The 130,096-nt window shown below is 39.7% G+C and overlaps 1 protein-coding gene and 1 non-coding gene across 2 annotated transcripts; both read left to right on the top strand.

Moving 5' to 3' along the window:
- Nucleotides 1-33,170: 33,170 nt before the first annotated feature.
- Nucleotides 33,171-128,800, top strand: LOC130027139 (myosin-13). Its single transcript, XM_056117779.1, has 40 exons — nt 33,171-33,374; nt 37,865-38,008; nt 38,089-38,245; nt 46,288-46,315; nt 46,401-46,512; nt 47,962-48,054; nt 50,869-50,932; nt 51,023-51,121; nt 58,948-59,051; nt 62,716-62,854; nt 66,033-66,151; nt 66,820-66,969; nt 67,942-68,112; nt 70,097-70,406; nt 74,059-74,132; nt 74,220-74,307; nt 80,221-80,338; nt 85,662-85,785; nt 86,897-87,033; nt 88,370-88,625; nt 90,981-91,223; nt 93,404-93,580; nt 94,763-94,908; nt 95,179-95,269; nt 95,478-95,867; nt 98,038-98,164; nt 98,249-98,367; nt 101,589-101,785; nt 102,353-102,536; nt 103,160-103,325; nt 103,914-104,038; nt 106,022-106,330; nt 106,411-106,614; nt 108,775-108,900; nt 109,577-109,747; nt 113,140-113,244; nt 113,320-113,415; nt 115,926-116,060; nt 118,348-118,429; nt 128,628-128,800. The coding sequence occupies exons 1-40, from the start codon at nt 33,171-33,173 to the stop codon at nt 128,798-128,800; spliced, it is 6,057 nt and encodes a 2,018-aa protein (XP_055973754.1).
- LOC130027284 (U6 spliceosomal RNA) lies at nt 104,553-104,658 on the top strand. Its single transcript, XR_008793025.1, has one exon. It is a non-coding gene; the product is annotated as a U6 spliceosomal RNA (small nuclear RNA).
- Nucleotides 128,801-130,096: the final 1,296 nt, after the last annotated feature.

The raw sequence follows: 130,096 nt of genomic DNA, 5'->3' as shown, positions 1-130,096 counted from the left end.
TGAGAGGATCCTCCCAACACCCTTTACTTGGTGTTCCCTTTGCTAACTGAGCTGCCTTTTCCCTTAGCATGTGTGACTGGCCTTCAAATCATGGAGTGAACATCCTGGTACTTATCTCAACTATTCTTGGATGTTAGTCTCCTATTTTGTTACTTTATATTCCCCAGATGAATACAATCTTTCTATGCCTCTCCCTCTCTTTTTTTTAAATTGCATCATTTTATATCACTGTTTATTTCACTCCTTAATAAAACATTTTTTTTATTAGTGAAGCACCATGAGGTACAGTTGTAGATTTACAAATCTTTGTGCCTGAGTTTCAGTCATACAATGATCAAATACCCATCCCTCCACCAGTGTCCATTTCCCCCCATCCCCCCTCCCACCCTGCCTCTGTGGCAGGGCATTCCCCTTTGTTCTCTCTCTCCTTTTGGGTGTTGTGGTCTGCAAAAGGCCTCTCCCTCTCTGACTCATTTCACTTAGCATAATGCTTTCCATGTAGCAACACTTGTATGTAAATTTCATAACTTAATCTTTTCTAACAGCTGCATAGTACTCCATGGTGTAAATGTACAAAAGAATCTTCAACCAGTCATCTGTTCTCGGGCACTCGCACTCTTTTCACATTTTAGCTACTGTGAACAGTGCAGCAATGAACATAGAAGTGCAGATGTCATTTCGACTATACTTTTTCTTTGGTTTCTGTTGTGATATTCCCTTTCTCAACTCTGATTCGGTTTATTTTGGTTCTCTCTCTTTTTGTGAGTCTTGCTAGTGGTTTATGTATCTTGTTTATTTGCCAGCTCTTGGTTTCATTGATCTTCTGATTGTTTTCTGGGTTTCCATGTCATTGATTTCTGCTCTAAGTTTTATGATCTCTTTCCTTCTGCCCTGTTTGGGCTCCTTTTGTTGGTCTATCTAAGATCTTGAGCTGTGAAGTCAAGTTGTTTATGTGGGCCCTTTCTTCCTTCCTGAAAAATGCTTGCAGAGCTATAAATTTTCCCCTTAACATGACTTTTGCTGAAGCCCACAGGTTCTGGTAGCTCGTGTCTTCATTATCATTTGTTTCCAGGTATCTTTTGATGTCGTCCTTAACTTCCTTCCTGACCCACTCATTATTCAACATTGAGTTGCTTAATTTCCAGGTGTTAGATTTGGTTCTCCGTGTCTGTGTGCACTTCTATCTTCAGTGCATCATGGTCTGAAAAGATGGTTGATACTATTTCTATCTTCCTGATTCTACTGAGGTATGTTTTGTGGCCTAGAACATGGTCTGTTTTGGAAAATATTCCGTGTGCACTGTAGAAGAATGTGTATTCTTTTTTTTTTTTTTTTGGCGTGTAAAGCCCTTTATTGGTCTATAAGCCCTCTCTCTTCTATTTCTTGTTTCAAAGACAATGTTTCCTTACTAGGTTTTGTTCTTGTTGATCAATCCAGTGGTGATAAGGCTATGTTTAAGTCTCTGTCTACTATTGCATTCTTAGCAATGTCCTCCTTAAAATCTGTTAGCTGTCACTGTCACCGTCCTCCCATTGTTCATCAATTTGCTCGAGTGGGCCCAGTAACGTCTCCATTGGAGACTTTGTTGTTACTGCGGTTGGCATATCGAATACATCACAGGTAGCTTGCCAGGCTCTGCCGTGTGGGCGAGATACTCTCGGTAGCTTGCCGGGCTCTCCGAGAGGGGCAGAGAAATCAAACTCGGGTCGGCCATGTTGGTTGCATGCAAGGCAAACGCCCTACCGCTGTGCTATCACTCCAGCCCTCTGTGCTATCACTCCAGTGGTTTTAAATATTTAGCTGATCTCTCATTAGGTGCATATACATTTAAGAGTGTGATTTCTTCCTGTTGTACGTATCCCTTGATAAATAGTAAATGGTCTTTACTGTCCTTTATTATCTTTTTCAACCTGAAATTTATGTTGTCAGATACTAGTATGGCCATTCTAGCTTTTTTGAGGGAGCTGTTTGCTTGCAGGATTGTTTTCCGTTCTTTAACGTTGAGTCTGTGTTACTCTGACTGTTAAGATGAGTTTCTCGTAGGCAGGAGAATGTTGGGTTCTGTCTCTGACTCCACTTGGCCACTCTTTGTCTCTTAATTGGTGAATTTAGACCATTGACGTTGAGATTATTGTTATGGGGTTTTGTTTCATCTTTCTGTAAGGATCTGTTGTGCTTGTAGGGTTTGTCTTGTCTTATAGTAGCCCCTTTAGCCCTTCTTTTAGGTTTGGTTTTGAGTCTATGAAGTCCCGAGCTGCTGTTTATCTAGAAAATAGTGTACCATTCCTTCAAGTTTGAGTGAGAGTTTAGCCATGTAGTGTTCTTGGTCAAGTGTTCATTTCAGTGAGTTTTTTCACTATATTTCACCATTGTTTTTGGACTTGGAGAGTTTCCTCTGATAGGTCTACTGTGAATCTAAGGGGTGCTCCTTTGTATTTGATGTCCTTCTTTGACCTTGCTGCTTGCAGTTTGTATCTCTTTCTGTGGGACCTATCATTCTAACTAAGATATGTCTTGGAGAGTTTTTGTTAGTGTTTCTTTTAGCTGTCTCTTTTAGCCTTCGGGCTCCTTGAATCTGAATGGCTGCACTGTACAGCTCTGGGAAATTTTCAGCAATGATCTGTTTAACCGTGACTTTTTCACTGGAATTGTTTCCCTGGCCTTCTTGTATTCCAATAATTCTAATGTTGTTCCTCTTGGAATCATCTCCTAGGACTCCGATTCATTCTAGAGCTATTTTGAGGTCCTCTGCAATTGTTTGTTGTTGCCTGTAGGTTTTGTGCAGGTGATCTTCCAGCTCACTGATTCTGTCTTCAGCTGTGGTCGTTCTACTGTTGAGGGCACAGACTGAGTTTTTTATTTCATCTACCAAATCTTTTATTCATGACATTTCTGTGCATAGCTTTCCAATTTCTGCTCTCATTTCTTCCTGTTTTGTGTTTCTCTCATGTCCTCCTTTAATTTACTGGATATCTGTCTCACTGTTTCATTGGGTTCATTGAACATCTTCATTACTTCATATCTGAATTCTTTCTCTGAGAGATCCCTTAGTTGTGTAGCACCTAATGAGGCTTCTGGACTCTTTTCATTGTCTTCCCCTCGTGGTGGGGATTTGTGTTGTTTCTTCATGTTGGTGTGCAGGTATGAAGACTGAGATGTTACACAAGATTGCTGGGTATGGGTAAGCTACCTGTGGCTGCGTGAGTGGTCTCCGGCCCAAAATCAGGCCACGCCCACTTCTACAGAGGCTACTCCCCTACGGGTACCTAGTGTCTGTGAGGGGTACAAACTGGGGGTGGAAGACCGCTGAGAATAGCGTTGGGGATGAGCAGGAAGAGGCTCAGGGATGGTGAGCGTCCCAGGGTCCTAGAGGATGCCTGAGACACATTCACAGGGAAAGCCAAGTCCCAGGTTCAAGTGTTTCTTTTCTAATTGGCAAAACTTACTCTGAAAAAATGTTCTCACCTTGGTATTATTTTTATGTTTTTAATAACCTTATTAAGTCATTAATTTAGTTACAGACATACAATATTCCAACCCCCAAACCCTCCCCCATTACACTTCCCACCACCATTATTTCCAATTTTTCCAACCACACTTGAGCCTGCCCCCATAGCAGTTCCCCAATAATTTATTTTACATTGCTTGCTATAAATAATTTGCTAAAAGAATGATTAAAAATATCTTCATAGAAAAAACTTAGTGAAAATTGTTGTATCTCATCATGGAGCCATTAAGCCCTTGTATAAGAGATTACTGAAATGTTGTTACAGGTTAAGACTTCTGTGTTTACATTTTGTTAATCAAGATTTGTTGTCTTCTATATTACACCCCAGCCTATATGGTGTGCTACTCCTCGTTTATCAGTATTATAGAGTTTGAGATGTCATGAGACCAAAAATCATGGTCATGAGCACCAGGGCATCCAAAATCTCTAACAGACTGATGCAGCTGGGCTTAAATTCTTAATTGACTTTGGGCATGTGTGTGACTTCCAGGCCTCTGGAGGTACAGGAAGATGGGGCAGGATAACCAATTCCCAACCGTGTGAAAGCTGGAGACTTCAGTCACTGCATACCTGAGCTTCTCAACAAATTAATTTCTGGATGAGGCTCATCCAAGCGGGGGGTCCGGCTGGAAGCATGGCAACAATTGTGAAGTGTGGAGGTTTTCAGTTGCCAGGGCTCTGTTTGGGCAGATAAGTAAGCTCACCTGCCCTCCTCTGATTTTTCCTGCGGTTACTCAGTCTTGTACTAGATCTAGAAGAAATTCTGCCACTTATAGAGCTGCCACTTGTAGATCTCAAAAGAGATCTATTTATTTCTGATATTCTGGATCATGACAGGTGAAAGAGCTTAGGTATCACCAAGGGTGCTATAGAGCTTCCAAAGTACAGGGAGATGGAGTGAGTTAGTCCATTCTCAACCCCATGATAGCTGGAGATTTGTTACAAAATCCACATAATTTGTTTCATCAAATTAATTTCTGAATGAGGCTTGACCAAGCAGTGAAGCAGAGAGGTATGGTCCAAAGAATGGAGGCAATTGTGGAGTGTGGAGGTTGGCTGTCAGAACTCTGTTTGGGTAGGCGCTGGCCTCACCCATTACCCTACGACCCACCCCCACCCCACCCTGCCTCCAGATTTTCCCGGGATGACTCAGTCCTTGTGAGGGATCCAGGAAAATTCTGCCACATGTAGATCTCTTTTGAGAATTATTTCTGATTCTTTGGATTGTGGCCCTTGAAGGAGTTTACATGGTTCCAAAGGTGCTCTATTCATTCTTACATTAAATTTTGTGGCTTTGGTCTGTTCCCCCTGGCGGCTCGGTGGCCGCCATCCTCCAGAGGCAACTGGACTGTCAGGGTCCGCAGTAAGGAGACATGCAGGACCTCACGGGATGGGGATGGATCCAGTCCTTTCCTTCCCACCCCAACGAGACCCCAAGTCATCGCCCACGAACGGCTTCTCTTGCTCCTAATCAAGCTGCTTAACGGCCATAATCCCAGAGACATAGAAACAAATCTTGGAACCCGATGGTTTTTGGCAGAAATGCGTCCTGACCCGCAGCAGGTTACTATCGCCAGGTCACCCCAGGGGGGAAAGGGTGTTGTTCCTCCGCCTGCTCCCCCTAGGTGGCTTGGTGGCTGCCATCCTCCAGAGGCCATTGGACAGTCAGGTTTAGGCCCTCAGTGATGAGACACATGGGGCCTCATGGGATCGGGGTGGAGCCGGCCCTTCCCCCCCCCCACCCCAACGAGACCCCAAGTCATCGCCCATGAAAGGCCTCTCTGGCTCTTGATCAAGCTACGTAACACCCATGATCCCAGAGACTCAGAAACAAATCTCAGAACCCAGTGGCTTTTGGCAGAAATGCGTCCAGACCCCATAGTAGCTTACTGCCACTGGGCCAACCCAGGGGGGAAAGGGTGTTGTCCCTCTGCCTGCTCCCCTTAGGCGGCTCAGTGGCCACCATCCTCCAGATGCCATTGGACAGTCAGGTTTGGGCCCTCAGTGATGAGACACATGGGGCCTCACGTGATGGATCCCTCACGGGATGGGGATGGATCCAGTCCTTTCCTTCCCACCCCAAATGGTGGGTCTGGTGTCAAAATATTGAATGCAATCAAAGTAGGAGAGAGTAATGTGGAAATCATCTGCCTCCCCAAGGACTGGGCCACCTCCTGCCTGGAGCCCTGGGGGCACCTCACGAGATGGTGGAGGGGAGCCGGCCCTTTCCTCCCCATCCCGACGAGACCCCGAGTTGCTGCCCATGAATGGCTTTCTGACTCCTGATCAAGCTGCTTAATGGCCATCATCCCAGAGACTCAATAACAAATCTCAGAACCCAGCAGGTTTTGGCAGAAATCCCTCCAGATTTAATTTTTAAAATTTCGGAATTTCAAAATCACCTAGCCACTACTGCAGCCACGTGACATCATATGTAATTCTTAATCAGCAATGAAAAACAAATTGTCTACTGTTACCTTTTCAGCAGATCTGAGTGTTGGGGTAAAATCCCAAATAATAATTGTGGGTCTGGTGTCAAAATATTGAATGCAATCAAAGTAGGAGAGAGTAATGTGGAAATCATCTGCCTCCCCAAGGACTGGGCCACCTCCTGCCTGGAGCCCTGGGGGCAGAAGGGATCCCTCCCCCTGCACCTCCTGCCTGGAGCCCTGGGGGCAGAAGGGATCCCTCCCCCTGCACCAAGTCCATGGTGGAGTAACTCTCCACCTCCTCAACTGAACTCTAGGTGTTATTATTTTTAATAATGTAAATGTATTCACAAAATATTTTGTTCTTACTTTACTAGGTCATATCACTTTTTCCCACCAACCACTACTACTACTACTACTACTACTACTACTACTACTACTACTACACACACACACATACCTCTTGTTTGCTGGATTTTATTTTATTTACTTGAGGAGAGTGAGATCTGGACCACACTACTGTGTATGGGTATTAATCAAAGCTCTGTGCTCAGGGTTCATTCTTAGAGATACACAAGATGCAGGTGTGGAGCCAGATATCATACCAGTGTTAGCTAAGTCTAAACAAGTGTCTTAGATCCTATATTATCTCTCAAGCCCTTGATTTATTTTATTAAAATATTTTTAAAATTTTAATTTATTGATTAAAACACTTCTAGAGAGTCTGCTCCACAGAACCATTTACCTCTTCCTTACATTGAATGTTGTTTGATACTATTCTGTTTTGTAGCTAGGTAAGTGAACCATATCTGCCCTCTGGGAGCTTGTCTTCTAGAAGTGGGTAAGAAGACAAATGTGTGGGGCATACTATAAAAGATTAAAAGATTACAGTGGATTAGACTAGAGAAATGCATTGATTTATTCAAGCAGGTGCCAATAACGTCTTCATTTGTCCCAACCCTGAGATTTTAGCAGATTCTTCTTACTCGTCTTTCCAACGAATGTTTTGGAGGCTCTTTTAGGGTCAGGGGAATGAAACCCGTTATTGTTACTGTTTTTGGCATATCGAATATGCCACAAGTAGCTTGCCAGGCTCTGCCGTGCGGGCAGGATACTCTCGGTAGCTTGCCAAGCTCTCTGATTTTATATATATATATATATATATATATTTTAATATTGTATATATAATGTATATATATATACACATATATATCCGTCTATGATTTGTTGCCAACTATCTGAACCCCATCAAATATGGTGTGGTAATTATAGAAAATGGGTAGGGAGTGTCTTATGTCTTATGTCCAGGAATATGTTCACTTATATGTGAGGCTTGGCCGGAGCATGTGGAAAGTAGCCTGGAGCATGGCAGTGGTTGGGTAGTGGAGGTTGGCTGCCGGGGCTGGATCCCTTGGGGCAGAGAGGGCTCTCACCCACCTCCCGCGGGGCGCCTCAAATGAGAACAGCCTGGTGCGGAGTCTGGTGGCACAGTTATCACGAAGGTCAGAGTTCATTTTTTTTCAGTTAATTGGCCACTTTTCCTAGCGAAAAATACTAAAAGATTAAATTTACTCTCAAACATATGATCAATTAATATCTGATAAAGGAGTAAAACTGTGAAGTGGAACAAGGAAGCCCTCTTCAACAAATGGTGCGAGGAAAACTGGACAATTAACTGAAAAAAAAAATGAATGCTGACCTTTGTCTAACTCCAGGCACAAAAGTCAGATCAAAGTGGATTATAAAACTCAGTATCAGACCTGAATCCATAAGGTACATGGAGGAAAGTGTCAGCAGAAACCTCCATGACATTGAAGCTAAAAGCATCTTTAAGGATGAAACATCACTGACCAAGCAAGTGGAAACAAACACAAGCAAATGGGACAACAGAAAGAAGAGGAGAGCATCATTTGAGACTCTTAGCACAGCTGCTAAAAACTGTTGCTAATCATCCCACCATCCAAACTTGGTAAGGATTAACATTCCAGAACTCACACAGCAACTGTCACTGAACAAACTTAAATTCTGTCTCCTGACTGTAGCAGGAGTTTTAACCCATGTTATACATCCAGTTGTCCCCAGGCTCCTTAACTGCAAGTTTCAAAGATTCCATTTTCCTAAGTAGAAAGCAAAATAGTAATCTATAAGAAAATGGAAAGAATCCTACTTTGGGTGGAATTCACCAATCTGATTCCTTTCTCCGGGCTCCAAAAGTCACTTAAAAATATTCTTCTAGAAACACCAAAGAAACAACTTCTCAGCTGGTGAAGGAGAAAAATACTCCCACTGAGGAATGCACCCAAATCAGAACTTTCCCTACTTTTATAGTCGCATGAGAACTTTCTTCTCATCTCCTCAAAAAATGACTCTTTGGGAAAAGCAATATGCGGTTTAAGGGTTCAAGTCCCATCGATGGGAAATAAGGAAATTTCAAGCAAGAGAATTCTAAATTCTTTTTTTAAATTTTGAACTCGTAGACAATATTTTTAAATTTTTTTATTGAATCACCTGGATATACAAAGCTTTCATGATTGACTTTCAGTCATACGATGATTAAACACCTACCCCTCTACCAGTGTACATTTACCACCACCAATATCCCGAGTATCCCTCCCAACACCCCCCTCAACACAGCCTCTATGGTAGGCATTTTCCTTTTTACTCTCTCTACTTTGGGCATTATTGTTTGCAAATACAAATAATAAGAGGCTATCATGTTTGATCCTTAGTCTACTTTCAGCACACATCTCCTATCCAAGCAATCCCTCCAACCATCATTGGCTTAGTGGTCTCTTGTCTATACCAATTGCCTTCACTCCCAGCGCATGATGTAGGCTTCGAATCATGAAGCAATCTTCCTGGACTTTGTCTCTACTGTCCTTGGGTGTTAGTCTCATACTATTTTAGTTTATATTCCACAAATGGTGCAGTCGTTCTATGTCTGTCCCTCTCTTTCTGACTCATTTCACTTAGCATGATATTCTCCATGACCATCCACATATAAGCAAATTTTATGACTTCATCTTTCCTAATATCTGCATAGTATTCCACTGTGTAGATGTACCAAAGTTTTTTTAACCAGTCGTCTGTTCTCAGGCACTTGGGTTGTTTCCAGATTCCATGTATTGTGAACAGTGCTGCAATGAATATATAGTGCAGATGTCATTTACTTGTGCTTTTTTGCACCCCTGTGATATATTCCCAGAAGTAGTATTGCTGGGTCACGTGATAGCTCAATTTTCAGTTTTTCAAGGAAGCCCACATTGTTTTCCAAAAAGGCTGGACCATTCAGCATGTCCACCAACAGTGAATGAGAGTCCCTTCCTACCACATCCGAGCCAGCACTGGTTATTCTTGTTCTTTTTGATGTGTGCCAGTCTCTGTGGTGTGAGATAATATCTCATTGTTATTGTAATTTGCATCTCTGTGATGATTAGCTCTGTAGAGCATTTTTTTTGTGCCTTTTGGCCATGTGTATTTTTTTTATTGAGGAAGTTTCTGTTCATTTCTTCTCTCAATTTTTTTGATGGGGTTGGAGGTTTCATTCTTGTACAGTTCTATTAGTGTCTTGTATATCTTGGATATTAATCCTGTATCAGATATTGGGTAAATATTCTTTCCCATTCCGTGGGCTTTCTCTGTATTTTGGTCACTGTTTCTTTTGAGGTACAGAAGCTTCATAGTTTCATGTAGCCCCATTTGCTTATTTTGTTTCCATTTGCTTGGTCAGTGGTATTTCATCCTTAAAGATGCTTTTAGCTACAATATCATGGAGGGTTCTACCTATGTTTTCCTTCATTCAACGATATAGGTTCAGGTCTAATATTGAGGTCTTTATTCCACTTTGATCTGACTTTTGTGCCTGGCATTAGAGAGGTCTGTGTTCATATTTTTGCATGCAGCTCTCCAGTTTCCTGAGCACCACTTGTTGAAGAGACTTTCTTTGTTCCACTTCACATTTCCTGCTCCTTTGTCAAAGATTAAGTATCATATATTTGAAGGTCAATATATTCAACTCTATTTTATTGTTCTACTGGTCTGCTTCTATTTCAATATCATGCTACTTATAACTGCTTTGTAGTCCAGTTTGAATTTGGGGAAGGTGATGCCTCCCATCTTCTTTTTTCCAAGGATTGCTTTAGCCTTTCATGGGAGTTTATAGTTCCATATGAATTTCAAGAGTGTTTTGTCTCTTTTTTTGGAAAAATGTCATGGGTGTCCTCACAGGGACCGCATTGAATCTGTACAATGCTTTGGGGAATATAGCCATATTGATGATGTTAATGTTTCCTGTCCATGTGTAGGGGATACATCTCCACTTCCTCATGTCCTCTTTTATTTCCTGAAGTAGTACGTTGTAATTTCTTTTTTCTGGTTGTTCACCTCTTTAGTTAGGATAATTCTGAAGTACTTGATTTTCTGAGGCACACTTGTGAATGGGATGTTTTTATTGAATATCCCTTTCTTCTCTTTCATTGTTTCTATATAGGAAAGCCATGTACTTTTGGGTATTAATTTTGTAAACAGTGATTTTACTCTACAAACCTATTGTTTATAGGAGCTTTTTTGTAGAATCTCTCAGATTTTTTAAAGTATAGTATCATGTTGTCTGCAAATAATGCTATCTTGACTTCTTCTTTTCCTATCCAGATGCCCTTTATATCTTTTCCCTGACTAACTGCTATGGCAAGTACTTCTAGTACTATACATATCTAGTACTATCTAGTACTATATTGAATAGAAGTGGTGAGAGTGGGAAAACTTGTTTTGTCCCTGATCTTAGAGAGAAGGCTCTTAGAGTTTTTCCTCATTTGAGAATAATGCTTGAAGTTAGCTTATGATAGATGACTTTACCTATACTGAGGAAAGTTTCTTCAACTCCAATTTTGTTGAGAAATTTTATTATAAATGCATACTGGATCTTGTCAATGACTTCTCTGCATAAATCGATATAATAATAGGGTTTTTAATCTTTCCTTTTATTTATATGTTGTATTATGTTGATTGATTTGCAAGTGTTAAATCATCCTTGCATTCCCAGGATGAATCTTACTTGGTTGTTGTATATGATCTTTTTGGTAAGTCATTGGATTCTGTTTGCTAATATGTTGTGGATTTTTGCTCCTGTGTTCATCAGGGATATTGGCCAGTAATTTGTGATTTTTTTTTAAATTTTGGGGGTTTTTTTTTTGGTGATCTCTCTCTCTCTCTCTCTCTCTCTCTCTCTCTCTCTCTCTCTCTCTCTCGATAGCATAGAATGAGAGTGATAGCACAGCAGTAGGGCATTTTCCTTATTTTCCTTGCATGTGACCAGCCAGGATGACCCAGGTTTGATTCCTCTGCCCCTCTCAGAGAGCCCAGCAAGCTACCAAGAGTATCTTGCCTGCATGGAAAAGCCTGGCAAGCTAACCGTGGGGTAGTAGATATACCAAACACAGTAACAACAAGTCTCATGATGGAGATATTACTGGGCCCACTCGAGCAAATCAATGAACAATGGGAGGACAGTGCTACAGTGATGTCTCTATCTTCTTTTGATGATATTTGCTTCATAAAAACTGTTTGGCAGTATTTCTGTGTTTTCTATTTCTTGTAAAAACTCGAACAGGATTGGAAATAGGTCCTCTTTAAAGGTTTGGAAGAATTCATTAATGAATCCATCTGGGCAAGGAGATTTTTTTTTCCTGGAGATTTTTGATTACTATTTCAGTTTCCTAGATAGTGATAGGTCTGTTCAGGTATTCCAAATCCTGGGTCAGCCTTGGAGTATTATAGGATTCCAGGAATTTATCCATTTCTTTGAGGTTCTCTTGTTTCGTGGCATAAAGATTCTCAAAGTAATCGCTGATTATCCTCTGAATTTCTGTGGTTTATATTGTAATATCCCACTTTTTTTTTTTTTGGATCACACCCAGCGATGCACAGGGGATACTTCTGACTTTGCACTCAGGAGTTACTCATGGTGGTGCTCGGGGGACCATATGGTATACTGGGAATTGAACCCGGGCCAGCCTCGTGCAAGACAAATGCCCTACCTGCTGTTCTATTGCTCCAGTCCCTCTCTTTGTGTCTCTTGCTAGTTGTTTATTGATCTTTTTTATTTTTTTCAATGAAACAGCTCTTGGTTTTATTGATCTTTTGAATTGTTTTTTGGGTTTCTATTTTTTTCTTCTGCTCTAAGTTTTATTATTTCTTTCCTCTTGTCTGGTTTGGGGTTTTTTTGTTTGTTTGTTTTTTGGCCATTTTCCAATCTTTAGCAGTGAGGTTAAGTTACTTATGAGGACTCGCTCTTCTTTCTTTCTTTTTTTTTTTTTTTTTTTTGCTTTATGGGTCACACCCGGTGATGTACAGGGGTTATTTCTGGCTCTGCACTCAGGAATTACCCCTGGCAGTGCTCAGGGGACCATATGGGATGCTGAGAATCAAACTGGGTCAGCTGCGTGCAAGGCAAACGCCCTATCCACTTACCCACTGTGCTATCACTCGAGCCCCATCGCTATTACTTCTTGAGGAAGAAGTTATTTTTATTAAAGTTAAAATTATTCTTGAGGAATGCTTGTAGCTATAAACTTTACTCTTTACATTGCTTACACTGCTTTTGCCATGTCCCCAAATTTTTGGTAACTCATCTCTTCGTTCTTCTTTGTTTCCAGGAATCTTTGATTTCCAATTTGATTTTCTCTCAAAGTCATTTGTTGTTCAGTAGTGAGCTGTTTAATTTCCATGATTTTTATTTGATTTTTTGTTTCTTTGGGTTATTCGCTTCTGTTTTCAGTGCATCATGGTTCTGAGAAGATCGCTGATACCGTTTTTAATCTCTTAATTTTTATGGAGGTATGTTTTGTGGTTCAGCATATGGTATATCTTGGAGAATGTCCCACACACACTTAAGAAGAATGGGTTTTCAGCTTTCAGGGGATGAAGTGTCCTATATATCTACTAAACCCCTTTCTTCCATTTCTTCCCTCAGATAGAATATGTCCTTGCGGAGCTTGAGTCTGGTTGATCTATCGTGAGGTGAGTGCTGAAATCCAACTATTATTGTGTTGTTTTCAATGTCTTTCTTCAAGTCTATGAGCAGTTGTTTCTTATTGCTGGTTTCTAATTAGATACATATACATTTAGGAGTCTGAGTTCTTCCAGATGTACAGATACCTTGATCATTAAGAAATGACCTTCACTGTCTCTTGTGATCTTCTCTAGTCTGAAATCAATATAATCTGATACCAGTATGGCCACCCCAACCTTTATGAAAAAGTTGTTTGCTTCTAGAATTCTTTTTTAACCTTTGTCTTTGAGTTTGTGTTTGCTATTTCTGTTCAAATGTGTTTCTTGTAGGCAGCAGGATGTTGGCTTCAATTTTCAGATCCATCCTGCCACTCTGTGTCTTTTAATTGGTGCATTTAGCCCATTGACATTGAGAGAGATTATTGTTTTTGGGTTGTCCCATGTTTCTGTAGGAGTTTGGTGTATTCAAGGGGATTGTCTTATTTTAAGGTAGCCCATTTAATTTGAAGGAACAATACACAGCTTCGTAGACAAACAACTCAGAAATTTCATACTCAAAACCATGGTTGCAGAATCATATATTCTTTCATTATTCTGAAAACTACTTCAATAGATACAGGTCCAGGCATCCTTGGAATTTCCAAAGTTTGTAATATATTACTTATTTTTTAAATGAAAGACCTATATTAGTACCCATTTTGATAATTGAAAGAAATCTGAGGAGAATTTTTGTGTTCACAGTTAAGATTTTCCCAGAATGGAATATATTCTCAATGAGATGACTGTACATTAGCTATATTGCTGAGTCTGTGCAGTATAAATTAAAATTAAAAATTTTAGATCCAGATGTAAATTTAAATTGACTTGATAGACAGATTTCAAGATATTTCCAACTCTCCCCAATTTGATCATGTTTGCAGATTTTATAATCACTCCCTCCACTGCAACAGCCTTTTACGTAAGGTAATAAATTTATCTTTGTTTTCCTGGTATTGTCTTAATTTTTTAAATAAGTCTTAGGAATTTGTTCAAACCCGAGAAAAGTAGAATGGTCAATCATCTTAGCAGTGAAATCCTGAAGATGGTGCCAAGGTTCTAATTCCTTGTGAGGACTGTGGATGGACACTTAGGCTGTAGTCCTCACACATATGCAATAGTAACCCAGAAGATGTTTTCCTGGTTTCCAGAGCCTTCTGACATATGCAGAATAATTATTTTCTCTTTAAAAATTTCCTGGTTTCCGAATTTTACACTCTTCTTTTCCAAGCTATCATATGACTTTCAAATAGAACAGTGCCATGCATTCATTTATTTGATTAATTGCATTGTGTAAATTAAGTACTTTTATTATCCTAATTTTAAAGATGAAGAAGATAAGACTCAGAACATTTTGACAACTTGACCAAATTCACTTAGTTTGGCTGGTGATTTCAATATTTAAATCCCAGATTTCTGACTTTTAAGGTCCATTACTACTTACTACATTATCTTCAGATGATAGCAATACAAAATAATATTTTGATAATATCCAGCAAAGGATAGATAGATAGATAGATAGATAGACAGACAGACAGATAGATAGATATAATGACTCTGTGAACATAATATCTGTATATATCATAATAAAAAATGGCAAGGAGGATAGTACAGTGAGTAACTCACTTGCTTTTCATGCAGTCAATCTACAATCCCTGCCATATAATCTGCAAAGCACTGCGAAGAATGATCCCTGAGTTCAGAGACAGGAGTAAGCCCCAAGCACGCCAGGTGTGACCCAAGCCTTTGGCTCACTATGCCTCAAAAAAAAAAGGAACTGATCATGTTTTTTTTTTTTTTTTTTAGTTTTAATGGGGTTTTACACAAGTGAAGTAACCAAAGCACAACTAAAAAACAAAAAAGGACAAATAACAGGAGACACTCACAAGCATGAGTTGAAATTATGAAATCATACAGAGAAGTCTCTAGTTTACTGAGCAGACTTAATTTCAAGATTTATTCTCTGAACATAATGTTTCTACACCATCCACACTATCTCTGCATTTTATTTTCAGAGAAGGAGGTCAGAATGATATGTAATTTTAAGAAGCATGTATAATTCTAAGAGCATTAGTGTCTTGCAGGATTTTGCAGATAGAAGCAGCTGTCTTGTGGTGAAAACGCATACTAGACTTGGAGTCAAAGCTGTTTATTTCTATTCTGCCCTGCCACTTAGTATCTTAGCAACTAGTTATGCATATCAAACGTCAGTGCTCCCACAGGTAAATCTGATAACACTCTCCTCAATGAAATATAAATACATAATCAACTGTTTACTGATAAATAATATAAATATAATAAAATTCCCTACCAGATTTTTACTTTGTTAAAGTATAGTTACAAATGCCAGCAGTAAAAATTTTATGTATCTTGTTTGAAAGAGTTCTAATGACAACAATTAGTCTTTGATATAGAATTAAATTTATTACAGAGAGGGGTAAAATAGAGAGGATGAGATCAACTAGAACTGGCACCAGGACAGTAGTGAAGGGTCTTGACCATTCTAGTGATGGTGAAGGTGTAACAATTTTTATATTGTAAAACTAAATACAAGCACTATTGTAATCATATTCTCTTAACAACTACAATTTTTAAATGCTCATTTAGATAAAAATAAGTTGCCAACTAGTCTCGTGGATTTTGGAGAAAAATGGAAGAAAGGGTCTGTTTATACTCAGAATTAATTATCTAGCCTATGCATAACCTCAATTTCTTATTCTGTAGGGTTAAGATTTAATTAGGTCATCTTCAAGCTCTTTCTCATTATGGAAATTAAATGCTTTCATTCAAATTTTTAGTCTGTTCAAATATACCTATGTGTCATTCATCGACATTTACTTGTCCTGTGACTTTCACCCAGAAATTTCTCCTTCTGGTTGGGAAAACTTCCCACTGCTTTTGGGAAGTTAATCTGTTACATAAGCTCTCAGACAGGTGTAAGGGGTAAGACATGATCCATGATCAGCACAACTAATTGACCTTTATTCTCAAGTAGCCCTCTGAGGAATGACCTTGATCTGACTGTTTCTTAACCCTCTACTAAGGTCTTCTAATGAATTCTCATTCTTTTGCCACTCAAACCTACATTTCCATGGAATATATCGCACAAAGTGATTGTTAGACAGTTTTTTCTCCTTAGAAAATTGGAAAAACATTTCTTCTACCATTTTCTAACTTCAACATAGAGAGGTAACTTCTTCTAACACTTCTTGCCTTCAATTTCCTGCTGACATTAAGATCAACTCTCTGATCAATTCAATAACCTTTACATCCTTCTTTTATTTTTCACTCCATTTACTTTTCTAGTGCTCTTCATTACATTGCCTCCCTTGACTTTGATCATAATAACAAAGTCTCCTTTCTTTACTTTAGCGTTAACAATGTAACTCTAAAATTTTGTAACTAAAGTTTTGTAACTTTATTGTTTTAAAATTATGGTATTTTAACAAGATTGAAGAAACTCCTATTCATAGATTACCTCTAAGTTTTGTGAGAAATGGAGTTGTGAGGAAGGGCATTAACTACAGAAAAAGTTGAGTAGCAGTGGGGCCCCAAAGGGAAATTGGAATTAAATATCGGTAGTCATCAAAATTTCTAAACGTAAGAACAATCTTCTCTACTTGAGAGTTTTCATTAACCAAATCAATAAGAATGTGGGTAGATTGGGCCAGACTATTAGTACAGTGGGTAGGGCACTTGCTTTGCATATGGTTGACCTGGGTTTGAAACTGGTACCCCTTATGGTTCCCCAGTTTCATCAGCAGTGATCCCTGAGCACAGAGCCAGGAGTAAGCCCTTAATTGTGTGGCCCAAACACACACACACACACACACACACACACACACACACCAGGCTGTGAGTCAATGGGAAACCTCAGTGGTTCCTCTAACATGAATACTTGAGTTACTCTAAAGATGGGGGAAATGCCAAAGGGAAAAGGAAAACAAACCTCCATCAGTATGAAGGACAATGGACTTTAGAAATGAAATTTATGATGAAAACTTTGAACACTTTAGACTATATCATATATATTCTACTCCAAATTAAATATTTTCTGCATAGAAAAAATAACTAAAACTAAAAGACAGCTAAATAAATGGGAGAAAGTACTTGTGAACAAAATGTCAGATAAATGGTTGATATCCAGGACATGTAAAGTACTCACAAAGACCAGCAATAAAAATCCAAAAACTCATCAGAAAATGGGAAGAAAAAATAAACAGGGATTTTTCTGAAGACCAACAGGTGTCCAAAAGCACACGAAAGAATACCGGCACTTATTATTAAGGCAATACAGATCAAGACAACAATGAGATCCTATCTCACACCAGATGGCCCATGTCAAAAATAATAGAAACAACCTATGTTGACAGGGATGTGATGAAGAAGTAACTCATCCACTAGTGGTGGTAATGTTGTCTGGTTCAACCCCTATAAAAAAAAGTATGCTTCTCAGTAAACTTAAGATTGAGCTGCCATAAGACTCATTAATTCTACTTTTGGGTATCTATCCCCAAGATGGAAAAACATTCATTCTAAAGGGCATATGGTTGGCTGGTTGCCCATACCCCCTGCCTGCACCCCAGCCCTGTACCTGAAGGCAAGCTCCTCCAAGCATCTTGCAGGGAACTGCAACCCCCTGTCAGCTGCCACCCCTACAGTATCGAACTTAATTCCTCCATCAAGTGTGTGGACCCAAAGCACTGCCGCACGATGGATCTACCCATACAGCATACCTTTTAAACCCCTAACCACAAAACCGCGGATGCTAGCTATTTTGTCTACACTCATATTTGAGGTACTAGTTAGCCCAGACCTATCAATAAGCCATGGTAACACACAAAAATAGCCCCAATTGCAGGGGCCAAGACATGCAAAATCAGAAGAAAAAATTCCAAAATGCAAAGGTCACTATGACAATGCAGAAGCTCACTACGCCTAATGATTGAAGTTGCTAACCCAGATGAATCAAATAATGAATAATTATAAGTAATAATAAACTCTATAACCTCTCAGATAAGGAATTTAAAATGGAGATTTTAAGGATGTATAAGGAGCTTTAAAAAGCAATGGAACACACTGTTAATAAAATACAAGAAGATATGAGAGCAGAAGTGAGGAAAATGCAAACAAAAATGCAAACAGAAATGACAAAAAACTTGGTAGGCAAAATGAAAAACTCAGTGGAAGAATTCAGCAATAGAGGAACAATTGCTGAGGACAGAATCAGTGAGCTCCAAGATGAGGTGCAGAGAATCTCCAGACAACAGCAGAAAATGGGAAAGAGCCCCAAAGTAAACCAACAAATGTCAAGAGAAAATAGGGATGAAGCCAAGAGGAATAACATAAGAATCACTGAAGTCCCAGAAGGACAGGGAGAAAATGCTGATGAAGGAGAGACTGCCAAAGACATAATTGCTAAGATGTTCCCAGAAATGAACAGCACATGTGATCAGATTCAGGAGGCCCGAAGGGTACTAGCTAAAAGAAATCCAAATAAAAATGCTCCAAGACACATCCTGATCAGAATGACAAAAACCATAGACAGAGATAAAATTCAGAAAATAGCAAGATCAAAGAAAGACATTGCTTTCTTAAGGAATTTAAGAAATTTAAGCATCCTTAAGATTCACAGAAGATTTATTCAATGAAGCCCTAAGGGCCTGAGGACACTGGTGGGATATAGAGAACAAACTCAAATAAATGCCTCACCTAGAATACTTTACCCAGCTAGACTCTCATTTGTATCAGAAGTAACAACACACAGTTTCACAGACAAACAAAAACTCAGAAACATCATAGCCTCAAAAACATAGCTCCAAGAGCAACAAAATGGACTACTTTAAGACAAGCCCCTCAAATACACCAAACTTTGGCAGAAATATGGGACAAAAGCCCCAAACAGTAGTGTCTCTCAATGTCAGTGGCCTAAATGCACCAATTAAAAGAGACAGAGTGACAGATGGATTCAAAAATTGAACCCAACATTCGGCTCCCTGCTAGAAACACATCTGAACAGTCAGAGCCAACACAGACTCAAGGTCAAAGGATGGAAAACAATTCAACAAGCAAACAACTCCCTCATAAAAGCTGGTGTGGCAATACTAATATCAGAACACATAGACTTCAGATTGAGGAAGGTTACAAGAGACAGTGAAGATCATTTCTTTAATGATCAAATAATCTGTACACCAGGAAGAACTGACACTCCTAAAAGTATATGTATCTAATGAAGAGCCAGCAAAATACTTAAGATGATTACTCATAGACTTGAAGAAAGACATCAAGAGCAACACAATGATAATTGGAGATTTCAACAGCACTTTGTCATTTTTCATTATATTGACCACGCTCAAGTTTATCAAGGACATATTTTATCTTAAGGAAGAAATGGAAGACAGGGACTTGATATATATATATATATATGTATAGATATATATGACATTTCATCCCTTAAAACTGAATACATATTCTTCTCAAGTGCACATGCTGGGCCACAAAACATACCTCCAGAAAATTAAGAGGATATCAATTCTATCAACAATCTTTTCAGACCATGATGCACTGAAAATAGAAGTGAATCACACCCAGAAACATAAATTCAAACCAAACACCTGGAAATTAAATAGCTCACTACTGAGCAAGTGGCTTATAAAAGAAATCAATGAAGAAATCAAAAGATTTCTGGAAATGTTTGAGAATGAAGACATGAGTTACCAGAACCTATGGGAGACAGCAAAATCAGTGTTAAGAGGAAAGTTTATAGCACTACAAGCATTCCTTCTAGAGAGGAAGGAAGAGAGAGCCCACATAAGTAACTTATTCTCACATTTGGAGAATGATCAAAAGGAGCCAAAACCAGAGGGAAGGAAAGAAATAATAAAACTTAGAGCAGAAATTAATGACATGGATACCCAAAAACAATACGAAAGATCAGTGAAACCAAGAGCTGGTTCTTTGAGAAAATAAACAAGTTCGATAAAGGGCATATGTACACCATTATTCATTGCAGCACTCAGTATGATGGCTAAGATTCTGAATCAACGTGGATGTCCAACAACAGATCAGTGGATCATGAAGATAGTATATATATAAATGTTTGTGTGTCTGATACAAATGTGACATGTGTGTGATATATGTGTCTGTTACACACATACATAAAACAGAGTACTATGCAGTGTTAAATAATGATTAAATCATGAGATTTGCTGCAACATGGACATAAATATAAGATTCCATGTTAAATGAAGTAAGTCAGAAGAAAAACAAACACAGAATGATATAACGTATTTGTAGATGATGAAGTGCAACGGTTTAAAGGGGGATGTTTAGATCACCCTTGACCACTGAATATAGGTAGGAGAAGGAAAGAAATAGAGTAAAGGGGAAGGAGAGAAGATATAGATAAAAAGTAATGGGGTTAGAGTCAAGGAGATTCAGGAACATTGGTGGTGTTAAGGAATAGAGCTTAAATTCAAACCATAAAGTCGACGACATTGAAGTCGTGAGACCCAAACTTTAATAGCCAAACACAAAAGATGGTTGTGAAATGACAGACTGGAGCTGGGGTAGCAGGATTGCTGATAGAACACTGTATATCAAATGCCCAACCATGCACAACTTTGCAACTCATGGTGGTTTAAAATTAGGGAGTGAATATTAAAATATTATATTTTAATATATTATTAAAATATTAAATATTTTAAATATTAAATTAAAATATTAAATATTAAATATTAAAATATTATTTAAAATATTAAAATTAGTGTGCCCCCGCGCCTGGGTGTTCCTTCCCGGAGTCCCTTGGAGGGGAGCGGGTTGAGCTTTCCTCCCCGCCCCGACCAGGGCTACGGCAGCCGAAGACCTCCAGGACCAGCCACCACCATGCTGAGACCACTCTCCGCACACATGAAGGTACTGGCAGAGGGACAAAGCCACGCGGGTTCCGGGGCCGAGACCTCCAAGCCTACTCGATTTGGAGTCGAGCATCTTCCACCCAGATCCTCCAAATTCCAGTAGGCGGGGGTCACACCCACCACCTGGCCCCCTGGCGCCGTGTAATCCCATCAGCAGCCAAGACTCAGAGACTATAAAATCCAGATCCCGGACGAGAGCAGTGCAGTCTCTGCCCCCGCGCCTGGGTGTTCCTTCCCGGAGTCCCTTGGAGGGGAGCGGGTTGAGCTTTCCTCCCCGCCCCGACCAGGGCTACGGCAGCCGAAGACCTCCAGGACCAGCCACCACCATGCTGAGACCACTCTCCGCACACATGAAGGTACTGGCAGAGGGACAAAGCCACGCGGGTTCCGGGGCCGAGACCTCCAAGCCTACTCGATTTGGAGTCGAGCATCTTCCACCCAGATCCTCCAAATTCCAGTAGGCGGGGGTCACACCCACTACCTGGCCCCCTGGCGCCGTGTAATCCCATCAGCGGCCAAGACTCAGAAACTATAAAATCCAGATCCCGGAACCGCGCGACATCTTATTATCTCATTCCTACTTTGGACAAACTTGCAGGCTATCGAATGTAGCCTGCCCACAGGGCAGAGTCTGGCAAACTCCCCGTGGCCTACCAAATATGCCAAATACCAGTAACAATGATGGGTCTCATTCTCCTAAAGAGCCGTGAATATAATCTCAGGGCTAGGATGAAAGAGACGTTACTGGGGCCTGCTCGAGGCAATCGACGATTAACAGGATGATGAAATGAAATATAATATAAATATCCCCCCCACAAAAACCCAGCAAAATTCACATTGTTAATTTGTGTTGATGTATTGTCTATGTCAAGGTTAACATAAGTCAAAACAAAATGTTTGGCAAGAGCAGAAAATTACATCTAGATGATACAAACAGTATCTCCTTTGAGCTTCATACAATTCTCATGACTTGTGAATAAATAATTTTTCTGTGTAGCTGAAGAAGAAAGCCCATGTTTGCTGAGAGGATATCATGCTTCACTAGCTATATCAGTAAAGGGCAGACATGAAATATGAAGCCAATTCATTCTTCTGACTGCAACAAGGACTCTCTCAGATATTTACTTACATGCATAGTGGCTTTTTTCTAACTTGTCCTATATACATTTTCTACTTCCTACTCCTACAACTATGTAGACTTTCCCAAAACTTCCTCAGTGAGTTCAGTGTCCCCTGTCTGTAGGTAATACTTGCTATACACACATACACACACATACACACATACACACACCTACATCTTTAACCTTGACTTTTCCTAAAGCTTGAACCATAGGAGCTGGAGAGACAGTACAGTGAGTAGAGCACTTGCCTTGCATGCAGTCAACTTGGGTTTAATTCCCTCCATTCCATACAGTCCCCCAAACCCACCAGGAATTATTCCTGAATGTAGAGCTAAAAGTAAACCCTGAGACTGCTTAATATACCCCCACCCCACAAAAAATGGTTGAAGCCTATCTCCCTACTAGCTGAATGTCACTATCATCTCAGTCTCATATATCTATAATCTAAACTTGTCTCTCCTCCATAAACACTTCCTCAGGGTTGATGGAATGTTTCTATACACTGGGCTGGGTACTTTAAAGCATTCTCTTATTCCTCCTTCCTCCTCCAACCCAAGAAGTCAGCTGGCAAAGTCCTGTGGGCTCTGCAGTCATGACGCCCATGGCTTTTAGCTTTCCTTTTATTTATTTTCATTTTTCAAACGAAAAGTGACATTTACAATGAAATAATATAATTTTATAACATTTTAGTTTCAATATTATATATCAATCAGCACTAAAATTACAGACACATGTAGCACTAAAATTACAGAAACATATCTGTAGATACATGTAAATGCAGATAAACTATATCATAATCACTTAAAAATCTTTTTTCTCAATTCCATTTGTGACTTACTTAACCAGGACCCTATTCATTTTACATTATCATTAATTTTTAAATGTTCAATGTAGGTAGATTTTAATATATTTATATAGTAAGTTGCAAATCATCAATATTTAAGACTACAGATCACAGAGATCCCCCTTGGGAATGTTCTGTCTACATAAAACTACCCAATTGGAACAGTTCATTTCAGCAAGTATTGCTGAAGTACATTTTTTAATACTGACTGTATTACTGTCAATGGACCTACTTCTACATGTTCACTTGTTCCTACATATGCATAACTTGATTTTAGGCGGATTATAAAAATTCCCAAGCAACCAGAGATTTTTGAGATATTTGCATAGAAAAAATATATATTAAAATCAAAGAACAGATAAAAGCATTTATAGCAATCTAGGAAAGTTTAGTGGGTGGAAAATTCTAGTAAGAATTTAACATCCGCAATCACTTTATTGCATCTCCTCTCAGACCCCTGAGTGAGTAAGGCAAAGTTTAATTTGATAAATGTGCGAGAGCAAAAAACAACATTATATGTAATGTATTTTATACTTTATGTTCTGAGATGAATTTTAAAATCAAATATATTTATACATTAATGAAACAAGAATGAATATTATGAATGGCTTTTCTCAAATTTTCCAGAAATTTGTGAGAAGGAATACAGAACAGTATTATGTTGCTGATATAGTCAGAGTTGCTTTTACTTTTATGCTATTGTTTGCCCATTGCTTAATAATTCGTCTTCTGGTTCTGACCTTCACTGACTGTCTTATCACACTCTGTTCCAGTTCCATTCAGCCCTTAGGGACCTCTAAGTCTCAAAAGATCTTCACCCAAAGTTGAAATCCCTACACAGCTGACTTGGCAGTACGTAGCCTCCGCTGGTCATTTATCCAAGTAATTTAACAAGAGTGAGAGATCAGGACTAGGACACATTTACATCTAATGAGTAAATGTTGATCCCAAATATAGCCAAGTTAGAGTGCTGGGCTAGCAAGTTTGAGACTATAAAGATATCTGGGGGCATCACTCTTAAACTGCCTTCACTGCAGCATTTTAAGGTAAGTGCTCATAAGTGCCCCCTTTTTATATCCCATGTAGTTGTGACTACACTTGAGAGGTTACCAGTCCTGCAGGAAAGTTAACATTAAAGGCTTTTCTAATGACCTACTGTAGGGTTCTATGGTAAGGACCTAAGTGTAGGGCCCTGTCTTAGGACATACAGCAAGACCTATATTTTCCTTGAAGAAACTTTTCAAAGTAAAAGCACAATGTTATAAACAATTATGAGGGAAAATTAACCTTAATTACAGTCAAATAATGTGTGTAATTTCTACTTAATTATTTAGGTGGATACTTTGCCATGAAATTTACAAAGAAATATGTCAATATGATATCTCTTCTGATTGAAGTATTTCTGAAAATGATTACAGGAGGAGATTTTCTAAGTCTCTTAATTCTTCTCAGTATGTATCGAATACAGTTGACATTTACTGATTTCCAAACTGGTGTTTAGACTTGAGCTGGTCGTGTTTGACACTGCTGTAGTAATCCCTCAGAAGTATTCGAGTTTTGACAGACTTGTGACATTTTTATTCTATACCACCATCTCTACTACAGAAAATTCTGACATAGGTTCACAGGGCTAAATGAATCTTGGGGATTATTATGGTCCACCTGTCTCATTTTCCAGAAGAAGATTGAACCCAAAGAAATCACACTACTTAGTCATGCTCAATTTGATGCATATGCTTTCAAGTTTTATAATTTATTTACTTATGTTTGTGTGTGCAAATGTGTGTGTGGTGTCAGATATCAAATGTAGGATTTCATTTACTTAAAACGTATGTTCTACAATTTATTTGATGATATATCGTTGGCCAAATTTTCTTTTAAATTAAGGATACAGAATCTATTACATAGCAATTCAATTTTTGTCCTGAGAAACTTTTAAGATTTTTAGAGTATAGCTAAAGATTAATAGAGTTAATAGAGTTCAAAACAGAAATAGTTACTCTATAACAGAATTGAATAATAAGCATGCATTGAAACACTGCTTTTACTTAAAATGTATTTTGTCACATGATGTGCTCTCCAAGTTCTACAAAAGTACTACATGCTAAAGAAGAGTTTTGCTATTAAAACATTCTAATTTTATGCATTCTTGAAATTTTTATAAGTTATAAAATCATAGACCTGAGATTCATTAGTCATAAGTGAATTTTCAGCTGTTCTATTTTTTCAAAGATAAATTAGTATTTTTCATAACATATGCTTCCTAGACCTCTAAAAGGAGTCTTCTCTGTCATTCATAGACTTTTTTCCTATTGCCACAATTGGCCATAAAAATCTAGGTAAAAATCACTACCCTCCCTCAGAGCTTCCTTTTCTCAGCCAGAAGAATCACATTTCTAAGTGTGCATAATATTTTAGACTCTTTTTATACTTCCTTGTTCAAATATTTATTTGAGAATTTGTCTTAATCCTTTCTAAATTTTGCGTACCTTTAGGTTAAAGATCATCTTTTTTGAAGTCTATTTCCCCTTAAGTAGTTAACATGGTGCTTGGCATAAACAAAAGACATTAAAATAAAAGTTAATAAAATTTTGTAATTAACTGATTATTTAAATAATGACAATTAACCAAGGGGGTGGGGGATGACAAGTTTGTTTTCATCTCAGACTCTCTACTTTTACCTATTTGAATGTAATTACACTTAAGAAAATGGTGTTCTTATTCATGTAAATTCTTCCAGTTCATTTGTTGTTTTTGTTTTGTTTTGTTTAGCTCTGATTTCTGGAATCAGAAATCTCCCTGCCCAAATAAACACTTGGTTCCTGAAGTACACTATCACTTTAGTTACCAAAAGGTAAGCGTTACTTTCCACATGATTAATAATGTAATAATTGAACTTAGCGAACATTGTTTAACACATTTTCATCGTTGCTACACTCAAAAAAAGTTAAATTATGAACTTGAAATCAGTCACTTAAGAAATTCTAAAGGCATGGAACTGGAGCAATAGCACAGTGGGTAGGGCGCTTGCCTTGCATGCGGCCTACCCGGGTTCGATTCCTAGCATCCCATATGGTCCCCTGAGCACTGCCAGGGGTAATTCCTGAGTGCAGAGCCAGAAATAACCCCTGTGCATCGCCAGGTATGACCCAAAAAGAAAAAAAAATCTAAAGGCAGATAGCAAAATAAGTGTTTGGGGGACTTGTTCTTTAGAGGTAGAGCACACGCAGTGCTCTGGTGACCCTTTTGTGCCAAGAATCCAGCCTGGGTTCCTATATGCAAAGCATACGTTCAAATTCTTTCAGCTATCTCCCTAGTCTACCAAAGAGTAGCTTCCCAAATGTGTTTGGGAAGTAGTAGTAGGCAACAAATATAGTGCAGAACTTTTATATGCAAGATCCAGGAAAATATCTTAGCCCATAACACAATGTTTGTAGGGTCAAGATTAAGCCTCACAAAGGCTGGTTTTGCAGTGAAGAGTCAGTACTCTTGAATTGTCCCAGTGATGACTTATGCGGAGAAAAGAAAAAAGTTCAATTCAAACCTATTAGTGTGATAACTAAAAAAAATCTCCCCACCCAACCCCAAAAATAACTTATTAGGGGCAATTATAGATGAATTTGACCTCAGAAAATCAAAGTATAACAGATTTATGACTTAAGCATTGCTGACTGGCTGAGATTCTCAGAAAGTGGTGTTAGAGGGAAGCAGGGGGGCGTTAAGAGCTCTGCCATGGTTCACTGATAGTAGAGATAAAGGTAAATTCAGGAAATGATGAGGTGGATTGGTGTGACCATCACGATCACGATCACGACCACCCTGTTGTTCGTCGATTGCCTCGAGCAGGTGCCAGTAACGTCTTCTTCGTCCTAGCCCTGAGATTTTTTTTTTAAAGTGCCATATTCAAGGCTTTTTTTTTTTCAGGGTTAGGAGAATGGTGTGACCATATCAATTAAAATACCTCTAAAGATAGGAACAGAGTTGATGGTTGAAGGGAGATGTTTGTGTAAAGTTGAAAGCACAGCAAATTCTCATAACTGAGAAGCTAATTAGGGGTAGCTTGTACATACAGAATCTAAGAAAGTCATGAGTCATACCTTGTAGTTGAATTTACTGCCTCAAATGATTGGTTTGACGCTTGAGTCTCAGGGTATAATTACATAAATATGGGGTGATATGACTTAGCAATCTCATGTACACAGACGGGCTTTACTCAAGAGTGGGTGGTGTCAGGAGTATGACGTCATAGTCAAAATATGATCATCACCTTCAGCATTACACTTAGGTCAAAGAAGCAAGGGCTAATGTGGTAGAGGACATGAACTTTGGATGTCAGATTTTAAGAGATTGGCAGGGGTTTATGAAGTGTGGCTCAGCAGTACAGTATTGCTTCACATGTGTAAAGTACTGGGTTCAAGTGATAGAGAGAGAAAGAGGGAGAGAAAGAACATAAATGTGTTCATTATGATAGTAAAGGAATGATCCAGGAGCTGGAGAGATAATACAGTGGGAAAGGCACTTACCTTACACACAGTCAACCAAGGTTTAATCTCTAGCACCCCCCAAAACCCCTCTCCGCTCTGTCACAAGCAATCCCTGAGTGCAGAACGAGAAGTAAGTCTTGAGAACTGCTGGGTGTACCTTCCAAAAATAAAGATTATTCATAAGTATGTCATGAAAGAAACAGATCAAGGTGCAACTTGAGCTATGTAACATGAAGATTAGGCCAAAAACCAAGAACAGCCATCAAACAAGTGAAGAGATAGAACTAATGTCATGAAGATTTGAACTCTGCTATTACCAACTGTTTGGGTATTAATCTTCCTCAAATTATAGAAAAACAGATTTTAGGTTAAAATTTTAAAAATGGGAACTATGAAACCTGCTCAGAATGGAAAATAATTGTACCTGAAGTTGTCCAGTTAGACTGAACGGCACCTTTGCAAGAATATTCATACATCAGTGACAACTCATACATCATTAATATAGTAAAATTAAAAGATACTGGGGATGATTCACAATTTCAGTGGAAGTAGAAGAAGAAAAATCTCTACTAGAAAACTAGTAGAGACTTGAAATCCAAAGTCTTATTTTTCAAGAGTGACTAAAAATATGGTCTAAAAATATAAGCTATCAAATATTTTCCCAACTTTAGACTTTATTAATAAGAATAAATAAATATAAATTGCCATTACAATTTTTCAGTGAACATTTAACATGAACATTATTAATTCTACAATGATTGCATTTAAAATTATGTTTGTTTTGAAAGCTATCCTAAACACTTGTTATGGAATTGTGGATATTACCATCAGCAGAAACTTTATTAGATATTCAAAATCTCAAACTGTAACCCAGATTTGGTGAATGAGAGTATGCTTTTCAACAGAACTTCCTATTGAACTAATATTCAGACTAGGCTTAAAGATGTTACCTTATTAGGATAAAGATATATAACACACTTTACAAATGGAAAGTTCATAAGGTTTTCTGAGATGCCATATTTCATTTATAAAAACTAAAAACATTTGTAAGCAGAAAACAAAATAAATATTTGTTTAAAAAAGGTTATTTAAGCACCATGATTTATAAACGTGCCCAGAATGGACTTTCATAAATACACAATGTTACAATTTCAGTCCTACAACCAATGCTGGAAGCCTTTCACCAATGTGTCCAGGTTCAGTAGCCCCAACCCCACCAGTTCACCTTCTTAACAGAAACATTTTGAAGTTTAGCTATAGTAGTTTAGATCCCATGCGCACAATTGTGTAAGTAAGAGCTGGTGGTTTAAATAAATACAAATGCCTCAACTCTACGTCATTGATGTAGAGGCCCCTAATCCTTGCCCCTATGTTACCTGCAGACTAACTCTCCATATTCTCATTTGCTATCATTCTCTCCTTCCTTGAGTGCAGAGAATGAACAGAGATGAACCCATGTCTATATTCTGGGTTTAGTGTTTTTCGCACTGTTCATATGTTCCTTTTTCATGCTATTCAATATACCACAGAGAAGTGAAAACCAGTGAACTTACTTCACTTAATACAATGTCTCTAAATTCCATCCAAGCTGCTTGGCTCTTGTTTACATGGCAATGACTATGATGGAGAAGACCTGCCTACCCCAACAATCAAGAACCCCACACTTTAACAACAAATCTTAGAAAGGTGCCTGTCAAGAGAGCAGACTGTGGGTAGCAGGGTATGGGATAGAACCTGGTAACAGCGGTGGAACGAAGCTTACACTGGTGATGGGATAGGGTTGCCATGTTTTATGTCTAAAACTCAAGTTTGAATAACTTTGTAAGTCAGAGTGCTTTAAGAGAGAGAGAAAAAGCGAGCGAGTGTGTCAGAGAGAGAGAGAGAGAGAGAGAGAGAGAGAGAGAGAGAGAGAGATGAGAGATTACAGATTGGCACAGTGGAGAACTCCAAAGAGAAAGATAACACAACATAGCAACACAGACTTCGGGAGTGTTTTCTTGTATTTCTCTGGGATGCTTAGGTGGAAAGTTTAGCTTTTTATAGATAAAATGGTTCTGGGAGCTTGGTGAGCAGGAGACATGTAGTCAATTATAAGAAAGGAGTGAGTTTTTTTCACTCCTTTGCATATAAGATATGCTAGCCCAATCCAAAGAAGAGAGTGAAATGTATATAAAAGAGTTGAGCTGTTAAAACTCACAAGTACACTGGTCTTGATCCTCAGGGTGAAAATTCCGGGTACCCTCGGGAGGGAGGCTAGCCAGACCCAGCAGTCACAACCAAACCCCACAGCAGCCATGCCAATGAGCAGTTTCACTGCTTCATGACTAATCTCTGCAGAAATGCCAAGCCATTGGAAATTCCAAGCACACCAGTTTGGGGACTGAAAACTCCTTGACCTATTTTTGACGGGGTTATTGGTTATATTTTGTTATTGATTTTAGTGAGTACTTGGTGTGCATTAAATATTAACCTTTATCATTCATTTCTGTGAAAATATTTATAGCATTCCCAGAATTCAAATTCCTAAGGGGGCTGGAGTGATAGCACAGCGGTAGGGCATTTGCCTTGCACGCAGCCAACATGGCCGGCCCGAGTTTGATTCCTCTGCCCCTCTCGGAGAGCCTGGCAAGCTACCCAGAGTATCTCGCCCGCACGGCAGAGCCTGGCAAGCTCCCCGTGACGTATTCAATATGCCAAACACAGTAACAACAAAGTCTCCAATGGAGACATTACTGGGCCCACTCAAGCAAATTGACGAACAACGGGAGGGCCTTTACCTTTACCTTTATCTTATCAAATAACACATAAAACCTAAAATAACACTAACATAAAATAAAATAAATACTTTGATAAATTCACAGTATATGTAAAGTATTTGTCAGGGAAAGAGTTTTGTGGGCTCGGTCACTGCTCATTATGCATGCTACCTACAAAAAACTTCTACAAAACCAATGCTAAACACTACTTTAGCTTTTCACCTTTTGTATAAAGAAATAATATTCTTCAAATTGCAGTTATGAAAAACAGACACTATGTAGGTCTCTCATAGAAGATAATGGCATAGAAAGAACTCCTGAAAGAGAGAATGAGGTACCTTTATTACCCTTTTTTTTATCAATTCCAATTTTCTTCACATTCTTCACCATCTATCTTAATTCAAACTTGGATATTTGGCATTTTCTTAAAACTATATTAATTTTGACTATTATTCCACGAAAATCAATGAACAATAATTATTAATATAAATATAAATAACATATATACAAATATATATAAAACTATATATTTGTACTTTCAAACAGAAGTTGAAATCTCAGAAACTTGTATCTGCTAACATTTTTTTTATTTAATCATGAAATTACAAAATTACAATTATAATTGTAAAATTACAATTTAATAATGAAATTACAAAGTTACTCATGATTGAGCTTCAGGCTTATATTGTTTCCATGCCAATCCATTCATGCTGCCATTTTCCTGACACCTTCCTAATATTTAAAGAATATCTTGTCTGTAGAAATAGCACAGGAGTATAAACACTTGTATACAGCTGACTTGAATGTTGTTGACTCAAGTTCCATCCCAGAAACTACATTTAGTCCCTAAAATGTGTCCAGAAGTGAGCCCTGAGCTCAGAGGCAGGAGTAACCCCTGAGCATTATTCAGTTTGGCCAATTCCTCTCCGAAGAATTTTCTGATGAAATCATTGTTGTATTAATTATTGTGTCTTTTTTTGCTTGTTTATTTTTTTTACCACATATGGCACTGTTCAGATCTTCCTCTTGGTTCTGTCCTCAGGGATACTCCTGGCAGTGCTCAGGGGACTATTAGTGATGCCAGGGATTGAACCCAAATGTGCTAAATGAAGGCAAGCACCCTACGCACTATACCATCATTTCAGATCTCATTGTAATTTGTATATTGTTTAAAAACATGTCAACTTTTAGAAGTTCTGTGATAACAGTGAATATTTTCCAAATAACCAATGTATTAACCAATATATGATAAGCAATGTGTGATGTACAAAATAACCAAAGTATGATATTCAAAAGAACCAAAGTTGATCCAGGAAGATGGCATGGAGGTTAAAGCCCATTTCATTAATTGCATGTAATCAACCTGATCCAATCTCACACTACGTTGGTGCCCCAAGCACTACCAGGTATCACTCCCAGGATGGTCTAGGTAATTTCAACACAGCAGGACCCAAGCATCACTGCATATTTGGGCCAGGGTTGAACTGCTTGGCACTGAATCTCTGGAAGAGACCAACAGGCCTCATAAGTACTGCTTAGAAATTGCATCCCTCAAAAAAAATGCACTAAAAGATTAAAGCAGAAGAATAAATTGAATAGATTATAATGTAACACAATGCAAAGAATTAGGATTCCAGATTTTACATTCCATGTTTTAACTACCCTTAATGAGCTACCATATGCCATTTACTTATAATAACAAAGAACTATATTCACATATTTTAAAAACAACTATTAGAAATTCTGTATTTTCCAAATTTTGTAACTGTGTAAGTATGGTATTCTGTGTTTTCTTAACAATTAGTAAAAATAATCATATTGGACACAAAAGAAAACATAAAAACTCAGTTGTCTTTTATTCAGTAAACATTAAAGAAATTTTCAAAAGTGAAAAATAAGAGATCCAGAGCAATCGTATAGGGAGTAGGATGCTTTCCTTGCTTGTGGGCACAACCCCTTATGGCAGAGACCTTAAGTTAACTTACAGTATCTTAACTCAAGGGCTGGAGCGAAGTAGGGCATTTTCCTTGCATGCGGCCGACCCAGGTTAAATTCCTCCACCCCTCTCTGAGAGCCTGGCAAGCTACCAAGAGTATTTCACCTGCACAGCAAAGCCTGGCAAGCTACCCGTGACGTATTCGATATACCAAAACACAGTAACAAGTGGCACAATGGAGACATTACTGGGCCCCTCCTCGAGCAAATCTATGAACAACGGGAGGACAGTGAAAGTGACAGAATTGTTTTTCTTTAAAAATGTAAGGGCATCCTCCTATTTTGGAGACAAAATAGGAGACTAACACCCAAGAATGGCCGAGATTAGTACCAGGAATTTTACTCCATGGCTTGGAGGCCAACCACACATGCTAGGGGAAAAGGGAGCTCAGATAGAGAAGGGAACACCAAATAAAGGTGTTGGGAGGATCCTCCCAGGATGGGAGAAGCATGCTTAAAGTAGACTATAGACCAAACATGATTGTCACCCATTGCCTCTTTTGCAAACCACAACACCCAATAAGAGAGAGAGAGAGAGAGAGAGAGAGAACAAAAGGGAATGCCCTTTTGGCAGGGTGGGATGGGGGGTGGGAGGGATACTGGGACCCATGGTGGTGGGAAATGGGCACTGGTGGAGGGATGGGTATTTGATCATTGTATAATTGAAACCCAAGCACAAAAATGTGTAAGTCTGCAACTGTACCTCATGATGTCTCACTAATAAAAATTTTTTAAAAAATGTAAGGGCATCCTTAAGCCTTAAGTTAAGCCTGTCTCCTTAACAGGCACATTTTTAAGTTTGGGCATTAAAATTTGGCTTTCCTGCTTACCAGCATTGTTGGATCTGTAGCTTAAAAATTTTTTGTAAAGTGAAATAACACCATAAAACCATTTCTGGTTGCCCAGTCTAACTCTGAATCTGGCCTGAGATTTCTTAGGACTGAGATAAATTCCAAGAGCCTTTGAATCTAACCACCTGTCAGATTCAAAGGAAATAAGATGGGATCTCCAGATTTAAGGGTTACCATGGTCCAGATCCAGAAATACCCTTGTTTTCTCAGGTCCTGACAGCCATGAGTTCTGACGCTGAAATGGCCATTTTTGGAGAAGCAGCTCCTTACCTGCGAAAACCAGAGAAAGAGAGAATTGAGGCTCAGAATCGCCCATTTGATTCTAAGAAAGCCTGCTTTGCAGTGGATGATAAAGAATTGTATGTGAAAGGTATGATCCAGAGCAGGGAAAATGACAAAGTCACAGTCAAGACTCTGGATGACCGGGTAAGTGTTGATTAATAAGGACATTTTCTTATTACTTTCAAGTAGAATATGAGAAACAACATGCTGCTTTCTCAGAGTCTGAAGTGTCAGGTAAAGAGCCATAACACTTATCTTCCTCCCATCTTCTCTGAGAACTTGATTTTCAATATTTTATATTTTGTCTGGAAAGGGGGGAAAGGTAGGGGTTAAACACAGTAACACAGTAACAAGTCTCACGATGGAGACGTTACTGGGCCCGCTAGAGCAAATCGATGAACAGTGGGAGGACTGTGACCGTGATTTTTTTGTTGTTGCTGTTGTTAGTGGATCACCATGAGATACAGTTACATATTTACAAACTTTCTAGATTGTGCTTCATTCATACAATGATTGACTACCCATCCCCATCCCTCCACCAGTGCCCATCCTCCACCACCAATGATCCCAGTGTCCCTCCCATCACCTACACCCCATGCCCCCCTCCCCACCCCGCCTCTGTGGCAGGGCATTCCCTTTTGTTCTCTCTTTCCTTTTGGGTGTTGTAGTTTGCAACAGAGGCATTGAGTGGCCATTGTGTTCGATCTATAGTCTACATTCTGCAGTCATCTCCCATCCCGAGCGGTTCCTCCAAACACCTTTTACTTGGTGTTCCCTTCTCTATCTGAGCTGCCTTTTCCCCTAGCATTTGAGACCCGTTTCCAGGCCATGGAGTAAACCTCCTAGTCCTTATCTCTACAATTCTTTGGGTATTAGTCTCCCATTTTGCTACTTTATATTCCACAGATGAGTGCAATCTTTCTTTGTCTGTCCCTTTCTTTCTGAGTCATTTCACTTAACATATCATTCCTATCTTTTATTTATTAAGCCACTGTGATTTACAAAGCAATTCATTCAAGCATTCAATATCCCAGAACTAATCCCACCGACTGTGTCATCTTCGCTCTCTCAATGTCCCTAGTTTCTTTAAACCCCCAGCCTACTTCCTTAACAGACTTTTTGTTTCTTTCTTTGTTAGTTTTGGGCTACAACTAGTACTGCTTAGGGCTTACGCCTGGCAGGCTCAGGGCACTATATGTGGTGCCAAGTATTCAAGCCAGGTTGGTCATGTGCAAGGCAAGCATCCTACAGGCAGTAGTATTACTCCAGCTCCAATGGACATATTTTTAAGTTTGAGCATTATAATTTGTGTCTCCTGCTTACAGTATTGCTAGGCCTGTGGTTTAGATATAAACATATACCTCAACTCTATACCATCAACGTGCCTGAGGTCACTGATCTCTGATCCTGTTATCTCCTGTCCACCTTTTCATACTTTTCTAACTCAATATATTTCCTTTATTGTCCATACATTTATATTATCTAGAGTCCAGTTAATCTAGGTATCCCCCCTTTGATACAATTTCATTAGAAATCCTAGCGTGCATGAGCCAGGAGTAACCCCTGTGCATTGTCGGGTGTGACCCAAAAAGCAAAAAAAAAAAAAAAAGAATTAGGCAAGAAAAATAAATCAAAGGGATGTAAGTTAAAAAAAGAAACTAAATTATAACTATTTGCAAATGGCATGATAATATACAGAGAAGATCCCAGAGTCAAATTTAAACCTACTAGAAACAAATAAGCAACACAGAAAAGTATCCAACTACAAAGTCAACACAAAATTCTGCACAATACACAAATAAATGAACTAGAAAAAAAAAGAGTTCAAATAGTGTAATTTTTATTAGAATAGTGTTCCTAAATATACCTGGGAATCAACTTAACAGAAGGTGTAAGAAATCTATACTATAAAAGCCATAACTTACTTAGGAAAGAACAGAATCTAAAACCAGTATCTGAACAATGAGGAGAGTAAATGAAGACACTTCTCTGAAGATAATGGATGGCATGAAAAAGTGCTCATCATCACTTGTTATGAAATCCAAATTAAACCAATAGTGACATTATCTCACAACAATGAGAATGACATACCAAAAACATTAAAAACTATCTATTGATTAGGATGTGGTGAAAAGGGACTCTCACCCCTGCTGGTGGGATTGTTGGCTGGTTCTACCTTATGGAGAACAGTATTGCGATTTCTCTGAAAAGTAATGATAGGGATGCCATATGATCCAACAATTCCACTCTTTTTATCTACTCCCAATACATAAAAAAACATTCTTTCAATAGGATAAAAAAATCACACTATAATCCATTTTGCTCGAGCGGGCCCAGTAACGTCTCCATTGGAGACTTTGTTGTTACTGTGTTTGGCATATCAAATACTCTCGGTAGCTTGCCAGGCTCTCCGAGAGGGAGGGGAGGATGAATCGAACTCGGGTCGCCATGTTGGCCGCTTGTAAGGCAAACGCCCTACCCCTGTGCTATCGCTCCAGCCCATAATCCATTTAAGCACTTAGTACAATAGCTAGGATATGAAATCAACCATGGGTGTCCAACTGACAGATGAGTAGCTAATGAAGTTGTGATATAGATACACAATAGAATACTGTGTAGCTGCAAGGAAAGATGAAATCATGCAATTTGCTGCAACTTGGATGGAACTGGAGAATAGCATACTAAGTGAAGTAAAACAGAATAAGGGCAAATAGTCAGTGTTCTCTTACTTTTCTGTAATATATACAATAACAGGACAAGGGAATTCAAGTTATCATTACTTTTACTATGTTTATTGTCATAATATTTAATTTTAACATAATACATTGTTCAGGTATCAGTCGTTATAATACAAGGTATGTACATATATTGCTTATTTTTAATATTGAATTTAATATCTGATTTTAGTTGGCTAGAAAATATTTTCATTAGCCATCTTGGAGTTTCCTCCAAGGTTGTGCCATATTTTCAAAACCTTTCGTGGTTCCTCAGTGTTTCCCTAAAGGATCTTCTAAGAAAGAAGTTCCAGCCCATGAACACACATACTTGCTACCTTGGGTTTCTCTCTGAGCAGTGAGTTGAAAGCAATTCCTCTCAAGCAATTTTGTCAATGCCAATAAATTTCCTTCCTTTTATATTATCAGTAAAAAGCCCTCAAAGCTCTTCTAAGGACCAATTTTAGAGAAATAAAAGCCAGGCTGCCTTTATGGGTTCTTTTTCATGCGTTTCCTGTTTCCTACCTCTCAATAATGGAAGGCAGGCAGAGTTAGCTGCATACAAGAATGGGTGATATAGGATGGAAAACATAAAGAAAAATTAAATAATTGTTTTCATATATTGTTTTACCAATAAAACAAGCTTCAATTTCAAATGTTTTAACTCATATTCAGAGGTTCGAGGAATTGTGAAATCCTTGAACACACATGGAAGAAAACAAACAGATCTGTAATAGTTGTCACTGAACAACTTTGAATTTGAATATAGAAACAACAAGATAATACCAAAAATATCATGAAACCAGGATCTAATTGTCTGAGAAAATAAATAATATATAAAAATCTTTGGCTAGAATCACAGGAAAGAAATAAAGTACTCAAATAAATAGGCTCTGAAATGAAAGAGAAGAAAATGCAACAGAAATATAAAATGTGGTGAAAGCTTACTATAAACAATTTGCCTCAGATAAAATGGAAAAGCTAGAAGAAATGGAGAGTTTTTTAGAACATGCAATTTCCCAAAACTGGATGAGGAGGAATTAGAAACCCTGAATAGACAGGCTAATCCCATGCAAGAAAATGGAAACGGTAATAAATAATCTCCCCTGATTAAAATTCCTGATCTAGATGGATTTACTTCTCGGTCTTATGAAACCTTCAGGGAAGACTTACTGCCACTGATCTTTAAGCTCTTCCAAAATATTTTAGAAATAGGAATCCTTCTTACCACATTCTCTAAAGCTAATATCACACATACCCAAAGCAGACAGAGACACATCAGAAAAAAAAAGTCAGACTATTCTTCTCATTGAACGTCAATGCAAAACCTCTCCACAAAATCGTAGCAAACTGAAACCAACAGCATGTTAAAAAAATCATATGCTATGTTCAAGTGGAATTTATTTTAGGGATGCAAAATTGTTTCGGTATATGTGAATCAATTAACATAATGCACCACATCAGGAAATGGAAAGATAAAAAGCATATGATCATGTCAACTGATGCCAGGATGCTTTTGGAAAGTTCTAATATCCATTTGTGATAAAATTTTAAAAAACCTTCTCAAAATAAAGATAGAAGGAAACATCCTCAAGACGGTAACAGCTACCTAACAAGCCCTACAGTCATATGACTACCAAAGCTAAAGGGCTCTGTAGTGCTGTGCATATAACCCACTCCTCATGGGATTGTTCAGTGACTGAGGCCATCAGACCATATTTGCTTAGGCAGTTTGACTAGAATTAGACTAAACTGGACAGTTATTGGTAAATCACTTCTGAGTATGGAATTGATCCACTAATTCATTGATGTTAATTGTGGTGAGATACCATAGTATCTCACTACTTCCACTACACTAGAAAGAAGAGGAGTGATTCTGATGCTTTCCAACTCTTTATGTGTTTTGCTTCTCAAATTTAGACACTCACTCTGAACAGTGACCAGGTGTTCCCCATGAACCCTCCCAAATTTGACAAGATAGAAGACATGGCCATGATGACTCATCTTCATGAACCGGCTGTGCTGTACAACCTCAAAGAGCGTTATGCAGCCTGGATGATCTACGTGAGTGACCTTCCATATATCCTTAGTCCCTTGAACTCTCTCAATTGAAAGATTTGCCTTTCAATTTCTGGTTTTCTCAGACATACTCGGGCCTCTTCTGTGTCACCGTCAACCCCTACAAGTGGCTGCCAGTGTATAACCCCGAGGTGGTGACTGCCTACAGAGGCAAAAAGCGCCAGGAAGCCCCGCCCCACATCTTCTCCATCTCAGACAACGCCTATCAGTTCATGCTGACTGGTGAGCTATTTCTTCCATTTATATTTTAGCTAATTATTTAGACGTTTAACCGGACTAGTACTTTTAAAAGTTATACAAATAACTTACACACCCTGCTTTTGGGAAATCAACACAACTGTCTCAAAGATTAGAAAGACCCAAATTCTCACACCATAAATTAACTTAAAACCCAGTTATGGTTATGGTTTAGGGCTGGAGTGATAGCACAAAGGGTATGGTGTTTGCCTTGCATGCAGCCGACCTGGGTTTGATTCCTCTGTCCTTCTCGGAGAGCTTGGCAAGCTACTGAGAGTATCCCGCCCATATGGCAGGGCCTGACAAACTCCCCGTGGTGTATTTGATATGCCAAAAACAGTAACAATAAGTCTCACAATGGAGACGTTATTTGAGCCTGCTCAAGAAAATCAATTAACACCAGGAGAACAGTGCTACAGTGCTATAGTTTAGGTAATTATAATGGTGTTAAATTTATGATATAAATGTAAAGAATTATTTCACTCTCCACCACTAGATGGTCATGACCCTCTTTTATATCTCCTCTAGTCTGATGTAGAGTTTTTGATATTTTGTTTGTTTTTAGTGAAGTGAATAATTTTTATTGAGTGAAGCTTATTTAGAAAGATGTAAGGGGAGAGAAAAGCAGGGTGTGTGTTCAGGAGAAAACAAGGGTTTCTCCAGTGTGGTAAAAGCAAGAATGTGTGCAAGATATGTGTGCAAGAAAGAACACAAGATTGCAAAATAGTCAGGTACTTTTATCCATGTTTCTTTCACTATTGCTAAGAATTGACTTTGTATTCCAAAAACAAGAGTTTGTCATTGTTCAGTACTATCTTTTCCTTTTCCCTTGCTTAGTCTCCATATTCCACAGGTAAATAAAGCCATGCAGGTGTCTCTGACTTATTTTAGTCATAAAATGACTAAATATGATATATGAAAACATATACTTACAGTTCCATCCATGTTTCTGAAAACTGCAAGATCTAATTTTTCCAAAAGCTGCATAGTAGTCCATTATATATAATACACATATATATTACAGTTTCATGTATTTCATCTGTTTTGGGTCATCTTGATAGTTTCCATATCCTAGATATTATGCTGCAATGGGCATATTTTTAAGAAAATGTACTTTCCCTTAATTTGTATGTGTGTTTGAGAGGTAGAAGCCAAAAAATGAGATAGTTGGATTGTATGGTGTTCTATTCTTATATTAAAAAAATATTCTGTACTGTCTGACATAGAGACTGAACCAGGTGACAAGCTCAGCAAAAGAGAGAGGTTCCTACGTCAGGGCATCCCTACCTGCACTGGTTGTTTTCAGTCTTGTTGCTACATGATAGTCTCTCTGGTGAGAGATTATATTTCAATGTTTTTGTTTGAATTTCCCTAATTTTAAAACACATTTCATATGCCTACAAAATATGCCTAAGACATTTATACTTTTTCTTTGGGGAAATGTTTATTCATCTCCTCTTGTCATTTTTTATTTGATTTTTAGTTGTCGAGCTTCATTGTGTTTTATGTATCTTGGATATTAGCTCTTTACCTGATGTGTAAGTATTTCATCTCAGCATGGTGCTTTTAATTTTCATTGTAGTTTCTTTTTCCACGTAAAACTTTTTGAATTTGATGTAGTACTATTTGTCTACATTTTCTTCTCCCCCATACACTCTTGTGGCAAGCTTCCAACCATTGACCAATCTTCCTTTACCCTTGTCTTGGATATGAGTCATATATATATATATACATATATACATATATATAATATCCCACCTGAATGAAGTCACTCTATACCTCTCTCTCTCCTTCTGACTCATTTTACTCAGCATGATACTCTCCATGTCCATTCATTTATAAGAAAATTTCATGACTTCATTCTTCCTAATGGCTGTGTAGTATTCCATTGTGTAGATATACCATGGTTTCTTTATCCAGTCATCTATTCTCAGGCACTCAGGTTGTTTCCTAATTCTGGCTATCATGAATAGTGCTGCAATGAACATAGAAGTGCAGGTGGTGTTTCTGCTGTGTGTTTTTTGCCTCCAGGGTATATTTAAAAAAGTAGTCTTGCAAGATCAAATGGGAGCTCAATTTCTAGTTTTTTGAGAAATGTCCATATTGTTTTCCAAAAAGGCTGGACCAGTTGGCATCCCCACCAACAAAGAAGGAGAGTCCCTTTCTTCATGCCAGCACTGGGTAAATGCCAGTATCTGTGGTGTAAGATGATACCTCATTGTTGTTTTTACTTGCATCTCCCTGATGATTAATGATGTAGAGTATCTTTTCATGTTTTTTTGCCATTTTTATTTCTTCTGGGCTGGAGCAATAGCACAGCGGGTAGGGCGTTCGCCTTACAAGCGGCCAACATGGCCGACCCGAGTTCGATTCCTCCGCCCCTCTCGGAGAGCCCGGCAAGCTACCGAGAGTATTCGATATGCCAGACACAGTAACAACAAAGTCTCCAATGGAGACGTTACTGGGCCCGCTTGAGCAAATCGACGATCAACGGGAGGGCCTTTTTTATTTCTTCTTTGAGGAAGTTTCTGTTCAGTTTTTCTCGCCATTTTTTTCATGAAACCAACACCAATTCCTTCACCAGTACCCACTACCCTTCATCAGGGTCCCCAGTTTTCCTCCTATCTCCCAATCTGCCCTGTGGCAATTATTTTCCTTCTCTCATTGTCCTAGTGTTCCCTTCCCTATCTTTTTCTCTCACCTGTGTACCAGTACCTAACTTCCTGCTGAAGACCGGTTCTCTTGTCTTCATTTCTATTGCCATTGGGAACTTGATAGTCCCCTATGTGGTTTCTTTATATCCTACATGTGACAGAGAGCATTCTGAGTCTATTTCTTTCCCTACCCTATTGTTGATTTCACTCAGCATAATACTCTTCAGTTTCATCCACGTTGCAGAAAATTGCAAGATTTTATCTTTTCTTAAGGCTGAGTATATGTATATGTACCATAGGCTTTTGTGTTGATTCCATATTTTGACTCTTGTATATGTTCCTGCAATAAACATAGGACTGCAGATGTCTTTCCTTCTTTGTGCTTTTGGGAGCTTGGGTTATATTTACAGAACAATAGAAGATCAATTCCTAGTTTTTCTGAGGAATTTCCAAAAGGTTTGACCAGTCGGCATTTCCACCAGCAGCGAATGAGAGCCCCCTTCCCCCGCTACATGGACGCCAGCACAGTTGTTGTTCATTATAAGTGCCAGTCTCTGAGGTGTGAGGTGACGTCTCATAGCTTTCATTTGCATTTCTCTGATGAACAGTGATATAAAGCATTTTAAATATACATTTTGGCCATTGTATTTCTTCTTTAAAGAAGTTTCTTTTTCTCTCTCCTCCCCATTTTTTGATAGGGTTGGATATTTTTCATGTAGAGTTCTATCACTGCTTTTTATATCTTGAATAATTAACCCTTTACTGGATGAATGGTGAACAGATAATTTCTCCACATCTGTAGGTTGCTTTTGTATTCTGGTCAGCATGTCCTTTGGGAGGTGCAGAAACTTCTTGGTTTAATGTAGTCCTGTTTGTTTGCTTGATCAGTGATATTTTATCCTTAAAGATAACTCTAGATTCAATGTCAGTGAGACTTATGCTTATATTCTCCTATATGTACCTTAAGGATTCATGTCTGATATCAATATCTTTAATCAATTTTGATGCGACTTTTGTGTGTGGCATTAAAAAGAGGTCTGAGTTCATTTTTCTTTTGCATGTGGTTGACTATCAACTGTTGAAGAGACTTTCCTTACTCAACTTCATTTTGTTTTACTCTTTATCAAAGATTAACTGATCTGAGGATCTATCTCTAAGTTTATGCTCTACTAATCTGAGGGTCTTCTTATTCCAGTACCATGATGTTTTAAATACTAAAGCTTTGTAGTTCAGTTTGAAGTTTGGAAAGCGATGTATCCCATCATCTTTTCCCCAAGTAGTACTTTAGCTATTATGGGTAGTGTTGGAGTATTGTTACATATAAATTTCAAGAGTGTTTTATCTATATCTTTGAAAATGTCATGGGTATGCTTATAGAAACTGCATTGAATCTATATAAAACTTCAGGGAATCTTGCCATTTTGACAATGTTAATCCTCCCAATCCATGAGCAGAAGATGTGTTTCCATTTTCTTGTATCCTCTTTTATTTCTCGAAGTAGTGTTTTGTAGTTTTCTTTGTATGACCTTTCACCTCTTTTCTACCAATGCCTAGGTACTTGATTTTCTGAGACACAATAATGAATGGGGTTTTCTAAAATATTGCTCTCTTCTATTTTGTTATTTGTATACAGGCTTTTGCGTATTAATTTTGCCTGACACTTTCCAAACAAATTGTTTCTAAGATCTTTTATGTAGAGTCTTAGAGTTTTCTGAATATGGCAGCATGTCATCTGAAAATGGTGAAAGCTTTACTTATTCCTTTCTATCTGGATGCCCTTGATATCTTTTCCTTGACTGATTGCTATAGCAAGTACTTCCAATAATATATTAAATAGAAGCAATGAGAGTGGGCACCATTGTCTTGTGCCTGATCTTAAGGGGCAGGATTTTAGTTTTTCCCCACTTAGTATAATGTTTGAAATAGGCTTGTGGAAAACAGCTTAGACAATGCTAACAAAAGTTCCTTCAAATCCCATTTCATTGAGAGTTTTTAATCATGATGAGTGTTGAGTCTTGTCAAATGCTTAATCTGCATATATTGACATAATCATATGATTTTTATTTTTTCTTGCATTGGTATATTTTTCTTGCATCAGGTATATTACACTGATTACATATGTTAAATCATCCTTGCATATCTGGAATGAAACCTACTTGGTAATGGTGTATGATTTTTTTGGTGAGATGTTGGATTCGATTTACTAGCAGTTTGTTGAGGATTTTCAGACATATGTTCATCTTAGATATTGGTCTGTATTTGTGTGTGTGTGTGTGTGTGTGTGTGTGTGTGTGTCTTTGTCTGCTTTTGGTATCGTGGAAATGTTTGCGTTGTAGAAACTATTTGGGAGTGTTTCTATTCCTTCAGTTTCCTGGAAGAACCTGAAAAGGATTGACAATAGGTCTTCTTTAAAGGTTTGAACGAACTCACTAGTGAATCTTTCTGGGACTGTGCTTTTAAGACTTTTTATTACCATTCCAATTTCCTCAATAGTGAAGTGATAGGTCTGTTTACATATTCCAGAACATCTTTGTTCAGCCTTGAGAGTTTATAGAAGTCTGAAAATTTATCTATTTCTTCTAAGTTCTCTAATTTTGTGGCATAAACATTTTTCAAATTAATCTCTGATGATCCTTTGAATTTCTGAGTTATCTGTTATGATGTATCCCCTTCTGTTTCTGATTTAGTTAATTAGGGCTTTCTCTTTCTCTTTCTTTGTAGTAGTTTATCAGTCTTGTTTCTCTTTCTTGCTAGTAGTTTATCAGTTTTGTTTAATCTTTGGTTTGACCAACATTTTGAATTGTTTGGCTTCCAATTCATTTATTTCTTCTTGAAATTTTGTATTTCCTTCCTCCTACCTGCTTTGGGCTCCTTTTGTTGCTCATTTTTCTGTTTCTCAAACTGTACTGTTATGTTATTTTTGTGGGCTCTTTCTGACTTCCTTATAAATGGTTTCACAGCTATGAACTTTCTTCTGGATATCGCTTTTGCTGTGTCCCATAAGTTATGGAAGATCACATTCTTGTTGTCTATAGTTTCTAGGAGTCTTTTAATTTTCAATCTGATCCATATGATTTCTCTGCTGCCTTTCTATCCCTTCAGAATCCCAATAATTCTTATGTTGTTCCTCTTGAATTCATCCCAGAGTTCTCTTGTCTGCTGCTCATTTATGTCTTTTTTCCATCTTCTGCTCTTTGGAGATTTTCTACCTTTCATCTTGGAGTTCACTGATTTTGTCCTCAGCTACTGTTACTCTGCTGCTATGGCCTTCCAGCAAATTTTTTGTTTCACCTATCAAATTCTTTAGTTCAGTCATTTCTGCTTGTAGATTTCTCATTTCTGCTCTCCTATCCTTTAGTGTTTTATTGGCTGTGAATTCCACTTTTTGAGCTCCCTAAACATCCTCAACATTTCCTCTTCAAAGTCTTTATTAGAGAGGCCACATAACTAGTATTATTGGTTGAGTTTTCAGGGCAGCCATCTTCATTGACTAAGTGTGGTGGTTTTCTGTGTTGCTTTCCTATTGTGCCTTTTGCACCATGGAGATGACTTTCATGCTGTAGTATGGATGGGCATCTAGAGATAAAATATTAGCCCATCTTCTCTGTGAGGCAGATGAAGTGAAGAAATGAGCAGACGCATCAGCAGCCATGTCCTTGGGAGGCTCTGGACTGGTATCTGAAAGTAATGGCACCGTTCTGAATGTAGCTTCTTCACAGTGAATTCACAGGACTGGAGCCAGTTTCATTCTTTGTACAGTTTTTATTTAGAATATATTGTTAATAGTCCCAATGTTGGAGGTTTTTCTCAACTTTTTAAATCATTTTTTTCTCTCTGCATGGCATTGTGGTCTGATAAGATACTTGATATTATTTACAATCTCAAGACATTGTATGCCAACAGGTGATCTATCCTCTCATGTGCATTGGAGAAAAATGTGTGTTTATCTTTTGGGAGATGAGGGTCCTGTATGTGTCTATTATCCCAGTTTTTCCAATTCCTCATTTAGGGCTCTTTTTTCTTTATTGATATTTTTCTCTGGTTAATGTCTCCAATGTGGAAAATGGGGTATTAAAATCTTCTACTACACTGTCTACCATTTATGTATCTCTTCAAACATGTTAGCTGTTACTCTATCAACTTTGGTGCATATATATTCCTTAAACATCACATAAAGCCCATCTTTATTATTGTATTCTTCAACTTTAATGTCACTTGTTCTGCTAAAAATATGGCTTTCCCTGCTATTTTTGTTGACATTAGTCTAAGTGGTTGCTTTCCAACCTCTGAGCCTCTGCTTATTGTCAGAGCTCAAGTGTGTCTCTTGTCAGTAACAGAAAGGTGGATTTTATTGCCAAATCCATCTAGACACTCTAAGGTTTTTTTGCTTGTTTGTTTGTGTGTTTGTTGCATTTTGAGTCACACCCAGCGATGCACAGGGGCTACTTCTGGCTCTGCACTCAGGAATTACTCCTGGTGGTGCTCGGGGGATCATATGGGATTCTGGGAATTGAACCCAGGTCGGCCGCATGCAAGGCAAATGCCCTACCTGTTGAGCTATTGCACCAGCCCCTGATCCTCTATTCTTATGTTACATCTAAGATATGGTGGCATTTTTCTTTCATTTTTTTTCACAATATTCCCATCAAGTTTATTGATTTTCTCTCTCTCTCTCTCTCTCTCTCTCTCTCTCTCTCTCTCTCTCTCTCTCTCTCTCTCTCTCTCTTTGAGTCACATCTGGCAATACACAGGGGTCACTCCTGGCTCTGCACTGAAGAATTACTCCTGGTGGTGCTCAAGGGGCCATATGGGATACTGGGAATCTAACCTCAGTTGGCCACATGCAAGGCAAACGCCCTACCCGCTGTGCTATAGCTCCAGTCCCCATGATTCTCTTTTTTAATGTCAGTTTCAAATCATTAACCATTGATACAATTGCCGTTCCAAAGTTTTCTTCAGGCATATTAGAAATAGCTGGTGTAATTTGGGATCTTCCTAGAGTTAGGTTCACCTTGTTGACAGGGTTGAGTTCTTTCACTTTCTCATTGTTCCTGGTTCTCAGTTGTTTAAGGGGTTGTGCTAGTTGACAGCCAATTCTACTCCAGGGCTTCTCTGCTTCTTGGAAAGCTTGTGAATCCTAGAGCTCAGGCTTAATTGGGCTAGTCTGGGTGAACATTTCCCAGCACAGACAGAAAGTCCTGGGATCTCATCACTTTCTGTCTTGGAGTCTGGACTCAAAGCAGGGGAACTTCCTCTGGTCAGGCTGGGCTTACTGTCATTCAGAAAGGATAGTGTTCATTGGCAGCTGGGCATGAGTCTGGGCTCTGGGCTCTGACTCAGCTTTATTTGTTCTTTTTTCCTTCTATTTTCTAGATAAAGATAACCAGTCTATCCTTATCACGTGAGTAAGCATGTTTGCACCATGATGACTTGAAAGCCAGGACCATCTCTTCCATTCTTCTTCATCTCACTTTTTAAATCAACAGCGGAGAGTCTGGAGCTGGGAAGACAGTCAATACAAAGCGTGTCATTCAGTACTTTGCAACAATTGCAGTTACTGGAGACAAGAAGAAGGAGCAGCAACCAGGGAAAATGCAGGTGAGCAACTCTCTGCACCCAGATGCTTATAGGAATAAGTTCAAACTGGGCTGACACTAAGAATATGCAGGACTTTTCCTTAGCATCGATAAACATTAGATATTTTCCAAAGGCAATTTGGAAGCGCCTTAGTTCTATTAGTAAATACCAAGTAACACTGTAGCACTGTCCTTCCATTGTTCATCGATTTGCTCAAACGGGCACCAGTAACATCACCATGGTGAGACTTGTTGTTACTGTTTTTGGCATATCAAATAGGCCATGGAGAGCCTGCCAGGCTCTGCCATGCAGGCTGGCTAATCTCGGTAGCTTGCCAGGCTCTCCAAGAGGGACAGAGGAATCGAACCCAGGTCTGCTGCAAGGCAAGTGCCCTACCCACTTTGCTATTGCTCCAGCCTGAAAAATGCCCGAGCAGGGCAAAGCCAGAGGAAACTCTGGTGGAGGTCTGTAGCTGTCCTGACATGCAAATCAGTCGTCCAACCTGAGTGAAAGACTAAATGAACCATCTAGTAGCTGGTTCACTCCGAAGTTTCCTTCAGGATAGCTGGCGCTCTCACACGACTACCCACGCAGTTTTATCTGGTAAATACCAAGTAACTTTAAGCAAATATACATTGTTCTATAAAAATATAATGGTTTAGTTAGTATTTTTTCACCCTGGTGTGTGTATATAAGAATCACCAGGAATGTTATCTAACTATTATCAAGCTGCTGGCCCAGAATTTCTGATTGAGATTCCTTTCTCACATTCACAGTTCTGATATTTTGCATTTCAAGCATGTCCCTAACATACATGGTCCAGAGACCACACTTTGAGAACTAATTTTAACAGTAGTTTTCAAACTGCTCAGAAGGCAGAGAATAAGTGGTTATTAGAAGTAAGGGTGAGTTTTGACAACAATTATGTTACTTACAAGAAAGGAAAATGACTGTTTTTGTAATCTCTTGAATTACTTTTGTTTGTATCTTTTTTTATACTTTTGTATTCAAACTTCTACATTAGATACCCATGATACATAAAGTAATACATATTCATGATGCATAGTGAATTAAAGACAAATAGTCCCAAAGTCCATAGCTTGTAACGAAATATTATCAGAAATGTTTAAAATTATAATAATTACAATGATAATGAAATATTTTCAGAGGAGAAAGGCGGTCTGCTAAGTAGATGGAGGGGGTGATAATATTATAGTAATATTCATTCTAGAATCTAACATCGCTTGAAGTGATTGATGCTGTACTATGTCTTCTCTATTCTACCCATTGATGATTCCTTGGGTGAGGTGGGGATGATTCTGTAGGTGTCTCCACATGTCTGCACTCATCAAACAGCTGGACCAATTGACATTTCTCCCTGGGTCCTGCCCTCAGCACCCACACTTTTGAGTAACTCATGGCATACTTCAGAAAAGGAATAAGAATCCATCTTCTTCCTCTGCTAACCAGGGAACTCTGGAGGATCAGATACTCCAGGCCAACCCTCTGCTGGAGGCCTTTGGGAATGCCAAGACCGTGCGGAATGACAACTCCTCAAGATTCGTAAGACTCAGTCCAATTCCCCCAAACTAAACCCGCTATTAAATGCTGGGGATAAAAAATTTTCATATAAACTATAACATGCAAGGCCTTAGTCAACTGCCAAGCTATTAAAGTTATTCTAGCCAACTGGGATATTCTAATACACGTTAGAGAGTGTATTATTCCAGGCAAAGAGGAAATTTTGACTATACTGTCTTAATGAGTCAGCATCACTTCAGAGCATAGTCATAGTGGTTCAAATTCCATTAATAGGTAACAATTCCTTTATCTAAAAGTGATTTTTCTATATGGAAGCTGTGTTGGGGGATGGGGAATGCGGGGGCGGGGAGGTATACCTAGCAGAGCTCAGAGCTTACTCTTTGCTCTGCACTACAGGGTATTTCCTGGTGCACTCAGAGGACCACATGGGTGCCAGGGATCAAACCAGTACAAAACATATGCAGATTGAAAGAACTTCAACAACTGTATTATCTCTCCAGCTTATAGCATATATGTAAGCTTTAAAAAATATAAACACTCCTTGAGAAATATCTGTTGACTTATTAACCATAGCAATTTTAGTGATTTAAGTAAGCAGATTTGACTTCCTCCAAGTCAAAAGAAATGGAAATAGTGAAGGCAAAAGAGGTCGACATTTTATAATAAATTGAAGTATATTTGTTCTATGTTGGAGAATAATTTTTATCTGTAACACTTAGAATTGGTTCAATAAAAATATATTTACTTCTACATTAGCAAATAAGCATCCTGTCCTCTACTTAATTTTACTAACCAGAAGTTCAGGTGTAGCACTCACATATGCCTATATATATATATATATATAAAGTTTTACAAACAAATCACAATTTGTGATTGTGATATAAAGTTTATTAAAAATTTACCATTCTCGGGGGCTGGAGCAATAGCACAGTGGGTAGGGCGTTTGCCTTGCACACGGCCAATCCGGGTTCAATTCCCAGCATCCCATATGATCCCCTGAGCTCCACCAGGAGTAATTCCTGAGTGCAAAGCCAGGAGTAAACCCTGAGCATCGCCGGGCGTGACCCAAAAAGAAAAAAAAATCATCATTCTCAGGAAGCAGATAATAGAAAGCTTGCATTTGATTTCTGCCTTTGAAGGATAAAATAATCTTTAATGAGGAATGGTGCACCTATCAAAAATGGTGACACTGAACCCATCCATTTCTTTCTTTGTCTGGGTCATCTGTGCACTGCTCATGTGCTTATCTGTTTTACTAGCTACAGAATTAAACTTTTTCTGTCAAGTTATCAGAATTTTTGTTAGACAGGAAAGATTCACTATCCATGCTTAGTTACTGTGCTACCAAGAGACCGAGTTTAAGGAGAAAGACAATGTCCTCAAGTACTTCCTATTCTTATCTCCAGTCCAGAAGTCACATTTTGTCTGGACGGTCTCCCTACCTTTCACAGTCCCAAAATTTTCAAGTTAACAATAACTTGTTTTAAGTTCTAATAAATAACTAAAATTCATATTTAAAATTTAAATATAACTTCACTGACCCTTCACTAACTCTCTTAAGCTTCATTCAAAAAATATAGAGTATCATTCACTAACCACAGTCCAGAATATGTAGGAAAACAAAAAAGCCATATTTGCCCTAAAATAATCGTATGAGAAGAAAGTACACATACTACACACACATTCACTGACACAAAATTTCAACTTTTTCTTCTACATAAAGGAAAAAAGTTTAAACTTTGAGTATCTGTGGGATGAAGATGAATGGATGGTACAGGGATTCTGCTTGAATCTCCGAAGTTAGGGTTACCTAGATAAGCAAGGGAAACAGATGCAAGAAAGATTATATATAATACCAGAGGTAAGAGAAAAAACAAAATACCTTCATTATAATATTAATTAAAAGGTGTTATGGAAAGCAAAATGATACAGGTATAGAATATTACACAGCTATAAGAAAAGATGGAAGCTCCCAGTTCTCTTTGACTTAGATTTGGAGTGTATCGTGCTAAGCAAAATAAATTAGAGAGAGAAGGGCAAAACCTGGATGAACCAACCCATCTGTAACATATAGAGAAACAAAGAGAGAAAGAACCATATCAACAATAATAAGTCCTTGACCCTGGAATACAACACTTAAATTACCAAGAAGGCAGGTAAGGGGAGATGGGGTGATGAGGTAACATAAAGTAACATAAAAAATTGGTGTCAGATCTTAAGCACTTTGGTGATGATGAAATGGAGTAACTGTTTATAAAAACATTTTTGTAAATATGTCACGTAAGCCACAATAATTAAAATAAAGCAGGGGTTAGACATATATCTAGTCTATTCCTTGTACCTAGACAGTCTCCTGAGCACTGCTGGATTAAACCCTGAGACCCCTCACACTACCAGGGTGATCTGGGCAATCACCAATACTATAGTGCCCAGGCAGTATAGTACTTTGACCACTGCATTGAAATAATGGCCTGATTGGTCAAGAATTGCAGGCTGGCTTCTGTACCTCCTGAGCACCACTTAAGAGATTCACCCAAAGTATAAATAAAATTATGCTAGCGCAGGATAAAACTCAGAGAGATAATCAGGAATGAGGATGGTCCAAGAAAGAGAATTTGCACCCCCTGCTCTATAGACAAACACTGTTGGAAGATCCACATTTTAGCTATCTCATCTTGAAGATTTAATGATAGGTAAAGAGGGGGAAAATTCACACTTCTGGTATCACTTCCTGCCTGTCTCTATACAGTTTTCACCTTAACGTGGCTGAACTTAGCAGAGGTCAGCCACAGTTCCTCATAATGAAGTAATTTTTTTCAATATGCCATTGGACAGGGGAAGTTTATTCGAATTCATTTTGGAGCCACAGGAAAACTTGCATCAGCGGACATTGAAACTTGTGAGTCCAACCACTGTCTGATACTATAGCTATGGCCACAGAGAGTTTCCCCAAGAACCTAAAACCACCTTAATTTTTTTGCTACCTTAGATCTCTTGGAAAAATCCAGAGTCACCTTTCAGTTATCCAGTGAGAGAAGCTATCATATTTTTTACCAAATCATGTCAAATAAGAAACCAGAACTAATTGGTAAGTTCTTAGGAGATTGTTGTCATCTTTTAAAGTAATAATTCAAAAATATTTATTTATTTTAATGAATACAACTAACATGCAGAATTTGTTAATACAGATTTTGTAACTGAAGCAAGATCACATAATAAACAGAATTTTAGGACTAAATCCTTAGAACAAATATGTTAGGAAATTAGATCTATTGATAGAAGTTTCCTATTGGTATAAAACTGGGAAGAAATAATTTTATGTGTCTTCTTACATTTCAAACCACAATGTATTCCTTTATAGTCAGTAAAACATGCATTATTTTAACAAAATGATTTAGATACAAAATATACTTTTATGATATTTGGTTATTATAGAGATTAGGGTGGGAAGAAAAACACCACTGGCCAATAAGACACTCAGAAGAGAAAAAGGAATTTTATGTAAGTGGTGAGTCTAGCCAATCATCACACATTTCATTTTGTTGTTGGTTCCTCGATATATCAGCCTTAAGGGAGCCATGATTTAAATCTAACTTCCTGAACTGATCAAAGGCCAACTTATAATTTTTTCAGAATTTCTTTTTGTGTGGTGATAGCACTGTAGCACTGTCCTCCTGTTGTTCATCGATTTGCTCCAGCAGGCATCAGTAACATCTCCATTGTGATACTTGTTGTTACTGTTTTTGACATATAGAATATGTCACAGGTACCTTGCCAGGCTTTGCTGTGTGGGCAGAATACTCTCAGTAGCTTGCCAGGCTCTCCGAGGGGGCAGAAGAATCGAACCCAGGTCGGCCATGTGCAAGTCAAACACCTTACCCACTATGCTGTTTCACCAGCCCTTTGTGTGGTGATGCCTTTATTTCTTTTAAATTTTTAATTGATTGAGGTACTGTGATTTACAATACTGTTAATGATGGCTTATCATGTAGATTAATGCAACACCACACCCGTCACCAGTGTACCCACCTCCCTTCCCAAAGAATCCCAAAGCCCCTTCCTATCTCGCCCCCAGCACAGGTCTGTGTATCAATTCTCCCATTGTGGATCAATTTTGCTTTTTTCCTATACTTCTCCTTATCTTTTAAAAATATTTTATTCATTTTTTTATTTTATTGAATCACTGTAAGATAGAGCATTACAAAGCTATTTATGATTGGGTTCAGTCATATGATGTTCCAACATCCATCCCTTCACCAGTGTAATTTCCCAGCACCAATGTCACCCATTTCCCTTCCATACCCTCAAGCCAGCCCCCACTCCAACCTGCCTCAGGGCGGGCAGCTCTCATCTCTCTCTCTTGTTCTCTTTCTCTTTCTCATTTTATGCATTATGGTTTGCAATACAGATGCTGAAAGGTTATCATGTATATCCCTTTACCTACTTTTTCCACTCGGTTCTTGTTCAGATTGATCATTTCCAACCAATGTTGTCATAATGAACCCTCCTCTATTTTAACTACATTCCACTTACCTCTCTCACACACACACTCATCCTTGTAACTTCCAATCATTGACAGTCCTCCTGGCCTATTTTCCCTAACCTTGGATATTAGTTTAATATTATTTTTTTATATTCCATAAATGAATGAAGTCATTCTATATCTGCCCCTCTCCTTCTGACTCATTTCACTTAGCATGATACTCTCCAAGTTCATCCATTTATAGGCAAATTTCATTACTTCATTTTTCCTAATAACTGTGTAGTATTCCATTGTATAGACGTACTGTGGCTTCTTTAACCAGTCATCTATTCTCTGGCACTCAGGTTATTTCCAGACTCTGGCTTTTGTGAGTAGTGCTGCAATGAACATAGGAATGTTGGTGGATTTTCTGCTGTGTGTTTTTGGATCCCCAGAGTATATTCCCAGAAGTGGTATTGCTAGGTCAAATGGGAGCTCAATTTTTAGTTTTGTGAGAAATGTCTATATTGTTTTCCAAAAAAGCTGAACTAGTGAGCATTCCCACCAGCAATGAATTATTGCTATCTTTTAGTATTACATGTTGAATCTATCACTTTCTTTCTGAATGACTTCATTCAGTATGATATCTAGTTGCATCAGTGTTGTAAAAGATTAAATGATTTTGTCCTTTATTTGAGCTGCCTATTATCATATGTATGTTAAAACTTTTTACTCCATTAATCCTTAGTCATCTTATCATCTTATCAGACATCTTATCAGAACCTTTTTTTATGACATCTTATTGTCTCTTTACTACTTTGGACAAACTTGCAGGCTATCAAATGTAGCCTGCCCACAGGGCAGAGTCTGGCAAACTCCCCGTGGCGTACCAAATATGCCAGATACCAGTAACAATGATGGGTCTCATTCTCCTAAATAGCCTTGAATATAATCTCAGGGCTAGGATGAAAGAGACGTTACTGGGGCCTGCTCGAGGCAATCGACGAATAACAGGATGATGAAATGAAATGAAAAATCCTTAGTCAGGCATTTCAGTTGTTCTGTTTAGCTATTGTTCCAAATACTGTGACAAAATATTGGTGTGTTTGGAGGGTATATGCCAAAAATTTGTTTCACTGGATCATATTGAAATTCTATTCCTCTTTTTTGAGAAATTTTCTTATTGTTTTTCATAGAACTTGAGCCTGGTTACATCCCCATCAATAGTTCATGGGCCTTCATTTCTCAACATAGCCCACCAACACTGTTTTTAAAAATTTGATATATTCCATTCTCTCTAGTGTGAAATGATATTACAATGTTAAAATTTTTTATTTGAATTTTCCTAATCATGGGTGGCAAATAGCAATTTTTCTTATGAGTATTGACTATCTTCTTTTGGAAATGTGTCGGTTCATTACCTCTCCCCAATTTGTGAATGGGGACCTTTGATTTTTGTTGCTGAGCTTTGTGAGTCTTTTATAGATTTTGGATATTAACTCTTTATCTGGTTATTATGTGCAAATCTTTTGGTCATTGTTTCCTTTGTCTCTATGACCATCTCATTGAAAATACCTCTCAGTTTCTGGAGAGATTTGCTGATATTTTCTTCAATGTATTTTTATAGATTCAGGTCTAGTTTTGAGGTCTTATTCAAGTTTCCATTTACTTTTATGAATGGTGTAAAATAAAGTTCTAATTTCATCTTTTCACGGGTGGGTGCCAGTTTCCCCAGCACCAATGTTGAAGAAATTTTATTTATTCATCATTTTTACAGAAATAATTGTTGCTCCACTTCATATACTAACTCCTTTGTTTTAGATTGACTATCTAAAATTCTGGGGGGTTAAGTCACTTCCATTAAGAATTGAGAACAAGCTCAATTATGATCCATTGATTTCTAACTTCGTCATCTATGCACCAACATCCAAATACAATGAAGGAGAAACTGAGAAGTTCTACATGGAGCTGGAGAAGTTCTATAAAGAAGACCACATTCTACAGGATCATTGTCGGTGATTTTAATGCCAAGATAGGACCGAGAAGATCAGTTGAAGAACTCCAAATCGGGACCCATGGTCTAGAATGGAACGAACATGGTGAGAGACTGTCTGAGTTCATCGTGTCGACCAAGACCATCCATGGTAACTCACAATCCCAGAAAGCTGAATCTAAACGTTGGACACGGGAGTCTCCAGGTGGACAGTTCCACAATGAAATTGACCACATCATATTCAACCAACGATTTTGCCTGACCAATTCACTGTTGTCCCAAAATTCCAAATGGGATTGGACCACTGTCTCCGTGAAAAATTCTACTTCATGGAATGGGGAGAAAGGGCTGCAAAGTTTAAGACGAAAACTCCCAAAACGACCACCAACTGGGAGCTCTTTGGCATTATTGCGGCAACATGGGAAGATACCGTCATTGACAACATTGATGAGGATTGACTGGTTCAGCACCTTCATGATTGTGCAAAGAACGCCAAGAAAGAGATGGCCACAAAAAGACACCTGTCTTTGAAAACTCTCAGGCTCATTCACCAACGTGGCTTGGTGCAAGCCTCAGACAATCACAAGCGAATGTCCAAGCTCACAAAGCAGTGCAGAGAAGCGATCAAGGAAGAACTCAAAGAGAGAAGAGCAACAGTGCTGGCTGATGCAGCAGAAGCCGGGAAAAGCATTTGCAAGGCCCGCCTGTCCTTCGCCAACTACAAGACCAAGATGAATGCCCTCCAACTTCCTGATGAATCTATCACATCTTCAAGAGGGGCAGTGGAGATTATCCATGACTTCTACTTGTATCTCTTCGATAGCCATGTCCACCTGCCCACATACCAAATTCTGCAGGATGGATATGTCATTCCAAACATTCTCCCTTCCGAAATTTAACAGGCCATTTCATCGGTTAAGAAGAGAACAGCACCTGGCCCAGACAAGGTCAGACACAAACACCTGAAGAACCTGCTGTCAGTACTCATCAATAATCTGGCTCAGTTCTTCACACCTGTCTTGCTACCTGTCTGAATGCAAGGTTCCGTCCCAATGGAAAACCAGCAGGACTGTACTACTGTACAAGAAGGGAGACATCCACGACATTAGCAACTATCACCCTATCTGTTTGTTGTCTGCCATCTACAAGCAGTTCACGCGAGTCATCCTGAATAGGATTGGCAGAACACTAGATGAAGGACAACCATGTGAGCAAGCCGGATTCTCAAAAAGATTCAGCACAGTCAACCATATACATATGATAACCAAGCTCATTGAGGCTTCTCAGGAGTTCAAGATGCTGCTCTGTCTAATGTTCATTGATTTAAAAAAGGCCTTTGAGGGGGTATGGTGCCACCAGTAGGTCAATCTGCATCTGTGAGGTGAATGCATCAGCACCTGATGGCACCTTCAGACTTCCAGATACCCCAAAATTGCTGCTGTGCCTTTGACCAGACCCCAAAAACTTGGGGCTAAGTTTACCAGGTAAGTAAACAGCCAAGAGTTGGGTATGTGGGAGACACACCCACAAACTACTTCTGGCTCAGCTATATAATTGGAGGCATGGCCTCTCTGGTTCCTGATCAAATAAACTGTTTAATAGCCATGATCCCAGAGACTCAGAAACAAATCTCTAAACCCAACAGCTTTTGGCAGAAATGAATCCAGTCCCTGCAGTAGGTTATAGGTGCTGGGCCACCCCAGGCGGGAATAGGTTTCGTGTCTTGGCCTGTTCCCCCTGGTGGCCTCGTGGCTGCCATCCTCCAGAGGCCACTGGACAGTCAGGTTTGGGACCACAGTGAAGAGACTGTGGGGTCTCACAGGATGGTGGTGGAGTGGCCCTTTCCTCCCCATCCCAACAAGACTCCAAGTTGCCACATATGAATGGCCTTTTTGGCTCCTAATCAAGCTCAGAACAAATCTCAGAACCCAGGCTTGGCAGAAATGTGTCCGGACCCCACAGTAGGTTACTCTCGCTGGGCCAACCCAAGGGAGAAATGGTTCTGTTTCTCCACCTGCTCCCCCTTGGTGGCTTTGTGGCCACCATCTGCCAGAGGCCATTGGACATTCAGGTTTGGGCCTGCAGTGACAAGACAGGTTGGGCCTCATGGTATGGGAGTGGAGCCGGCCCTCTCCTCCCCATCCCAATGAGACCCTGAATCGCTCTCCATGAATGGCCTCTCTGGCTCCTGATCAAGCTGCTTAATGGCCATTATCCCAGAGACTCAGAAAAAATCTCAGAACCTAGAAGCTTTAGGCAGAAATGCATCCGGACCCCATAGTAGGTTACTGTCGCTGGGACATTCCAGGGGGGAAAGGGTGATGTCTCTCTGCCTGCTCCCCCTAGGTGGCTTGGTGGCCACCATCTTCCAGAAGCCATTGGATAGTCAGGTTTGGCCTTCAGTGATGAGACATGTGGGGCCTCACAGAATGGGGGTAAAGCAAGCCCTTTCCTCCCTGACCCAACGAGACCCCAAGTCGCCACCCACGAATGGCCTTTCTGACTCCTGATCAAGCTGCTTAAAGGCCATGATCCAAGAGACTCAGGAACAAATCTCTGGACCCAGCAGGTTTTGGCAGAAATCCCTCCAGATTTACTTGTTAAAATTTTGTAATTTCAAAATTGTGTGGCCACTACTGCAGCCACATGCCATCATATGTTATTCATAACCAGCAATAGAAAACAAATTGTCTACTGTTGCCTTTTCAGCAGATGTGAGTGTTAGGGTAAAATCCCAAATAATAATGGTAGGTCTGTTGTCAAAATATTGAATGTAATGAATGTAGAGAGAGTGTAATGTGGAAATCATCTGCCCTTTAGGTAGGGGGAGGGTGTGGGATGGGGGTATACTGGGTTTTTTTGGGGGTGAAGAATCGACACTGGTGAAGGCACTGGTGTTTCATTGTATGATCGAGTCGTACAAAAGCTTTGTAACTGCTCTCATGGTGATTCAATAAAGTTATTTAAAAAAATGAACAAAGAAAAAAGAAGGCCTTTGATTCTGTTGAGACTAAAGCGGTCATCAAAGCCCTAGCCAAACAAGGTGTTCAAACTCTATACATTAGGATCCTCTGTGAGCTGTATTACGAATTCACTACCAAGATCTCACCAGTCTACAAGGAAGTGATCATCCATGTCAAAAGAGGGGTTCCCATTTCACCAAAACTCTTCAGTGCCACCCTCGAGAATGTCATGCAACGACTGGAATAGGAAGGAATGGGAGTGAAGATAAACGATAGGCAACTACAACACTTCCACTTCACTGATGACATTGTTCTCATAACACCAAACATTAGCCAAGTGGCACAGATGCTGGTCGACTTCAGCAATGAGTGTGGAAAAGTTGGACTACAGCTGAATTTCACAAAGACAATGTTTATGAGAAACCGTCTCGTTCCTGACATTCCATTCACTCTCGATGGAAAAAACATCTCTGAATGCAATAGTTATGTATACCTAGGTCAAGAAGTCAACATGACGAATGACCTGGCACCTAAGTTGTGCAGGAGGAAAAGAGCGGCTTGGAATGCCTTCAAAAGCATCAAAGAAATAGCTAAGAGGATGAAGAACCTCCAGCTTTGAGCACATCTTTTCAATAACATACTCCTCAGAGACCTGGGCCCTACAAAATAGGATGAGAACACTATTCAGGTCTCCAAAAGAGGAATCTAAAGAGCTATGCTTGCAGTATCACATTTCAGCCAAATGAGAGAAAGAATCCGGAGTTCTGACCCCCACTGATGGTTGAGAATCAGGGACGCTGTCTCATTTGCCAAGGCATCGAAGATCAGATGGGCTGGACATGTAATGCGATTTGAAAATGACTGCTGGACTAGAGCCATTACCGACTGAATTCCATGGGACGTCAAAAGATTGTGTAGATGCCCACTTATGAGACGGTCAGACTTCTTCATCAAGACCCTAAATGATCAGTTTGAGCCTCTTCGTGTTCCTATATCGAGCAGATGTCATTGGGCTACACTAGCACATGACAAGGACAAATGGAGACATTACTGGTGCCCGCTCGAGCAAATCGATGAGTAATGGGATGTTAAGTGACCAAGCGATCAAGTGATCAAGCTTTGTGTATTTGTATTTGTTTAGTAATGTTTAGTTTTGATTATTATAATTTTGTAGTATAACTCAGAGTTGGAACATTCAATCCCCCACCCCTGCATCTTCTATTTTTTTTCTTAGTATTTCTTTGGCTATTCAGGGAGTTTTATGGATCTATATAAACTTTAGTTTACTTTCTTCTAGGTCTTTAAAGATAATCTTTGGGATTTTAATGGGTATTGCATAGAATCTATATATTTTAGGTAGAAAGATCATCCTGACAATGTGTATTCATCTAATCCATGAGCAGGGAATGTATTTCAATTTCTTAGTCTTTTATTATATTTGGAGAAAAATAGAGTAAATTGTGTATGAAAAATAAAAGAATCTTCGTGTTTTACAGACATGCTTCTGATTTCAACCAATCCCTTTGACTTCGTCTTCGTGAGTCAAGGTGAGATCACGGTGGCCAGCATTAACGACAGTGAAGAACTGCTAGCGACTGATGTAAGGATTGCTTAAGCATAGAGTTTATTTATTCACTTTAAGGAACCTTAGTGATATAATGGGCAAACTGGGACCCAACGGTGCTGAGTAACCAGCCCCAAGAGCTTTGAATTATCTTAATGCATTCTTATACCCTCTTTACTCAGCTCTCCTTCAGAATATTCAAAGTAGAAAGACAGGTGTTTAACCATTAAGACTTTTTGTGTATTATAGAGCAATTTTTGCCTGGTAGTTTTCAGGATATAAAAGTAATCAATGGGTTTCTTAAAGAAAAATTAGAAAATTCAAGTACATAACAGAGCATTTAATATGGATGTCTCAGGGGGGAAAAACACCAGGTACACCCAGTAGCAGCCTTTCCATGTCATTACTTTGGGAAGTTCCAGAAATTAAAGCCAGGGCTTCAGCACACCATTCCATGCAAAGTTACATTTCCAACTCCTCTTCTTGTAATTTTACCTCCCAACCACTTCATAATAGATACCCAACTCCTTAGTACAACTACCAATCTTCAGTTTTCAGGAGTAGTTGCAGGGTTGATAACTGAAAGAATAACAAGAAAAATAAATGTAGTGCTGAGCACTTCTTTGTGCTAAGAAGCTGGATAAGGCATGTAAATTATGCCTCCGTGAAAACATTGGGATAAGATAGATACCACTACTTTCTAATTTCTCAAATGTACAAACAAAAAATATTTTTTTAAATTTTTTAATGAATCACAATGAGGTACAGTGACAGACTTACAAACTTTCGCTTTACTCATACAATGATCGAGTACCCATCCCTCCACCAGTGCTCATTCTCCACCACCAATATTCCCAGTATCCTTCCCACCAGCCACACCCTATCACCCTCCCCCTGCCTCCGTCTCTGTGGCACATTGCCTTTTACTCTCTCTCTTCTTTTGGGTGTTATGGTTTGCAATACAGATATTAAGTGACCATCATCTTCAATCTATATTCTACTTTCAGCTTGCATCTCCCATCCTGAGTCAGTCCTCCAAGCATCCTCTACTTGGTGGTTCCTTCTCTATCTGAACTGCCTTTTCCCTCAGCATGTGAGGCTGGCTTCTAACCATGGAGCAATCCTCCTGGTTCTTACCTCTACTATCCTTGGGTGTTAGTCTCCCATTATGTTACTTTATGTTCCACAAATGAGTTCAGTCCTTCTATGTCTGTCCCTCTCTTTCTGACTCATTTCACTTAGCATGATACTCTCCATGTCAATCCATTTATATGCATATTTCATGACTTCATCTTTTCTGACAGCTGCATAGTATTCTATTGTGTATATGTACCAGGGTTTTTTTAACCAGTCATCTGTTCTCAGGCACTCAGGTTTTTTCCAGATTCCAGAATTTCCAGATTCTGGCTATTGTAAACAGTGCTGCAATAAACATACAAGTGCAGATATCAAAAAATTTAAATGTATACTTTGTCTGAAAACACAATTTCTAAATCACTCAGTGTTTGAACCCAGATATACCAACCCCAAAACCTTAATTTTGAATTAAAATATGCCATTGTCAAATAATTAATATCCAGTCCTTCTGTTTCCACAAAAGGCAAGTGAGCATGTGGAAAACAATGTTAGCCAAACCTAAAAACTCTTTTCCTTTGTCCAACTTCTTGACCTTTGTTTTTTTTTTTTTAATTTTTATTAGTGAGACACCATGAGGTAGAGTTGTAGACTTAAAATTTTGTGCTTGGGTTTCAATTATACAATGATCAAATACCCATCCCTCCACCAGTGCCCATTTTCCACCACCACGGATCCCAGTATCCCTCCCACCCCCCACCCCCACTTCCACTCTGCCTCTGTGGCAGGGCATTCCCTTTTGTTCTCGCTCTCCTATTGGATGTTGTGGTTTGCAAAAGAGGCAATGAGTGGCAATCATGTTTGTTGACCTTTCTTTTGTGGCATTTCTGGTTCTACTAATTGTTTAAAGAATGTAGAAAACCTTCTCAAATGTCAGTAAATTCTTAATAATTATATATTTTTAATAAAGTGACCCCAGACTTTACCAACTGTTGAGTACAGATTAATGACATCTTCAAAGCTGCCAGTTTTAAGAAAGGACTCCTAAGTAATTTTAAAAGTCACTAAAAATGTGTCTCAGGTCCCCCACCCTAGAGCCCCTGCTGTCAAGGACTGCTGTTACTCCTCTTTGCCATGGAGTGGTGGACTCGGGTCATAGATTATGGTCCAGTAGAAACTCCCATAAATATTCCAAGTCAATGATGCTTGAACTTTCAGTTTCTTTCAGTTTCACGAAAGTATTTCTTTTAATGCACAGATCCCTCCACAGGAAATCGATATATATCATCTAGAATAAGACCTATAATGGTGAGGAGGGTATATGAATCAGATACCCTCTGAACTCTTCTTCCTTCATAATGGGATGCTGTCTTAAGAGCATTTCATTCTTGAATAACTGTTCAGCTGACACTGACCTACTGGTTCTGTCATATCAGCTCTAGATGTGCAGACAAGTTTCAGCCCCATCAGTGGACATTTCTTGTGCTAAGGCTGCAATATCTGTTAAATCAACATTTGGGCCTAGAGAAGTATTTTCTCACTGAAACCATTATAATAGGAGATGAGCAAAGTAGTTATGAAATTAACCAGCACCTGCTGACTTTAAGAGACCAAACCCTAAATATAATTCCAGTCTCATTTCCTGAAAGATTTGGGATGATTACTTATATAATGACACCCTTTATTGTTCCCCTGATAATTTGGGGAAATTTGTACACATACAGGTTCTCAATGAGAATTAATGAAATAGAATAAGAATGATAGCTTCTGCCAAATAAGAATGATAGCTTGTGCTAGCCATCTATGGCTAGCACACAAAGGGGTTCAACAAAAGTTTCCTTCCCTTCTAGAAAATTTTCCTAAAAAGGAAACAAACTTTGGTGTTTCTTTAGTGACATCCTTTCCAGTTCTAATATCTTCTGGTGCTACTTGCCTCAAATATGAACAATGGAATTTACATATTAAAGTTTCTCAAGCTTTTAGACACTATCTTCAAAACTTCTCATATCCTCATCTAGAAAGCAGCACCCAAATCTATGTATAGTGGCAAATTAAGTAAGTAAAATAAAGTAAAGGCCCGCCCGTTGTTCATCGATTTGCTCGAGCGGGCCCAGTAACGTCTCCATTGGAGACTTTGTTCTTACTGTGTTTGGCATATAGAATACGTCATGGGGAGCTTGCCAGGCTCTGCCGTGTGGGCGAGATACTCTCGGCAGCTTGCCGGGCTCTCCGAGAGGGGTGGAGGAATCGAACTCGGGTCGGCCATGTTGGCTGCGTGCAAGGCAAACGCCCTACCTGCTGTGCTATCGCTCCAGCCCAGTGGCAAATTATTACAGTTTATTCTAATGAATGTAAGAAAGTTGGGTGCTTATATTTTCCCACAATCTCCTCACATTCACAAATTTGTTAAAATAAAGGAACATTTTTATGCTTAAATTACCATGTCTGCTAAACATTTACTGAGGCAAATGCTATATCGTGGGCTTTACAAAATGAGTGCTGTCGTCTAGGAAAAAAAATTACAAAAAAAACAACCAAAATCCCCTCTGTCTTTGAAAATCTTTAAAGTTGGTAGGACTACTAAGATGGTAGTTGTATTATTTATATATATATATTTAATTCTCAGAATGCCATTGACATCCTGGGCTTCAGCTCCGAGGAGAAAGTTGGGATCTATAAGCTCACAGGGGCTGTGATGCATTATGGGAACATGAAGTTCAAGCAGAAGCAGCGTGAGGAGCAGGCAGAGCCAGATGGCACTGAAGGTAACTGTATCTGGGGAGGGAACTGGTAAATTAATCTCCACTTTATTGGAATGTGGATTCAACAACCTGAGATGAAATTTTTGTTCATCTGATAAACTGTTATAAAGAAACTGAATAAAGGGATTGGAGAGATAGTACAGGATAAAGGTTATTGTCTTGAACACTGGTCATCTACTCCTATTCAATCTCCAGCTCTGCAAATGATCCTCCTGAGCACCAACAAGAGTTCCTCATGAGTACAGAACCATAGTAACCCTGAGTGCTACCAGGTGTGATCCAACTACAAAGTACCAAATTGTATAAACAGATATTGGGTTGTCAAAAACTCATTCTATATAGATTGTGGTAATTTATTCACCTGACCTATGAGTCTTGTAATAACAAATATTTAAAGAAAAATAAAAGTACTGGAACGATAGCATAGTGGTAGGGCGTTTGCCTTGCACGCGGCTGGCCGGGCCGGCCAGAGTTCGATTCCTCCGCCCCTCTCGGAGAGCCCAGCAAAAGTATTATTTAAATTAATAAATAACCAACCATCAGCTACTCTCTTATACCTCACCATTATAAATTTGTTAAGAGACTGGTTAATTCCCTAATGTTTCTGCCTTTTGATAACATTACCCATACTTTATGAAGCAGTATGTTCTGACCCCTAAATGACAAGAACATAGACCCATGAATTAAAGTCAGTAATTGTGACTACCATTATCACTGTTCATAAAGATTTGTTTTATTTAAACCTCAAAGGTTTATTCCAGATAATCTCTCTTCGTTTTCATAATTTTTTTCATAACAACTGAAATTTCTCTACTTCAGTTAATTCAAAAGTATGGTATGGTATGATTCAAAAGTATGGTATGATGACAGTGCCGACCCAGGGGTAATCATTCCTGGAGGGCAGTATTTCCCTACCTTCTTGAGGAGCTCAAAACAAGTCACCAGTTATGTCCAGAAGTCAAGTGAATTCCCAATGAAATTAACAGCATTCAATAACTTTTTTTTTACCATATCCAAAAATGGTCAGAGGTAGTGTGCATCTCTTAGCTATTAGCATAATCTCTTGTATAAATTAGGAAACTCTTAACAGGATTGTGGGCAGATGCACCACAAGCACCTTCGTCAAAATAATTTTATACTTTTGTACAATTTTTTGTATTTTTAAATAGCCAACCTTACTGTAAAATATAATCAGAATATAAAAAGAGTGCATACTACTATGATAAAAGTATTAACAATTGTGTTTACGAAAAGTTGGTTTCTTGTTTCATCACTGGGGAAACAAAATTAAACTGTTAATCATTCTTTCCTCTTTCACTGTTAAATCATCTTAGAGGCAATTAGTTACACAGAGGAAATATTTGTATTTTGGTAAAAAAAATGTTTGGTCAGAAATTGCCAACCACAACTAAATTAGTAACAAAGATGTTACTAATTGTCCAAATAGTGCCCCTTCTAATTATACATTTTTATTGTATTATTGGAATCCAATATTAATATAGAGCTACACTTTTCTACACTAATTTAGTTTAGTAAATTTTATTTAGTTTTCATATGATAAAATTTCATGGGTATGAATGAACTTCTCTACACGTGTGTAGAGTTCCCTCCACCTGCCACCTAAGTTTCAGTGCTATCCCATCATCCATTTATCGCCCACTCCTTTCCTCTGATAATCACCAGTTAATTTAATTTTGCTGGGGTATTTTTGCCAGTTTTTATTTTTACTTTAGCTATGTTTTGTCCGAAAGTGTCTGATTCTATCATTTTCTTAATGGAAAAGTCATGTTTCATATTTCATTGAGCACACACCATATATTCTTCATCCAGTCATCTGTTGATAGATAAGCATAAGCAGGTTGATTCCATGTTTTGGCTATTTTAAATAATATGTAACATAATGATATTATGAACATGGGGTAAAACTATCTTTTTTATTGATGTTTTCATATTCCTCACACAAATGACTATAAATCATATCCCTGGAAAACATTTCTGTATTTTTAAATTTTTTTTAAATATTTTTAAATTTTTATTTTTTTATTGAATCACAGTGAGATGCACAGTTACAAAGTTGTTCGTGTTCGGGCTTCATTTATATAATGTTCCAATACCTGTCCTTTCACCAGTGTACATTTCCCATCACCAATGTCCCCAGTTTCCCTCCCATCCACCCACCTCCTCTATAGCAGGCACCTTACTGTTCCCTCTGTATCTCTCTGTCTGTCTCTCTCTCTTTTCCTGTCTCTCCTTTTGGGCAATAAGGTTTACAATACAAGTACTGAAAGGCTATCATGTATATCTTTCTATCTACTTATCCAGAGTATAATTTTTTACTATTATTTTCATACTGTTCCCTCCTCTATCCTAACAGCCCTTCCCCCAGCCACACGCGCGCACACACACACACACACACACACACACACACACACACTTGTGGCAAACTTTTAACCATTGATCAGACCTTTGCCACACATTTGTGGCAAACTTTTAACCATTGATCAGACTCCCCAATTGAGTACAGTTGTTGTTATTTCTTTTTGTAGGTTTTTTTTTCTTTCTTCACATTCTTGACAACACTTATTTCTAATCTTGTTTCTAATTTTTTTCCAATTGTTTCTAATCTTGTTTCCAATATTTTAAGGATGTTTTAATCTTTTTAAGATGTTAAGATATTTCTGATCTTTTTAAATCTTTAATCTTTTCTAATCTTTTTAAGATTTAATATTTTCAGGAGTGTGACAACTCACTAATTTTCATTTTCCTAATGGTACAACTATTATTTTTTGCTTGGTTTTGCTGTTGATTTTTTTTGGGGGGTGGCACCCTGGTAGTGCTCAAGAGGTTTGTTCCCTGATGTTCAGAGGTCTGTGCAGTGCCTATGATTGAACCCAGGAGTCATCTATCTGGCCACTATGTATTTTTAATGCAACTTAAATATCAGTAGGTCAAATATATCTGTTTAGAAAGATAGCATCTAGAAGTGACATAGAAACTTCTTGAAGACCTAAGAAACTGGACCATGGAACTGAGGTGTCATTGAACAAGTTCAAGATTAGTACATAAAGTAGAACATAAAACTTCCAATAGAATTTTAGAGAACATTTCTAAGATGCAGGTCCTGTGTGAAAAGTTTAAAAGATTATATTTTTGTAAGATACTATTTCTGTTTTCTCCTCAGTGGCTGATAAAGCTGGATATTTGATGGGTCTAAATTCTGCAGAAATGTTGAAAGGTCTATGCTGTCCAAGGGTGAAGGTTGGGAATGAATATGTAACTAAAGGACAAAATGTACAGCAGGTATGGAGACACTCCTAATTCGGCTGACACTTCTTTCTATTATAAACATAATCTTATTGTTATTTCAGTTTCAGCTATCAGAAATACATATGAATGGGCTTCAGAATTAAGGGAGAACTCTGTCTCAAAATTAACTCAATGAATGAAAATCAAGGAATATTTAATGGGCACTATAAAGATCTGGAGTTAGCAGTAGAAGAGTCCTTTGGAACCAGTCAGACTCTCTACTGCTTCTTCTCTGGGGCTCATGGGCTGTCTTTCTCCTCATTTGTGCCCTCATACTGCACTCAAAGCTTCTTCCCTCTCTCTCTCTCCCTCTTTCTCGCTCTCTCTCTATATATACATATATGTGTGTATTTGCATATGTACACACACGGTAACATCCTCATCCTAAAACAAGTAACTTCTATTCCAAATTGTTAAGCCAACTTGAACAGAATGTCTACCTCTGGTTCAATGAGGCAGTGGTAGAGTCATGAATTGTATGGTTATCACAGAAAAGACTACACAATGGCAAAACCTCAAGATATATTTAATAGTAAGTTGGTTATATAAAGTTGTCAATCTCCAACTGCTTTTGACATTTGAGATGTAAACTTCATTTGTTTCCATGTAAAACAACCATAAAAACATCTATTTGAGAGCTTAATGGATGATATTTCTCCAAGGTGACCAACTCTGTGGGTGCTCTGGCCAAAGCCATATATGAGAAGATGTTCCTGTGGATGGTCACCCGCATCAACCAGCAACTGGACACCAAGCAGCCCAGGCAGTACTTCATCGGGGTCCTGGACATCGCAGGCTTTGAGATCTTTGATGTGAGTAATCTTAAAATACCCTTATACTTTTTCTTTAGTTAACTGAATCTCTATAGAATTCTTTTTAACGTGTTTTTATATAAACACCATGGTTTACAAAGCTATTTATAGTACAGTTATTACCAGCATCAACTATTCCAACACCAATCCCACCACCAGATTGGACCATATTCCAATGTTCCCACCCATCCCCCACCCTTACACCCTTAGCAAGCACTAAATAATTTATTTTATATTTCTTGTTACAACTAAATGACCAGTGGAGTTATCAAAAAAAAACTACAGTAAAAGAAAATTTGCGAAAATTATTATATCTCACCATGGGTTCATTATGTCCTTTCCTGAGGGTTTACTAAGCTGTTAGTGGTTAGTTGAGCTTTCTGTTTCATTGTTTGTGCTTGTTGTTTGACTTTTGTGCTACTTTCCCTTCTAATTTGGTGGTAAGTCAGTATTGTTGAATATGGAACATGGCAGGTCTCATGGTCCAAAAACTCTAGATCTGTAGAACTGACCTTAAAAGTTTACATGACAATGACTGTGGCATGTGGGTGTGGATTCCAGGGCTTCTAGAAGTACAGGGAGTGAGGGGAGACTGCCCACCTCGACTCCGAGAATATCCCAGAGTTCTCAGCCTCAAAACAGATGTACCTGGAATTTTCAATGGCTTGATGTCTCTACAAAGATTAGTCAAGACGCGGTGGAACTGAGCCATTGGCATGGCAACAGCTGTAGGATGTGGGTGCGGGTGCCAGGCTTCAACAGGGCAGGAAGCCAGTCTGTCCCCTCACCAGGGGTGCCCCAGAGTTTTCAACCAGAAACTAATATTCCTATAAATTTTAGCAGTTTTGCTTGCATTTCTTCTGAAATTCAGTCATGAATCTGTAAAGCTGAGTCAATGCATGAGTTTACATGTCAGCAGCTGTCTGAATCCCTACAGAGTTCTTAAAACACTTTGGTATTTGAAACATTCAGTTCAACAGCCTGGAGCAGCTGTGCATCAACTTTACCAACGAGAAACTGCAACAGTTTTTCAACCACCACATGTTCGTGCTGGAGCAGGAGGAGTACAAGAAGGAAGGCATCGAGTGGGAGTTCATTGACTTTGGCATGGACCTGGCTGCCTGCATTGAGCTCATTGAGAAGGTAGAGAAAAGCTTTTCTCCAAAATGAGCTCCTCCTCAGTTGGGACTATCTCCTATTTGTTATAATGTTTATTTCCAACAGTAGAAAAGCAGGGTTGTGTCTTTCACCCTACCACCCAAAGCTGTGAGCCTTCAAATAACTGAATTCCCTTGTGATACATAGAAAATATTTAGATAACATCCTATGCTCTGATATCTAAGTATAAAATGGGTGTTTAAGATCCAGTATCATTGTATAGTTAATTGAAACCCCAGAATTGTCAGCATTTATACATAGCTACAAAGGCAAGAACAAAGAGGCAGTGGGTTTCTTGAAAAACGTTAATATGGAAACAGCAGATAACAGTAACTTTTTGGGGAAGGTGGGCTAAATTCAGTGATACTCAAGGCCTACTGCTGCCTCTGTCCTGGAAACCTTGGACAACCATATATCATACCAGGGGTAGAACCTGGGTGAACTGTATGTAAGGTTAGCACCCTACCTGCTATACTGTTGTTCTGACCCCAACAGTAACTTTTAAAAAGGAATTTCCATGGCATTCTGAGTACCAATCATGTTGAAATAAATACAATTTTCTGAAGTTATTGTTCAGAAACCCATATATTGTTAAAAATGTTCATATTACTTTATAGTCACATGAAAATTTCACGATCACGACCACCCTGTTGTTCGTCGATTGCCTCGAGCAGGTGCCAGTAACGTCTTCTTCGTCCTAGCCCTGAGATTTTTTTTTTAAAAGTGCCATATTCAAGGCTTTTTCAGGGTTAGGAGAATGAGACCCATCATTGTTACTGGTATTTGGCATATTGGGTATACCACGGGGAGTTTGCCAGACTCTGCCGTGTGGGCATGTTACATTTGGTAGCCTGCCAGTTTGACCAAATTAGGAATGAGATGATAAGAGGCCGCGCGCTTCCGGGAGCTGAGTGTGATAATCTCTGGATCCTGGCCGTTGTTGGAGTTACACGGCAGTTGGTGGGTGTAACTGTCTAGTTACTGGCAGGTCCAGTCCCAAACTGTGCAGGCTTGGAGATCTCAGCCCCGGGTCCCACACACCTGGGTTCCTCTGTCAGTTCTTTTATGCGTGAGGCTCATCCAAGTGTGTGGAGAGTGGTCTCAGCATGGCCTTGGCTGGGCCTCGGTGGTGTTCAGCTGTTGGGCCCTGGTGGAGACAGTCAGGCATAGGGTAGGAGACTCTGCCTTGTTCTCTCCCAGGAGCTGAGTGTGATGATCTCTGGATCCTGGCCGTTGTTGGAGTTACACGGCAGTTGGTGGGTGTAACTGTCTAGTTACTGGCAGGTCCAGTCCCAAACTGTGCAGGCTTGGAGATCTCAGCCCCGGGTCCCACACACCTGGGTTCCTCTGTCAGTTCTTTTATGCGTGAGGCTCATCCAAGTGTGTGGAGAGTGGTCTCAGCATGGCCTTGGCTGGGCCTCGGTGAAAATTTATGTTATATAAATCTAAGATAACGGGGAGCTACCATTACATATTCATATGTTCATTCCAGGTTATTTTGTAAAACAAATATTAAACATAAAATAGGGCTGGAGCTATAGCACAGCGTTAGGGTGTTTGCCTTGCACGCAGCCAACATGGCCGACCCGAGTTCGATTCCTCTGCCCCTCTCAGAGACCCTGGCAAGCTACTGAGAGTATCTCGCCCGCACGGCAGGGCCTGGCAAGCTCCCCGTGACATATTCAATATGCCAAACATAGTAACTTGAAGTCTCATGATGGAGACGTTACTGGGCCCGCTCGAGCAAATCGATGAACAACGGGAGAATAGTTATAGTGATAGTGACAAGCATAAAATATATGTCTAGTACTAGTCTGTCACTATACCAATCAGTCCAAGAACCTTTCCCTCACAGTTCTTATATTTCAGTGTTTCTAGTATGACTGTAATGGCTCCAGAAAGGTTGTAATACAGTGGTGTCATTGAAACTTACTATTAAATGCTGAAGCTAAATATGTACTACTTCCAGCCAATGGGCATCTTCTCCATCCTGGAAGAGGAGTGCATGTTCCCCAAGGCCACGGACACGTCCTTTAAGAACAAGCTGTATGACCAGCACCTGGGAAAGTCCAACAACTTCCAGAAGCCCAAGGTTGTTAAGGGCAAGGCTGAGGCCCACTTTTCTCTGGTGCACTATGCTGGCACAGTGGACTACAATATTACTGGCTGGCTGGACAAGAACAAGGACCCCTTGAATGAAACTGTTGTTGGGTTGTACCAGAAATCTTCACTGAAGCTTCTGTCCTTCCTTTTTTCCAACTATGCTGGTGCAGAAGCAGGTAAAGTCCACCTGTCTATCATGAAAGGCTTATGTAATTAATGACAATCCCAAACTGCTCATGAAAAGCATTATAATCAAGCATGTGCTTCAGCTTGAGACTGATTGATTTTCTTGTCTTTGATCTTCATTTTGAAGTGAATATTCATTTCATTCTCTTTATATTTCTCTTCATTAAAAAACTGACTTCTGGGGCTGGAGCGATAGCACAGTGGGTAGGGCGTTTGCTTTGCACGCAGCCAACATGGCTGACACAGGTTCGATTCCCAGCATCCCATATGGTCCCCTGAGCACCGCCAGGGGTAATTCCTGAGTGCAGAACAAGGAGTAACCCCTGTGCTTCTCTGTATGTGACTCAAAAAGCAAAAAAAAAAAAAAAAAAAACTGACTTCTGGGACTTCTAGGCCAGAGACATAGTACAAGGGTTAAGGTGACTGACTCCCTTGCAGCAACCTCAGTTGATCCCTGGCACCCTGGACACAGATAGAAGTGACTCCATTAGAATGGAAACAGAAGGAAGCTTAAATGACTGCAAGATTTGACCCCAACCCCCCCACCCCCGCCAAATACTACTATAGAAGGAGGCATAACCTTTCAGTGCACACTATTATTTTCTAATTTATATATGATGAATTTTCCACAAAATTCACCCTTAAACATTTTAGTTCTTTTCAGAGCTGCATTACTATCACCACTATCAAACTGGAGAACATTCTCAGCACTCCTACACAGTGTCAGTTCTTCCTATTTCCCCTTCACAGTCCCTGGCAGTTAAGAATCTATGTTCTACCTTTATGATCATCCCTATTCTGAACATTTTATATAAGTAGAATCAGTTGTGCTATTTATATTTCAGATCTATTAAGTAATTATATATACTATGATTTATGCCTGGGCTGGAGCCATAGCACAGCGGTAGGGCGTTTGCCTTACAAGCAGCCAACATGGCCGACCCGAGTTCCATTCCTCCGCCCCTCTCGGAGAGCCCGGCAAGCTACCGAGAGTATCTTGCCGCACGGCAGAGCCTGGCAAGCTACCCGTGATGTATTCGATATGCCAACACAGTAACAACAAGTCTCATGATGGAGACGTTACTGGGCCCGGTCAAGCAAATTGATGAACAACGGGAGGACCGTGACCATGATGTTTTATGCCTGATTTCTCTTATTAGCATACCATTTTCCAGGTTTCTCCATATTGTAGTATTTATAGAAGAGCAGTTTATAGTTTATAGAAGAGTAATAGTTGTAGTTTATCACGACGATCACGACCATCCTGTTGTTCATCGATTGCCTCGAGCAGGCCCCAGTAACGTCTCCTTCATTCTAGCCCTGAGATAAAAGCTCATTCAGGGTTAGGAGAATGAGACCCATCATTGTTACTGGTATTTGGCATATTGGGTACGCCACGGGGAGTTTGCCAGACTCTGCCATGTGGGCAGTTTACATTCAGTAACCTGTAGTTTATAGTTGTAGTTTATAGAAGAGTAATATTCCATTGTATAAATTTGACACACTTTGTCCCTCTTGTCATTATTTAATGACATTTTGGCTGTTTTCACTTTACATATGCTTATAGATCTATTTATATAGTGAATAATACTGCTATGCAGATTTCTTTACAGGTTTCTGTGTGGACAGATGTCACCAGTTTCCAGCAAGGAAATTGCTGACTTTATGGTGACTCAATGTTTAATTTTTGAGGAACTTTCCAACTATTTTCAAAATATTATCCTGTACCATGGGCTGGAGCAATAGCACAGTGGGTAGGGCATTTTCCTTGCATGCAGCTGACATGGACATGGCCAACCTGTGTTCGATTCCTCCACCCCTCTTGGAGAGCCCAGCAAGCTACTGAGAGTATCTCTCCCGCATGGCAAAGCCTGGCAACCCGTGACGTAATTGATATGCCAAACACAGTAACAACAAGTCTCACAATGTTACTGGGCCTGCTTGAGCAAATTGATGAACAATGGGAGGACAGTGACAATGATCCTGAACCACATACATATTTTGAATAATTGTCAAAATAATACTTAAATATTATAGAGTTTTAAGTAATAAAAATAATCAAATTAATATTTTATTTGAAAAATTATGTACCATAATATATGTATGATTTTTTAAAGATTACTTGGTATACTCTGAGAAATAGAATATTTTAATGGATACAAGTCTAAAATTGAATGGTGATCATCATCTTTGAATCTAATTATGGTGTCTCTGCATAACTTCCTTTAGCCATACAAAGATTAAATATAAGACCCTAGGTCTGGTGAAGTAGGTTTCCTGCTTTTCCATCACTACTTGTACACAAACTAATAATAGATACTGGGAATGAGGAAAGTGAAGAGAGAGGACCGTGGTGGGTGGTGAATAAGACATAACAATTACATCCCCAAAGACTGAATCTTTTTCACATATCAGACATTGAGTTATGGAGAAAAAAATGAAAAAGACCAAAATTAAGCTTTTCTTTTAGCAAGAAAAATTTTTTTACTGTGCACTAGTTTGGGGAGACACATTATGTTACTTCCTCACAGGGAGATGAATTAGGACTCAACATAGAAGGAGGCAGACTCATGACAAAAGAAACATTCAGTCATCGAGAAGTCAATATTATCAGTATTCATGTTTGATTTCTCAAGAGAAAATTACTCTTTTATTATCAAAAGTCTAAGTTTTACTCACAGTTAGATATCACCTGTATCCAACCCTTCCCATTCTGCTTATAATAAATTTGCTACCAAATCTGAGTAGCATGGAAGCAAGTTAAACAAACAAAACTTCAGTAAAAGTAAATGACAACTACTTTCAGGCCCTGGAGGTACAATTTAGAAGGCATTTAACTAGGAAATTGTAACCCTAGATACACCTCGTGCAATGTATCTGGGAAGGTAAATTGGTAAAACTACTGTCAAAAACATTATAAAGTTTCCTCAAAAAAATTTAAAATAAGACTACTCTATGTTCAGGAAAGTTCTTTTCTAGAACTATATATAAAGAAAATGAAAGAGGCATGTTGAATAAGTACTGTTATTTCTATATTGATAACAGTATTATTTGCAAGAGCCAATAAAAATACTGGTATCCATCAACAAATGATTGATGGAAGGTAGGCAGATTATGGCATATATAGAGATATATCTATATATTAGACTTTATTCAGTCCTAAAAAAGAAAAATATTTTGCCATTTGTGATATGGTGGATATCATTAAGGACATCACACTAAATGAAACAAGTCAAAGAAAAGAAGATTAAACCTATTTTATCTCACTAAAAGTGGAATCTAGACCACAGCCCTTACTGATTCAGAAATCTGATTGAGGGTTGCCAGAGGTGGAAGATGGGTGGGAGGTGGGGGAAATGATAAATGTAACAAAACTTACAAACTTTCTAATTACAAGGTAAGTCTCTGGGATATAAAGTACTGCAAGATGATTTTACAGTTAATAATAATATCATTTGATGGGTATTTGTTAGACTTATAGGGACCATTTCACAACATATACATATATCAGATCATTTAAATTGTATAGATTAAGTTTATAAAAAGTTGTACATTATATTCAATAAAAATTGAGGGAGAGAGGGAGATAACCCACTTCTGTGTCGCTGGCCAATCTGACACTCCCTGTGTCTCTGTCTCTAGGTGACTCCGGGGGAAGCAAAAAGAGTGGGAAGAAGAAGGGCTCCTCTTTCCAGACGATGTCGGCTGTGTTCAGGGTTTGTGTTTTGCAGTTTCCACCTTTCCCTCTGCCCAGTATAGTGTCATTTGTTAAAGAAAATGTGCTTTTCTGGTTTGTGTCTCAGGAAAATTTAAGCAAACTGATGACCAATTTGAGGAGCACTCACCCTCACTTTGTACGATGTCTGATTCCTAATGAGACCAAGACTCCTGGTAAGAATTCCTCAGAACTGGAATCTATAACACTGAAAATCTATAACATCATCTCTGTGTGTGTACAGGCACATATGTGGTACTGAGAAAAGTGTTGCTCTGTCTTTTCAAGGTAATCTACAAAACATGATTGTAAGATTTAGCAAGTAAGAACCCCAGATACCCACTTAACTTTGAAGTTCAGATAAACAAAAATTCTTACTGCAACTATAGTCCATAAAGTATGAGAAATATGCATAATAAAAATTATTCCAGGGTGAAGGACTTAGCTCAATAGTAGATTACTTTCTTTTCATGTGTGGCATCTCCAATGAAAAACAGAAAGGAAGGATAGAAGTGCGAGGGATGGAGGAGAAAGGAAGGGGAGGGAGTGGTTGGGAGGGGAGGGGATGAAAGGGGAAGGGAGGGAAAAGAGAAAATTCTGCTTCATGTATTTTGGGGCAGAATAAGAGGTCAGGCATTTACTTTGCATTTAATATCTTTAGCTGACCCTGGTTCAATACATGACACATACAAGGTGTCGGTCACTCCTGAGTACAGAGGCAGGAAGTGACCCTGAGCAATGTGGGGTGCAGTCCAACTTCCAATATTTTAATTTAAAAATTATTCACTGTTTATCTGTATATAAATGCTCAAATTTAGCTTGGAATTCTCCATTTTATCTGCCCCTTCTTCATGAGATTATATCCAAAATAGTTTATATATAATTTCTCTGTATAGAAACATTGTTTTTACTTTCATAATATGTGTTGGAGAGAGTTTTAAAAAAAACAGCTCATTTTCTTTTTTTAAAATTTTTATTAGTTAAACACTATGAGGTACAGTTGTAGACTTACAAATTTTTGTGCTTGGGTTTCAGTTATTCAATGATTGAGTACCCATCCCTCCACCAGTGCCCACTCTCCACCTCCAGTGCTCCCAGTATCCCTCCCCCCATCCCCCCATCCCACCCCACCCCTGTGGCAGGGCATTTTCTTTTGTTCTCTCTCTCCTTTTGGTTGCTGTGGTTTGCAAAAGAGGCATTGAGTGGCAATCATGTTCAGTCTATAGTCTACTTTTAGCACCCATCTCTCATTATGGGAGGATCCTCCCAACACCCTTTACTTGGTGCTCCCTTCTCTATCTGAGCTGCCTTTTCCCCTACCATGTGCAGCTGGCCTCCAAGCCTTGGAGTGAAACTCCTGGTACTTATCTCAGCTATTCTTGGTGTTAGTCTCCTATTTTGTTACTTCATATTCCCCAGATGAATGCAATATTTCTATGTCTGTCCCTCTCTTTCTGACTCATTTCACTTAGCATGATACTTTCCATGTTGTACCACTTGTATGTAAATTTCATGACTTCATCTTTTCTAACAGCTGCATATTATTCCGTTGTGTAGATGTACTGATGTTTCATCTGTTCTCGGGCATGCAGGTTTTTTCCCAGATTTTGGCGATTGTGAATAGTGCAGCAATGAACATAGAGATGTCATTTCAACTGTACTTTTTTGCCTCTCTGGGATATATTCCCAGGAGTGATATTGCTGAGTTAAATGGGAGCTCAATTTCTAACTTTTTGAGAATCGTCCATACTGTCTTCTCAAAGGGCTGAACCAGTCGGCATTGCCACCAGCAGTGAAGGAGGGTCCGTTTCTCGCCACATCCATGCCAACACCGGTTGCTTTTGTTCTTTTGGATGTGGACCAGTCTCTGTGGTGTGAGATGATATCTCATTGTTTTTTTTTTTGATCTGCATCTCCCTGATGATTACTGATGTAGAGCATTTTCTCATGTGCCTTTTAGCCATTCAGATTTCTTCTTTGGGAAAGTTTCTGTTCATTTCATCACCCCTTTTTTGATGGGGTTAGATGTTTTCTTCTTGTGGAGTTCAACCAGTGCTTTTTATATCCTTGATATCAACTCCTTATCAGATGGGTATTGGGTAAATATCCTTTCCCATTCTGTAGATTGTTTTTGTATTCTGGTCACTGTATTTTTTGAGGTGCAGAAGCTTCTTAATTTAAGATAGTTCCATTTGTTTATCTTTGTTTCCACTTGATTGGTTGGAGTGTCGTCTTTGAAGATACCATTAGCCTCAATATCATGGAGGGTTTTGCCGACCTTGTATTCAGTGTACCTTATGGATTTTGGCCTGATGTTGAGATCTTGAATCCATTTTGATCTGACTTTTGTGCATGGTGTTAGGTCGAGGTCTAAGCCCATTTTTTTGCACGTGGTTGTCCAGTTATGCCAGCACCATTTGTTGAAGAGACTTTCCTTGTTCCACTTCACATTTCTTGCTCCGTTATCAAAAATTAGATGTTCATACATTTGGGGTTGTGTGTACAGATATTCCACCCTGTTCCATGGTCTGCGGCCCTGGCTTTGTTCCAGTACCATGCTGTTTTAATTATTACCACGTAGTAGTAGAGTTTGAGGTTGGGGAGGGTAATGCCTCCCACATCTTTTTCCCAAGAATTGTTTTAGCTATTCGTGGGCATTTATTGTTCCATATGAATTTCAGGAGTGCTTCATCGATTTCTTTGAACAATTTCATGGGTATCCTTATAGGGATCGCGTTGAATCCATGTAATGCTTTCGGGAGTATTGCCATTTTGACTATGTTGATTCTTCCTATCCATGAGCAGGGGATATGCTTCTATTTCCTTGTGTCCTCTTTTATTTCATGGAGTAGCGTTTTGTAGTTTTCATTGTAGAGGTCCTTTACCTCTTTAGTTAGGCTGATTCCAAGGTATTTGATTTTCTGAGGCACAATTGTGAACAGGATTATGTTTTTCATGTCTCTTTCCTCTCTCTCATTATTTACGTATAGGAAGGCCATGGATTTTTGGGCATTGATTTTATAGCCTGCGACTTTACTGTACAAGTCTATTGTTTCGAGGAGTTTCTTGGTAGAGGATTTAGGATTCTCGAGATATACTATCATATCATCTGTGAATAGTGAGAGTTCTATTTCTTCCTTTTCTATCTGGATGCCTTTAATGTCTTTTTCTTGCCTAATCCCTATTGCAAGTACTTCCAGTACTATGTTAAACAGAAGTGGTGATAGTGGGAATCCTTGTCTTGTCCCTGATCTTAGAGGAAAGTCCCTTGGTTTTTCCTCATTGAGGATAATGCTTGCCATGGCTTTGTCGTAGATGGCTTTGACTATCTTAAGGAAAGTTCCTTCAAAACCCATTTTGGTGGGAGTTTTCATCATAAACGGGTGCTGGATCTTGTCGAAAGCTTTCTCTGTGTCTACTGATATGTCACTGTCACTGTCCTCCTGTTGTTCATCAATTTGCTTGAGCAGGCCCAGTAACACTGTGAGACTTGTTACTGTGTTTGGCATATCGAATACGCCATGGGTAGCTTACCAGGCTTTGCCATGCAGGCAAGATACTCTCGGTAGCTTGCCGGGCTCTCTGAGAGAGGCAGAGGAATCAAACTCGGGTCGGTCATGTTGGCTGTGTGCAAGGCAAACCCCCTACCCGCTGTGCTATCACTCCAGCCCACTGATATGATCATATGGTTTTTCTCTTTACTTTTGTTGATATGATGGATTATGTTGATTGATTTCTGAATGTTAAACCATCCTTGTATCCCTGGGATGAATCCTACTTGGTCGTGGTATATGATCTTTTTGATGAGTTGCTGGATTCTATTTGCTAATATTTTGTTGAGGATCTTCACATCTGTGTTCATCAGGGATATTAGCCTATAGTTTTCTTTGTTGGTGGTGTCTTTGTTTGCTTTTGGTATTAGGGAGATATGTGCCTCATAGAAGCTGTTTGGGAGAGTTCCTGTTTTTTCAATTTCCTAGAAAAGCTTGAGGATAACTGGCAAAAGGTCTTCTTTAAATGTTTGGAAGAATTCACTAGTGAATCCTTCTGGGCCTGGGCTTTTGTTTTGGGGAAGAATTTTGATTGCCACTTCAATTTCCTTGATATGAATGGATCTATTCAGGTATCCCAAGTCTTCCTGGTTCAATCTTGGGAGATTATAGGAATCCAGGAATTTATCCATTTCTTCTAGGTTCTCTTGTTTTGTGGCATACAGACTCTCAAACTAGTCTCTGATGATCTTTTGAATTTCATTGGTTTCTGTTGTTGGTGTTCCTTTTTTCATTTCTGATTTGGTTTATTAGGGTTCTCTCTCTCTCTCTCTTTCTTTATGAGTCTTGCTCATGGAAAACACCTTATTTTCAATAAGGAATGTTGCTTGGAGTTCCAGAGGCTGCTCTAAACAATAGAAGCCTTGTCTATAACAGTTCAGTACTAATGCCCAGTTGGGGAGGGTGTTGTTTCATGGGTCTATGGGATTACACCCAACCAAAGGAAGGTCTGTGCTCCATCCTATTGGGGTATCAGGGCCTTTAACAAGTTTCTTAATGGGCTCTGTTGCTTCTTTCCCCTTTAAGTGAAAAGCTACTAAATCTGACAAATCATCCTAGGCATTTCATCACTATCACTATCACTATCACCCCGTTGTTCTTCAATTCGCTAGAGCAGGCCCAATAATGTCTCCATTCATCTCCGTCACATGCAAGTGTAGCCTGATGACATATCTGGGGGCTCCTTCAGGGTCAGGGGAATGAGGACCATTCATTGTTACTGTTTTTGATATATCTAATATGCCACGGGTAGCTTGTCAGGCTCTGCCATGCGGGCGGGATGCCTCAGTATCTTGCCAGGCTCTCCGAGATGGATGGAGGCTTTTGGGGCAGCCTCTTTACAGCCTCTTTACAGGTGTTCTTAGTCAGGCATATAGGCGGGTATGATACTCTCAGTAGCTTGCTGGGTTCTCTGAGAGTGAGAACTAGAGAATAAGAGGTCGTGTGGCCGCGACTTCCAGGAACTTGGTTTTATAGTCTCTGGATGGCCATTGATGGGGTCACACAGCAGTTGGTGGGTGTAACTGTCTAGTTACTGGAAGGTGGGGGAGCTGGGTGGAGGAGGCCCAGTCCCGAACCAAGCAGGCGTGGAGATCTCAGCCCCGGTCCCGCACACCTGGGTTCCTCTGCCAGTTCCTCATCCTAGCGTGTGGAGAGTGGTCTTCACATGGCTTTGTCTGGGTCCCGGAGGTCTTCAGCTGTCAGGGCTCAGCTTGGGGCAGAGAGGGAAACTCAACTCGCCCTTCTCCAAGGGGCCCCCGTGAGGACAGACAGGCGCGGGCATTTCATAAGAAACAAAAAAGCACCAAAAACTGTTTTCTAAATCTATAGTGTATGCAGTTCCTTTATTATAATCTCTACTGTCTCTATTGCTTACAATAGTTCTGTGCAAGGTAAATATAATATATCTTTTTAGTACAGATGATACTGAATAACTATATATAAAGAGATTCAGGGCTGTGCAATAAAATTAGCCTATACCGTCACCCAATTCTACATTAAGAAATATTCTTAAAATAAAACTATATGTTGGGGTCATTTTTCACAAAAAGAAGAGAAAACTGACTACAAGATAGCTCAGTAGACAATTTATCCTATCCAAAGCACATCTATAACTTAATTAGAAGTGCTTCTGTTGCCATTGTACAAGTAAACAGAAGAATTTTATGTTTGAAGAAAGCAACTTTAGGCCTCTTAGTACTGTTCAGAAGACCATAAGCCTAATACTTTAGCTTTCTGCCTCATTTTTTCTCATTTATATATGAAAACTAAATGTTATTTACTTAATTGGTACTTATATTTACTCACTTAGTAAATATTAACTCATTTCAGATAACTTAGAGAATTGTAGAGAATTAAATGAGCAAATACATGTCAAGGATTTGAAGCATGGTGAAGTACATTGTGAACACTTAATAAATGGTGGCTGGAACCAAGCTTTTCCACTGACATCTGCATGTTTGGACCATCTCTGGTCCTGGACCAATAACTAAATCTAGGGAAAATTCAGTAACATGTCCTTGGACTTTCCTTTTTCAGGTGTGATGGATCACTACTTGGTGATGCACCAACTGCGCTGCAACGGGGTCCTGGAGGGAATTCGAATTTGCAGGAAAGGATTTCCCAGCCGAATTCTCTATGCTGACTTCAAACAGAGGTAGGTCAACCTGTCTTGTTTCTCCTCCCTTTTAAAAAGTTTGTTTTATTACCTGAGATAATACTGTTTATAATGGTTTCTCATGCACATAATTCCAACACCACATCCATTAACCAGTGTACCCAATTCCCTCACCCAAAGTCTCTGACATACAGCCCTTTCAAATGCAACTCCTTACCAGCTCGATTGTTTGGATTAGCACTCTCATCATGTTGCCGTTGGCACTTTATTTCTACCTTACTGTGCATATTTAAGTTTCACATATGAGAGAGATCATTCTGTACCTATCCCTTTCTTTCTGCCTGACTTCTCTTAGCATAACATCCTCTAGTTCCATCTAAGTTTTTACAAACTGCATGATTTCATCCTTTCTTAGAAATGACAGTATTCGACAGTGTATATATAACACAACTTCCTGATCCAATAATCCATAGTTGATTTTAGGGGTTGTCACCATATCTTGGCTATTATACTATGTGTGGAAAGGGAGACAAGTTTGCAATAACCTTGTCTGTCCCCTTCTGAGAGCCTCTTTTATATTCCTGAAGTCACTTCTTTAACTGTTTGATGAACACAATGCCTCTTAAGATTTCCATGGGCTTCAAAAAACAATCCTAAAGATCAATGAAACCAATAGCTGGTTCTTTGAGAAAATAAACAAGATTGATAAACCCATAGCAAGACTCACAAAGAAAGAGACAGAATAAACAGAATCAGAAATGAAAAGGCAGACATCACACCAGAAACTGCAGAAATTCAAAGGATCCTCAGAGATTACTTTGAGAATCTTTATGCCACGAAACAAGAAAACCTCAAAGAAATGGATAAATTCCTGGATTCCTATAGCCTCCTGAGGCTGAACCAAGAAGACCTGGAGTACCTGAACAGACCTATCACCATCAAGGAAATTGAAACGGTAATAAAAATTCTCCCGCAAAACAAAAGTCCTGATGATTTAATGATGTAGAGCATTTTCTCATGTGTCTTTTAGTCATTCAGATTTCTTCTTTGAGAAAGTTTCTGTTCATTTTGTGGCCCCTATTTTTTGATGGGGTTGGTTGTTTTCTTCTAGTGGAGTTCAACAAGTACTTATTTTTAAAAAAGTCCTGACCCAGATGGATTCACTAGTGAATTTTTCCAAAAGTTTAAAGAGGACTTATCCCCAACCTTTTTCAAGATTTTCCAGGAAATTGAAGAATAAGGAACACTTCCAAACAGTTTCTTTGAAGCAAAATATCACTATGATACCAAAAGCAGACAGAAATACCACAAAGAAAGAGAATTACGGCCGATATCCCTGATGAATAGACTCAAAGATCCTCAACAAAATCCTAGCAAACATAATCCAAAAATTCATCAAAAATATCATACATCATGACCAAGTAGGATTAATCCCAAGGATGCAAGGGTGGTTTAACATTCACAAGCCAATCAATATAATCCATTTTATCAATAAAAGAAAAGATAAAAACATGATCATATCAATAGACGTAGAGAAAGCATTTGACGAGATCCAACACCCGTTTTTGATGAAAACTCTCAGCAAATTGGGCATTGAAAGAGCTTTCCTTAATATAGTCAAAGCCATCTAACACAAGTCCATAGGCAAGCATCATTCTTAATGGGGAGAAACTAAAAGCCTTCCCTCTAAGATCAGGGACAAGACCAAGTTGCCCACTCTTGCCACTCCTATTTATTATAGTACTGGAAGTTCTTGCCATAGAAGTTAGCCAAAAAAACATATATCAAGGACATGCACATAGGAAAGGAAGAGGTCAAACTATCACTCTTTGCAAACGATATGATACTATACTTGAAAAATCTTAAAGACTCTACAAAAAAGCTCCTAGAAACAATAAGTTTGTATAGTAAACTGACAGGCTACAAAATCAACACCCCAAAGTCCATGGCTTTCCCGTATACAAATAACAAAAGAGAAGAAGGAGATATTTTAAAATAAACAATCCCATTCACAATAGTGCCTAATAAAATCAAGTACCTTGGAATCAGCTTAACTAAAGAGGTGAAGGGCATATACAAAGAAAATTACAAACTACTTCAAGAAATAAAAGAGGACACTAGGAAATAGGGACACATTTCCTGCTCTTGTATTGGGAGAATTGACATCATCAAAATGGCAATACTCCCCAAAGCACTACACAGATTTAATGTGTTCTCTATAAGGATAGCCATGACATTCTTCAAAGAAATAGAAAAAACACTCCTGAAATTCATATGGAACAATAAACACCCACGTATAGCTAAAGCAATTCTTGGGGAAAAGATGATAGGTGGCATCACCTTCCCCAACTTCAAACTATACTACAAAGCAGTAGTAATTAAAATAGCATGGTACTGGACTAGATATAGACACACAGACTAATGGAACAGAGTCACAGACTCTCAAATATATGATAACTTAATCTTTGATAAAAGAGCAAGAAAGGTGAAGTAGAACAAGGAAAGCCTCTTCAACAAGTGGTGCTGGGAAAACTGTCCAACTACCTGCAAAATAAAAGTGAATTCTGACCTCTGTCTAATGCCAGGCACAAAAGTTAGATCAAAGTCGATTAAAGACCTCAATATCAGACCTGAATCCATAAAGTACATCGAGGGGAATGTAGGCTGAACCCTCCATGACATTGAAGCTAAAAGCATGTTTAAGACTGAAACATCTCTGACCAAGAGGAAACAAACATAAACAAATAGATCTACATTAAACTAAGAAGTTTCTGCTCCTCAAAAGAAACAGTGACAAAAATACAGGGAGAGCCCACAGAATGGGAAAGAATATTTACCTAATACCCATCTGATAAGGGGTTTAATACCTAGGATATATGACACTAGTAGAATTATAAAAGAAAAAACCTCCAACCCCATCAAAAAATGGGAAGAAGAAATGAAGAGAAGCTTTCTCAAAAAAGAAATGATAAATGGCCAAAAGGCACATGAAAAAATGCTCTAAATCGTCAATCATCAGGGAGATGCAAATCAAAACAACAATGAGATATCATCTTACACCACAGAGACTGGCATACATCAAAAAGAACAAGAACAACCAGTGCTGGCACAGATGTGCAGAAAAAGTGACACTCTTTCTTTTTTCTTTTTTTTTTTTTTGGTTTGTTTGTCTGCTTTTTGGGTCACACCTGGCAATGCTAAGGGGTTACTCCTGGTTAATGCATTCAGAAAACACTCCTGGCGGTGCTCGGGGGACCATATGGGATGCTGGGAATCAAACCCAGGTCAGCTGCGTGCAAGGCAAACGCCCTACCTGCTGTGCTATTGCTCGTGCCCCAGGGACTCTCTTTCATTGTTGGTGGGAATGCCGACTGGTCCAGTCTCTTTGGAAAACAGTATAGGCATGCCTTACAAAACTAGAAAATGAGTTTCCATATGACCCCACAATACCACTTCTGGGAATATGTCCCAAGAGTGCAAAAAAACATAGTAGAAATGACAACTGCACCTGTATGTTGATTGCAACACTGTTTACAATAGCCAGAATCTGGAAATAACCTGAGTGCCCAAGAACAGATGACTGGTTAAAGAAATTTTGTACATCTACACAATGGAATACTATGCAGCTGCTAGGAAAGATGAAGTCATGAAATTTGCTTATAAGTGGATGGTCATGGAGAATATTATGCTAAGTGAGAAAGAGAGGGAAAGTCATAGAATGACTACACTCATTGTGGAATATAAAATAATATGAGACTAACATCCAAAGACAGTAGAGACAAGGGCCAGGAAGATTGCTCCATGGTTGGAAGCCTGCCTCATGTGTGGGAGAAGGCACCTGGAATAGATGAGGGATCACTAAGTCAATAATGGTTGGAGGGACCGCTTGGGATGGGAGATGTGTGCTAAGGTAGATAAAAGGCCAAGTGTGACAGCCTCTCAGTATCTTTATTGCAAACCATAATGCCCAAAATTAGAGAGAGTATGGGGGAAATGGTCTGCCATAGAGGCAGGGGGAGGGATTGTATGGGTGGGGAGAATACTGGGGACATTGGTGGTGGAAAATGTGCAGTGGTGGAGGGATGGATGTTCTATCATTGTATGATGGAAACTCAAACATGAAAGCTTTGTAACTGTATCTCACGATGATTCAATTTAAAAAAAAAAGATTTTTATGGGCTTGATCTTTTGTTAAGTCTAGTAGGGAGGTATTGGAAGGAGTGAGTACTAGGTCAACCTGAGATGGTTCCAATTCAAATGGCTCTAGCCTGTTTGTGACTCAAGACCAGGGGTTCTCAACATCCACACTATTGACGTTTGATTGTATATATTAGCCTAGCAAGCTACTGAAAGTATCTCACCCACACGGCAAAGCCTGGCAAGCTACCTGTGATGTATTCGATATGCCAAACACAGTAACAACAAAGTTCCACAATGGAGACGTTACAGGGCCCACTCAAGCAAATCGATGAACAACAGGAGGACAGTGCTATTATATAATAAATGGATTTAGCAAATCGTTTAACAATTAACAATCCCTTTATTATATGGTTTGTTCTTTGTGCCCCTGCTATGCTCAGTTTCAAGTAACAGGTCACATTCTCTCAAGATGTGACCATAAAAACTACCTCCAGAAAGGTTACTTGCGGGACACAAGTTGCCCATAGTTGAGACACATTTCTCTGGAGAAACATTGTTCTTCCAGCTATGATCCTACAAATCCAGTTCTTGTTCAGGGTGTAGGAGGAGATAGACACTGCAGAAGCAGTAATATAATTGGCCTGTCAGTCAAGCTGATTTCAAGGCTCTTTTAGTTGAGATAAGAACTGTTTCCTCCCAAACAAAAATTGCAGCCAGTACTCAGGTGGCTAATTGTCATTGTTTCTCTTCCTCCTGCCATAGCTGATTTACCTAGAAAGGATTACTAGATTCTTGCTCTATCGAACCGGTGTTCCTTTCCCACCTAAGCAAGGGACATTTCTAAAGGTTTCAATCCCAGGTCTTTTTGACAAATAGAATATATATCACAAAATGTGTCCCTCAACTACAACCTCATACCCAACCAGCATTGTGTTGGCCAAGTATGTGCAGTGGCTCTTAGGATCCATGTCTTCCCTCAGCCTCCTCCAAAGTATAGTTAGCACCACCTACTCCTGTCCTGGCCTCACATAAGAAAGGAAAAGCATGTGTAATTTGGGAGGCCCAAGTTATCACATAAATTATGGTTCTGTCCTCAAAGAGTTCCAAGAAGAAAGTCATAGGCACCATGCTAAGGAAACAGCACTGAGGAAGATTCTTTCTCCTTGACTACTTCCACATCTGTGCTGGAAGGACTGACTTAGCTGCTTCCCTGCCTTTTCAGGTACCGGATCCTCAACGCTAGTGCCATACCAGAAGGACAATCTATTGATAGCAAAATTGCTTCAGAGAAGCTTCTGACCTCCATTGATGTGGACCAGGAGCAGTACAAGTTTGGCCACACCAAGGTGCATTCTAATACAAATGGACTCCATCCCCATCCCGTGCTTTATGTAAAATAGTGAGAAGAATGTGTCTCTGTCCTGTTTTGGTCAATCTGACCATCCATCACCAATATGACACAAAAGGGATAAAAGTATGTGTAGATACAATAGTTCTATCTCCATGTTGATTTAAGCATCGAGTCCTTACTTGGAAGTTGAGCCTTACAAACAATAGAAGAAAACAGTGAGGGACTCTAGTGTCATGGAAAGGGGAAAGAAAATGGCCTGCACATAGAAGAGAAAAGAGCCAGAGAGAGAGGATAAAAAGAAAAGATCTGAGACAGTGCAGACTTGAAAGGAATAATAATTATAACTCAATTAAAGTGACCACCATTTATCTTCTCTGTGGTAGAGTAAGATAGAAAAAGGAGCATCTGGATCTCTCTTTTTAAAATAAAGATGTTTATTTTATTTATTTATTTTGGGGTTTTGCACCAAACCCAGTGGTGCTCAGGGATTACTCCTGGCTCTGTGCTAAGGAATCACTCCTGGTAGGACTCATGGATGCACTATGGGATGCTGGAGGTCAACCCCAAGTTGTCTGCATGCAAGGCAAGGAGCCTACCTCTGTATTATCAATTCAGCCCCCACATCTATATCTCCCTTAATATACTCTTTGACAATTTTATGGCCTCCTATTTTCTTCTTGTTCTCTGCCACTATCAGTGTATGTGGGCCAGTGGGGTCTTAAAAATACTTGAAATAGGACACATGAGGGGCCATTTCAGATAACAGAGACTCTGAAAAGTAAGTCCTTGGAATAAGGCTACTAGACCTAACCCAGGATTCTGAGTCAAGGATTTGTAGTGAGCAAAAGAAGTCTCCACAGAGGCTGGAGTGATAGCACAGTAGGTAGGGCATTTGCCTTGCATGCAACCAACCCAGGTTCAATTTCCAGCATCCCATAGGGTCCCTTGAGCACTGCCAGGAGTAATTCCTGAGTGCAGAGTCAGGAGTAACTCTTGAGCATCGCCAAGTGTGACCCAAAAAGGGAGAAAAAAAAAAGGCTCCACTGAACAGCGCAGATTGAACCACTTCTGAGGACAAATCAGTACTCATCTCTCCTTTAATGCAGGTTTTTTTTAAAGCTGGACTCCTGGGGCTTTTGGAAGAGATGAGGGATGAGAAGTTGGTGACCCTGATCACAAACACACAAGCAGTATGCAGAGGCTACTTAATGCGCATGGAGTTCAAGAAGATGACAGAGCGGAGGTGACACATTTTCCTCCACCTAAACCTGCCCTCTTATTTAGCAGCTGATAATCACCTTTCTGCTTTTAGTCTCTGAATGCTGGTTTACTCCTTCATCTATTTAACCCACACTTACTCTATGCTGGGGGACTCCATTTGGCCCAGGTGTTGCAGAAATGGCCTCCATAAGCTCATGATGAAGCAGGCATGTGCGTGACTAAATCTTTACAGGCAACAAGCACAATGTCAGTGTTATATTCAGTACGATTCAAGAATTCAAGAAATATTCAGTACTTCCAAGAATTATTCCTCATGTCAAAGGGGATTGGGGTTGGCATGAGCAAGCAGGTTTTGTCTGAATGTAGCTGTGCCTGGCCTAATGTTCTGAGAGGATAACTGACAAGTAAATCACTGTGATTAGGCATGTAGCAAGAAATAGGCAGTGAGGTTCAAAAATACCCCTTTAGAGAACCCAAGTTGATCATCCGTTTGATAGAGATTCATAGAAGGTATGATTTGGAGCTGAGATGTGTGTCTCCGGCAGCTCTAAGGAGTGTGAACCTGAGAGGACAAAGGGGACAAGTCCAGGTAACAGTTGGCAAGGGCCTAAAAGCAGGAGTGCTCAATGGGTTAGAGAGTTGGAGATAGATTGAACAAACATTTAAGAACCCTATTCTTAAAAAATCAGTCACATTAGTGATGACTGGCTATGTTTTATAGTTATAGGGATATGGAAAGAGAGGTAGAGAGACTGAGACTTTGGATGAAGTCCGTTCTCCACAATTTCCTGATATGATCTAGCTCAAATTTTATCATTTCAACAGTGGTCTAAATAATCAAGGTTAATTGCTACATATTTAGATCAACAACGCAAAAATAAGGGGTCATTGATACCAAAGAAGGGGTTAGTTTAAGTGAAAAGCTATATTTTCAGATACACATGAACTATGTCAGGATAAAATAGTGCAAATGTTACAGGGATGTGACTGACAGCCAACATTGAACCAAAATTGACAGCTCTATTCTTGGAAGCCTCATGGCTAATAGACAGATAGCTGAATATTTTTTATGTATACCAACACTGTAGGCAGAATGCTTTTTAACAAGTTGAGGTGGTGAAAGTGAAAGCCAGGGTAACGGGAGATTCGCAAATGGTCCTATGTTCTCTCTTACACACCAAATTCCTCTGGCCCTCATTTTCATAATATAATCTGGAGTGCATAGGTCCTGCAGCATTTGGTTGTAGCTACCTCACACCTAGCATGGAAGAGTGAATGTCTTAGACCCAAGGGAACAGGTGGAGGTGGAGACTCATACTTTCTATGCCTTATTAATTTTAATCCTCATGGATTTACAGAGATTCCATCGCCTGCATACAATACAACATCCGTTCTTTTATGAATGTCAAGAACTGGCCTTGGATGAGTCTGTTCTTCAAGGTCAAACCCTTGCTGAGGAATGCAGAAGCTGAGAAGGAGATGGCCAACATGAAGGAAGACTTTGAGAGAGTCAAGGAAGAACTGGCCAGATATGAGTCTCACCAGAAGGATCTAGAAGAGAAAATGTTGTTACTACTCCAGGAAAAGAATGACCTCCAACTGCAGATTCAATCTGTAAGTCTCTTTTTCCTAAGAACAGAAAAGCAATAATGTGAGGCCCATCATGTGTCTATTCAAGAGACAGTGCTGTCATCCAGTGGTGAAATGGAGCATTGCAGCAGCACATGATAAAAGGAGGCCCTAGCTCTCATTTAACCGAAGTTAACCCTGCCTGATAACAACGTGCATCTATTTCAGATTTCAGTCATCAGTATCAGAGTTAGACCGTGGATATATGCCTGTCATCATACTAAAAAGTCATAAAGAATTTACAGATAGGGCCAGGTCAATAGTACAGTGAGTAGGTAACTTGCCTTGCTCATGGTCTACCCAGGTTTGATCCCTGGCATACCATATGGTTCCCTGAGCCCACTAGATCCCTGAGAGCAGAGCCAGGAATAAGACCTGAGCACTACCGGGTGTGGCCCAAAAACCAAGGGGGGGAGGAATTCAACGATTATTTTAAAAACCACATAAAGAGTGAAAGTAAATAACTAAAATTGAAATAAGAGTTGCTTTCTGTATATAATTTTCTTCAATAAAATTATTATTCAAACATTTAAATTATTTTTTGTTGTTAAGAAAGAAAGTAGGGAAGTTGAAATCATATACATGGTACATGTACTCTGACAACAACATAAACACACTCTCATTTAGCAGAGCTAAAGTTTTTTATCATGTGTCCTTTCTAAAATAAACTGCCAAATATCTTTTGCTTATGTGCAAAGAATTTTTCCTCACTTCTCTGCCTTCTCAATCAGGAGTGAATATGTTATTATGGTTATTGGGCGTATTTTCTCAAGTTGAGTGGAGAAGAAAACTAGTATAGAAAGAAATTCACTAAATCACATCCCAGATCTACATTAGATAGTCATGTCTTTATGTGCTATGGTTTTTCCATCTGTAAAATGGGTATAGAAATACTGACTTGCTATAGATTTGTTGGAAGAATCAGATGAATTCTTACATGTGAAATGTCTAGCTGATAGTCCATATTCATTTAACACTGATGCTTTTTCTTATCAGTCTCTTAAAATATTTGTCCAGTTTTATAACCTTTCCAAGAGACTGATAATACAGAATCTTCTGGTACCTGTGTTTATTTAATCACTTAATTATGTGCATTTTTAAATTTCTGTTCTGTGATTCAAGAAAATATAACTCAAAAATTTTTTTTAAAATTTTTAAATAAAATTTAAAAAAAGAAAATATAACTATAGTGATGTAGGTAGGACTTTTCTATTGAGAGCTAAAAGCATATCATATTTTGGAAATGCTAGTTTGTGATAACAATAGAATAGATGAGATGTTTTCAACTGGTAATAGAGGAAGGATGGGATAACTTGGCATCCAAATTTGGCAAATTTGCAGAGCTAATGAAATTTATGTATGGTAGATACCAATAATATAGTCAGTTAAATTGACTGACTATATTATTGGTATCTACCATTTGACCTCTATCCTGCAGGTTCAGCTCAGTTTTTTGTTCAGGTAAAAAGTTAGTCTTAATAGCCTCAAAAAAAGGGCTCCATGACCTTTTTAACCAATACAAGTTCCATTTCTCTCCTTCCTTTCATCACATACATAGTTATTGATGAGTTAGTACTTAGAACTAAGAATAAACTATACAACTGTGGGCACGAGGCATGCAGGGTAGATAAGAAGAAATCTGGAGTCTGAGAATGCTCTCCTTGTTTTGGAAGGACTCTCCCTGTCCTTCAGTGTTGCAGGCACCTATGTTCAAACCTGTACTGTCCCTGTCATGAGTTTATATTCCTGGGCCACTCTCCCTAAAGGCCATTCCCTGCTTATGCCTGTGTGTTTCCCCTAACAGGTTGGTTCCTGCTAAAGACAATGTTTTCCCTAGAGGGATGTTTCCTGCTTGGGCCAGTACGTTGACTAAGCTTGCTTAACTTAGGATACGGCACACACCTTACTGTCTGCATTTATGGGGCAATTTCTCACATCCATGAACTTTTTTTTTTTTTGCTTTTTGGGTCACACCTGGCAATGCACAGGGGTTACTCCTGGCTCTGCACTCAGGAATTACTCCTGGCAGTCTCAGGAGGCCATATGGGATACTGGGAATTGAACCTATAGCAGCCACGTGCAAGGCAAATGCCCTACCAGCTGTGCTATTGCTCCAGTCCTTCACATTCATGAACTTTGAGATTATATTAAGCAAGTTTATACTTAATGAATGATGTTCTTAATATATTTTTAAAGTATATGTATGATATATAAGTGTGTGTTTTCATGGCCCATTCCATAGCATACATCTAGATAATGGGCTGTCCGAAAGCAAAGTCCTTCCTTCGAGGGTTTGTCAAGATGCTGATCAAAACTTCAATGATTGTTTTTGTTTTCCAGAAAACGGAAAACTTGATAGATGCTGAAGAACGGTGTGAGGGGATCATTAAAAGCAAGATTGAATTGGAAGCCAAGGTCAAGGATCTGAGTGAAAGATTAGAAGAGGAAGAAGTAATCAATTCTGAATTAGTTGCCAAGAAGAGGAATCTAGAAGATAAATGTTCCTCTCTCAAAAGAGATATTGATGACTTGGAGCTGACCCTCGCCAAAGTGGAAAAGGAGAAGCATGCCACTGAGAACAAGGTGGGCAAATCCAAGGGAAATACTACTGATTATTGAGTAATAGTTATTTAATCTCTGTTAGGAGATTGGTGGGAGAGAAGTCCCAGTAACACGCCAATGACTGCACATGAGAGGTTGGAGAAAGTTCGCAGTAGTTAAGTCACAAGTGTGCTCTTCTCTGCCTTAGGATTTTCCCCATGCTCCTCCTTTCTCTTGGTTATACCACATACTTATGAACCAAACTCTTATTTTGCAAGTCAAAAGAACTTTGATTTTTGTTTGTTTTTTTGTTTGTTTGTTTGTTTTTGCTTTTTGGGTCACACCTGGCAATGCACAGGGGTTACACCTGGCTCTACACTCAGGAGTTACTCCTGGCAGTGCTTGGAGAACCATATGGGATTCTGGGACTCGAACTTGGGTTGGCTGCATGCAAGGCAAATGCCCTATCCTCTTTTCTATCGCTCCAGCCCCTCAAGAGAACTTTGAGAAGAAGAAAGATAATCTGTTCATCTTTATTTATCACAGATCTTAGCACAGAGAAAGAACATTTTACAACTACTAAGGATATTTTGCAATTACCTAGAGCAGACAAAGTGGAAAGGAGGCAGTTAGATTGGCAATGTGAGGTACAAGGGCTTCATGCATTATTGGAAGCATATACATTTAATAAAATTTATCTAGAAATATCTGGTCTAAGCACCCACAGGTTCTTCAAGTTAGGGTTTCTCTTCTGGATGTACAAACCATGGAACTATCCCACCAGTTAATGTGTGAAGATGTTCATAGCAATGTTACTTGTGGTGAAAGATAACTGAAATCAACATTTGGTTGACCAATAAGGAGTGAGAGTGAAAATATGAGTGAGGAGTATGAATAATATATATCTTCCAGAAGCAACAGGCAGGAATGCACACACAAAGCCACAATATGTACGTAGACATACTTCTCAGAGTGGGGAGTTGGGGTGAGGAATAAGATAATAACGTAGTATCATTCCACTAATAAAAACTAAAATTACAAATATCCGAGCTGGAGCCATAGCACAGTGGGTAGGGCGTTTGTCTAACATGTGGCTGATCCGGGTTCAATTTCTCCTCCCCTCTTGGAGTCTGGCAAGCTACCAAGAGTATTTTGCCCACACAGCAGAGCCTGGCCAGCTACCCGTGACGTATTCCATATGCCAAAAACAGTAACAACAAGTTCTCACAATTTGTTGTGAGATATTACTGGTGCCCACTTGAGCAAATCGATGAACAAAGGGAGGACAGTGACAGTGACAGTGACACAAATTTGTGATTTATATAGAGTGTCAATGAAGGATAAAAGGAATGAGGTTCAATATGATTCAAGGTCAGTGCCAGATAGGCAATTGGGAGAATAGATTACAGGGAGAGGTCAGACACTGGTCCTGTCCATAGATGACCATAGATGGCAGCTGTTACTCAGCCTCAGCCAACCAAATGGACATGCAATTCCAACAGTTACCAGAGTGTCTGATTCCCCCATCATAAACCAGACATTCAGAGTTTATGTTTTCACAGTTGGCCCCCAAGCGCCAGTAGGTGTTATCCCAAACCAACCCCCCCACCAAAGAAAGAAGTTACAAACTATTATGTAGACTAAGGAAAAGCATACTGTGGTGAAAGTAAGCCCATGAGTCAAAAATTAGAAATTTCTGATTTAAAAAACATGTCATATCATACATGGGGGAATGTATGATATTTTTATGAAATTTTTATTACATTACATAAAGTTTCATGTTTATCTCCTTTCTCCTACTTCCATAATATGGAGTTACATTCTAATTTTTTTGTGTAGCATCTTATACTTCTCTGTACCCTTTCTGCTGCTTTCTAAATTCCTGTTGGATGATAATACATAAATCCCCGTGGATGTATTATGCATAAATATAGACAGATGTGTTACCTTTGATAGGCAGCATTTTGTACTTATTAGTGAGATATAAATCCCCCCTTTAGAGAAATAACCTAATGGAGAGTTTGAGATAGTGTGATAGACTAGTGAGAAAGATCAGGGACTCAGAGTCTGTCTGTCTCAAAATGATGCAGACACAGGGAGAACTTGTTTGTAAGTAACCAAAGAAGAAAAATGACAAAAGAGGAAAGAATCAATAACTATTGCAGGAATCCTCTGATTTAATTATTTGAATATTAAATTGTTATTGATATCTTTCCTCCTAGGTAAAGAATATTTCTGAAGAAATGACAGCACTTGAAGAAAACATTTCCAAATTGACCAATGAGAAAAAATCTCTGCAAGAAGCCCATCAACAAACATTGGATGATCTTCAGGTTGAAGAAGACAAAGTCAATAGTTTAATCAAAATAAATGTCAAACTGGAGCAGCAAGTAGAAGATGTTAGCATAATTTAATACTATGTTTTACCATTGTTTTACCATTTACAAAAAAGGGAGGGTCTAAATAAGCTATAGGGATGACAGTTCTGACTGTAAAAACAGAATCCTTGAACTGAGATCTCAACCCATTCCTATAAAGTTGGTAATATTGAGAAAACCTCTTAGCCTCCTCAATCTCAGTTAAACCCTATGAAACAGGGATGCAATTAGCTCTATTTCAAAGTGTTTCCATGGAAAACTCATCATATGGAGAGTATTCAGTAAAATATTAGCCACTAATCATTGACATTAATTTGTAGGTCCTTTGGTTTTTTAAATTGTTTATTCTGGTCTAACATGTGGTCATAAAAATTATTGCCCACCTAAACATGTTACATTTCTTTTATCCTTTTAACCACAATTAGTGGTAGTCAGGGTCCACCAGGAATACCACTAATGAAATTCAGGAGACCATGCAGATGTGGGGATTGAACCTAGCACCCTATCATGCAAGCCATGTGTTCTGCCACTTAAGTCACATCTTTGCCGTTATATTTTATTTTAAAAGTGTCAGGAGTAAGATTTTTATGTTTTACTCAGACTTGTCACTATATATATCCCAGATTGTTTTAATATTCCTGAGTCTAGAGTAGGTGTATCCTGTCTCCTATACTCCTCACTCTCTGTATCTCTGTCTATTTTTTCTCTCTCTATTTCTCTATCTCTCTCCCACACATACATACAAAAACACACATACATATACACCACATATTCCCCCACCTCCACACAAATCATTTGCCAAAATCTCCACACAGTTAAATGTGTGGTGTGCAATTGTGGTGTGCAATACAGACCTTCACAGATCTAGTGAGTTCAGTCCCATTCATAAAAACCCTATTGTTCCTGTCTAGGAAAAAAAATGATGTGTCTAGAGGTGGTTTGTGTCTACAGAGAATACAGCCTAGAACCCACTGTATGGGAATTAGGTGGAAGAGATACCAGAGGGTTTCCCCAAACAACCATTACCCTGGGGCAGCCTTTGCTGGAGGAGAGAAGAGCAGGGAAGCAGTTGGGAGGAATATACTGGGCATACAGTGTCCTAGGAAGAGAGCCCAGGAAAGTTATGGGCATTGTTTGCCTCTGCACTGGCTGAAAGGGAAAATTTCCAGAGGGGTCTCAACCTTTCCACTCCTGTCTTCCCAGCTGGAAGGAAGCTTAGAGCAAGAGAAGAAACTGCAAACTGACCTTGAAAGAGTGAAGAGGAAACTGGAAGGAGAGCTAAAAATGTCTCAGGAATCCATTATGGATCTAGAGAATGAAAAACAGCAAGTTGAGGAAAAATTGGAAAAGTATTTTATATTTTAATTTTATTTTTGTTAAGACATTTTGTGGGATGTGGGGGAATGCCTGGCAGTACTCGGGGGCTATTTCCACCTGGGCTTGAGTTCACTGTACTTAGGGGACCATACTGTGCTGGAGATCAAACTTGGGATGCCTGCATGCAAATATAAACTCATCTATATCTCCAGGTCCTTTATTTTCTTCTTATGTGTTTGAACCAGACAGCCAACTTTCTCCATTAATAGATTTGCATTTTATGTTATAAATATTTTTTTCAGAAAGAAGTTTGAAATTAGTCAGTTACAAATCAAAATAGAAAATGAGCAAGTTCATAATCTGCAGTTACAGAAGAAGATTAAAGAACTTCAGGTATCAATGCCAAGACATCCCAGTCCTGCAAATTCATTTTATTAACTTTTTCCTCATTTCATTAACTGCTTTCATTTTTTCACCCCTTGGAGCTGGAGAAGCTATTCTATCCTTTCCTTAATATTAAAATTAATATTTTTATTTTCTAAGTAGCACACAAATATATTTCTTCTAACCTACAGCACTCCTGACATAATTATCCTTTCAGGCCTGCACAGAAGAGCTGGAAGAAGATATTGAAGCAGAACAGACACTCAGAGGCAAGATTGAGAAGCAGCGTTCTGACCTCTCCCGGGAACTGGAGGAGATCACTGAGAGGCTAGAAGAGGCCAGTGGAGCCACTTCAGCCCAGGTTGAGATGAACAAGAAGCGGGAGGCCGAGTACCAGAAACTTCGCAGGTCCCTGGAGGAGGCCACCCTGCAGCATGAAGCCACTGTAGCCACCCTGAAGAAGAAGCATGCAGACAGTGTGGCAGAGCTCAGGGAGCAGATAGACAACCTGCAGAGGGTCAAGCAGAAGCTGGAGAAGGAGAAAAGTGAAATGAAGATGGAAATTGATGACCTTGCTAGCAGCATGGAGACTGTCTCCAAGTCTAAGGTACTTTACCTTTATTTCCTTGGCAAATGAAAGTCATTTATGGATATACATAAGTTCATGTTCCAAACTCACTGAGCTTTCTATATAAAAATCCTCTTCTGTTCGTCCCAGTTTCCTAAATTCATTCAAGTCATTCACTTGATCCAGTAATTTGCTGTTACTTAGGGTCTCTTCCTTCTTCCAGTCTTTCAGAAAGGCATGCCATCTATCTGGAAATTTCTGGAATTAATTCTGTTGAAGGACTGCACCAAAAGACCTTATAGGCAACCTTTTAACTTATAAAATTGGTAGCTGGGAGACATAACCCATGTGAAATTATGCATGAAAGCAAGGTGTCAGGTTTTGTGCCACTTGAATCATATCATGTATGCTAAATTATGATGATGAAATTAAATAGGAAAGTAAGGTAAAGGTAAAGGTAAAGGCCCTCCCGTTGATCGTCGATTTGCTCGAGCGGGCCCAGTAACGTCTCCATTGGAAACTTTTGTTGTTACTGTGTCTGGCATATCGAATACTCTCGGTAGCTTGCCGGGCTCTCCGAGAGGGGCGGAGGAATCGAACTTGGGTCGGCCATGTTGGCTGCATGTAAGGCGAACGCCCTACCTGCTGTGCTAAATATTTATAATGATAAAAATAAGTTACAAACTGCTGGCTCCTTGGAAAAAAAAGTCCTATCTTCTGAGGACTATCTTCTGAAAATATATATTCTGCTGATGACTGCCATGCCCCATCTGAAACTCTCTTCAGGTCACTATAGCATAGACCCCAGGCAAATGGGAACCCTGAGCTTAAAATTCATCAGCTTTGTGGTTAACAGGCCTCTATACATGACTTTAAAGCAAAAGCTGCCTCAGAAAGTTACCTAGTATTTCAAGATTCAAGAATCACCTTCTTTTCAGGGTTCTCCATATATATATATATATATATATATATATATATATAGAGAGAGAGAGAGAGAGAGAGAGAGAGAGAGAGAGCTGATTAGCTGGTTGGGATGATATGGAGCTATATCATCGAAATATAGAATATTGTCTAAAGGGTAAAAGAAGAGAAGAATTAAGACATGGATTAAAGAATTAAGATGGTCTTCATTGTCCCTCTCACTGTGCTTCACAGTGCAATACTTTTTCTTGATTTCTTCCTTATTTCCTGACAGCAGCTCAACTCTGTTTTCTCTTTCCTGCTTTTGCATTTTTCTGCCTGCCTTGATTTATTTTCCTCCCACTGCAAAGGTGTGTGCATGTGTGTGTGTGTGTGTGTGTGTGTGTGTGTGTGTGTGTGTGTTCTCTCTCTCCCTTCCTTCCCTCGTATCTCCCTCCCCAGATGCAATCAAAGCCAGGTTGTTGGGTTGTCAGCAGCATCACCCCAAAGCTATGCTTCAACCAGCTTCCTCTTCACTCTCTATTGCCTCATATCTTTATGCTCAATTTTTTTTAAATCCAGGATAAAATAAAGCACTTAGTATTGCCTTATGATATTTAAGCTGTTGTATTTTTTCATTTTTCTCCTGGTGAATTACAACCACCATTCAACTGCCCATAATTTAATTTTCTCATGTCATAATACCATGTTATTAAGGCTAGGTTAAGTTCATGAGGATCATCTCTAATATCACTGCATCTTCTGTTGCCATCTTATACTGAACAGTATAAAGATAAATACACACTCAAAATGCTTATTTTGTGTTATAAAATATGGTGGAGAAATAAAGAAATATACAACAGATTGGAGATTTTAGAGATTAGAGAGGTGATTCCCTCTATGACATCTCAAACCTAAAAATACTCCTGCATTAAATTTAAAATAATGTTGAACATTTTCATATGAATCTATTGCTTGAAAATAGGCTCATTAGAAGGTTATATGATTTACATTGCTATAAAATTATTTGTAAAAACGGGTGTTCTTTTGAGTGACATCTCCAAAATTTGTGTACAAATTATTATTTGTCTACCAAGATCTAAGGTGCTGCTGATTAAGCAGAAAACACCCAAAAAGGTATAGTAAAGTTGTTATAATTTTTAAACTGTTTTGTGTTCTTTATTTTAATTTTCATTTTACTTTAAGTTTCATTTTACCTAATGGGAAGCTAAAATATCAAACTTTCCAGTTCATTATTGAGCACCAAGAATCTATTTTCTTATTAACATTGACTTTGTTCTAAAAAAAGAGTAATGTGGAAAGAATGTGCCGATCCGTGGAAGATCAGTTTAATGAAGTAAAGGCCAAAGATGACCAACAGACACAGCTAATCCATGATCTGAACATGCAAAAAGCAAGACTGCAGACCCAAAACGGTGAGCTAGATTGGGGTCTTAAATTAATCTGGGCCATGAGAGAAGGAATCAACAAAACCAACTGAGGCGACTTCTGTTTACTAGGGGAACTGAACCACAAAGTGGAGGAAAAGGAGTCTCTGATTTCACAGCTAACTAAAAATAAACAGACCCTCACTCACCAGCTGGAGGAACTTAAGAGACAATTGGAAGAAGAGGTCAAGGTAAAGATACTTTTTTTTTTTTACTTAAGAAAGTCAGTCACATAGGGGGCTGGAGAGATAGCACAGCAGATAGGGTGTTTGCTTGCACGCGGCCAACCCAGGTTTGATTCCCAGCATCCCATATGGTCCCCTGAGCACTGCCAGGGATGATTCCTGAGTGCAGAACCAGGAGTAACCCCTGTGCATCGCCAGGTATAACCCCCCCCCCCAAAAGGCAAAAAAAAAAGAAAGTCACATAGACCCTTAAAATCCATGAAGTTTGTTGGGGATAGTGGTATGTCACTAAAGCAATGCCTTGGTATAGGATGCCCTTCTAGGAATTTTACCAAAGTTTGCTTTCCTCTGGGCTCCATTGCCTCCCACAAGGTGTAAAGCAAACCCATTTCCAGTGAAGGGCAGCCCTTAACCTATCACTGCAGATGTTTGACTATCTCTACTTCTGTATATTCTTTCTATATGCCCATCAGTAACATCCCATCCAGAAGAAATGCCTTTTTCCTTCTCCAGCATACTTTGCTCTCCTGGTACAACATCTGACTCTGAGCACCGCTTTCCCAAAAGTACCACTGTGATTTTATGTTTTGTTTATGTTTCCCAGTCCCAGCTCCTGTGGTATCCAGTGAAGAGTCCAGTGACACTTTAAAAATCTTTTTAAAAAATTAACTAAAGATATGTGTTTTACAAAATTATTGATAGTTGAGTTTTAGGCATATAACATTGCAGCACCAATTCCACCACCATTGTCAACCAACATCTCTTCACAAGAGTTCCCATGTTCCCTCCTGACCCCTAGTTTGCCACCTTGACAAACACAGTTTAAAGTTTGGTGGTTATAATTTGTATCTTGTATTTTCAGTGTTGTTGAATTTATGTTTTGGATAATAGCTACATTAGTCCCCCACCATAACCAAGTTCCTGCCCCCGCTTCCTTCATTATTTCCTTTCCTCATCATCTTCCTCCGTCATTCACTTTCTTTCATTTTTATACTTCTCCCTATACTCTGGGGTCAAGTGATCTAGGCATCTCCTCTTCAAAACACTATAACACTATATATATATATATATATATATATATATATATAAGGCCCACTCGAGCAAATCGATGAACAACAAGAGGATTGTGACCGATGTGTATATATATATGTATATATGTATATATATATATATATATATATATTCCCATAGACAAAATTTTTAGTGATTGAATGTCAACTTAAGAATAGCAAAATTCATTTGAACCAGAAATGCTGATATGGTATTATACTTCAAAGCTAAATGTTTGGGTGCATGATAAGTGAGATCATCCTGTATTTGTCCTTCTTCTGGCATACTTCGCTCAACATGATATCTTAAGTTTCATCCAGGTTGCATGATTTCATCCAAATAGCATGATTTCATCATTCCTTGAAGTACATATTATATATATATACCACATATTCAGAACCCATTTGATCTATCCTTAGCTATTGCAATGAATAGTGGTGTGCATATGTCTTTTTTTAGGTCCTGGATGTGTATATGCAGGAGTAGGATTGCTGGGTCATACGACAGAGCAATTCTAGATTTACTGAGAGCTCTCCAAACTGTTTTTTCAGGAATTGAGCCAGATGACATTCGCACTAACACTGGATGAGATTTCCTTTTACACCACATCCTTGCCAACACAGATTTTTCTACTTTTTATATAAAGACACTTTAGGTTTAAAGGGTAACTGTAGGACATGCATAAATTGCCATCAAGGTTTTTATTTCAATGCCTAGATATTTTTGTTTGGTAGTATGTTTGATAGGCACTGAGTAATAATTGCCAGTGCATCTTCAAGCATTAGAAACAGGAATCCAGCAGTACATAAAAATGCATACATGTGCTTCTGAAGATTATCATGCACCATTCAAAATTTCCTGGACTGCTTTTGGAATACACACACACACACATACATACACACACACACACACACACACCACAGTCCCCAAGGTCCACAATCTGAAAAACACTAAGCAATCTATTTGTCTTTCAACTTTTAGATATATGACAAAGACTTTGGTGAACCGAGAGGTAGGAGTTATGTTGAGTGGAATTCTGAGCAAAAGTGTAAAAAAGTCCATTACAAATGTGATGCTGGGGACTAGAGAGATAGTCCAGAGTATAAGGAGCTTGCCTTGCACACAGCCAATCTTGGGTCCACCCCTAGCACTATATAAGGTCCATCAAAGCATTCCAGGAGTGATTCTTAAGGGCAGATCCAAGAATAATCCCTGAACTCTCTTGGGTGTGGCCTTGAAACCAAAACCAGGGGCTGGAGTGATAGTACAGCAGGTAGAGTACTCACCTTGCATGTGACTGGCATGGATTTGATTCCCGACATCCCATATGGTCCCCAAAGCACAAGCAGGAGTACAGAGCCTCCTGGGTGCAGACTCAGAAGTAAACCCCGAGCATTGCCGGGATGGCCCCAAAGTCAAAACGAAAAAGAATGAAAGTGAGACTGTTACTAACCATTTTATAACAGCAAGTAAAGTTTTATTCTTGGAACCATTTTGGTTGTTTATTTATAGCTTTTAAAGGATGAGTATACTTTCATCATATTTCACAAGATAGTCTTTGTTGGCATTACCTGAAAATATTTTCTGCCCTTTATAAACGACACTACCTCCTGACCCTATGGGAGTGAGTAACAGAAGTTCTGAGCATGGTCTCTGCTACTTGGGAAGAAGACAGAGCTTTGAAAACACAGCGCTGGTATTTCCAAAGACACTTTAGACATTCTAATTCTGTTACAAATTACTTTGATTACATGAAGGAAGAGACATCAGTTCAGATACCATCCCTAGAACTTGCTTGTTTTTCTTATTAAAGCCATTGACAATAGGCCTAAGGCACAGATGCACAGTGGCAAGCCACCTAAGAGGATTATAACATTGCTTTTCTTTCACTGCACTTATTCTTATAACCTTTAGTAAGTGGAAAAATTGGTTACTTTTTATTTTCTATCGTTTTTACTGCTTATAGTAAAATAAATATTTAAATGGAAGAATTAAGTATATAAGAAAATAGACAACTTAAAATTATAAAATTATAAAACACAACCACTTTATGTCAAGTTTGTAAAGAGAACTTGGGGTTGAGTTGAACTGAGGAATGTCAGTTTAAATAAAAATACTAAATTCTTTTAGGAAATAGCCAAATGTTCATACATTCTATTACTACTGTCATTTTATAGGCCAAGAATGCCCTGGCCCACGCCCTGCAGTCCTCCCGCCACGACTGTGACCTGCTTCGGGAACAGTATGAGGAGGAGCAGGAAGCCAAGGCTGAGTTGCAGAGAGCACTGTCCAAGGCCAACAGTGAAGTTGCCCAGTGGAGGACCAAGTATGAGACGGATGCCATCCAGCGCACAGAGGAGCTCGAGGAGGCCAAGTACGGGATCTAGGGTTATAGCAGAGGGCTTGACACTGAAGCACAGGTAGTGGAACAGAAAATTCCTTCCACCTTGAGGATATCTTCCAGGACCTTGAGAAAATCTTCCAGACTTAGTTTTAAGCAGTTATATTCTCCATGGTCTTCCCTTGGGAAACTGTTCATTCCACCTGGTCTCCTTTTTTTGTTTTGTTTTGTTTTGTTTTGTTTTGGCTTACATCCGGTGATGCACAGGGGTTACTCCTGGCTCTGCACTCAGGAATTACTCCTGGCGGTGCTTGGGGGACCCTATGGGATGCTGGGAATTAAACCTGGGTCAGACGCCTGCAAGGCAAATGCCCTACCCGCTGTGCTATTGCTCCAGTGCCCCCACCTGATTTCCTTGATGACTGCTTTCCACCAAGCATTTGAGGATTCCTCAGGTGATACTTAAATGTTCTCTATCCATCAAACTTCAGGTCTTGATTTTATAAATTCCATTCTTTGTACAATTTGGTTTTTTTTTTGATATGCTACTTTTGAAACACCTCATCTTTGCCAAGATACAACAAAGTCTGATTCTCTTAGGAAAAAACTGGCCCAGAGGCTCCAAGAAGCAGAGGAGAACACAGAGGCAGTGAGCGCCAAGTGCGCTTCCTTGGAGAAGACCAAGCAGAGGCTGCAGGGAGAAGTGAACGACCTGACACTAGACTTGGAGCGGGCCACCACAGCCTGTAACACCCTGGACAAGAAACAGAGGAGTTTCGACAAGGTTTTCCCCAAAATGTTTCCCCAAATCAGATAAAGGGGCCAAACGGTCTCCACATATAGAAGAGTGAGATGCATACACACTTTGGTCAATCCACTAGGGCCCTAAGCCCAAATGGTGGGTTTGGGCATCGAGTATCTCTTTAGTTTTGTGACAAGCCCTCCAAAGAGGATTTCATTTTTAGTTAAAGCTAATTCAGATCACTTTGAAATCAAAACATCCTTAAAAATATAGAATAAGTAGACAGAGTGTCTTGCATGGGTTGGTTATGGATTGGATATATATATATATATACATATATATGTATATATGTGCGAGTCTATGGGTTGTATATATATATGCAAGTCATATATGTGTGTGTTTGTGTGTGTACCTACATGGAATATATGTTTATATATATGTATATACCTATATATGATATGTGATAGTCACTACATGTAATATACATATAGAATGATGTTGTATAGGAAAAGCACACCTTGGGCCCATGGGACCCACTCTCTCATTTTTTGAATCCCTCAGGATAGAAGGGTAAATCTGTGGCTTGCTGATGCTCCTTTTTTCACACATACTTACAAATCTCTCAGTGCTATCTTCTCCTTGCATGCCCCTTTGTCATTCCTTAGGTCCTTGCTGAGTGGAAACAAAAGCTACGTGAGAGTCAAGCTGAGTTGGAAGCTGCTCAGAAAGAGTCCAGGTCACTGAGTACTGAAATTTTCAAGATGCGGAATGCCTATGAGGAGGTGGTGAACCAATTAGAGATGATGAGGCAGGAGAATAAAAATCTGCAAGGTGACTTTTCTCCCTGCGGCAGTGTGTGATTTTTCTCCAACCCCAACTCCCCATTTGGCCACTATCCACCTCCAAAAGCTTCCAGCTTCCCACCACTTCACAAAATCCTCATATAGACTTGGTTTACTCTTAATTCTGCTCTGCTAAAATAAATGTTCTTGAGAATTTGGGTTGCAGTATTAGAAATTAGGACCCTCCAGGGGTTCTCTTTCAAACAGTTTTGTCCTTGGACATGTGAAATCCCTTAGACTTCAGACCCCTGACCTCAAAATTAGATTACACCAAATGCCTCCTAAGCTCTTTCAATTCCCAAGACTATGTATTATTCTGTGCACTATACCTCCACTATATCTTCTTTGGTATTCTTTGTGAGCATTTCATATATACTCTACGAAATTTTCAGCTCATACCATTCAATTTCAGGTAAACAACACAATTATCTGTTCTATGTCAATACTGCACCCGATGGGCATCACTGTTTTTTTTTTTCCTGTATAAGTGTCTAGAATGAATCACCAACCCCTATACTTCCTGGCAAATTCATGTATTGCCAGATAAAGCAACCTAAATTGAGCCCTTCCTTTGCAGAAGAGATTTCTGATTTAACAGAGCAGATTGCAGAAACTGGCAAGAATCTTCAGGAACTAGAAAAAAACAAGAAGCAGGTGGAACAAGAAAAGTCAGATCTCCAGGCTGCACTAGAAGAGGTGGAGGCAAGTATGTAGGGTGTGACAGTGGGTGCACAAGAAGCCTGAATCCTGGAGGAGGGAGGACCACTGGGAGAGGCTGAAATTTCCCAGGGAAGAATTCTGGGTGCCTGTGGGAATCCTAGTGTCCTCGGATTCATCTTCTAGGTGTTCTTTTGTCCCTACTTTCTTAAACTGTGGGTTGTAATCCCACATTGACTATTCTAAAGGAATGTGTTGTGGGGGAGTCACAGAAACATTTTTCAACAGTAAAGGATTTTTGAATATATATCAACCAAGAATTCAAACTCAACTGAATTTTGAATCCCAGCTATTTCTGGCAACAGTAAGTTCATGTTGCAGAAAGGAGCCTGAGAGAAAAGCAAAAAGCGGTTGTAAGTGGAAAAATTTAAGAAGCCCTGCTCCACCTCACCACACTTACCCTTTTGAAATAAATTGAATGTGTCTCCAATGTCTTTTTCTAGTAAGTAAGAAATCAATCAGCAAACATCTTGAAAGGTGCTTCAGACTTCTTCACCTTGTGCTCGCTTCAGCAGCACACGTACTAAACCTGGAATAGTATAGAGAAGATTAGCGTGTTCCCTGCTCAAGGATGACATGAAATTCATGAAGTGTTCCATATTTCAAAAAAATTAACCGTCAGGTTGTGTTTTTTGGGGGGGATTGCAGGGGGAAAGGGGAGGCCCATACTTAGCAGTGCTCAGGGCTTACTACTGGCTCTGTGCTCAGAGTTCACTTCTAGCGATGCTCAGGGATTAAACCTAAGTCCAACACATGCCAGGTAAATGTCCTAACAGCTCACCATCTCTCTGCTCCTTCAGTTTTAACATCATACACCACAGCCCGTATCTATTAGGAATTCTCTATGAAGAAAGCATTGTCCTGACGTAGGATGTGTAACACACTGATACATTCAGGGTCAGTGCAGAGCAGGTGACTGATATGTTTCTGGGTAATTATCATAACAGAAAAAAGAGAATAGCAAGTGCTCAATCCCTGTGGATACTTGGCTGGTCCTTAAGGTATGGTCACTATGAAAAAAGACACAAAGGGCCGAGGGACAACTCAATTTACTGGAGTGCATAGAAGGTACAAGTTCAACCCCCAGCACCACATGATCTCTCAAAAAAATTAATTTAATTAAACAGACACAATAAAATGTTTACCGATTTAAAAGTGTGCTCTATTTCCTTTAAGACACAATATTATTTATTAATAACAAATATAAATTTTAAGTTGTTTCATAACTGATGGGAACATTGAAAGTAGAAAGTTTTATCTTTAAAAATTGCTGTACTTATCTAAGACATGTGTACAAGAATATAAGAACTTTTTTTCTTTTTTTTATTAGTGAAACACCATGAGGTACAGTTATAGACTTATAAATTTTCGTGCTTGGGTTTCAGTTATACATTGATCAAGTACCCATCCCTCCACCAGTTCCCATCCTCCACCACCACGGGTCCCAGCATCCCTCCCACCCCCCATGCCCCCCGTCCCACTCTGCCTCTGTGGCAGGGCATTCCCCCTTGTTCTCTCTCTCTCTTCTTTTGGGTACTGTGTTTTGCAAGAGAGGCATTGAGTGGCAATCATGTTTGGTCTATAGACTACTTTCAGCATGCTTCTCCCACCCTGGGAGGATCCTCACAACATCCCAGGAATTTTGCTCCATGACTTGGAGGCCAGCCACACGTGCTAGGGAAAAAGGAAGCTCAGATAGAGAAGAACTTTTTCTTATCATGATAAGCATGAAAATGGTCATTCAATTAGAGGGTTGTTCAGAGGCTGGGAGATAGCTGAGGGGCCAGACCTGCATGCTTTGAATGCAGGAGGGCCAGATTCAATCCCTGAGTACTGCCCCCCCCCCCACACTACTGCAGGGTCCCAGAGCATCAAGGGTTGCTCTTGTGGTCCTCAGCAGCACAGAGTCTCAGTAGCATCTCATCATTAGACCCATAACATACACTGTTGTTACTTTACTTATTTAAGGGTTCCCTGGAACATGAAGAGAGCAAGATTTTGCGTGTTCAGCTTGAGTTAAATCAGGTAAAATCTGAATTTGACCACAAAATTACTGAGAAGGATGAAGAGATTCAGCAACTGAAACGAAATAATCAGAGGGCAGCAGAGGCCACACAGAGTATTCTGGAGGCTGAGATCCAGAGCCGCAATGATGCCCTGAGGTTGAAGAAGAAAATGGAGGGAGATCTCAACGAGATGGAGATTCGGCTGTGCCATTCCAATCGCCAGGTGGTAGAGACCCAGAAAAACCTGCGCACCGTCCAAGGACAGCTCAAGGTGAGCAAACAGCCTGTGATGGCCTCGCTGCTTTCTCAGCCAAACCTGGGTGCTGGACTAAGATGAGCTTTTGCCCAAAGGATTCCCAGCTACACCTGGATGACACCCTGAGGAGCAATGAGGACCTCAAGGAGCAGCTGGCCGCTGTGGAGCGCAGGAATGGTCTCTTACTGGAGGAGCTAGAGGAGATAAAGGCGGCCCTGGAGCAAACGGAGCGGACCCGGAGGCTTTCGGAGCAGGAGCTGCTGGACGCCAGTCAGCGGGTGCAGCTCCTGCACGCCCAAGTGAGTGTACCTGCTTTCAGATAGGGACCCCCGGGCCGCAGGATCCCCACCTGGGTTGCGGAATGGAGCACTACGTGGACCATACCAGCAGTCAGCACCAAATGATATTGTTTACTGCCTGAAATAAGTCTTACTCTGGACAAACAGATTCGTAACCTTTCCTTTAAGCTGAAAATGGAAAAGTATGGGGGGGAAAGGGGGAGATGTTTATCAGAACAAGGAAGAATGGCATTGCATAAAGGGAGTGGGAGAGAAAGGAACATTTAAACTGCGTCATGGGAGGTTAAGATTGTCTTTTAAAATAATTGCTCATTTTTTAAAGTCATTCAATTCCATCTCGGGGTATTCTCCCCTATTGAGATACCATGATTTATAATACTATTGATGAAAGTTTCATGTATACATCATTTCAACATCACACCAGCCACAGGAATGCCCACTTAACTTCACAATGTCTCAAAGACCCTCACACTCAGGTAAGCTCAGCTCTGTGGACAAGAACTGAGTGCTGAAAGGAGATAAAGTGATATACATGATAACATTTCAGTACCTGTAATGCAAGCCACAATGCCTGAAAGAAAACAGAGAGAGAGAGAGAGAGAGAGAGAGAGAGAGAGGAAGAGAGAGAGAGAAGAAAGGTGTTTGCCATAAAAGCAGGGTGGGCCGGGGTGGGTGGTGGGAGGGAAATATACACTGGTGAAGGGATGGGTGTTGGAACATCATATGACTGAAACCCAATCTTGAACAACTTTTAACTGTGCATCTCATGGTTATTCAATGAAAATGGGGGGGGGGGGGAAAGAGGATATGAGTATAGGTATCTTTCTGTGGTTAGATGGTAAGACTGTTGTAGCTAAGGAATATTATATTGTGTGTATATACCATATTTTCTTTATCCACTAATCTGTTCTAATGCACTTGGGCTGTTTCTTGACTATTTTGGATAATGCTGCAGTGAACACTAAGAGCACAAATGTCTTGGGGCTGGAGCGATAGCACAGAGGGTAGGGAGTTTGCCTTGCACGTAGCCAACCCAGGTTCGAATCCCAGTATCCCATATGGTCCTCTGAGCACCGCCAGGAGTAATTCCTGAGTGTAGAGTCAGGAGTAATCCCTGTGCATTGCCAGGTGTGACCCAAAAAGCAAAAAAGCAAAAAAAAAAAAAAAGCACAAATGTCTTTTCAAAACAGAATTTGGATGATTTGATGACCCTGGTGTTAGATGGCAATAATTTGAGTTGCTGAGTCATATGGAAGCTTGATTCTATGCGTTTTCAGAAATCTTCATACTTTTTCTCCAGAAATACTGAATCAGTCAACACTCCTACCAACATTCCCACCATTTTTCCCACATCTATGCCAGCACTAGTTATTTATTATTTTTTTTCTTTTTTCCAGTCTCTCTGGTGTGAAATGACAAACTTCTTTGATTTACACTTTCCCCAGATAACTGATAAAGAGCACTTTAAAAATTATCTCTTTGATTACTAGTGCAGTGGAATATCTCGTGATATTTTTACTCCTTTGTGTTTCTTCTAGTTTGTATTACCTATTTATGCTAATTTTGCCCCTTTTCTAATTGATTTGCCTCATTATACGTAAATAAGGGAATATACTTTCAGTATTGTAATTGCAAATATTTTATAATTTGTTACCACTTTTACAATTCTATTTATGACTATTATTAATATTCCCAGGATTAACCTGTCTATACTTTCTTTATTTCATCATCTATTATTTGAATGATCTATCATTCCTAACTATTTTAATTTCTACATTTATGATTTATTCAATCTTACATGTATAATGTTTGGGTCTGTTTCAGAAATTTCTGCACCAACAAGAATTAAATAATTTATAGCATATCATTCTTGAGAAAAATATTAAATAAGTATCATTATTATTTGGTTTTCTCTCTGCCCAATTCTCCTGGTTCAATTTTTTTCTTTTGTTGGGCCACACCCAGTGATGCTAGGGGTTACTCTTGGTTCTGCACTCAGGAATCACTCCTGTACCATATGGGATGCCGGGGATCAAACCCAAGTCAGCCACGTGCAAGGCAAATACCCTACCCTCTTTACTATCGCTCCGGCCCCTCCTGGTTCAATTTTTAAAGGTTCCAAATATAATAAAATTCCCTGGTCCCTAATTTTTCTGACAGAACACAGTCCTAATAAATAGCAAGAAAAAACTGGAAGCTGACTTGTCCCAGTGCCAGGCAGAGATGGAGAACTCCATCCAGGATTCCAGAAATGCAGAGGAGAAGGCCAAGAAGGCCATCACAGATGTAAGCTCTTTTTTTCTTTACAGATTTTTGGAGATAATAAAGAGTTTAATGTACTTGGGTATGGTTAACATATTTCTTGTCCTTAAGAACCACACAGTTAAAGGCAGTTGGGATAGAAAAGGGACCACTAAATAAATGATACTTGGGGGGCTCGCTCGGGATGGGAGATATTTGCTGAAAGTAGACTATGGACCAAATATGATGGCTGCTTAGTACCTGTATTGCAAACTATATCACTCAAAAGGAGAGAGAGAGAGAGAGAGAGAGAGAGAGAGAGAGAGAGAGAGAGAGAGAGAGAAGGAATGTACCTGCCTCAGAGATGGGGGTGGAGTGGGGTGGGGGTGGTGGGAGGGATACTAGGAATGTTGATGGTGAAGAATGGGTACTGGTGGAGGGATGGGTACTCGATCATTCTATGACTGAAATGTAATCACAAAAATTTGTAAGTCTGTAACTGTTTCTCACTGTGATCATTAAAAAAAAATCCACAAAATTAGTTAGTAATAACTTCTTGGAGAGAGAATGAGATGGATCCTTAGTAGAGATAAGATGGAGAAAAAAAGTCACAAGCAATGCCCGAGGGAGGTAGTGTCAGCAGTATCGTCAGGCACTTCTTCCTGTGCTGTAAGGAAGGATTGACAGAGAGCCCTTTGACATTCCCTTTGACCCTAACCAGGCTGCCATGATGGCTGAAGAACTAAAGAAGGAGCAGGACACCAGCGCCCACCTGGAGCGGATGAAGAAAAATCTGGAACAGACAGTGAAAGACCTGCAGCTCCGGCTGGATGAGGCTGAGCAGCTGGCCATGAAGAGTGGGAAGAAACAGATCCAGAAACTGGAGAACCGGGTAGAGTACCTTGGAGACTCTTTTCTCAAAGTGACAAATGGCTTAGCCATGTCAGTTAGAACTACAATCTAGAAATGTAGGTTGTTTCAGAGACCACTGATTGGATATACTGAAATTTTAGTTTGAGGACTACAGTTGATCCTTGAAAAAAATAAGCATTTGAATTCTTCAAATTCCAAAATACAAGATATTTTTCTGTATCAATGATTCCACTTTCGTGAATTCAACCAATTGGGATATCAGTCAGTTTTGTCAATGGATACAAAGACCTTATTATAAGTTATACCTTGATTTTTTGACTCCGTGTGGAATTCTTTCTGGAGTGGGGTTATAAAATGTATTAGAAGGTCAATGCCTCTAAACAGAAAATTTTTCAAGAGTCCACTATACTTGGAAGCATCCTATGAGTTCAATTTTCTAAACCTTTCTCCTTTGTGGACCCCTATCCCCAAAGTATGCAATCACTTTTATATACAGTGTAATGGCATTTTAAATATTTATTGTCTAATATTCATGTTTTACAAATATTTATATCTATATAACTTATAGAAATATACTTTATGATTATTAAATTATTTATTTCAGTTGAATTTTATTTAGGATCACACTCCAACTTGATAAAAAATAAATATTCATACATAAACTCCATAGTCTTCCTTTGTCTCCCACTATTGAGACTCCTTCCCATCTCAGATGTCCTAATCTCTTAATATAATTTTCAGTTATAGTGTATTTTGTATTTCATCCTAAATGGAAAACAAGTAGGCTTTTCTCAGGCTACAGCACCATAAACATCTAATGTCTGGAGCAGCAGTGTTTCTGCTTTATCCAAGGTCGTATTTTGCAGCTGCTTGATTCTTTTGATAATAATTTCCTTTGTTTCCTTTACTCCTGTCTTTTCTCTCTAAATCAGTTAGTTTTTTTTAATGCTCTGTCACCAGTTGATATTTTTCAAGAGCTATATAGGGAAGGTTATCACAATATTTGTTGTCTGCAGAAAGAGGAAATAAATGAGTGGAAGGCAAAGAAAGAGAACAACTTCTCCCAGCAAGAAAGTCCCCAAATGTGGTCACTTTGCATGCCACTCTCAGGGATATGGTCATCGGCTCTTGTATGTTTTGACAGTGAAAGGAATTTTTGGCTAAAAGCTATTGCGATTACACACACGTTAAAAAAAATAGAAGTAAATACCAAGGGTGTTAAAGCTTCTCCAAAAGAATCTTTAAATGGTTATTTTTAATTATTTTTATCCAATTCCATTAAAATGAGGCTAAGCCTTTCCTACCCACAAATCCCTCTCTTCGGGGAAGGATTATATATCATATACTCTCTATCGTTCTTTGATTACTGCATTGGCACAAGACCCTTAGCCAGTCTTTCTTCAAGTCTCTTCATTTTCAATAGTGAGGCATCTAGACTATCCTATAAACTATTCAGCTATCTTAGTTTTACACCTTAAAGGGTCCTATGGAGAATTTCTAAGTAAAAAAAAAAAGTATGTTTTCTAATGTCTGAAGAAAACAGTATCCCAGGACCCATGGGTGGTGGTGGACCCTTGAATAGCAAGTACACTAGTAGATTTTAAGGTTATCTATTGAGTCTGTAAGTTCAAAGTCAGTCCTTGTGAGTGGCCACTCAGAGATTCTCAGAGACTTGCTATTCTCTGAACTTAAAGCACTATGTTACCACTTGTCTCTGACACAATTATCAGAGACTAGCTACTCTTTTAAATTGTGGGGTGAGGACAACAAGTAGTGACACATATTCTCAGTAGCTGTCTGCTCCCCTCAAGATATCACCAAATGGCAAAACATTGTGATATCAACAAGACCTGAAAAGTGTAGTCTCACTTAAAAATACTTTCACATTCTTTATCTAATTTTATCCCCGTCAATCAAGATTGGGTAGGAATTGCAATTTCCATCATAAATACATAGAAACCCATACTTAGAGATGGCAGCTAATTGGTTTTGGATAAATAAGCTGGAGTTTGGACTTGAATTTACCTGCAACTAATCATAGTTTTGTTCTCCCCATGACCCCTTCAGATTTATTGAGTTAGGAATCAGGGCTACCATGAACACTATTGCACTTTTCACAAAGCACAACACTTCCTGACCTGTGCAGGCCCATGGGAAGGGACATATTTTGTAAACAATACCGGAGTTCCCTCTGCCCATAGAGTGCATATTTTCCATTTATTAAAAATATTTTTGTTTTTGGCACCCTGATTTACAATGTTGTTAATAATAAAGTTGCAGACATACAATGTTCCACTCCAAACTCTTGTCAGCATCCCAGGAAAATGAGGTGAGGTTCATTCCACTCCATCTCCATGTCAACCTCACTTTTTACTTAATTATTATAGTTTTGGTATTATAATTTTGATGTATACAATTACTTCACATCTACATAATCAAAGAACCTAAGCCCTATGTTACCACCTGTGCACATCCTCTTTCTTTCTAACTAATCCTTCCATCCTTTCTTGACTTACATTTTCACTTATATAACCCAAGGCCAAGGGTTTGCCCACATAATTATCTTTTATCCTTTTGTCTTGTTACTATATAACACTGATAAGAAAGAATTTATGGTTTTTGTCCTCCCTCTGAATTACTTCACTTAATGTGATATCCTATAGCTCCATCCAAGTTGCAGTGCACTGTATTATTTTATAATTTTTGTGACTGCATAGTGTTGCATTTTATACATATATACATATATATAATGGAATATATATGTACCTCAACTTCTTTATCCACTTGTTTGTCATTGGAAATTTGTGTTGCTTCGACACCCTAACTATTGCACTAGACACTGCAGTGATCATCAGTGTTTATATATCTCTTTTGTGCTTTTTTGTGTGGGTGATAAGGGTCAAGAAATGGAATGTTTTGCTGGCTTATATGCAATTTCTATTCTTACTTTTTTAAAGAAAAAAAGTAAGTGTCTCCATGCTGTTTTCCACCAAGGGTAAATCAAATATATTCTACCAGCAGAGAGTGAGAGTTCCATGTTTATACATCATTTTTTGTTTCTAGTCTTTTTGATATTCTTTTTGGTGTGAGATTGTATCTTATTGTGGATTCATTTGAATTTCCTTGATCATAAGTGATGGGGAACAAATTTCATATATTTATTGACAATACATATGTCCTCTGTACTAAAAGATCTGTTTATCTCCCAGTGAGGTCATTTTATTCGAATTTGCACAAAGCTATTGCATGAGCCAGTGGTGGCCTTATGAATAAAACATGTCTCCCTAGGAGGAGACACCTTTTCAAAATACAACAGAGGATTGTGAGTTCACCTTGAAATGACTTACATGTGAATCCTTGAGAGAAATCTGCTTAATCTGACTTCAGTTGTCTTCTCTTCACCATGCCCAGGTGCGGGAGTTAGAAAATGAGCTTGATGCTGAGCAGAAGAGAGGAACGGAGGCCTTAAAGGGTGCCCATAAATATGATCGAAAGATTAAAGAAATGTCTTTTCAGGTAGATATCTTAAAAACTCAGTGTCTTGTGGATCAGACCCCATCAGGCACTCTGACACAGATGCTCTCTTTACAGGCTGAAGAAGATCGCAGGAATATCCTTAGGCTCCAGGACCTGGTTGATAAGCTGCAGGCCAAAGTGAAGGCTTACAAGAGACAGGCTGAAGAGGCTGTGAGTATAAGAGGTTTGGGAGAGCGGGTTGGTCCCGTGCCAACCTAGAGGATCCCTAATTTTGAAATGGAATGCATTTTATTTCATGGAGTCTGTGGAACCTAAGATCTGGGTTTCATTTCAGGCTATAAAACAAACAAGCTGTCCTTATCCCTCCTCTCATCTGTGTTAAACCAAATACCCACCTCTCTCTCCTCTATGTCCTCAGGTTGATGGGCTAGGCTTACTGTTCCTCTCCTTTCCACCTTACTTTTCCCTACCCCTGTGAGTGAGTTCTCCTTACCCTGGAATGTTGCTACATAGCTTGACCCGCCCCTTTACCATCTTTTCTCACTTTATCAGCCCTCTCTAGGCCTTATTCAACCTTAGAACCTCATCCTAATTCACTGCAACCCACATTCCCCTTCTCTATTTTATTCTGTATGATATGTCTTTGATCAGATAGCTAAAATCAGCAAGGAGGAAATCTAATTGTTTAGGACCAGTATTTCCCAGAGTACCTTCTGGGAACTAATGAGGGACATTAGTTACAGGACCAGACTACAGGAATGGTGTGGCTCACAAAGAGACAGACGGCAGGAGTGCAGCAGCTCACAAGGAGCAAGGGGTAGAGAAGGCACTTTTCTCTTTTCCATAGAAAAGTAATAGTTTTGGAAGCTCTGAATTAAACAAAGCTTAACTTCAGTTAAAGGACTTTTCAAGTTGCATATGCGTTTGACTCTTAAAAGTATAAAGGCATTACTCACTGCCTCTTTTGCAAACCACAGCACCCAAAAGGAGAGAGAGAACAAGGGGGAATGCCCTGCCACAGAGGCAGGATGGGATGGGGGGATGGGAGGTGGGAGGGATACTGGGATCCGTGATGGTGGAAAATGGGCACTGGTGGAGGGATGGGTATTTGATCATTGTATAATTAAAACCCAAGCACAAAAAATTGTAAGTCTACAACTGTACCTCATGGTGTTTCACTAATAAAAATCTAAATAAAAAAGTAGAAAGGCATTTTAAAAGTTAATACTTCCCTTTTTGGCTGGAGCGATAGCACAGCGGGTAGGGCGTTCGCCTTACAAGCGGCCAGCATGGCCGACCTGAGTTCGATTCCTCCGCCCCTCTCGGAGAGCCCGGCAAGCTACCGAGAGTATTCGATATGCCAGACACAGTAACAACAAAGTCTCCAATGGAGACGTTACTGGGCCCGCTCGAGCAAATCGACGATCAACGGGAGGGCCTTTACCTTTACCTTTTTATTATTGAATCACCATGAGATATAGTTACAAGCTTTCATGTTTTAGTTTCAATCATACAATGATCAAACACCTATCCCTCCACCAGTGCATATTCTCCATCACCAATGTCCCCAGTATAACTCTCCTTTCCAATCCTCCCCCTGTGTCCATGGCAGACAATTTCCCCCATACTCTTACTCTACTTTTGGGCATTATGGTCTGCAATACATATACTGAGAGTTTATCATGTTTGATAAACTTTATCTACTTTCAGTATACATCTCCCATCCCGAATGATTCCTCCAATCATCATTGACTTAGTGATCCCTTCTTTGTTCCAGCTGCCTTCTCCCCAAGCTCATGAAACAGGCTTCCAATTGTGGGGCAATATTCCTGGCCCTTGTGTATACTGACCTTGGGTGTCCATCTCATATTATATTATTTTATATTCCACAAATGAGTGTAGTCCTCCTATGTCTGTCTCTCTTTTTCTGACTAATTTCACTTAGCATTATACTCTCCATATCCATCCACTTATAAGCAATATTTCCCCTTTCTTAATGAACCTCAGAGCCCTTTCCTTTAATACATAGCATCCCATAAGATTAGTGTTCTGAAGAGGCTCTGTCCCTGTAAATGCCTGAGCATATGACTTCTTACTTTGCCTTCTTGCTCCCTGCCCATGGGGTTTCTGAGTCTATCTTGATCTCAGCAAAGCAGTTACATGTGGAGGGTAAAAAGGGGACCCATGCCCATACCATTAGTACAGTGGGAGAAGCTATTTTTGTCAGGAACACTGCATCATTCTCAGGTAGACCTATACAAGGACCTAATTTTAAGCAGAGATGCTGGTTGCAGATACAAAGCAGGAAAACTAGGTTATTGCTCTCTGCCACCTCCAGATGGTTTGGGAGTCTCTGAGCTTGGGTATTGTCCAAAATATCTCCACTGAACAGAACCAGAGAGATGGCTTAAAAGGATGATCACATGGTTTGCATGCAGGAGACCTTGGTTCAATCACCCAGAACTGTATGGCACTGCCAGGTGTACACAGAAAGCAAAACAAAATGAATTTCTCTCGAGAGTCACATAGTCTAGGGAGGATATCAAGAAGTCCAAGGTAGCTGGGAAGGAGCTAGAATACCATTAGCACACTTGGCCTGCCTCATCTGCTTTCTTTCCTCTGCCCCAGCAAACTGGTCACATTTTCTAGCTTTTCACGAACTTTCACTGAGTTCAGAGTCAGACCTAGAGTTATCTTCAGTCTTACATTCTTCCGTTCAGGAAGAACAGGCCAACACACAGCTGTCTAAGTGCCGGCGAGTCCAGCAGGAACTGGAGGAGGCTGAGGAGAGAGCAGACATCGCTGAGACTCAGGTCAACAAGCTGCGCACCAAAAGCCGAGATGTGGGTGTCCAGGTGAGAATAGACAGACGTGACTTCTGCTGAGATGTTGGGGGAGAAGTGAGGATAGCCAGACCTGGCTTCTTTCTCAGAAGTCCAGAGACCTGGACGCAAAGGGCACCCAAAAGAGCTGGGCAGAGGTGCCCACTGGTACTTTACTGCTGAGCAGCCAATTACCAATATCTTTAGGTTAGCCTCCAAAGTTTCAGATTCACAAGAACAAGGGTAAAGCATAAAGGTGAACAACGCAATGGCTTAATAATTTCTGAAATTTACCTTTTCTATTTGTACACAATCTTCTATCTCTCCTCTAATTTAGCTCATTTCCTTTGTTGCAATTTTTCCTCTCACAGAAGATGGATGATTGATGCCCTCCTCCTGATGTCAGTTTCCACAGAGAGAATGGAGGAAAGATGTTATGAAAAATAAACTCTCCTAATCACTAAGATCCTTGGTCTACTGTATTTATTAGCACACTCTGGCCCTCTTCTGTAGAAAGGTCTTATATTCTTACCTAAAGAATTAAAGTTTTTTTATCGAGTTGTCATGCTCAGTGTGCAAATTCCCACTGTCAGACTCCAAGGCTCTTGTGGCTCTAACTTTCTTGCAAAAATGAAGAGTAAAGCTGAGAGGACTTTGTTTTTAGATCTCCCTCACAGTAAAATATAGTGCATAGACACAACGTTTCAGCCCTTGAAACAGCATATAAAAGTCTTAGACAAATTAGGGAATATTCCTGAGTATCAATATGGAAACTGACAGTGCTGACAACCATTGAATGATACAAGGAAGTTGTTGAGCAATTCTTGTGTAAAACCGTGCAAAAGGTTTCCTTAACTATTCAGTACTTCCCAAATTGAAGATGGCATTTCTTTTGTTTTGCTAATAACAGTACTCACAGCAGCAGTAATCGCAGTCATAGTAGTAACAATAGTAGTATTCAGGAGTGCCACCTACCTCACAAATCTTGATTCAAGTTCTGAAGCCTTAGAGAGCATGCTGTGCCTCACATCCCTTCTGAAAATAAAGCTTTGCTGCCACCCTCTGGCTGTATAAAGTTATGGTAACTAGATATTTGGAGTCATGATTATCTCGTACATGCTCTGGTCTGACAGATGGGAAGATTCACATGAATGAATGGTTTTATTCACCCCTCAAAGTAGAATTTCAAAGCCATACACCTTAGTCTCTTGAATTCCAAACCAAGGTTCCCTCAACAGAACATCCATAGAAAGAAATTCTGCAGAGTCTTGAGATAGACCCTAGGAAAAGCCAGGCAGAAGAAATGTGGGAACTGATGGCTGGCAGCAGAGGTCTGCTCCCCACAACCTGTTCTCCTTATCTCAGGAGTTCTGCCAAGATCTGAGAAGTCTAGTCCCAGGGTAGAAGAAAGTGACCCTCCAAAAATTGCACCTAGCCACAGGTGACAGAAACTGAATATCTCTGGAGTAATGGTGGGACACGGTATTCTAAACAAAGATTCCTTTGCTCTCTTCCTAGACCCTAGACCATGGATCAGGGTATCTGGGCCCTGGTGAGAATCCCAAGGTCAGGATCATCATATCCTTCTACTCTTCTCCAGCACCCCCAAGTAATGGGATTCCTTTCTTTTGTTTTTGTTTTTTTTTTTACAAAAATTATTTTTATTATTAATATTTTATTATAACTTCTACTTTTTAAATTTTTTTATTAGTGAAACACCATGAGGTACAGTTATAGACTTACAAATTTTTGTGCTTGGGTTTCAGTTATACAATGATTGAGTGCCCATCCCTCCACCAGCGCCCATCCTCAACCATCACGGGTCCCAGCATCCCTCCCAGCCCCCCACCCCCCCATCCCACCCTGCCTCTGTGGCAGGGAATTCCCCCTTGTTCTCTCTCTATCTCTCTCTCTCTCTCTTCTTTTGGGTCCTGTGTTTTGTAAGAGAGGCATTGAGTGGCAATCGTGTTTGGTCTATAGTCTGCTTTCAGCATGCTTCTCCCACCCTGGGAGGATCCTCACAACACCCTTTATTTGGTGCTCTCCTCTCTATCTGAGCTTCCTTTTCCCCTAGCACATATGGCTGGCCTCCAAGTCATGGAACAAAATTCCTGGTACTAATCTCAGCCACTCCTGGGTGTTAGTCTCCCATTTTGTTGCTTTATGTTCCCCAGATGAATGCAATCTTTCTGTGTCGATTCCTTTCTTTTGGCTATTGGGCTGAACCAAGCTAATGAGAAGCTAGAAAGGAAGAACAGAGGAAATAGTGAAGTCTGGAAGCATATCTCTGTGCCCCTACATGTATCTCTTTTCCATTAAGGCCCTACTCTCTTTACCATCCTTGCCTTTATCTTCATTAACTCGAGCCTTGTCCTCTGCTTTCATCTTTAGGATTAGAGAAGGTAATGGAATCCTGGAACTATTGGACCAGGTGTTCTACTATACTGCTGTTTTCTCTATATCTGCCAGCATATTTGTTAAAAGTTTCTCCCTCAAACACTCTTTACATTATTCTAAGCTACAAATGCCATCTATTTTCTGCCAGAGTCCTGCCCTGAACACATATATCAGTTGTTTTCTGACACCCTGATGGAGCAGGACCTGTTCATTATGCCACATAAAAGTGCTATCTCACTACAGCGGGCAAATATATCTAGACCATAAATCCCATTCAGATAGTTAATTTCATCTGCAGGTTCACTACATATATCAATTTGACAAGGGTTTTTACCATAATCAAGTCTTGGATATCACCCCCAAGTGTTTTAGGCTTCATCAGTGAATTGCTCCTTTTCCTCCTCCAGAGAAGCTTACAGTGCACTTACAAGCAACTCTAATCCCCTGAGTTTATCTTTAACCTTTCCTTTGTGCTTTACCTCTCCTTCTGTAGCTACTATATTCCCCAAGCCAGCCATGTGTACTTATAAAGCCAAACCTGTTGTATCTGGACACTGTATCTATAGTGAACTGGTTCTTTTTCTCTTGCCTCTATAATCTTTTTATACTTTACTATAGAACTGTGTTCTTTGCTTAAACACAGAAAGACCATTAATGCTCTGCTCCTAATATTTGGAAGTTAATTGACTCTGAAATATATCTACTCTTGAACATCCATTATAAAATTACTTGACTCAGGCTTCAGTTGCTGCAGTTTTGAGTATCTCAAAAAACTGAGTCCCACCGAGCAATCTCTGGGTGGACCTAGGGCAAGCAGCAGAGCTAGTCTGGCCTTGATATGGAACAGTGTAAAAATCATAAAACACGGTCTTATAAACAGAAAACCGCTCTTGTTTTACATAGACCAGGTCTCCATTTTCATCCTACAGCCTGATACATCTACTGCTGTCTGAATTGAAAGAGAAAATTCTCCTGAGTCAGCAATTCCAGAGAACTCTAACTCATTACCCTCCAATCAGAATGCAGGTTCCAAAGTTTACCTTCCACAAGCATCCTCTCTCCTCAGAAGCTGTTTTACTCTTTCCTGCTCACTTTTCCTACACACTGTTTATTCTACCAATTACTTAATTATTTTCTAAAATCCCTACAAAATATCTGATCCACTATAACAGTGTAAAAAGGTAAAGGTAAAGGCCCTACCGTTGATCGTCGATTTGCTCGAGCGGGCCCAGTAACGTCTCCATTGGAGACTTTGTTGTTACTGTGTCTGGCATATCGAATACTCTCGGTAGCTTGCCGGGCTCTCCGAGAGGGGTGGAGGAATCGAACTCGGGTCGGCCATGTTGGCCACTTGTAAGGCGAACGCCCTACCCGCTGTGCTATCGCTGTTAATACCTTAAATCTATTAAAGGTGAATAAATTAAGCACAGATACACCACAATCACACAAACTATATTTTCCTTTTATTTCCCAAGAAAATGGAAAGAACAGGAATGTACATATTCTCAGACTTTCCTCAGTCTTCTTTGCAACTTAATTCTCACACATTAAGAGTTTTTATTTTAATAACTACAGTAATACAACAAACTAGTCTAAAGAATATATACCTATATACCCTTTACTAAACGTATTCACTGATTACATAGATTAGTTCTTGCTGAGTTAGGAATTAAAACTGGCTCGGTTCTGCCATTTCCCAGCAAATCCATTTTTAGTGGAACCTGCTCCACTGCTCAACCCTGAGATCTCTAAGTGCCTTAATAGAAAAGGTCAGACTACTAGTGTTAAAATTGAGGACAATTTAGATGAGGTAGGCAAGAATATTTGGGAGGGACTTGGGGACAGACTAATAAAGCTTGAAGACAGGCTGGCCAGATATACATTGTTCTGTCCATTCTTGTGCAATTTTGACCCTTCACCCCAAGAGATTCCAAGAAGTATGAGAAGTCTGGAAATCCCCAAGAGCTGGAACTGACCTAGGAAATATTAAAGGAACTAGATTGCAATGCCAGGGGAATAAATTGGCAAAAAAAGAAAGTTGAGCAGGGCAAAGAATGTGTGTGATTCTGTGTGCAAGTGTGTGTGAATTTGCATATGTGTGTGTGTGTGTGTGTGAACATTGCTACCAAACAACAGGCAAATAGTTGATGAAACTGAGGAGATTTAGCCTCGAGAAGAAGCTTGGTATGATGGTAAACTGATAGTTATTTTACAAAATATTTTGGTTAACATTTGAGAAATGAGATAAAAAAAATTCTACCATATAACCTTTAAAAAACATTTTATTGAGGTACCTGGATTTATAATACTATTCATTATATTTCCAATGCATATATTAGACTAGCATCACACCCACAACTAGAGAGCTCGCTTATTTACACAAGTGTCTTAAGGACCCCTTCTGCCCACCCAACCCCTATGTAAGCTCATTTCTATTAAAAAAAAATCTTCAATTCTGATTTCTTTGATCATTTGTTTTCCCCTTTTTATATTTCTTATTTACTATGTGTATGGGGAAGATCTATTTTTTCAATTGTTGAAGTTAATGTCACCTATACATAGATTAATAGAGCTAATTTCCTTTAATTCTACAAAATTGTAAATTAATGGTAAGTGATAAAGTAAAACTTTTATCAAAAATAGTATTTTACCAGGTATATGTTTTAAAAATTAATATTATAAATAATTCTGTGCAGTTTTATTCCAATATATTTTAAATTTTATACAAAATGGATAAATCTTTTAAATGTAAAATTTAGTAAGAGTGACGAGAATTAAGAAAAAATAAGAGAAAAATCTTAATAAGTCTATAAAAGCATGAAAGTGTGTTTATAGCCTCAGAAAGGAAATATTGGCTTTTGGTAATAAAAAATATAATTTTGGACTGGACAGCTACTTGCAAAAAATGAACTCAGATCTCTGTCTAACACCAGGCACAAAAATCAGATCAAAATGGAATTAAAAACACCCTCAATATCAGACCTGAATCCATAAGTTTTGTTCCAATATATTTTAAATTTTATACAAAATAGAAGAAAATGTAGGCAGACCCCTCTATGACACTGATGTTAAAGGCATCTTTAAGGATGAAACACCACTGGTCTAGCAAGTGAAAACAAACATAAACAAATGGGACTACATTAAACTAAGAAGCTTCTGTACTTCAAAAGAAACAAGGATCAGAATACAGAGGAAGCTCACTGAACGGGAAAAATTATTTACCCAATACCCCTCTCGGAGAGCCCAGCAAGCTACCGAGAGTATTCGATATGCCAGACACAATAACAACAAAGTCTCCAATGGAGACGTTACTGGGCCCGCTCGAGCAAATCGACGATCAACGGTAGGGCCTTTACCTTTACCTTTACCTTACCCATCAAATAAGGGTTAATATCCAGAATATACAGGAAATTAGTTGAACTGTACAAGAAAGAAAACCTCCAACCCCATAAAAAATGGGGAGAAGAACAGAAATTTCCTCAAAAAAAAAATACAAATGGGTGGTATGCTGCCACCAGCAGGTCAATCTGTACCTGTGAGGTGAGTGCATCAGCAGCCTGATGGCACCATCAGACTTTCAGATACCCCAAAATTGCTGCTGTGCCTTTGGCCAGACCCCAAAAACTTGGGGCAAAGTTTACCAAGAAAGTAAACAGCCAAAAGTTAGGTATGTGGGAGACACACCCACAAACCACCTCTGGCTCAGCTATATAATTGGAGGCATGGCCTCTCTGGATCCTGATTGAACTGCTTAACGGCCATGATCCCAGAGACTCAGAAACGAATCTCGGAACCCAAAGGCTTTTGGCAGAAATGCTTCCTCTTCCTGCAGTAGGTTACTGGCGCTAGGCCACTCAAGGTGGGAATAAGTTTCATGCCTTGGCCTGTTCCCCCTAGTGGCCCGGTGACTGCCATCCTCCAGAGGCCACTGGACAGTCAGGTTTGGGCCTGCAGTGACCAAATACGCGGGGCCTCACCAGATGGGGGTGGAACCAGCCCTTTCCTCCCCATGCCAACAAGACCCCGAGTCACTGCCTACAAACATCCTCTCTGGCTCCCGATCAAGCTGCTTAACGGCCATTGTTGTCCCTCCACCTGCTTCCCCCTGGCGGCTCAGTGGTCATCATCCTCCAGAGACCATTGGACAGTCAAGTTTGGGCCCACAGTGAGGAGACATTTTGGGCCTCACGGGATGGGGGTGGAGCTGGTCCTGTCCTCCCCACCCCAATGAGATCCCAAGTCATTACCCACGAATGGGCCTCTCTGGCTCCTGATCAAGCTGCTTAACGGCCATATACCCAGAGACTCAAAAACAAATCTCGAAACCCAGCGGCTTTTGGCAGAAATGCGTCCAGACCCCACAGTAGTTCACTGTCGCACGGCCACCCCAGGGGGGAAAGGGTGCTGTCCCTCCGCCTGCTTCCCCTTGGTGGCTCGGTGGCTGCCATCCTCCAGAGGCCACTGGACAGTCAGGTTTGGGCTCTCAGTGACGAGACATGTAAGGTCTCGTGGGATGGGGGTAGAGCTGGCCCTTTCCTCCCCGCTCCAGTGAGATCCCGAGTCTCCACCCATGAACGGCCTTTCTGGCTCCTGATCAAGCTGCTTAACGGCCATGATCCCAGAGACTCAGGAGAAAATCTAGGAACCCAGCAGGTTTGGGCAGAAATCCCTCCAGATTTAAGTATTAAAATTTCAGAATTTCAATATTGCGTGGCCACTACTGCAGCCATTGACATCATATGTTATTCATAACCATCAATAGAAAACAAATTGTCTACTGTTGCCTTTTCAGCAGATCTGAGTGTTGGGGTAAAATCTCAAATAATAATGGTGGGTCTGGTGTCAAAATATTGAATGTGATCAAAGTAGAGAGAGAGTAATGTGGAAATCATCTGCCTCACAGGTAGGGGGAGGGTGTGGGATGGGGGCATACTGGGGTTTTGGGGGGTGGAGTATGGGTACTGGTGAAGGTATGGGTGTTTCATTGTATGACCGAGACTTAGACCCGGAAGCTTTGTAATTGCTCTCACGGTGATTCAATAAATAAAATTATAAAAAATGGGGGGAAAATCAAGGTGGAGTTCATGCCCAATTCAATCAGCTAATCAGTGGCTGAATAAATAGCAGTATTCCTACATAAAAAAAAAAAGAAAAAAAAGAAACAATGGTACATCTACACAATAAAATAGTATGAAGCTGTTAGGAAAGATGAAATTATTAAATTTGCTTATAAGTGGATAGACATGGAGAATATTATGCTAAGTGAGAAAGAGAGGGAAAATCATAGAATGACTACACTCATTGTGGAATATAAAATAATATGATATGAGACTAACACCCAAGGAGAGACAAGGCTCAGAAAGATTGCTTCATGGTTGAAAGCCTGCCTCAGGAGCTGGGAAAGAAGGCAGCTGGGACAGAGAAGAGATCACTAAGTCAATGATGATCAGACTCCCAGCCTGGTTACCTGCTACTCAGGTACCTACCAGTTAGCAAGACTCAGGTAGATAGTCCTTTGTTTTGGGTTCCAGAGATTCTGGAGATGGAATTTCCCTGGGTTGACAGTGAAACTGTGTAAAGTTTTATCACAACCATACCCAGTAAATTGGCAATACAACCCTTGATATCCATAATATTCCTGAATGTCAGTGGACTAAACTCTTCCATCAAAAGGCACATAGTGTTGCAGAATGGATTGGAAAACAAAATTCAATCATTTGCTGCTTTCAGGAAGCACATCTATAATCACAGGATAAACATGGGATTAGAGTAAAAGGCTAGAAAACAAATATATAAGCCAATGAGGCAGGGAGGTGGGGGTGGCGAGAGGCTGGGACATCCATCTTTATATCATACAAAATTACTGTCACTGTCACTGTCACTGTCCTCCCATTGTTCATCGATTTGCTCGAGTGGGCCCAGTAACGTCTCCATTGGAGACTTAGTTGTTACTGTGTTTGGCATATCGAATACATCACGGGTAGCTTGCCAGGCTCTGCCGTGCGGGCGAAATACTCTCGGTAGCTTGCAGGGCTCTCTCAGAGGGGCGGAGGAATTGAACTCCGGTCGGCCATGTTGACTGCGTGCAAGGCAAATGCCCTACCGCTGTGCTATCGCTCCAGCCCTTCCAACAATATGTGGTGACTATTTGAACATTCCATGAATCAATAGCCCCCATCTTTTCAAAGTATTATTAGGGAAATCCAAATCAAGCCAGCAATGAGATACATCTTACACCAGTGAGGATGGCACATATCAAAAGTAATGGGATCAATCACTGTTGGCGGGGATATGGTGAAAAAGGAACTCTCGTCCAATGCTGGTGGGACTGTTGTTTAGCCTAACACCTAGTAAAACCAGTATAGAGGGAACTTGGTAAATTAAAAATTGAGTTTCCATGGGCTGGAGCGATAGCACAGCGGTAGGGCATTTGCCTTGCACGCAGCCAACATGGCCGACCCGAGTTCAATTCCTCCGCCCCTCTCGGAGAGCCCGGCAAGCTACCGAGAGTATCTTGCCCAAACGGCAGAGCCTAGCAAGATCCCCGTGACATGATCGATATGCCAAACACAGTAACAACAAGTCTCATGATGGAGATGTTACTGGGCCCACTCGAGCAAATAGGTGAATAACAGGAGGACCGTGACCGTGACTGAGTTTTCATGTGACCCCAGAATTTTGCTTTTGAGTATCTATCCCCAGGATAGAAAAACATTCATGCAAAAGAATATCACTGTATCACTGTTACTGTCATCCTGTTATTCATCTAGTTTCTCGAGCAGTGCCAGTAATGTCTCTATTCATCCCTGTCATGTGCTAGTGTAGCCCAATGGCATACTGGGGGCTCTTTCAGGTTCAGGGGAATGAGGACCGTCATTGCTCCTGTTTTTGGCATATCGAGTACGCAATCGGTAGTTTGCCAGACTCTGCCACAGGCGGAATACTCTCAGTAGCTTGCCAGGCTCTCCAAGAGGGACGGAGGCTTTTGGGGTGACCTCTAATCGCCTTTGCATGTATTCCCAGTGTACCAAATGCTAGCTTTTGGTTGAATGGCATGTTGTAACTATCTGAGAAACATGCACCTGCCTGCATTTCTGGGCAGCACCTGGGACATCTGCAGCCTCAGGTTGATCTCCTTGAGGTGGATGGAGTGCGCACAGCGCTTGTTAAGCAGCTGGCAGAGCAGGACCCCATCATGGAGGGTCTGTGCCAGGTCGAACATCTGTGTTAGGTCCCAGGTCACCCGGTAGTTGGCTGATAACACCCCGCAGTGGATGAGCCACTACTCACACTGCCACCACGGCCCTATGTCCAACAGAGCTGTGACTTGGCCCAGCCAGGCCAGGTGACGACGCTGTGGCCGCCACAAGGTTTCTCTATGCCCCACCGATGCCATTTTGTCGAAATCTTGCAAAACAGCCAGCGATGACCAGCAAGAATCATGTGTAGAGTTCTAGCAAGGTAGCAAGGATCATGTGTAGAGTTCCATTCCTGGCGTGCTGAGCTGCACACTGTCTAAGGTGAGATGGTGAGCCGGGTTTTATATATATATATATATATATATATATATATATATATATATATATATGTGTGTGTGTGTATATATACACATTTATATATACATATATAATGTGTATATATATATATATATATCATTGCTGTACTCAGTACAATATCTAAGACTTGGAATCAAACTAGGTGATAAGTGAATCATGAAGATCAAACTATTAAGATTCCATCATATACACAAAATGGAATATTACGCAGCTGTAAGGAATGGTAAAATCATGTAATAAGTTGCAACATGGATGGAATGGAAGACATCATGCTAACTGATGTAAGCCAGAAGAAGAAGAATAAACACAGGATTATATCACTTATAAGTGGTTTTTAGAATTGTGAAAGAGTGGAATGCAATGCCTAGATCAAAGTTGGCCCCAGAATATAGGGCAGAAATGGAAAAGAAAATTGGAGGGGTGGGGCGAGGGGTAGAGGAAGAAAGATGAGAAATATGAAGACAAGGTCAGGGCAGGTAGAGAAGCGATGTGGTGGTGTTAAGCCAAATATCCAAACCAGACTCAAGAACACTGAAATCAAGAGAACCAAACTTTAACAACCAAATTTAGAAAGGAGCCTGTCAATAGGAAGGCTGGGGGTGGGGGCAAGGGATAAGGAAAGACACAGGAGTCTTGGAACCAAGAACACTGGTGGAGCAAGGGTTGACACTGTTGCTGAGATCAGTACTATAATATTGCATGTATGAAACTGAACTATGAGTAACTTCGTGTAGCACAATGGCACTGTAGTACTGTCCTCCCTTTGTTCATCAATTTGCTTGAGTGGGCACAGTAACTTCTCCATTGTAAGACTCATTGTTACTGTGTTTGGCATATCGAATACATCACGGGTAGCTTGCCAGGCTTTGCCATGCAGGTAAGATACTCTAGGTAGCTAGCCAGGCTCTCTGAGAGGGGCAGAGAAACTGAACTCAGGTTGGCCTAGTCAGTCGTGTGCAAGACCCTACCTGCTGTGCTGTCGCTCCAGCCCAACATTTCAATAAAATTTAAAAAATAACAATTTAAAAATACTTATAGAATATTGGTTGATAGGGGCTGGAGCAATAGCACAGTGGGTAGGGCGCTTGCTTGCACGCGGCCAACCCGGGTTCAATTCCCAGCATCCCATATGGTCCCCTGAGCACTACCAGGGGTAATTCCTGAGAGCAGAGCCAGGAGTAACCCCTGTGCATCGCTGGGTGTGACCCAAAAAGAAAAAAAAAGAATATTGGTTGATTAAAAAACTTAATTACTTGAAGAGATCATTAAAAACACAATTTAAAATTATTTAAGGAAATTCACAAGATAAATAATAACTGTCCTGTCTGTCTTCCCGTTGTTCATCAATTTGCTCGAGTGGGCCCAGTAAAGTCTCCATTGTGAGACTTCTTGTTACTGTGTTTGGCATACTGAATACTCTCAGTATCTTGCTAGGAATAAGAATAATTGAAAAAGAATAATATGGAAAATATTATATACCAAAAGTGACCCATGGAACACTAGGAAAGATCTATTTTTTTACAAATCAGCTACTTTAATTTTAACAAGCAGTGTATCTCAGTATTAATTAATAATAAGTCAATAAATAATTAGTATTTATTGTTTATGTGCCAGGTGCTGGTCTAAACTTACTTTACATATATACTCATTCAGTTCTCACAGCATCTGAAAAGGTTGCTGCCTTTATTGTCCCACTTAATGTATTAGATAGCAGCAAGCATCTAAGAAAAAGACAAAACAAGATTAAAGGGCTGATGGCCACAGTGGAATTCCTGGTCTGCAAAGTATTCTGGCCATCAACACATCCTGAGAACCATCCTCCTCTGAACTCATCTTCTTTACATAGTTAACATCCTATGGTGGACTCAAGGGAGCCATTGGGACTTCCAGAGTTGTGCATCAGCCTCAAATTAGCCCCAAGCACTCAAAGGCTTATGGGAGGTAGGGATGAACTTCCTAGTGAATAGGATTCCTTATAGGAGCCAAGACAAAATTGGGGATTTCAGAACACTTCCTGTTGTTCTTTTCCTCTTTTTCACTTGTCCTTTACAAGACCTCTAGCATCTAACAAAAGCCAAAATTCTGTTTTCAAATACTGTACAAATCACTTCCCTGTCCCAGTCTTCTCGAAGGGTTTGAGAGAGAAAAGGAAGAGTACACAAAAAGGAGTGTTAATAGGCTGGGCACAGTTCTAAAAGGCAACAACTGCATAACTATGTAAGTATTATGTAGCACAATCCTCCCATTGTTCATTGATTTGCTCGAGTGGGCACCAGTAACATTCTCCATTGTGAGACTTGTTATTGTTTTTGGCATATCGAACACTCCACGGTGAGCTTGCCAGGCTCTGCTATGCAGGCGGGATACTCTCGGTAGCTTGCCAGGCTCTCCGAGAGGGATTGAGGAATCGAACCTGGGTCAGCCTCATGCAAGGCAAACACCCTACCCTCTTTGCTATCTCCCAATACACAGGGAAAATCAAAATAGCTTGCCCTGAGTCCCTCTCTCCTTGGGACAGGACAGACTTTGCTCTGCTGTCTGTAGAAAAGGGACATTAGAGTCTTAGCTCCGCCCCTTCTTCCCTTTTCCCCCATCCTGGCTCTCACCCCCATGTCCTTCTACCTCTCTTTTCTCCTTTTCTCCCTAGGTGCCCCGCCCCCCGACTTCCCCATCTCTTCTTCCCTCCTCCTCAGTCTGAACATGTTGGAATCAGAGATGGGGGGAAAGGAGGTGGAGGAAGAAAGGTATCAAGGAGGGAAAGGTAGAAACAGAAAGGTGGAAACTCACTTCGAAAATTTGTGGGACCCTCATCCCAGGTAGACTACTTCAGGCTGAGAACTCCAGAGCTTCCTGGAATGGGGGTGGGCAGATTCCCCTCCCAGCCAGAAGACACTGAAGTCCCACCCACAGCCTTCAGCATAGAAATGTCCCAGCTCTGCGAATAATCCCAGAAAGAACGCCAAGCAGCTAACCTTTCCCAGGAGGAAGGGTCTTGGGACTGAAAATACTGGGACATTGCAGGAACAGGGGCAACAGATCCCCCTCTCTGCCAAAGGTCTACAGCTCCTACCCACACCTGACATCTTCAGTTCTACAGTTGAATTTCATCATTTCACCAAGCCACCAAACTGTAGCAGCTTGTGGACCACATAGAAGCATGTGTGGCTGAGCAACACCTCCAAATTTTTTAGGACTGATGGCCCAGTAGGAGCACAGCAAATCTGATGGGTATGTCACATAGAAGATGGCAGAGCTCGATGAGAGAAAACAACCCCAACTAGCACCCAACCACTCAGTAAGTCCTCAATACAAAACCTTTAGCAACAACACTGTGAGACAGAACAGTGATCCCAAACTGACTTTAACTGATTTTTTTTTTGCCTTTTTTGGGTCACACCCAGTGATGCACAGGTGTTACTCCCGACTCTGCACTCAGGAATTACTCCTGACGGTACTCAGAGGACCATATGGAATGCTGGGAATCAAACCCAGGTCAGCTGCGTGTAAGGCAAATGCCCTACTTGCTGTGCTATCACTCCAGCCCCAATTGAAGTATTTTTTTTTATCATTCCATTTGCCATTTTGTTGAACAAGGAATATAAAGAATTATAACTATTATAAATATTAAGTGGGCTGCAGCAATAGCACAGCGGGTAAAGCGTTTGCCTTGCACGCGGCCAACATGGCTGATCCAGCTTCGATTTCTCCGTCCCTCTCAGAGAGCCCAGCAAGTTACTGAGAGTATCTTACCCCCACGGCAAAACCTGGCAAGCTCCCCGTGATGTATTCGATATGCCAAACACAGTAACAACAGGTCTCACAGTTTGTTGTGAGACGTTACTGGTGCCTGCTCGAGCAAATTGATGAACAACAGGAGAACAGTGCTACAGTGTTATAAATATTAAAAATAAATATTAAAAAATAAAAATAAGTATTTAATTAAATATTAAGTATTATGACTATTGTAGCACTGTAGCAATGTCCTCCCATTGTTCATCAATTTGCCCGAGCGGGAACCAGTAAGTTCTCTATTGTGAGACTTGTTACTGTTTTTGGCATATCGAATATGCCACAGGGATCTTGCCAGGCTCTGCTGTGTGGGTGGGATACTCTCGA

This window comes from Sorex fumeus, unplaced genomic scaffold (assembly GCF_029834395.1).
Source record: "Sorex fumeus unplaced genomic scaffold, SorFum_2.1 ptg000036l, whole genome shotgun sequence".
NCBI classification, from domain to species: Eukaryota; Metazoa; Chordata; class Mammalia; order Eulipotyphla; family Soricidae; genus Sorex; species Sorex fumeus.
The sequence above is the reverse complement of the archived record's forward strand: the minus strand, read 5'-3'. Positions and strand labels throughout refer to the sequence as shown.

What these genes read in the sequence shown, in the direction of transcription:
- LOC130027139 (XM_056117779.1), top strand. Translation starts at nt 33,171, where the DNA reads ATGAGTTCTGACGCTGAAATGGCCATTTTTGGAGAAGCAGCTCCTTAC. An exon ending in AATTGGAAGAAGAGGTCAAG is followed by an intron (nt 98,368 to 101,588) that starts GTAAAGATACTT and finishes GTCATTTTATAG; the next exon opens with GCCAAGAATGCCCTGGCCCA. An exon ending in GCCGAGATGTGGGTGTCCAG is followed by an intron (nt 116,061 to 118,347) that starts GTGAGAATAGAC and finishes TTTTCCATTAAG; the next exon opens with GCCCTACTCTCTTTACCATC.